The 144,179-nt window shown below is 37.8% G+C and overlaps 1 protein-coding gene across 1 annotated transcript; it reads right to left on the bottom strand.

Annotated features, from left to right (window-relative positions):
* Positions 1 to 4,434: 4,434 nt before the first annotated feature.
* Positions 4,435 to 104,198, bottom strand: LOC136158654 (solute carrier organic anion transporter family member 6A1-like). The gene is given in 20 exon segments (XM_065920467.1): positions 4,435 to 4,816; positions 4,818 to 4,862; positions 4,864 to 5,041; positions 5,044 to 5,130; positions 5,133 to 5,402; positions 5,405 to 5,553; positions 5,555 to 5,657; positions 5,660 to 5,806; positions 7,542 to 7,679; positions 9,992 to 10,056; positions 24,844 to 25,031; positions 32,940 to 33,093; positions 50,380 to 50,575; positions 57,484 to 57,628; positions 66,168 to 66,358; positions 70,948 to 71,069; positions 82,356 to 82,461; positions 84,060 to 84,245; positions 90,309 to 90,569; positions 103,832 to 104,198. Coding segments are annotated over 20 exon segments (3,480 nt in total).
* Between the last annotated feature and the right edge of the window lie 39,981 nt (positions 104,199 to 144,179).

A 144,179-nucleotide genomic window follows, 5' to 3' on the forward strand; every position in this document is an offset into this window, starting at 1 on the left:
ATATTTTCTCTATCAATCCTCTGTGAACTAGTTTGCAGCATAGAAACACATGTTCTATTGTGGCACAAAATTATACGCAAATTGAAGTCTTAACACTACTCTCCAAATTGTTATAATCTTTGCTATACTTTTACTATACTTATGCAAAAAATACATATATAGATATTTACACATAAACACAGAAACATACAAGTTCCTTCAAAATGGATCAGAATATTACTGTTTTATCTTATTTCCTTGTTGCATGAATTTTCAAATAATATTTTTAGACAATAGAATATTAAGAAATAATATAAATACCCTACAATTATTAACCTGTAATTCTAGGAAAACCTATACTGTGTTTAAAATCCTACATACATCAAGAACATAAGAGAAACGCTTTATAAGAATGTACTTTATTATGAAAATACAATCACCACAGATTATACTTCTACAAGTTTTGCAAACATCACATGTGATTTTCCTTTTCTGAATGTAGCACAGCAACAGATCTTGGAGAATCTTTAAAGGAAAAACTCCTGTTTCCACATTCTGATCCTCAGCTCTTCCTCCATCCTGCTGGTTCAAACAGAGAACAGTCAAGTTTCACATAAAGGCAAGTTTATAGATTTTCATAAATGCATGTTAAAGCTAGGCAGAAAAACGTATAGTAAGATATGAACACTCCCTGCTTCACATTTCCTTCTGCCAGCCAAGACCACGAATAGGGCCATGTCTGCCCTTACACACAGGGTCACTGACTAATATGAATAACAAAGGAGAAATTTTGTCAGTTGTTCATTCTCCCAAGAGAACAAAAGAAACATTGTAGAGTTTTTGTTTCATAACAGTTTTATTTTTTAATAGTTGGAAAATTGCTATATAATTTGGATAGGTATTAAATCATGTATGAAATAATTATATCAACATTTTTCTATTGAAACACATTTAAGAAAAACTCCACAAATTGTTGGCATGTTTTCTACATTCAAATTTGAACATTTCTTTAAGTGAAATGATTATGATTAATCATAAAATTAAATATAAAAACACAAAAATGGATATCAACTGAGGTATCAGTAGTCTTTACCAATAAAATTCAAGTCAAGATATTAAATAAAACAGAGAAGTATATGGTCATATTGAATTTCATGTCTACTAATGCTAAAGAAGCATGAAAATATTTATTGCAAACTGGCCAATTGACTGTTTGGATAAATTTTCTGAGAAAATCTTTCCATTACCAAATAAAGGGAAAATGCTAATTTTTAAATAGTTTGAAATGTCTCCTTTTGGAGAGCAAATATGACTTTCATGTAAATGTTTATTATATGAACTGCATTGGCACATCTAGTCTTATTTTGAAAATTATTTATAAATATGCACAGCCCAAATGAAAAGTAGCAAGAATAAACTACATGAAACCTAAATAATTCTACATAAAAAAGTGAAAGTGTTAGTCGCTCAGTCGTGTCTGACTCTTTGCGACCCCGTGGAGTGTAGCTCTCCAGGCTCCTCTGTCCATGGAATTCTCTATGCAAGATTACTGGAGGGGCTTGCCATTTCCTTCTCAAGGGGATGTTCCCAACCCAGGGACTGAACTGGGGTCTCATTTCTGGGAAAGATGGAGGGCAGGAGGAGAAGGGGATAACAGAGGATGAGATGGTTGGATGGCATCACCGACTCAATGGACATGAATTTGAGTAAGCTCTGGGAGTTGGTGATGGACAGGGAGGCCTGGTGTGCTGCAGCCCACGGGGTCACAAAGAGTCAGACATGATTTAGAGACGGAACAACTCCCTCATTGCAGGCAGAATCCATACCATTTGAGCCACCCGGGAAGCCCAGTCCTACATAACCAAAGACCAATAATGAATATAGAAGACATCACTGCAGTCACAATTAACTTATGTGTATTTTCTACTTCCACTTTATCTTTTTCTTTCAAAGTATGATCTTTCTATTGAAACTATTAAATATGTGTGGTATCTTTTAAAAGTGCAAAACACAGACTCTATTATTAGTTTATACTCAAAATAATAAAGCTTCTAAGATCACATGAACTTGTTAAACATGTAGTTATATTAAATTATTTTAAATTTTATTAATATCCAATAATATCCCATTGTTAGATTGACAAATATGTAATTCTTACATAATGTTGATTCTGTTCTTTCATTTTTTTTAACCCTTTGACTCTTCTCAACTGTAGGCAAGACATCACTGTTTTCCTGTGGTAGATTTTTATATAGGCCTAATGCAACAGCATTAAAGAAAATAGTAGCTACTTTGCAAGTAAAACCTGAATTTGAAAAAAAAAAATACAGGCATCAGATGCATCAATTTATTTAGAGCAAAATGTTTATGGAAAGAAAGATATTTGAACATATTTCATCTGTAAAGTTATCAATTTTCCAATTGTAGAATGTAATTAATGTCATAAACTTCTATCAAGTTACTTAAAGGAAAAATTTTTTTTAATGTTTGTAAAACCTTTTAGATTTCTTAAATGGATAGCCCAAGAAAAATGCAAAGCATATTACTATTTCACAGCATGTATTAACTCTAAAACATAAAAATACATTTCTACTTTCAAAACTAATTAGCAGTGGAAACTGGAACCTTTTAAAGTCACTTCATGCAGCTTTACTCTTTTTGAAATATATATAATTTTCTAAATACCAACAGAAACATTTTAGAAAAACTAATTGACTATGTTTAAGTTTTTAAATTCCTTTTCACTTTTCAAGTTTCAGAAAATTACAGGCATTATATAAAAGTACTTGAAATTTGGATGCAAATAATCCTGTTAAAAAAATATTTTATAGCAACAATATCAATTATAGTGGTTTCAAAGATAAAATAGGAAACATTAATGAGTCTATATCATTTGTAATGATACATTTCAAAAATTTATTTATGACAGCCAAACATGGCAAACAGCCCAAATATCCATTAATAAGAGCATGAATAAATTATAGCATATTAAAAAATGAAATGGTATCCAGAAATTTTTAAAAAGCACAAAATACTGCATAGAGTAACATGGATGAATCTCCCAAAAGTGTAACATTAAGCAAGACAGATGAAATCTGCTCCGCCTCCAGCATATATTCTATTCTATTTGCATAATTTCTAGAACAGGCTAAACCGACATATTGTAATAGAAATATGAAAAGGGTTTATCTGTGCAGAAGGAAAACTGACTAGAAAAGGGCAGAGTATAAATTTCTATGGTTTGTTTTGGATGCAGCTTGCACAGGTGCACCCAATGATCAAAAGCCATCACGTGGAACACCCAAGACATTCCCATATGAACACCTATGGTAATTGTAAGCTAACTGCATCTTATTTTTTAAAAAGAATACTACCTGATACATTTTTCACAAACTAAATAGTGTGACCAGCATCGGGATGAAGAAAATTAAGCATTGCCGGCACACCAGAAATCTTTCTCCTATTTCCTCAAAGTCACTGATGACAAAAGTTAAATTTTATTTGCTTTTGAAGAATATTTATAGCAGTTTAAAATTCTGTAAGTGAAGGCATACAATGCATATTCATTTGTGTCTCATTTCTTTCTTGCAACATTATGTTTATGTGATTCATGTTTTATGAAGTTTTGTGCTTTTAAATTTCACTGTTTCATAATATTTCATTGTTGATGTTATCACAATTTATCCATTCCATTGTTTTATGACTATATATATATATATATATATATATATATATATATTAGCTTCCAGCATCTGTTTAAGCCTCACATTTTAGATTAACTACTTAATAATATTATAAATGTGAATCCACAGCCTGATAACTGGGAAACTAAATGACATAGATTTACTCATTATTTATGTAACCATATAAAATTTTATATCCAACAGGAGCTTTTATACTACAGAATCTGACCTTACAAACTAGCTTACATATAAAACAGTTACTCTTTACTCATCTGTCCTAACCTAGAAAGTGTTGCACCAATGCTTTTTAAGATGTTCTTAAAACAGATGAGTTCTCAAGACAAGCTTAACAAACCTGAAGCACCACCCTAGAAATACAAACCCATGCACAGAAAAACTGTTTCACCAGAAACAGGTTATGGGCAGCACTTACCAAAGTAGTACTACAGGGAGTGAGGGTGTGACCCAAACAAGACACAGGTTTCTCACTAAGCTTTTTTTAATTGGGTCTCAAATTCTGTGACAGATTTTTGGTCAAGTTGTTTTCATTAAAAAGCACTGATTTTAAGAACTCATAACTTAAACTGCCACACACAAGACATATGGTCCACAAAACATTCTCCTTTCCTTCTGAAGGTTTTACAATGCACTATTATCATTAACCAGTCTTTTGCTATTAAACTTTAATGGCCCATTGAGACAAACAGTTCTGAGGCCGTTCTTCCGCCACTGATTAAGGCTTGGGGTGGCAGGTATTGGGGATAATATCCACTCAGCCTTCCTTCTGAGCTTTCTGGGCAGACTTGGTGCCCTCGCCAGCTCCAGCTGCCTTCTTGCCCACTGCTTTGATGGCACACACAGCGACCGTCCCTCTCATGACACGCGCAGCAAAACGGCCCAAGGGAGGGCAGTCAGAGACGCTCTGGACACACGTGGGCTCACCAGGAGCCATGTCAACAGTGGCGGCATCGCCAGATTTCAAGGATGTAGGGCCATCTTCCAGCTCTTTCCCAGAAGGACGATCAATCTTCTTCAGCTCAGCAAACTTGCAAGCGAGGTGAGCTGTGTGACAATCCAGCACAGGTGCATATCCAGTGCTGATCTGGCCTGGATGGTTCAAAACCATCCACTAAGCCGTGAAGCCAGCGCCTTCCATCATTTTTGCTGTCACCCGCCACGTTGCCATGACGAACACCTTTGAGACACGTTCTCGCCATGGAAGCCCGCGTTGTCCCCAGGAAGGGCTTCACTCAGGGCTTCACGGTGCATTTCTGCAGACTTCACTCCAGCTGTTACGTTGACTGCAGCGAAGGTGGCCACCACGCCAGGTTTGAGAACACCAGCCTCCACGCGACCCCCAGGGACAGTACCGGTACCCCAACTTTACAGACACCCTGCAGGGGCAAGCACACGTGTCTGTCTCTTGGACGAGTTGGTGGCAGGATGTAATCCAGAGCTTCAGGCAGGTGGTCCCATGGGCACTGCCATCCTTACGGGGGACTTTCCACCCCTTGAACCATGATGGCCTGTTAGCACTCGGCTCCAGGATGTTGTCACCGTTCCAGCCAGAAATTGGCACAAATGCTACCGTGTCGGGGTTGCAGCCAATTTCCCCAATGCAGGCGCTGACTTCCTTAACAGCTTCCTCGTATCTCTTCTGGCTGCAGGGTGGCTCCGTGGAATCCACTTTAACTCCAGCAATGAGCTGTTTCACACCCAGAGTGCAAGCCAGAAGGCACGCTCACGGGTCTGCCCGCTCTCGGAGATGCCGGCTTCGAATTCCCCGGCACCAGCAGCGACAGGCGGGACCGCACAGTCAGCCTGGGAGGCGCCTGGAATCACGTGTTTGATGAAGTCTCTGTGTCCGGGCGCGTCAATGACGGTAACAGCACTTGCTGGCCTCAGATTTCCGCAGGGAGGTAGCGAGGGTGATACCACGCTCACGAGCAGCTTTCAGTTTGTGCAAGACCCAGGCATGCCTGGGAGCCCTTCCCTCTCGGCAGCCTCCGTCTCCAACTTTTCCGTTGTTGTCTTGTCTGTCCCGCCGCACCTGTAGACCAGACGGCCAGTCGTAGTAGACCTCCCTGAATCTATGTGCCTGATGACGACAAACCTGACGTGGGTCTTTTCCTTTCCCGTTTTTGCTTACGTTTAGCGGTGGTTTTCAAGACACCTGTGTCCCGGCAGCAGACCCGTGGCAAAAAAGTGTTTTATGATTCTTTGGTTATTAACTTTTCTGAAGAGTTCTTTCCAGTGTTTTGTTCACTTTTCTATTAAGTTATATATCCTTTATTTATTGTTGTTCTGTGGGAGTTTTTTTTTTAAATATATCTTGGATATTAGTTCTTTTTCACCTTTTTACTTTTTTCACTGTCTTCTAACATTGGGGTTGTCTCTTCTGTCTCTCAGTTGTTTCTTTGGGTGATCAAATTTTATTAATTTTATAGCTTTTTGTATCCTTCTTTATGCAGTCTTTTCCTACTTCAAGGTTGTGAATATATTCTAATGTTAATCTCTCATACTTAGATCTTCAGTGCATCTAGAAATGGTTTTTGTGTATGACGTAAGGTAGGGATCAAGATACATTTTTTCAGATATGGAGATATAAAGTAATCTATTACCCTTTATTTAAAAGACCCCCTCCTCCCCTCCCCCCGTAGAGTGTCCTTTGTCCTTATCAGATGAGTGTGCAAGTGTGGGTTTATTCCTGGATTCTCTACTCTGTTCTATTGTTAATGGGCTGACACTCTCACTAATACCCTTTTGTACTGATTATTACAAGTTGATAGTAGGCTTTGATATTGGGTGGCATAGACCTTTCAATTTTATTTCTTCTTTAAGATTCTTTGGATAAATCTTAGCACTTTGGCTTCCCATATGAATTTCAATTCCCTGTCAATTAAAAAAATTCCTTCTGGGATTCTGTGATCACACCAAGGCTATAAATTAATTTAGGAGAGATGGCATTTTTAAATCTTCCTATCTGTAATTGTGATGCATTTTTTTTTCCATTTATTTAGGTTTTGATTTCCCGCAAATAAATTTTATACTTGTCCATGTAGACGCTTTATACAACTTTCAACAAACTTTTTCTGGGTACTTGATTCTTTAATATTACTGTATTTATCAGCTTGTTTCTGTATTTGGTTGTGCACATGATTTCTGTGTATTGATTGAATATTAAGCAACTTTACTAAATTCATGTATTAATTCTAATATACTGTGTTTCTTAATTTGAGTGCTAATGATGCATATGCTCACTTTATAAATATGTGTTCAGCTATACATTTATAATATGTGCTCTTTCTTTATATTTTCTATAAAAATTTTACCAAAAGACTCAAACTTGACGAAGTTGCTTGATGAATTTCCTTGCTACCAAAGAGAACCGACAGACTGATAAAATACATTTTTCCTAACTCTTTTGAATGACAAAACTTTTGAGGATCTGATGAATGCCACAGTCTTCCTCTGTAGCAGATTTCCCACTGTACAAACAGAATCTTAGGATTTCAAAAATACACAAAGTTTAATGTGGGCTCCCGGGGTTCCCGGATTCCTTTTGAACAAGTTTTGCCCTAGAATAGTGGTGTGCATAGAACCTTCTGTGACAATGGCAGTGGTCTACATCTGCACTGTCCTGTAGAGGGACTGGATGTTTAATTGCATTAGATTAACAGAAAGCAACTTTAAATGTGATGCAGCCTTTCAGATACATAAATTCCATAGTAATTTAGTTTCTAAAATATTTTGTATGTAATAACATAAGGTTTCTTTAATAATTGGTCTTAGTTTATTATGACTACACCTTACTCCAAACAGCCATAAGTTTTAAAAAACAATTTAACTTCTTGACATTCTTCAATAGATATCACTTACATACTCCTACCAATAGGTATGCCATTTTTGTCTTGTAATAGATCCAACAATTTCCAGTGCTTCCACAGCGCTCAGTATCCCGAAAGATGCAAGAAGTTTCTCTTATTATTTTAAAAATTATTGGTCCAGGTATAGTCCCTATCAAAAATGCAATGATGATAAATTCTCCATGAAAACACTGTAGGCTGAAATCAGAATGATTTTTATCCCAAACTTAAACTTACATACTTAGTCATCACTCTAAACATACCATTTTAAATTATCTAAGAATTTATTTTTTAATAGGATTGTTAAAAACTGGAAACACAGTTGTGTGTTTTTGAAAATCCTTATTCTTATAGATATTTAAAAAAAGAAACTAACAGATTTTATTCTTCTTAGAATGGTGTGCATGCTCTTATTTAGTTCAGTGGTCCTCAACCTTTTTGTCATCAGGGACCAGTTTCCTGGAAGACAGTCCTCCCACAGATGGCGGCAGGGGATGGGGGTATGACTCAAGCACATTACATTTATTATGCCACCACTGATCTCACAGGAGGCAGAGGTCAGGTGGTCATGTGAGCAATGGGGTATGACTGCAAATACAAAAGAAACTTCCCTTGCTCAGCCCAGTTCCTAACAGGCAACCAAACAGTACTGGTCCATGGCCTAAGGGTTGAGGACCCCTGATCTAGTTGACATCTCAACATTTTTGTTAATTTCTGAATTAAAAGTTTAGAAGAAAGTATTCAAAACAGAGATTCTAAATACTGATTTTGTGAATCCAATGTATCTCCCAAAGATTTAAAATTCTGAAATTTTCAATGACTGAAAAATTAATTTTGAAATGCAATGTGTTATCTGTTATGTATCAAGATAGTGAGAGAAATAACTGAAAAAGTAAATGCTTCGGTATGTTTGTAGCAGCCCTAGCTTCAGAAGACCCCAAATCTAGAAGCATACTTGTGTGCTGCCTGAGAGAAATCTCTGTATACTCACAGAGAAAACATCTTCCCAGCAACAGTATCACTTTCAGATAAAAGTGAATGAAGTCTTTTTAAAAATGAATATGTAAGTAAATAAATACCACTCCAAAGACATTAGAGCTAGGTTCTCAGAACTAACATATCTAGGTTCTCAGAACTAACATATCTAATGACTGACCTTCTCGCTTAAGAAATTGTGAGTTCTCATGCATCGTGACTGTTTTGATGCCTGTCAAAGAAAGCTACCCATCACCAGATTTCCCAATCCCAGGGAGTGCTGGCACTCTGTCTACAATTGCTCAAAGTGAAATGAAGCCTATTAACTCATTTTTTAAAAATTTCCCACCATGTTTTTTCCAATCCATGATAAATCTTTATAACACTAACTCCAAGTATATCTTGGATAAGTTGATTTCTCTTTTTCATTACAACCCCCAGAATCCAATTTAATATAACTCAGACTAAGACTTCAGCAAACACATTTTATCTTTTATAAATACTTCTCTCCAGCAGCAAAGTTATCTTTTCAATGTAAATCAGGTAACATCTATCATCTGCTTAAATTTTCTGATAGCTAGAGACAGTCATATCTAAAAGATCATTACATTGTTCCACCCTTTCTCATTCAAAAATGCACCAGGCTCACTGGCTTCATTTCTAAGGTAGAAAACTATGCACTTGCTCTTTCTTATGCTTCATCTACGATTCAGAATCTATCTTTATCCACTGGATTTTTCTCAATTAAAATAGCTATTTTGAACCCTGAATACTGATCTAAGAATTTCTCTGATTCCCCATTAGAGCCACACTTAAATTTTTCTACATTCTTGATTCTAATTACTGTCTGTCTCTGTCCTCAACCCAGTCTAATCATGTTTCCTTACCCCACCAATATTTTAAATCAACTTCTTGAATCAGAGCTCCTAATATAGTCTTAATGTGGACTTGAGAGCTAGTTTTTGCACTTTAAGAAAGCCTGAAGTACAGAGTGCATCACCATCAGAAAAATCAATTTGTTCTTTGTATGTAAATCTTTTAAAACATCAGATACAGTATCTTTGGTAATGAAAAAAATCTAAAGCACTAATCTAGGTTAATGACTTTTCAAACACCCAAGAATGTAAAATATAGTTTCTGTGCTTATATGTGTTTTGTTTCAGCTTACCAAACCATTTGTATAAGCTTGAAAAACATATTTCTGATCAAAAAGATTTTCTTCTAGTTGAGTAAAAAATGAATACACATTTTATATGACAAGATGGATTTACATTAAGTATTATCTTTTTATACTGTCTCCTAAATTCTGTAAAGAATTCTTCTGTAAAGAATTCTGTAAATTCTCCTATTCACTTGTCTTGTGTCAGTTTATCACTGTTATCATTATTATTTGTTTGAAATTCTACATATACATGTTGACACGTATAAATCAAAAGAGAAACAATTCAATTCAATTCAATTCAATAATAGATTGCCAAAAATCCATACCACATATTCTCAAAATCACAAAGGTCATACCCATGGCCAGAGGACGCTGTTTGTCAGACACAATCCTGCAAGCAGATAGCAATGATATCATCAAAACAGCATCATTATTAGCTGTAGAGAATGCTTGCTAGGTTCAGGGCTAATTTTTTCTTCCCTCTGTGCATCCATTAGATCAAGAATCTTTAGCCAGTTGACAGAATTCAATCTGGTTGAATTAATTACAGCTCTTCCCATTTCCCATATTCAGCCCTTTGCCAACCAACTTTAAAACTTCTGGCACTTCTCAAGGAGGAAGCATTTATGGCCCAAACTCTCTGCTCCAGTCTTTGCTGGAAAAAAATGTAGCACTACCTTTCCTACCTTCTCATTTTTCACTCTGTGGGGCAGTTGTCTCAGATGTCTTCGTTTTGTCCCCATGAGATTCGTTCTCTACCTTTCTCTCCCTTGCTCTCTGCCTTGGGAAGCTGACTCGAACGGACTACACCAGGAGGTTCTCTCGCCCTTGGCTACCGACTGGGTTCTGCCATGCCGTGCTCCAGAGTGAGAAAGGGAAGGGGCGTGAAGGGCTGCAGACCCAGGTTTCCTCCCTGAAGAGTTTCCCACGTTGACTGGGCCCCTCGGCAAACAGTCCCCTCTACAGGGCTCTCCTCTTCCTGCCCTTGTTCCCCTTGGGTGTGGGGCGGTAAGAGACCCGAAGCTCTATACTGTGGGATGCCTTATACCCTGCCCACATTTTAAATAGCCACTTTATTCAGCCTTACTTGTTCTAGTTGGAGAGTGCCATCTCTTTTCTGTTGGAAATCTAAATTTTACCCTCACTATTCAAAAGTTGAAATAAATGAAAAAATTACTTTCTAAAACAATATATAAAGAATGAAGATCTCTGTATTTTGTATGGGTCAAACCAAGTATTTTGTTTTAAAAAGAAATCGTAATGCATAATGTCATATAGTAGTAGTTTGGAAAATAAACTAAACTAAAATAAATATAGTTAACCTCTGAACATTTTCAAAAGTAAAAAAATCAAAGCTACATTTAAATGGATATTTAAACAAATCCTATGCTTATTCTTTATTTCCTTGTTCTGGAACTTGAATAATAAACAAATATGACCAATATTGTCACCTAGAAATGACTCAGTGTATTAAAATGCAGCATTTGTACAGTATTTTATGACTCTTTTGTAAAAAGTCAGATAACTCCACCTGTATCAACCTGGTAAAAATACATACTCTTCTCTCAAATGTTTACTACTATGAAAATGAAAACAAATTTACCAATTCTTAAAGGATAATGATGTTTTTAAATAAAAAATAATTCAACTGTTATTATGAGCAGATTCATCAAAGACATATAAAGGAAGTAAAGAGAATTTTTTTGGTATTTTGTCTAAGGCGTAAGGCTGTGATAAGATGGTTTAAGAATTTTATGGAATAAACAAAACATTTATTAGTAATCTTCCAAAATGGAACAGGCAGTTTCCAATATCTCAGATGACTTCTAAATTTATATTTTCAGCCCATATCTTTCTTAAGTTCTAGACTTCAGTTCCTATCTTGCACAAAAGTTGCATCCCCCTGGTGCCCCCATCCCAAGAAGTAGAATCATCATCCATGCAGCTTTCAAGCCCAAAATCTAGAATGAGGCATGCTTGAAAGAGTATCCTTTCCCTCATTCATCAAATCAATAATAAAATACTGTTATTTTTAAATAATAACTTTTTTTGATAACTTTATCTGACTTTCTTAATCTCTAATTCCACTGACCTATTCCAAGCATATATTTTTTGCCTGAAGAAAATGAAACAATTTCCTTACTTATCTCCCCAAATCATTTTTAATCCCTTCAGCCCACTCTCTACATAGAGCCACAGTGATTTTTTTTAAGGTAAAATTTTGATTATTTCATTGCCCCACTAGGATCCTTCAATGGCTCATCAGTCTCATTGCATGCCACCTCACAACTTTTGCCTTTGTCATCCTCTTTAAACATTCTCTCACACAACACTCTTATAAAGCTGTTTCTTGCATCAGCTCAGAGTCTTTGCATATACTGTTCCCACTGTGTGAAATTCTCATCTCCCACCTTGTAGGACTTAGTTAAAATGTGATTTCTTTAAGGATACCCTCTCTGAATCCCCAGACTAATTAAGATTGTCCTGTAATTTTCTCTTGGCATTCTTCTACATTTTCTTTGCAGTATATTTTAATGGTATAATTAAACACGTATAAGTGAAACGACTTTTTTCCCCCCCGGCCTTACAACCCTCCAAAGTCCATCAGAGAAGCAGGGACCTGGTCACTTCTATTCCTCTTTCAGTTCACCTTTTTCCCTGAAAGTGCTCATCCACCTTCTAGCTTAAATCCATGTTACCTATCACATGAGAAGAATACATGTTAAAATGTTAAAATAATGTTTTAACATGTTTAGACATGTTAAAATAATGAGGAATGGAAGGGAAAGACATGATGAACTAACTTTTCTTCATGAGCACCTTGATGGAGAGAGAACGGACAAATCATAATTCTCTGTTTAGACTGAAGCCTCACAGCTTCAGACGGGTCAAATTTGTCCAGAGGAAAAGGAACGTTGTCCTTCTTTGTTGCTGTTCTGCCGCCAAGTTGTGTCCAACCCTTTTACAACCCTTTGGACTGTAGCCCACCAGGTTCCTCTTTCCACAGGATTCTCCAGGCAAGAATACTGGAGTGGGGTGCCATTTCCTTCTCCAAGGGATCTTCCTGACCTAGAGATCGAACCTGTGTCTCCTGCATTGGCAGGCAGATTCTTTACCGCTGAGCCACCAGAGAAATGCTACCCCTCATCAAGAACTGGCAAGAACATCCGGGTCAGTTCTAGATCCCTATTACATCTCTAAAAGCCCTGCTCTCCCTGGAATTTTAATCCCTCTAGTCCTCTGCCACCTTATGCCCTTAATATATTTAATTCAGCTTTTCTAGTGATCTTCTGAAAGAGCACTGGCCTGCTGTAAAGTATTTCATCCTACATCACTTCCATGACATGAATTATCACTTGATCGTGACTTCACAATTTAGGTATTTGACTCTATTATTGTATTTTTTAAAAAAAATTTTGTGGAATTTGTATTATAACTATATGCTTTGGAAAGCTATAAAAAGAGCACATACTGGAGAGACATGCTTGTTTATACCCCTGCTCTCATCTACTCCCTTGATGCACTTAATTAGAATTTTACTTTTGTTGTATTAAATTCCTACAGGGGTTGAGATCTATTTCTAAACCTAATGTCATTCTATTCATGAATCAACACTACACTGCTTCAGTGTTGAGGCTTTATGTTGCATTTAGTTTATGAGGATAAGCCTGTTATTCATGCCTCTTTGTTTCAGATTCCCAAACCACTCTTGTTTATTATTTTTCCAAAAAAACTTTAAAATCAGGTTTTACACTTCAATAATTCTATTGGTATTTTCAGTATCACACTAAAATTACTCATTAACTTAAAGAGAATTGTTATATTGGTGGTGGTAGGTCTTCCTACTCAATAATTGGAGATATACCCTTCCAAATTGTTCAAGTCAGTTTTTGTGACACTCAAGTGTGTTTTGTTTTATTTTGAAATTATTATTTATTTTTGAATAACTTGAAACTCACAGGTGATTGTAAAAATATTAATAGTACAAAGCATCCTGTGTACCCTCACCTAGCATCAGTAAATGGTGGAATCTTATATAACTGTAATTATAATATTAAAGCTAGGAAAATGACATTGACTCATTGCTGTTAACCAGACTACAGACCTTAATTTATTTTCATTTTTCAGTTAATAAAGGTTAAATTTTTTAACTGAATTCATGTGTGTGTGTGTGTGTGTGTGTGTGTAGCTCAATGTATCTGTTATTTTTTATTCTGTTACCTTACTAAATACTTAGTTAAATGTAATGGCTATTATTTCTAATACGGTGTAAAAAAGCAGTGGTAATATTGCTCTTAGAAGCTGTATTGTGGCTGGGTAGATAAGTACTAGAGTTCAAATCTCACCAAAAGTGAAGGATCCTATATTTAACATACCTTTCTTTCAACTAAATCCTCCTTAAAGACTATACCCTAGTATCAGTCTTAAAATTGATAAGGTCTTTAAAAAACTTACGTGGAGAAGGAAATGGCAACACACCCCAGCATTCTTTCCTGGAGAGTCCCGTGGACAGAGGAGACTGGTGGGCTACAGGCCATGGGGTCGCAAAGAGTCAGACATGACTGAGCAACAGAGACTACTATTAAAAAACTTAACCCTATCGTCAGCTCAGCTAAGTTTTTGCTTGGCTTACAGAAAACTGTTCCTATCTAACCTTTCTTTAAAAAGCTATTGTAAAATATTTTTGGAGTTATTAACATTCAGAGTCCCTATTAATTTTGGTGTACAAAATCTCACATATGATTAAAAATAAGTACAGGAGTTTTAAGAGACAGGGTCAAGAGAAAAACTGAAATGTAATAATTCTACAGAATATTCAGATACTAGATATCTGACAGATATTTTAAATTTAGGGGACTAATAAGTCCAAGGAAACAGATGACAAGGTAGAGAATATTGTCAGAGAACTAGTCTATTAAAAAGAAATAAAATTCTATAACATAAAAGTACACTAATTATAATGAACTCATGGATGAATTTAAAAGCTAATTAGATACAGAGACAGCTAGAATTAGTAACCTAGGGTACGTAACTGAAAAAGCAGGTGGAAATATGGTTAATACATTGGAGATCAGTGAAAAAACTTAGGCTGAAGCACAGAGCATAAAAACAAATGAAACGGAAAGTGAAAGTGAGAAGATACATGGATATGGTGAAAGGTTTACAATTTGTGTAACTGATATCCAAAAGGTAAGCAGACTGAAAATGGAGCAGAAGCAGTATGTGAAGAGATAATAGTTAGGTATTTTCCAAAACCAATGAAAGATGCTGTGGTAGATAATTACTTGAGATGGCTATCATTGATTCATTTTTCCCCTAAGACATGCACGTTGCTCCTGACCTCAAGAAATGGAATCTATTCACCCTCCTTTTGAAACATGACTTTTTGGACAAACAATGCAGAAGAGCGCATTCTTGGACTTTCAACCTGGATCAAATGAAGCCTTGCAGTTTATGCTTGTAGCTTATGCCTGTGTCTCTTAGAATGCTAAAACTTGGGATGTTCCCTTTTGGAATGCTTGCACTTTGTTAGCAGACGTTTAAGTTACAGAGCAAAGCCACTTGGCAACAGCCCCACCTATGCTCCTAGCAAAATTCAGCCTAAATTATAAGCTATCTGGGAAATCTAGCCAAGTCATGCTATCAGTCAACTCAAATGTTAGGGGTCATCCGACCACAAACTCAAGAGAAACCTCAAGCAAGAACCATTCTGTTGAGACCAGTCAACTCACAGAACCATGAAATATGAGGAAAAAATGTTGTTAAATGATTAAATTTGGGATGGTTTGTTACTGCTCTGGACTGACTTCCCTTCAAAATTTATATGCTGAAATTCTACCCTAGTACTTTAAAATGTAGTCAAATTAGAGATAGGATTTTACAGAGACAATTAAGTTAAAATGAGGTCAGTTGGGTAGGCCCTAATCCGAAAGAACTGGCATTCTTATAAGAAGAGAGAATCTGGACACAGACATTCACAGAGTGAAGATAATATGAAGACTCAGGGAAAGACAGCATTGAAAGGCATGCTTGAAAGTATGAGAAAAAAAATATATATATCAAGACTTCTGGGATGCATCTAAATTTATACTTGGGTAGAAAAGGCATACATACCAATACACAGAAGACACAGGGTGAATAAAATAAAAATACTAAAAACGCAGAAGCAAAATGATAGAAATTATAAAGATAAAAGAAGAACGATTTATTAGCCACATACACACACATTCAAATTTTAATTTAAGATGTTCTCACAAATAAATTCTAGGCCCAGGTACATCACAAATAATTTCTTCCAAAGATTTAATTAAAACATAATATATACCATACATGCATAAAAATAGTCCAGATATTTAGAGGAAATACTTCTCAAATTATTTTATGAAACCAGATTAATAATGATGCCCAAACCTAACAATCACATTGATAAGAAGGAAAATTCTAAGACAAATTAAAAAAAAAAAAAAGCAACCTTACTCTTGAAAATGGGGCTTCGCAGATGGTACAGTGGTAAAGAATCCACCTGACTGAAGGAGACATAAAAGACATGGGTTCTATCCCTAGGTCAGGAAAATCCCCTGGAGGAGGAAATGGCAACCCACTCCAGTATTCTTGGGGCTTCCCTTGTGGCTCAGCTGGTAAAGTATCCGCTTGCAGTGCAGGAGGTCTGGGTTGATCCCTGGGTTGGGAAGATCCCTAGAGAAGGGAAAGGCTGCCCACTCCAGTGTTCTGGTCTGGAGAACTCCATGGACTGTACAGTTCATGAGGTCACAAAAAGTCAGACAGGACTGAACGACTTTCACTTTCCAAGGACTCTACAAAAACACCTGCAACCTGTCACAGTAATGAACTTTTTTTTTTTCATTTATTTTTATTAGTTGGAGGCTAATTACTTCACAACATTGCAGTGGGTTTTCTCATACATTGACATGAATCAGCCATGGAGTTACATGTATTCCCCATCCCGATCCCCCCTTCCACCTCCCTCTCCACCCGATTCCTCTGGATCTAGTGATAGTGTTTAGCAATCAATCATGTAAAGATAAAAATACATTCAGCTTGCCAGCAGGGAGCATAATTCTTTTGAAGCAACTTTGCAGTCTTGTGGGTTTTGCCTTTACAAACACCTGCATTTTATCTCCTTCTTGGAACACATTTCAACTCTTGCTCAAAGCAATGTCTTCAGAACTGGAATTCTCAGACCCCAAATAAAGCCTTTATTTCTTCGCAGTTCTACTGTGGTGAATTTTCTTCTACATTGTATACAAAACCTGAAGTAATCTACCAACTAACTATTAGAAATTAACATGAATGCAGTCACAGGATACAAGATAAAAGCACAAGAATAAATTGCATTTCCTTCAAACCAGTAATAAACAAGTATATTATACTATACTATGCTATACTAAATATGAAAAACAGTTACCTAGGAATGAATCTATTGAAGGAGGTTTAAGACCTACACTTTGGAAAAGAAAATTATGCAGCATTATTGGATAAATACATGAAAATTTAAACAAATGAAGGAATCATACTTCACTGATTTATCAAGCGATTCAGTGTGGCAAGTAGAGAAATGCTCCCAAATTGAATCAAAGACATGCCAAACCAAATCTCAGCGCTTTTTTTAATGGACATTGAATAGGTAATTTTAATCACCTAGAAATACAAAGTAATGTGCAAAATTCTCAAAGCCAGGCTTCAACAGTATGTAAACTGTGAACTTCCAGATGTTCAAGCTGAATTTGGAAAAAGCACAGGAACTGGAGATCAAATTGCCAGCATCTGCTGGATCATAGAAAAAGCAAAGCATTCCAGAAAAATATATACTTCTGCTTTATTGACTATGCCAAAGTTTTTGACTGTGTGGATCACTACAAACTGTGGAAAATCCTGAAAGAGATGGGAACACCAGACCACTTGACCTGCCTCTTGAGAAACCTGTATGCAGATCAAGAATCAACAGTTAGAACTGGACATGGAACAACAGACTGGTTCCAAATAGGGAAAGGAGTACGTCAAGGCTGTATATTGTCACCCTGCTTATTTAACTTATATGCAGAGTACATCATGAGAAATGCTGGACTGGAGGAAGCACAAGCTGGAATCAAGATTTCCAGGAGAAATATCAATAACCTCAAATATGCAGATGACACCACCCTTATGGCAGAAAGCGAAGAAGAACTAAAGAGCCTCTTGATGAACGTGAAAGAGGAGAGAGAAAAAGTTGGCTTAAAGCTTAACATTCAGAAAACTAAGATCATAGCATCCAATCCCATCACTTCATGGCAAAATAGATGGGGAAACTGTGGAAACAGTGTCAGACTTTATTTTTGAGGTTCCAAAATCAGCAGATGGTGACTGCAGTCATGAAATAAAAGACGATTGTTCCTTGGAAGAAAAGTTATGACCAACCTAGACAGCATAGTAAAAAGCAGAGACATTACTTTGCCAACAAAGTTCTGTCTAGTCAAGGCTATGGTTTTTCCAGTGGTCATGTATGGATGTGAGAGTTGGACTGTGAAGAAAGCTGAGTGCTGAAAAATTGATGCTTTTGAACTGTGGTGTTGGAGAAGACTCTTGAGAGTCCCTTGGACAGCAAGGAGATCCAACCAGTCCATCCTAAAGGAGCTCAGTCCTGGGTGTTCATTGGAAGGACTGATGCTGAAGCTGAAACTCCAATACTTTGGCCACTTCATGCGAAGAGCTGACTCATTGGGAAAGACCCTGATGCTGGGAGGGATTGGGGCAGGAGGAGAAGAGAATGAGATGGTTGGATGGCATCACCGATTCGATAGAAATGAGTTTGAGTAAGCTCCAGGAGTTGGTGATGGACAGGGAGGCCTGGAGTGCTGCAGTCCATGGGGTTGCAAAGAGTCAGACTCGACTGAGTGACTGAACTGAACTGAACTGAATGGCTAATGAATAAAAGAAAATGTGTTCAATAATATTAGTCCTATGAATAAGGAAATTAAGATTACAATGAAATATCAACAGTTACACAACAGTAGACTGCTAGAAGAACTTAAGCACTTATGTCAATACTTTAAAAATTTATTAGAATGCTTAACATACTATGATTCATCATTTCTCTTTATACATGTACTCTACAGAAATGTATTCATTTTTTCCAAAAGACAAGTAAAAGTGTGTTCATAGAAATAGTAATCATATTAGCCTAAAGTGGAAACAACATTTTCTATAGATAGAATAAATTTTAGTATATTCTCACAATGGACTACTATAAAACCATACTGTACAATATGGTAATTATTACCCACATGTGCCTACTTAAATTTAAGTCAGTTAAAAGTAAGTAAAATTAGAGCTCAGTGCTTCATTCACACTGACCACATTTCAAATGCACAATAGCACATGTGGCCAGAGGCTATAGTGGACATCAGAGATACAGAACATTTTCATCATTTTAGAAAATCTGATTGGATAGTACTGCAATAGAGCAATAAAAGTGAGTTTCTGCTATATACAACTGTATGAATGACTCGTAAGCACGTCATTGAGTAACGAAATGCAGACACAAATAACTATGTGCTGTATCTTCCTGTTTCTGCATAATGTTCAAAAACAGGACAAATTAACCTATTCATTGCAGAAGTCAAGAGAGTGGTAATCTTAGGGATTAAGGATTTAGATAAGAAAGGAGGCAGAGGCAAAGTTTTTGAAATAGTTGCATTATATGTTTCTTGAGCTGGACTCTGGTTACATAGATGTCTTCACTTTGTAAAAATCTATCAATCTGTACTGGCAATTTAGCACAGTCTTCTAAAAATGTATTATGCATCAATAAAATGTCTGTAAAAATAATAGCAATATTTCCTGCATGTATCCATATACAAATTGTTTATAACTGTAGGACAGCTTTTTGATGATGAAATAATGAGCTAGTGTTTTCTTTCCTTGAGGATCTTTTGTTTGCCTAGTTTTCAGGAGATGAATGCTACCAACGAGAAATTTGATTCAAAACATTTTTGAGTTCTCTCTCTTTTTTAGATGACAAAAGGACTTTTTCTTCATTTTTAAATCCAATAATTTTACCACAGTATATCTCAATGTTGAGATATTAGATACTCCTTAAGAACTGACAGTAAGGCAAATTATAACCAACCAAGATATAGCTGGATAAATTTTGATAAAAGATCTGGTTACTACCATCAAGTACCTTAAACTTCTTATGTTAAACTACTTAGATTTAAAGTAATTAGCCTCCAACTAATAAAAATAAATGGGAAAAAAAAAGAAAAAAAAGAAACTACTTAGATTTAACCACTTACATTAGCTGGTATACTTAATTAATTAACTAATTTATACTAGAACTAAGACTAATACTAAGCTGAGCATAAGGGTGGAAAAACAAAATGAAATAATAATATCGCTGTCTCCCCATCTATTAGCTATTGGGCAGCCATCAAGTTTTCCTTCTTTCCTTCCTGTTTACTTCTCCAATTTTTGTTAGTTGTATGTGTACACTGGATCTCCTTTTCCTATCTTCTAAATCTGTCTCTTTTCACTAATACATTTCTTACTCTTATTTTATATTCTCCATCCTTCCCCTTTTATGCCACATTTTTGTTGTTGTTCAGTAGCTAAGTCGTGTCCAACTCTCTATGGACTGCAGCACGCCAGGCCTCCCTATCCTTCACTATCTCCTGGAGCTTGCACAAACTCATGTCCATTGAGATGGTGATACCATCCAATCATCTCATCTTCTGTCGTCCCCTTCTCCTCCCGCCTTCAATGTTTCCCAGCATCAGGGTCTTTTCCAATGAGTTAGTTCTTCCCATCAGGTGGTCAAAGTATTAGAGCTTCAGCATCAGTCCTTCCAGTGAATAGTCAGGATTGATTTCTTTTGACTGGTTTGATCTCCTTGCTGTCCAAGGGACTCAAGAATCTTCTTCAACCACAGTTCAAAAGCACCAATTCTTTGGCGCTCAGCTTTCTTTATAGTCCAACTCTCACATCCATACATGACTACTGGAAAAACCATAGCTCTGACTAAACAGACCTTTGTCAGCAAAGTGATGTCTCTGCTTTTTAATACACTGTCTAGGTTGGTCGTAGTTTTTCTTCCAAGGGGTAAACATCTTTTAATTTCATAGCTGTGGTCACTGTCCACAGTGATTTTGGAGCCCAAGAAAATAAAATCTATCACTGCCTCCATGTTTCCCCCTTCTATTTGCCATGAAGTGATGGACTGGGTAATGTGATTTTAGTTTTTTGAATGTTGAGTTTTAAGCCAGCTTTTGCACTCTCCTCTTCTACCCTTATCAAGAGGCTTTTAAGTTCCTCTTCACTTTCTGTCATTAGAGTGGTATCATGTGCATATCTGAGACTGTTGATATTTTTCCTGGTAATCTTGATTCCAGCTTGTGAGTCATACATTCAAGCATGTCACACAATGTACTCTGCAAGGAAGTTAAATTAGCAGGGTAACAGTATACAGCCTTGACATACTCCTTTCCCAATTTTGAACTGATTCATTGTTCTACATCCCATTCTAACTGTTGCTTCTTGTCCTGCATACAGGTTTCTCAGGAGACACGTAATGTGGTATGGCATTCCCATCTTTCTAAGAATTTTCCACAGTTTGTGGTGATCCACACAGTCAAAGGCTTTAGCACAGTAAATAAAGCAGATTTTTTTTTTAATTCCCCTGCTTTTTCTATGATCCAAAGGATATTGATAATTAGATTTCTGGTTCCTCAGTTCAGTTCAGTCACTCAGTCATGTATGACTCTTTGCAACCCCAAGGACTGCAGCACACTAGGCCTCCCTGTTCATCACCAACTCCCAGAGCTAACTCAAACTCATGTCCATTGAGTCGGTGACGCCATCCAACCATCTCATCCTCTGTCGTCCCCTTCTCCTCCTGCCTTCAATCTTTCCCAGTATCAGGGTCTTTTCCAGTGAGTCAGCTCTTGGCATCCTCTGCCTTTTCTAAATTCAGTTTGTATATCTGGAAGTTCTTGGTTCATGTACTATTGAAATCTAGTTTGAAGGATTTTGAGAATTACCTTGCTTCATGAGCACAACTGTATCATAGTTGGACTGTTCTTTGGCATTGCCTTTCTTTTGGGATTGGAATGAAAACTGACCTTTTCCAGTCCTGTGACCACTGCTCAGTTTTCCAAATTTGTTGATATATTGAGTGCAGAACTTCTACAGCATCATCTTTTACGATTTGAAATAGCTGGAATTCTATCACCTGCACTAGCTTTGTTTGCAGTAATGCTTCCTAAGGCCCACTTGACTTCACATTCCAAGATGTCTGGCCCTGGGTGAGTGACCACACCATCGTGGTTATTTGGGTCATTAAGACCTTTTTTTTTTTCTTTTTTTTACTGTTCTGTGTATTCTTGCCACCTCTTCTTAATATCTTTTGCTTCTAATAGGTCCATATTGTTTCTGTCCTTTATTGTGCCCATCTTTGCATGAAATATTCCCTTGGTATTTCCAATTTTCTTGAAGAGATCTCTAGTCTTTCCCATTCAATTATTTTCTTCTATTTTTCTGCACTGATCATGTAAGAAGGCTTTTTTATCTCTCCCTGCTGTTCTCTGGAACTCTGCATTCAGTTAACATATAGTTACGCTTATATTTTTATTGGATTCGTGGTAACACTGTTCTCAAGCATTTTCACTGTCTATATTAAAGTAATGCTTAATAACTTTCATTTATTTCACTATAATTATTTGGTATGTAGGAAGGAATCTTTCTTTTTTCCATTTTTACCTAACTATATTTGAATGAAATGCATTTTCTTAAACTAGAGGCAGATAGTTATGGGAATGGAACATGCAATAGGTTTCCAAGCTTCAAAACTGAAGAGATCTTCTCTGATCTCTTTAATATAGTCCCTATATTTTAATATAGGGTTTTAAAATAGGTTTTAATATAGTTCCTATGTGTGTTTACACCTTCTCCACCCCTGCAAATCTGGCCTGCTTGAAAAGAAATTCTACTGCCAGCTCTGAGTTTCTGAGATCTCTTCATGTTTCTTGCTTTCCAAGGTTATGTATTCATTTATAGAAGGTACATTTTGCTGGCACTTTTTGAGATCTGCTGTCTGGACCTCCTAGGCATTTTGCAAACCTTTTCTCCCATTCTTTCTGAAAATAAACTGCCCTAACTTATCTACCTAGGTCTTACTCCCAGAACTTTCATCTTAAGGTGGAACTCTCACCTTCTAAGACAACAGTAATATATACTGGAGATATTTGAGATCTGTCAATTCTGAGACCCTCTCAACATTTACTATATCTTATGATATCTTTGTGATAACATTTGTGATTTCTTTGTGAATCTACAATCTGGTTCCTTGTTCTACTTCAATTTTGGTAATATTTATATGCAATTATAGCTCTTTTTTTGGTCTCATAACTGTACTAAAACAACATCATAAGTGTGCTCATGTGTGTTTGTGTGTGCATATTTATGTGTTTTATTCTTCTTATTGCTTTGTATAGTTACCAGGAGAAGTGAGAAGATTCAGAACCAGACTTCGAGAAAATTACAATCATCTTTCTCATCTCACTGCTGAGAATATTTGCTCAGAAGTTTCACATGAACTTTAAATAAGGCATGATCAATACTTTAACCATTATCTTCAACCTGAGCTTTCTCTTCTTGAATTTCTTATCTCAGTTAATGGATTATCATTCACTTAGTTCCCAGACTAGATATCTGGACATAGTACTACATTTTTCCACATTTTATACCAGGAACATCAAATTAATAACCTTGCCCTTTTATCCAAACTAAGTATTTCTCAATTATGATCTATTCTTTCTCTCTTTAAATAGAGGTAAATTCTGAAATGGTTTCCTAAGTTCTTTCCTTTGTTTCCAGTTTTGCCCCATCAGCTCCAGCACCCAGACTATCTTCAAAGTAATCTATCTAAAACGCATATTTGATAACTTTTACTTCTGAAGTCTGCTCTCTTCAATGGCTTTCCGGTGTACACAGAATAACATCATTCATGTTAACATGGCAAAGAAAGCCTTCCATGACCAGGCCCTTATCAAGCTCAAATCTCCCTGTCCAATTCACAATCATGGTACTCTTGTAACAAACTCCTTGCCAATTTGGTTAACACACTTTTACCACTACATTCCCTACTCATTTTTCCTGCTAAGAATTGTCCCCTGTTTGCTTGCATTGTGAGAAATCACTTATCTTTATGACTCAGTGCAAGTGCCACATTGTCTACAAGCATTTCCAAATCATCCTAGATAAAAATGGCCATTTTTTCCTCCTTTGTTCCCAGGTCAACCCGTACAAGCTTTAATCAAGGCCTTCTAAGTACTCACTGCACTCCTTTTTATGTGTTTTTCTCCCCCTATTAAACTCTAAGCAATTTGAAGACAGGTCCATACAAGGTCTTTGTAGTTGCAGTACCAGATACAGGTGAATAAACGAAAGCCCACCTCATTGTATAGATATGTTCAAGTTTTGTCACCCATCTAAACTGCAAGTTCATCGAAGACAGAGACCATATATGCCCAATTTAGATTTTTCATTGGTATATATTTATTCATGTTTTCTAGTCTATTTTTCTAGCAGACAACAAATTGCTTCTCATGACCTAAGGATTTATGCTAGCCTTTTGAAAAAAATAATTTGAAAATAATGACCAATTATTCTGTTACTATGATAAAAAATATCAAATATACTTCATATATTCAGGAAGAACAAATGAATAACAAATGTTAGTTTAATTTAGATTAATAATCAGCATATGTATTAAAATTCCAAAATTCTAGAAGCTATTATTATGTTCCTTTATTGATGACACTGATGATTTCTCATAGTCAAACTGGCTAATATAGAAGTAAATAGCCAATAAATATCTATAACCAATGAATGAACATTGAAATAATGTGTTAAAATTAAGATTTTTCTTATATCTATGAATTTTCCAGGTGTGTTAAACTAACGTTTAGTTTTAAATTAAACTAAATCTGTTTTCTACATACCTTCTGCAAACAAATTAGAGGATTAAGCACATAACAAGAACTTTGAAAATATAACAATTTTCCCCTCGAGCAGTTGCTACCTTGAAACAAAAGCTTAAATTATTTACTGCAATATTCTAAAAGCTTCCTAAAATTGTCTTTCACATGTATTAAATGAATAATGATTATGAATAGCATATACACACCGAAGGATGGTCAGGATGCTTGGTACATCAGCAAAGGCAGAAAATACAATTGTAGAAAAGATAAAAGCAACGAACAAAGGTAATTTATAACACTTTGAATCACATGTCCCACTTGTAGCATCAATAAAATCACCTTGATCATCTGCGGTTGTTAATCCTTCTTTAATGCAAGAACAATTGTAGTATGTCTATGAAAATGAAGACAGGAAACAATCTTTAGGAATATAATCATAAGGCAAAAGTTCTTATAGTCATAAAATGAAAATTAAATCATTAACTGTAGGGAGGCTAGGCAGTTTTATTAGTAAACATTTTTTGCTATGTTGCTGATATTTGTTGTTTTAGTCACTAACATGTCCAATTCTTTTGTGACCCCATGGTCTGTAGCCTACCAGGCTGTCCATGGGATTTCCCAGGCAAGAATACTGGAGTGGGTTGCCATTTCCTCCTCTAGGGGATCTTCCTGACCCAGGGATTGAACCCACATCTCCTGCATTGCAGACAGATTCTTTAACTGCTGAGCCACCGGGAAAGCCCAATTAGTAAATATACTGACATTAAATCTTCTGTTGTTAATTTATAAATGAAGCACTAATGATAAATAATATCAAAGCATTTTACCTAACAAAGAATTGTGCACATGTGTATATATAATTATAGTTACTTAGGAAATATTCTATTAACTTAAGAAATTTCACTAAAAATATTTATATTTAATTGTACAATAACTGAGAGAGAGATGGGTTGAGAATGAATAAGGAAAATATAATGAAAAAAATGGAATTTTAGGTGGGATTTGAAATATGGAGTTACTCAACTACAGACAGTTTTAGAACTGTGCTGAAAAGACAAGACTTTACTCTGTATGTGATGATGACAGTGCTGTTATCTATTAGGCAGAGGAGGCCCAGTGTGCCTAGGGCCCACAATACTTTCAAGACCAAAATAGAGGTTTTAATTTTAGTGTCTTTTAAAATCAGAGAAAAAATAAACATCTTAATAAAGGAATATATTATAATGTTTCAAGCCTAGATCATATTTGTCTTTACACCATTGCAGTTGAACATTAAATCAAACTCTCTCTTTCTCTTTCTTTTGTTTTAAGTGAAGGAAGAAGTTTACAAACTCTAAAGTGCCTAAAGTCAACGTAAGTCATAATGTAGTCCCTAATAAGAACCAATACAAACTTTGGGTTGTTATTTTAGTACTGGTAATTCAAGGAAGATGAATAGGTGACATTTTCTAAGAAGAGCTAAACAGAGCCGGAGATACAAAAACTAGTAAGCAGTTTGCTAATATATTGAAAAGATTCTAAATTAAATAATCTTGTTCTGTCGCTAAGTCACATCCAATTTTTGTGACTCTATGTACTGCAGCACACCAGGCTTCCCTGTCTTTCACTGTCTCCCTGAGTTTGCTCATACTAATAGTAATAATTTTTAAAAATTCAGTAGAAATATTAAGCTAAGTTACTAGTGAAAGACTAAGTGGAAATAAAGATGACTTGAACCTCAGTGATTCAGAAAATGATGGTACAAAAGTCATATCAGTTGTTTAGGGAAGCTGCTTACTGGTTGCTGAATATGTTAAACAAAAATAGAAATATCCAAATAGCAAATCATTCTTTCCACTGAATTTTTTTATAATGCCCTTGTACCAAACATCATTCTAGGTGTTATGAAAACAGAGTAAACATACAACAGAAATCCCTGCCCTCATGTAGAAAATTTACTTGCATAGGTGATTTTTTTTTAATAAAAAGAAACTTTAATGGAGTACATGGTGATGAATATTATGGATAAAAAAAATAAAGTAAGGAAAAATCAGAGAGATGATAGGGGTGAATTTTGTATGGTCACGTAATGCCACAATGATATAGTGATATTTAAGCAGAGATTTGAAGAAGGTAAGGAAGTGAGTCATTGTAGCTATCTGAAAGAAGTATATTCCAGGGAGGAAAAACAAAATAGAAATTAAAAAGGCTTGAGACTTGAGCTTGCTTGACAAGCTCAAAGAAAAGCAAGGCGAAAAATTTGGTTGAATCAGAGTGGACATAAAGAAAATTAAGAGAAAACAAGATCAGAGTAATGAGGTAAGGATTTATACAGAAACTGGTAGGTAATTGCAAGAGCAATTAAGAACTTTGGTTTATATTCCCATTAGAGGGGTATATGTATAAGTGATACATTTTAAAAGACCACTTTAGCAGCTATATTGATACTACTGAACTGTGAAAGCAGAGAAAAGTTAAAAGGCTATTTAAATATGCAAGTCAGTGGTGATTGCGGCCAGGGTATCAAAGAAAATGATGAAGATAATCAGATCCAGCATGTATTTTAAAAGTAGATTTGAAGGGTCCTAGGGTAGGAATGGTTACTGGAAGGAGAAAGTCATATGGAGAAGGTATCCCTGAAAGAAACTAAGATTTGCAGGCAAGGCAGGTCAGTTCAAGGCACAGAGAGGGAATCGAGAAAATAAACACAATGACTTTACTTTCTCCTACCCCATCTTTCTGATTTTCTATGAGGACTTCTTTCTAGCATATAATCCAGTCAGAAGCTAGAAGGAAAAGGAACGCTCATCCTATAGTCCAGTCTTCTGGAACAATGAGTAGGGTAGAGAAGGCAGAAAGTAGATATCTAGCACAACAAATAATTGCAGGCCATAGAACCTAAGCTGACTAATAGGAAAAGTGAAAATATGAAGAAAGTTTAGTGAACAGATGATAGAATTACAAGATATTAGGCTCTGTGGGGTTATAGCCAAAGAGATATAACCAAAATGGCAAAAGTTAAATTAAAAATGAAACATTAAAAAATATTCAATCCAAATAATAAAAGAGGAAGACAGATCTAACTCTATAATATCAATGGTTACAATAAATGTCAGTTGTCTAAAAAGGCCAATTGAAAGACAGACATTAACAGAAATGAGGGAAAAAGCAAAAGCATATTATCCACGGGCTACAGGAGACACTTTAAACAGAAAGACACAACCGTTGGAAAATAAAATGATGGAAATAAGATGCACCATGAAAGCAGCAAGAAAATCTACAGCGATTGTTTAATATACAAAATATACTTCAAGAAAAAGTATTATCAGAGTTGGAAAGGAATATTTTGTAAAGATAAAAGAAATAGTTCATCAAGAAGCTGTGACAATTATTAATGTTATGCACACAATGAGAGAGTTTGAAAATGCATGAAGTCAAAATAAAGAGAGAAATAGATGACTGTATAATTAAGTTGATATATTTTTATATATAATGTTTAAGATTTCATATATCATTACAAAGTATGCAAAATGACAAGAATAATTGGCTTAAAACTAGAAGAACAAACATAAGTAGACTACTACAAATAGTAGACTTGAAAACAAGACCTTTAAAATAGTAATTATCAATATTTTCCAGAAAATAGAAGGTAAATGGATAAAATATCTCAAAGAATGTACAATTTCTCCAGGGGTTTGGATTCTACAAAAACACAGTGTTAGAACTGAAAAATACAATGAGTAAACTTACCACCTCTGTTAATGGGTTTAACAGCAAAGTAGGCATAGCAGAAAACAGAAATAGCACATGGAAGACAGGTCAATAGGAAATATCTAAACAATAAAAGGAGATGGAAAATAGAGAAAACAGGCAAAACAAAGGATGGGACACAGTAGAAAAGTCTATTTGCAGTCTATTAGGCAGAATTCTAAAATGGCACCTAAGAATCCCACCCCTCTAATTTATAAACCTGCATAACCCCTAGGTTGATGGAAACTGGTGGATTTTAATCCTCTTACTAAGTTTATGTTACACAGCATTGCTAAGAGGGGGTACACCTCACCCAAGCAGGCAGTATATATAAGAAACTGGGCCTTTCCTGAAGTCAGAGATTCAGAGCATGTGTCATAGGGACATTCCCTTGCTGGCTTTGAAGACGGAAGGAGTCATGTAGCAAAGAAGGGGGGTGGCCTCTGAGACCTAAAATCGGCCCTTAGCAGACAGCTAACAAGCAAAAGGAGGCTTCATTTTTTACAGTCCAAAGGAACTAAATTTGGCCCATAATCTGAATGAGCTTGGAAGTAGATTTTTTTCCCCAGAGCCTCCAGAAAGGAATATATTTCAGCCAATACCCTAATTTCAATCTGTGAGACTCTGAGCAGAGGACTGAGCGATGCCATATCTGGACTTCTGACCTGTCAGCTAACAAATGAGTATTATTTAAACACACTAAGGCTGTAATAATGGGTTATGCAGCAATATTAAGCTAACATATAGTGCTTCCCCTCCAATAGAAGAGGAGAAAGTAAGGGAGAAACAATTACCAAGAATTTTCCAACTGATAGACATAAATCCAAAAACTAAAGATGCTCTGTGAAACTCTAGCACAATAAACATAATGAAAACCACACCCAGGCACATCAAAGTAAAATTCTTGAAAATCAAAAACAGAGAGAAAATTCTAAAAGCAACTAAGCAGCCAGAGACATAAGACAATATAATGGCATCTTTCAAATGCAGGGGTGGGGCAGGGAGCGGGGACAGATCATTGCCAATATAGAATTCCATGCCAAATGAAAACAGTTTTTCTTTTCAGAAATGGAAGGTAAAATATGGTTCTTCAGGAAGAAAGAAAATAATCTCATGTGAAAACATGAAAATGCAAGGAAATGGGTAAATATAAATGCATATTGACTGTACAAAACAGCAACAAAAAGGGTGTGGTGTGTGCTGCGTCTGACTCTTTGTGACCCCATGGACTGTAGCACGCCAGGCTCCTCTGTCCATGGGGATTCTCCAGGCAAGAATACTGGAGGTGGTTGCCATTTCCTCCTCCAAGGGATCTTCCCAATCCAGGGATCAAACCCGGGTCTCCTGCATTGCAGGTGGATTCTTAACCATCTGAGTCACCAGGAAAGCCCATAATTTCCATAGTTTATCAAAACTACATACATCTGCAAGAATACTGGAATATGTCACCCAAGAATACTGGAGTGGGTAGCCTATCCCTTCTCCAGGGGATTTTCCTGACCTTTCAAACTGGGGTTTCCTGCATTGCAGGTGAATTCTTCACCAGCTGAGCCACCAGGGAAGCCCAAAAAAAGGATATGTGTCCTTAAAAATATATGGGGAAATAAAATATATATGACAAAAATAACACAAAGGAGGCAAATCAGTAAATGAAATTACAATATTCTAGGGTTGTTTCAACTGGAAGAGACCCTAAGCCTGGCTTCTTGTAATCTTTAACACTTTGAACAATACTGACTTCCCTTCTCTATAGATAATTAGAACAAGGCTCCTTTTGAACAAGAGCAGTCTCTAGAAGAAGCCCCCTGAAACTCCTATTTTATGATGAAAGCCATATCAGCTGCTGAAAAGAACTAATCCCAGTGAAAAGATCATGAAGAAAAGCTAGAGATTTCTTTCATATCTATGTAAGGATATTTGAAGATTGGTTTTTCCAGTGGTCATGTATGAATGTGAGAGTTGGACTGTGAAGAAAGCTGAGTGCCAAAGAATTGATGCTTTTGAACAGTAGTGGTGAAGACTCTTGAGAGTCCCTTGGACTGCAAGGAGATCCAACCAGTCCATCCTAAAGGAGATCAGTCCTGGGTGTTCATTGGAAGGACTGATGCTGAAGCTGAAACTCCAATATTTCGGCCACCTCATGCGAAGAATTGACTCATTTGAAAAGACCCTGATGCTGGGAAAGATTGAAGGCAGGAGGAGAAGGGGATGACAGAGGATGAGATGGCTGGATGGCATCACTGACTCGATGGACATGAGTTTGGGTAAACTCCAGGAGTTGGTGATGGACAGGAAGGCCTGGCGTGCTGCGATTCATGGGGTCGCAAAGAGTCAGACACAACTGAGCGACTGAACTGAACTGATAGCATGGATAATAGCAATACATGTGGGTCTCAAAGAGGCAAAACACTTGGAATATTATCAACATGAATAGCAGATATCTGTTTTCAGTTTTGGTAAAGCTGTGATTTTTTATAAAAAATTCTAAATCTTCAGAGGTATAGTATCTCCTACCACTCCTCTTGTAAATTTTTGCATAAGTCTAACTGAAGACCACTTAATTCTAACACATTTGACCCTGATCATACTTTGAATATGAACATTAAATCAGAATTATTTCAAAGTTGACATATTTTCATTGAAAAAAAAATTTCCAGAAGGAACTCCATTAGCACAATTTAGATACATTAATTTTTTATATATGGTATTTCTCTCATTTAATTTTAATTTTGTTAAAATTATGTTTATTGGTATAAATTCTTTGCCACTTGAAGTTAATGTATATTTTATCCATTAATTGGCTTCATCTGTATCAAATTGTACTAATCATAACTTCTGCTACGGTCAGTTTCCCTTCAGAGACTTTATTGCTTTTCAAAACTAATTGTCTTGGGTAATTTGTAACATCTAATTTTTGGTCAAAAATATTTCATTCTTTTAATTTTTATTCAGCATCAAATGTTATCACAGAGCACCAGGCTGGGCTCCCTGTGTTGTGTGGCAGCTTCCCACCAGCTATCTATCTTACAGATGATAGTGTATATATGTCAATACCAATGATATAAAAAAAATGTTATCACACAGTTTGAGTCACGATTTTGGGAATTACTTCATTATTCCTCAAGAATTAATTATTCCTTATACAAGTTAAATTATAAAGACTTTTATGAAATAGAAACAAATCCCTAAAAGGGATTCCCCAGGAAAATAAAGAGGGGTTAGAGCATTTCAGTGAGTGAACTTTTTGGCTCTTGAATATCCCATGGGATCAAAACACCAAAGTCAAACAGTTAAGCTTTATACTGTGGTTACAATGTGAACACTTAAAAAATCATTTATTTAAAATAAGATTTTCCATAAGTTAATAAAGTGTTGAAAATGGGTAACATATAGGAGTTCATTATGCTTTTCTACTACATTTAAAGTTTTCCATAGTAACCTATTTTGAATGATTTAAAATATTTTAAATATATTTTAAAATATATAAATCATTTAAAATATGTAAGTTTTTAGAAAATATAATACATATAAATAACCATCTTAAATTTTAAAAATTTAAAGAATCATTTTAAACATTTAAGAAAAAAAATTTTTAAGGGTACATAATCTTTTCAATATAAATATTCAATAAAAACTGAAGATATATTGTTAAATCATAGGCCAGAGAATATACAACAATGAGGAACTATGTTGGTCAGGTACGTTATTATCTTGTATTATTTGTTTGTAACAGCAAAAAAGAATATTGTGGTGTAGATACTAATAAATTAATAAAGTACTTTATTGCCTACTTGGGAAGATGGTATAATGTCCATTTGCTGCTGTCACTGCGAAGTCACTCCAGTCGTGTCCGACTCTGTGCGACCCCATAGACTGCAGCCCACCAGGCTCCCCCATCCCTGGGATTCTCCAGGCAAGAACCCTGGAGTGGGTTGCCATTTCCTTCTCCAATGCATGAAAGTGAAAAGTGAAAGTGAAGTTGCTCAGTCGTGTCTGACTCTTCATGACCCCATGAACTGCAGCCCACCAGGCTCCTCAGTCCATTGGATTTTCCAGGCAAGAATCCTGGAGTGGGGTGCCATTGCCTTCTCCGATAATGTCCATATATGAGGACAAATGCTCTTTTTCTCTTCCCCTCACAAAGACTAGACAAAAAAAGAGGAGAGAAACACTGAAAAAAATAAGGATCACAAAGTCATTCCCAGGCTTCCCTGGTGGCTCAGATGAAAAAGAATCTGTCTACAATGAAGGAGACCCAGGTCCCATCCCTGGGTTGGGAAGATCCCCTGGAGAAGGGACTCTTGAGTATTCTTGTCTGGAGAATCCCATGGACAGAGGAGCCTGGCAGGCTACAGTCCATGGTGTCACAGAGTTGGACTCCATTGAGTGACCAACACTTTCACTTCACTTACAGTTCTCCATAAGTCCTATGAATTGTGACCAATAAATCCACAATTTAAGAAAAGGAAAAATAAGGAGAAAAAAGGATTCTATAGAGAGCAAGAGTAAAATGTAAACATCTATAAGATGCACTGCTTAATGGAGAGAAAGAAGCATAATAGAAGATAATAACCTTGCCATCCTTGAATGATTTAGACTGTGTACAACCTGCAAAGCAAGGAGAAAAATATGCAATATCATTTCTTCCACATGTAGCAGAATAAAATGCAGATGAGCATTTACAATGAGAATTGCAAGGAGCTGTCAGGTTTTCCAACTGCCCTGCTCTGTAAAAAAAAGAAAAGAGAGATTGAATGTAATTATAATACTACTGTATTATACATATTAACACATCAAGATACATGAAGATATCAAAGAGATCAATAAAATATGATCATTAATTTTAACAGATTTAGGTATAACTGATATACAATAAACTGTACATATACAAGGTGTACAATTTACATACACTTGTGAAATCATCACTGCAATCATGTTAACGAACATGATCATCACCCGCCACGGTTCCCCATGCTCCTTTGTATTAATGATTCCTGCACCCCATGGCATCTGCTGATCTACTTTCTGACACTATTCATTAGTTTCAATTTCAAAGCATTTTATGAAATGGAATCATACAGTATGTGCCCTTTCGCTGTCTGACTTCTTTCATGAAGTTGGTCTTTACATTGTCTTTGTATGGTCATATGCTTCCATGTCTTTTGAGTAACATCAAGGAGTAGAATTTTTGGAACATATGGTAGGTGTTCATTTAACTTTTTAAGAAACCGTCAGTTTTCCAAAGTGATTGTGTTCTTTCATATTCTCAGAAACAGTGTATAAGATTTCAACTGTTTCCTATATTTCTTGTCAACACTTGGAGTAGTCTTTTTAATTTTAGACATTCTAACAAAGATGTAGTTTGAGAGTCCCTTGGACTGCAAGGAGATCCAACCAGTCCATCCTAAAGGAAATCAGTACTGAATATTCATTGGAAGGACTAATGGTGAGGCTGAAATGCCATACTTTGGCCACCTGATATGAAGAACTGACTCATTTGAAAAGACCCTGATGCTGGGAAAGATTGAGGGCAGGAGGAGAAAGGAACGACAGAGGATGAGGTGGTTGGATGGCATCACCGACTCAATGGACATGAGTTTGGGTGAACTCCGGGAGTTGGTGATGGACAGGGAGGCCTGGAGTGCTGCGATTCATGGGGTCGCCAAGAGTCGGACACGACTGAGCGACTGAACTGAACTGAATATGAGTTTCCCTAATGACTGATGCTAGACATCTTTCCATGCACTTATTTTCCATCTATATTTATTATTTGGTTAAATATCTGTTCAAATCTTCTCCCCATTTTTGTGGTTTTCTTATTATTAAGCATTGGGTGTTGTTAATATTATCAAGAAATCAAGTCCTTTGTTAAACATGATTTTCAAATATCTTCTCATAGTCTATGGTCTGTCTCTGCATTACTTTAATAGACTCTTTCAAAGAGCATTTTTTTATTTTAATTAAGTCCAATTTATCAATATATTTCTTTATGGATCACATATTTGGTGTCATACATAAGAAATTTTTGCTGAACACAGTTCAGTTCAGTTCAGTGGCTCAGTCGTATCCGACTCTTTGCAACCCCATGAATCGCAGCACGCCAGGCCTTCCTGTCCATCACCAACTCCCGGAGTCCACCTAAATCCATGTCCATTGAGTCGGTGATGCCATCCAGCCATCTCATCCTATGTCATCCCCTTCTCCTCCTGCCCTCAATCCCTCTCAGCATCGGGGTCTTTTCCAATGAGTCAACTCTTCACATGAGGTGGCCAAAGTACTGGAGTTTCAGCTTCAACATCAGTCCTTCCAATGAACACCCAGGACTGATCTCCTTTAGGATGGGCTGGTTGGACCTCCTTACAGTCCAAGGGACTCTCAAGAGTCTTTTCCAACACCACAGTTCAAAAGCATCATTTCTTTGGCTCTCAGGTTTCTTCACAGTCCAACTCTCACATGCATACATGACTACTGGAAAAACCATAGCCTTGACTAGACGGACCTTTGTTAGCAAAGTAATGTCACTGCTTTTAAATATGCTATCTAGGTTGGTCATAACTTTCCTTCCAAGGAGTATCTTTTTTTTTTTTTCCATTTATTTTTATTGTGTTGGAGGCTAATTAATTTCATGGCTGCAATCACCATCTGCAGTGATTTTGGAGCCCCCAAAAATAAAGTCTGACACTGTTTCCCCATCTATTTGCCATGAAGTGATGGGACCAGATGCCATGATCTTAGTTTTCTGAATGTTGAGCTTTAAGCCAACTTTTTCACTCTCCTCTTTCACTTTCATCAAGAGACTTTTTAGTTCCTCTTCACTTTCTGCCATAAGGGTGGTATCATCTGCATATCTGAGGTTGTTGATATTTCTCCCAGCAATCTTGCTAAACACGAGTTCACATAAATTTTTTCTCATATCCCTGGAATTTTACATATTACATCTACCACCCATGTTAAATTAATTATTAGCACTGTATAATATGTGGGCTTCCCTGGCGGCTCAGACAGTAAAGCGCACCCCTGCAGTGCGGGAGACCCAGGTTCGATCCCTGGGTCGGGAAGATCCCCTGGAGAAGGAAATGGCAACCCACTCCAGTACTCTTGCCTGGATAATCCCATGGACGGAGGAGCCTAGTGGGCTACAGTCCATGGGGTTGCAAAGAGTTGGACACGACTGAGCAACTTCACTTTCTTTCTTTATTGTATAATATATGGATCAAAGTTCAGTTGTTTAAATATAGATATCTAAGTGTTCCATAAACTGCACATTCACTCTGTCATAAATCAATTATCCATATATGTATTTGTGTACTTTTGGACTTTATTCTCCACCGGCTTATCTGTCTATATTACACCAATACCACTTTCATGATTATTGTGGCTTTATAATAAGTCTTGAAATCAAATAGTGTTAGCCCTCCATCTTTGTTCTTTAGATTGTTTGTGGTTTTTCTAGGTCCTTTGCATAACTATACGAATTTAAATGTCATTTTTCCAATATGTAAAGAAGGAAGCTCACTAGGATTTTGGTTGTGATTACATCAAATACACACATTAATTTTGTACTAACATCTGAAGATTAACATCTTAAAGATATTGAGTCTTTTAATCCACCAACATTGGATGGATATCTCTTCATTTTAAAATTTAGGTCTTTAATTTCTCTCAGCAAGTTTTACTGTAATTATTATATAGAATTTTTACATCTTCTATTGTATTTATCTTTAAAATTTTCTTTTTCTTGATACTATTGCTAATGGTATTGTTGTTTAATATCAATTTTAAGTTGTTTGTAGGTAGTATATAAAATGTCAAAGATTTTTGAATATTGATCTTTTCTTCTACAGAATTTTTTCTTGCTTAATAGTATTAACATTATTTTTTAAGCTTTTCTAGTTTTATTGAAAGATAATTTACACTTTATAAGTGTAAGATGTACAGCATAATTATTAGACTTACATATGTCATGAAATGATTACCACAATAAGTTTAGTGAGCATACATCATCAATATAAAATTAAAAAGAAAAAAAATTTCCTTGTAATGAGAACTCTTAGAATTTACTCTTAACAACTTTCATCTATAATATGTAGCAGTATTAATTACATTTGTCTAGTATTCAGTACATCCCTAGTACTTATATATAACTGGTAGTTTGTACATTTCCACTGCCTTCATTCAGTTTCTGCTCCCTTAAACCCCTGCCTTAGTAACCCACAAATCTGATCTATTTTTCTAAGAGTGAGTTAGTTGATTGGTTGGTTGGTTTTTGAAGTATAATTGGTCTACAACACTGTTAGTTCCTGTTACACAGCATGGTGATGTGGTTTTCTATACATTTCAAACTTACCATCACCACACTAAGTCTAGTTTTAATACATCACCACACAAAGATATTACACAGTTATTGACTATAATGCCCATACTGCACGATCCACAGCTCACTTATTTTGCAACTAAAAGTTTGTACCTCCTAAACTCCCTCACCTCTTTAATTCCTCCCCTCAACTCCCTTCCTTCTGGCAAGCACTTGTTTGTTCTCTGCATCTATACAACTTTGTTTCTGGTATGTGATGTTTGTTCATTCGTTTTTTAAATAGATTCCACACATAAGTAAAATCACACAGTATTTGTCTTTGACATATTTAACTTATATTTAAAGACCCTCTATTTCCATCTTTGTTGTTACAAATGGCACGATTTCATTATTATTTATGACTAATACTCCACTGCATGTGTATTACATCTTTTTTATACATGCCTCTATTCATGGGCACTCGGGTTGTTTCTATGCCTTTGGCTATTGTGAATAATGCTATAATAATTACAGAGGTGCATATATCTTTTCTAGTTAGTGCTTTTCTTCTCTGCAGCCAAATACTGAGGAGCAGAAAATAAACTTGTATGTATGCTTTGTACATTTTGGATATAAATCCCTTGTTAGATACATCCTTTGCAAATATCTTCTCCCATTCAGTAGGCAGCCTTTATGCTTTGACGCTTTCTTTCACTGAACAAAAGATTTTTAGTTTGATGTAGTCCCATTTGTTTATGTTTCATTTGTTTTCTTTGCCTGAGGAGACATCCAGACCTATCACTAAGACTGAAGTCAAAGAGTGTACCGCCCGTTTTCTTCCAGTACTTTCGTGATCTCAGGTCTAACATTTAAGTCTTTAATCCATCTTGAATTTATTTTTGTTTATGGTCTGAGAGATTAGACCGGTTTGGTTCTTTTGCATGTAGCTGTCCAGTTTTCCCAATGCCATTTGTTGAAGAAGCTGTCTTTTCCCCATTGTATATATCTTCACTGTTGTAGCTTAACTGTCCATATAAGATTGGTTTTATTTCCACCGATCTATGTGTCTGTGTTTTGCCTCTGCTATACGTTTTGATGACTGCAGCTCTGTAGTATAGTTTGAAATCAGGGGAGCATCATTTCTTCTTTCATGAGATTATTTTGGCTGCTTAGGGTCTTTTGTTTCCTTACACATTTTAGCATTAGTTTTTCTAGTTCTCTGAAAAATGCCATTGATATTTTTAGGACTTGCACTGAATCTGAAGTTTTCCTTGGGTAGTATGGTCATTTTAACAATATCAATTATTCCACCCATCAACATGGTCTATCTTTCCATTTGTGAGTGTCATCTTCTATTTCATGCATCGTTGTCCATTATAGTCTTCTGAGTACAAGTCCTTTACCTTCTTAGATTTACTTCTAGGTATTCTCCTCTTGTAATGCATTTTAAATGGTATTTTTTTTTTTCTTTTCTTTTTAATTTTTAAAAATGTAATTCTTTTTGGCTGTGCTGGGTCTTCATTGCTGTGTGCAGGCTTTCTCTAGTTGCAGTGAGTGTGGGTTACTCTTCACGGCAATGTGCCGGCTTCTCATTTCAGTGGCTTCTCTGGTTGCAGAGCACGGCCTCTGAGGCACACAGGCTTCAGCAGTTGTGGCATGTGGACCCTCAGCACACAGGCTCAGTAGTTGTGGTCACAGCTTAATTGCCTCACAGCATGTGGGATTTTCCCAGACCAGGGATCACACCACTGTGCCCTGTATTGCAAGGTGGATTCTTAACTACTGGACCACCTGGGAAGCTGGAGACTGTTTTCTAAACTTCTCATGGTATGACGTTAGTGTACAGAAATGCAACCGATTTCTGTGTATTAAATTTATATCCTGCAACATTATCGAATTCACTGATGAGCTCTAATAGTTTTTATATCCTGTTTTGAATCCTTCCCCGTCACTCTATATATTTTCATTGGAGTATTTAGAACTTTTGCGTTTAGAGAAATTATTAATAGGTATATACTTACTGTCATTTTGTTCACTTTGGGGGGTTTGTTTCTGTGGGTCTTTTTTGTTCCTTTCTCTTCTTTTGCTCTGGTCCCTTGTGATTTGATGACTATTTCTAGTGTTATGTTTGGATTCCTTTCTTGTGTGTGTGTCTGTGTAACTAACAGATTTTTGATTTGCAGTTACCCTAAGGTAGGTACACATACACAGAGACACACGCATCATTATTTTGTTATTTATCTCAAGTTCAAACACATTTTAATAACCCTGCCTTTTTGCTCCACCCATGTTTCCTGTTTTTTACCTAGTTTACATCTTTTTGTGTATCCCTTAACTATTTATTGCAGATATAATTTTATTAGTTTTGCCTTTTAGGCTTTCTACCAACTTTACATGTAGTTGATTTACTATCTTCCCTTCATATTGCTGTCGCCAATGAGTTTTTTTTGTAATTTTCATGTTTCTAGTAATGGCCTTTTCTTTTTCAGTTACAGAAGTCCTTTTAATATTTCTTATAAAGCTAGATTGGTGGTGCTGAACTCTTTTAACTTTTGCTTATCTAACTTTTTATCTCTCCGCCACATCTGAATAAAAGCCCTGTTTGGTATAGTATTAGGTTTTTTCCCTTTCATCACTTTAACTACATCAAGCCACTCCCTTATGGCCTACAGAGTTTCTGTTGGAAAGTCAATTGATAGCCTATGGGAGTTAATAACACTATTTTTAATACTGATTTCTACAGTTGTAGGTAGCATACATAAATGACATAGACTCTTGTAGGTTGATTTGTATCTTACAAACTTGCTAAGCTCATTTTATTATAGTGTTTTTTTGCATTTTCTACATAGGCAATGGTATCGACAACAGAGTTTTGCTTCTGATGCTTTTTGTTTATTTTTTTTCTTACATTATTGCAGTGGTTAGAACCTTTATTTGGATTTTTAAATTGTCTTCTACTTGAATTTTTATCATATGGATTACTGGTATAACTGTGTTAATATTCTCTGATAATCTTAACATATACATCAGTTATGGGTCTGTAATTTTGGTCATCATTATGGATTGTATTTTTCTGCTGATTTGAATTTCTTTTAATTTTTCAAGGATTATTAGATCTTGTAAATGTCACCATCTTGGAAACTAGATATTTCTGTACTTGTATAAATAAGCTTTGTGCTGGAATGCAGCTAATTTATAGGTAAGTGCTTTGCCTTTTTGAGATCTTGCTTCCAAGATTTGTTAGAGCCAAAGTAGTGCTCAGTTTAGAGCTAATTATTACCCGTTACTGAGGCAAGATCCTTCTGTATACTGTATGCTCTGTGATCCTGGAGGTTTCCCAGTCTAACCGGTCAGGACAGGTACTAAGCCCAGCAGTGTGTGTGTGATGGGCTCTGCTTGCTTTAATTGTTTTTTCCTTTGTAGTCTTGAACCCAGCTACCTTACTCACATGGTATGCTAGTCAGCACTCTGCTTCATGCTTCATCCTCTGTAGATACGCTGTGTCTTCTGGTATATGGTCCTCTGAACTCTAGCTGCACTGGTTTTTTTCTGGGCTCCCAGCTTAATTGCTTCAACTCAGGGAGTTTGACGGAATCTGTATGGTTCCCCCTTCCTGTACCATGACCTCAACTCTCTCTTAAGGCAGTAAGCTGGAGGAATTATAAGGCTCACCTTAAATGTTTCCTGCCTCTCATGTGTCACTGTCTTTCACTGACCGATTCCTCTGTCATGTAAACCACTGTCTCAATTTTTGTCAAATTTTTGGTTGGCTTTTGTAGTAGGGGAAATGTGTTATTCCATCTTGGCTGAAAGTGGAAATCCAGAACAATTTCTAAATATAAATTTATAAGGAAATCAAAGGATCTTAATTTACATTAATATTAATTTGAAAAAGTAGCTATATTTAAAAATCATTTTTAAGACTATCATTTTTTATTTATAAACTATGTATTTGAACCAATATAGGCAGCATGAACTAATTCTGGGTAAAGTGCACGAATTTATTGAGAGACTGTCAAAGAGCTCATAGAAATAAATAAGAAGCCTCCAAAAGTAGATTCTAAAAAACATCAAGAACCCAAAAAAGGCTAGCAAAAGTACATTATAGGACTAATCTTCTTAGCGAGATGTCCGAGATGTCCCCCGGGCCTCCACCCCCGGGATCTGATGCACTGCAGTATTCAGTTTTACACTGGCTGCTGCAGGTAATCTCTGACTGACCATGGGCTTTTTTCTTACTTTCTCAAAAATCAAAATCTTGAGGGAGCAGTCCAATCAGATGAGTCTAACTCATACACCTGCTGATGAGAAGACTAGTATGTATCTCCTTTTGTTTGATTTAGGGGGCTTCCGTGATAGCTCAGTTGGTAAAGAATCTGCCTGCAATGCAGGAGACCCCGGTTTGATTCCTGGGTTGGGAAGACCCACTGGACAAGGGATACATGAGGCAAGGCCCTGACTGACATGTACACTGAATGAGCCCCAAACAGGAGAGATGATGAATATTAGGCAACAAGAAGGTATAGTTTTTGTATAAATTTGTAATATATATTGTTGCATAAGTTTTTGTTGATGCTATTTCATCTAAGTTTATGAGAAATATTGTTCTGTGTGATACATTTTTTTTTTTACTGTCTTTGGCTATGCTATCAGAACAATACCAGCCTCATCAATCAAGTTAGGAAGTATTCCTTCCATTTATACTTTCTAGAAGATACTGTGTAGAATCACTGTTAATTCTTTAAATATCTGGTAGAATTCTTCAGTGAAATCATCTGGGTCAGAATATGTTTTAGGGGTACTTTGTAAACGGTGGATTCAGTTTGTTTAATAGCTTCTTCTATAACTATTCACATTATCTATTTCACTTTGGGTGAGTTCTTTTTCTGTTTTCAAGAATTAGTCCATATTACCTGTCAAATTTATACGTGTGGAGTTACTTTTGGTGGGCCCTTATTATTCTTTAAATATCTATGCAGATAGTTATTGCCTATTTTATTCCTCATAATGGTAAATTGTATGTTTTCTGCTCTTTTCTTTGTTAATCTTTCTAGTGATGTTTCAATTTTATTGATCTTTAAAAGAATAAGGTTTTTTGTGTGTTTGATTGATTTCTACGTGTATTATTATTTGCTTCCTTCTGCTTCTTTTGAGTGTATTTTGCTCTTAAGTCCTTGGGTGGGAGCTTAGATTATTGAGATATTTCCTATTTTCTGTTATATGCATTTAGTACTATAAATTTCCCTCTCAATACTGTTTTAGTTTGGTCCCACAATTGCAATATGTGATATTTTCATTTTCATTCAGGTAAATGTATTTTCTATTAATTTCTCTTCAGACTTCTTTGATCTGTGGGTTCTTTAGAAGTGTGTTATGTAGTTTCCAAGTGTTTAGAGATTGTCTCATTATTGTTGTTTGATGATAGTTTGATTCTGCTGTGGTACAGTGCTCTGTATAGTTTCAGTTCTTTTATATTTTAAAGGTCTGTTTTATAACCCAAAATATGGCCTATTTTGGTATATAGTCCATTTGTATTCAAAAAGAATAGGTATTCTGCTGCTGTTGACTGGAGTGTTCCATAAATATAAATTAGTTTAAGCTGACTGACTGTGCTATTAGTACTTTTTTATCTCCCTTGAGAGAGTTGTAATAAACTTTTCAAGTATATTTTTGGATTTATCTTTTTTCTTTCAGTTTTACTAGCTTTTTCCTCTTAGATCTTGAGTATCTGTTGTTAGCTGCACACTTAAGTAGAATTGTTTGCTCTTTGTAAATTGACCATTTTATAATTTTGTGATGTTTCTTTATCCCCCTGATTTTCTTGATTCTGAAGCCTGATATTAATATATTTATTTTAGATTTCTTTTGTTTAGTGTTTGTATGTTATGATTTTTTTCATCTTTTGACTTTCAATATATATGTCAGTATTTATTGTAGATTTCATGTAGACTGAGTTTAGCTTAGGTTTACTTTTTTAAACAATCTGACAATCGCTGCCTTTGAATAGGCAGGTTTAGATTAGGGATCAATGAAAACATCCTATAAGGAGCCAGACAGCAAACATTTAGGCTTCACAAGACTCGTGCTGTCTGTTGTACATTCTCAGGTATCTGGGAGCCGACTGTGACCTTCCTAGAGACTGGGCAAGACATCAGACACCACCTTGACTTCTAGCCCACTACAAATGGCCAGGCTCCCTGGAAGGAGCAAGTACACATATCTGCCATCCCAGCTTTTCTGACTGCTGCCCAGGGAAGGAACAGGTCCCAGGATCACTTGGCTGTGATAGCCAATGGGCCTTGTATTCACAATCCCACAGGACTGTAAACAAAAAAGCAGTTATTAATAGGCATAAATAAGAACACCCCTCCTGCAGCGATAAACTCAGCTTAGCATAGGGGGAGCAGGCAGAAAAAGCCTATCTCCCAGTTTCTCTCTAAAGAGACCTAACTACATATTTTCTCCTCCACTGCCTTAGGATCCAGTTTCCCATCTGCCTGCATCGGTGCCAGCTGCCACCCTCTCCCTTGGGCCACTAACACATCTCGGCCATCCTCAACTACTGGGGTGACTACAGATGGAGAAGGATACCTGGGCAATCACAGAGATTTGATGAATGACCAAGAACTAAGGACTGGTTAAGCCATAAGGCTATTTAGTCAGTAGTATTATAGATAAGGTTACTGTTATAGAGCCGTGGGCTTCCCTCACAGCTCAGTCGTTAAAGAATCTGCCTGCAATGCAGGAGACCTGGGTTTGGTTCCTGGGTTGGGAAGATCCCCCGGAGAAGAAAATGGCAATCCACTCCAGTATTCTTGCCTGGAAAATCCCATGGACAGAGGAGCCTGGCAGGCTACAGTCCATGGGGTATCGCAAGAGTCAGATAGTCACTTAGTGACTAAACCACCACTGTTATAGATAAGGTTCATCTAGTTATTATAGTCATTAAAATATAACTACAATTATTTGTTTATAGATATATAAGGTAAAAGGTACAAATTTTGACATCAAAAGCATACATAAAATGCAGGGGGAAAGTAAAAATGTAGAGTTTTATTATGCATTCAAGGTTAAGTTGTTATCAGCTTAAAAAGACTGTTATAAATATGCTTTCTATAAGCTTCATGGTAACCACAAAACAAAAACCTATATAAAATGCACAAAATAAAGAGAGAAAAGTTTAAGCACTAAATAAAATCACCAAATTACAAAGGAAGAGCAAGAAATAAGAAGAAACACAGGAACTACAAAACATCCAGAAAACAATTAACAAAATTGTAGTAAGTACATACCTATCAACAAACACTTTAAATGTAAATAGACTAATTCCCCAATTAAAAGACATGGAGTATCTGAGTGGATTAAAAAAACAAGCCCCATCCATATATATGCTACATACAAGAGACTCACCAGATATAAGGACACACACAGACTGAAAGTGAAGTGATGGAAAATTATATTACATACAAATGGAAACCAAAACAAAACTGGGATAGCTATACTTATATCAGACAAAAAAGACTTTAAGACAAAGACTGCAAGAAGAGACAAAAAGGTCATTTTACAATAAAAAGGGATCAATCCAACAAGGAAATATAACACTTGCAAATATTTATGCAGCCAACACAGGAACACCTAAACACATAAAGCAAATATTAATAGACCTAAAGGAAGGAATAGATGGCAATACAAGAATACTAGACGACTTTGAGGTTCCACTTTCAGCAATGGATAAAACAATTCAGACAGAAAATCAATAAGGAAACACTGAAATTAAACCACAGGTTTGAGACAACACTCACCAGACATTTATAGGACATTCCATACAACAGTAGCAGAATACATATTTTTCTCAAATGCACATAAAAATTCTCCATATGTTATGCCACAAGTCTTCATAAATTTAAGAAGATTGAGATTATATCAAGCATCTTTTCCAACCACAATAGTATGAAACTAGAAATCATTTACAAGAAGAGGACTGGAAAATTCACAAATATGTGAAGATTAAGCAACATACCACTAAACAACCAATTGGTCATAGAATAAATCAAAAGAGAAATTTTAAAATACCCTGAAATAAAATTGAAAGCATACCAAAACCAATGGGACACAGCAAAAGTATGAAGGTTCTTTAAAAAACTAAAAGCAAAACTACCATTAAGATCCAGCAATTACATTCTAGGTATACATCCAAAGAAAATGAAAACACTAATTCAAAAAGATACTAATACATACACCCCAATAAATGTTGATAGCATTATTTACAGTTGCCAAGTATGGAACCAACCTAAGTGTCCATCAACAGATGAATGGATAAAGAAGATGTGGTATTTATATACAATGAATATTACTACTCAGTTATAAAAAGAATGAAGTTCTGCCATTTGCAACAACATGGATGGACCTAGAAGGTATTATGCTTCATGAAATAAGTCAAACAGAGAATAGGTAAATCTATGTTATCACTTATATGTGAACTCTAAAAAATAAAGAAAGCTGAGTGCAGAAGAAATGATGCTTTTGAACTGTGGTGTTGGAGAAGACTCGAGAGTCCCTTGGACTGCAAGGAGATCCAACCAGTCCATCCTAAAGGAGATCAGTCCTGGGTGTTCATTGGAAGGACTAATATTGAAGCTGAAACTCCAGTACTTTGGCCACCTGATGCGGAAAGCTGACTCACTTGAAAAGACCCTGATTCTGGGAAAGATTGAGGACAGGATAAGAAGGGGATGACAGAGGATGAGATGGTTGGATGGTATCACTGACTCGATGGACATGAGTTTGGGTGAACTCCAGGAGTTGATGATGGACAGGGAGGCCTGGCGTGCTGCGGTTCATGGGGTCTCAAAGAGTCGGACATGACTGAGCGACTGAACTGAAGTGAAAAACTAAAATGAATAAATGTACATAACAAAACAGAGAGACTCAAAGATACAGAGAACAAAACTACTGGTTATCAGCAAGGATAAGGAAGGAGGGAGGGGCCAGATAGGGTATAACATTGAGAGATACAAACTACCATGCATAAAAAAGCAATAAGGATATATTGTACAGCATGGGGAAATAAGCTATTATTTTATAATAACCTTAAAAGGATTATAATCTATAAAAATACTGAATCACTATTTTGTACACATGAAACTAACATAATATTGCAAATCAACTAGTTTTCAGTAAAAAAAAAAGCAATTCTAAGAAATTCATATCAATAAAACCTTAGAAGAAAAAAAAAGATCTCAAATGAACAATCTAACTTTATAGTTCAAGAAACTAGAAAAAGAATGAATTAATAAGTCCAAAACTAGTACAATAAAGAAAATAAATACCAGAACAGAAATAAATGAAAAAGACCAAAAGATTAATAAAACTTAGTTTTTTTAAAAAGATATGTAAAATAGAATAACTTTTAGCTAGACTTGCAAGAGAAAAAAAGGAGTTAAATAGATGTAATTATAAATGAAAGTAGAGACATTACAGCTGATGCATGACAAATGTAAAGGTCATAAGAGACTATTGTGAAGAATTATACAACAAAAATTTGTTCTTGTTGGCTTTCTTGTTTTTTTGCTTTCTCTGGTTTTGGGTCTGAGATTTCATTTTCTCTCATCTGTTAGCATAGCATTTATACTTGTTTTTTTTTTTTAATGTTTTAATGGTTTTTCCTAGAATTCCCAATATACATTTACAAGTTATTTAAGTTTACTTTCAAATAACATTATAACACATCATTGGTATTACAAGTACTTTATAAAAATGTATTCCCAATTACTCCCTCCTCTTTTATAAGACTACTGCCATTTATTTCACTATACATAAATTATAATCACTGAATACCCTAATGCCATGATTATTTTGAAGAATTACCTATCATAACAATTAAAATAATAAAAATAAAAACATAGTCTACCATCATTTATTCCCCTCTAGTGCTCTTCATTTTATATGGATCTATTAATGGCAACCCACTCCAGTATTCTTGCCTGGAGAATCCCAGGGATGGGAGCCTGGTGGGCTGCCGTCTACAGGGTCGCACAGAGTCGGACACGACTGATGTGACTTAGCAGCAGCAGCAGCAGCATTAATACATCTAATAAATCATATCATTTTTTCTGAAGAAATTCTTTAAACATTTCTTACAAAGCAGGTTTACTGGTGACAATTCCCTTATATTTTGTTTAAGAGTATCTGAGAATATTTCTCCTTCACTTTTAAAAGATAGTTTCATTGCATATACCATTCAAGGTTCACTTTTTTTCAATCCTTTACATATTTCACTCCATTCTTGCTTACACGGTTATAAGTAAAGTTTTATTTCCTCTGGCTTTTTTTCAAGATTGTTTTTGATTCTGCAGGTTGAATATGATATGCCTACCTGTAGATTTTTTGGAATATTAATCAATTTTGGTGTCCCTGAGCTTCCCAAATGTATGGTTTGGCGTCTGTCATTAACTATGGAAAATTCTCAGCCATTATTACTTCACCTATTTCTTTGGTTCTTTTGTCTCCTCTTTCTGGCATTTCCATTATACTTGCATTACATCTTTGTAATTGCTTCATTGTTCTTGGATATTCCATTTCAATTTTTTTCATTCTTTTGTCTCTTTGCTTTTCAGTTTGAAAAGTTTCCATTGATGTGTCTTCAAAGTCGTTAATACTTTCTTCAGTTCTGTCCAGTTTACTGATGAATCAATGAAAGGAATTCTTTATTTTATTTTAGAGCTGTTTTGGCTTTCTAGAAAATACTTTTGATATTTTTCTTAGAGTTTCCATCTCTCTGCTTGGATTATCTAGATTTTCTTTCATGTTGTCCACTTTTTCCATTAGAACCCTTAGAATATTAATCATAGTTACTTTATGTTCTCAGTCTGATAATTCCAAAATCTCATTTCTTTTAAAGCCAATAACAAATGTTATTAATTATCCTTAACATGAGACTATCTTTCATCTTCTTTCTTGAAGAATATTTTCACTGGATAATAAATTATGTGTTTAAAGTTCTTTACTGTCAGGACTCTTAAGACATTGTTCTACTATCTTTTGAACCTGTGGCTTCTGATGAGAAACTCACAGTCATTGTCTCACTGTACCTATAATTTCTATTTTAACATTCTCACTTGATAATGTCAATATCTGGATCCCCTATGGGTCTATTCTACAATCTGTTTTGTCTCATGGCTTTGTGCCTGTCTGGTATTTTCTTTAATGCAAGACCCTTGTCTACAACACTTTACAGATCAACACTTTGTATGATACTATCTTTCCTTCAGAATGTCAGGTCTTTCTGCTGCTACAGTGCTGGCTGACCGAATTAATCCAATTAGAGAAGAATTAACTCCTGGCTGGTTACAGTCCTATAGGGAGGCCCTCACTCTTAGATCTTAACCTTACAGAGGTATCAGTTAAGAACAGGGTGGTTACCATTGCTCCTTCCCAACAGCACATCCTAAAATTGAACTCTTATCTATAGAGTATCACAAGACCAGTGAAAATTTTCTTTGCTTTTTATATTATTTTTACTTTATTTTAGCCTCTTAGCTTCACTGTCTGGTAAATGTGCTGAGTGAAACTACAAAAGAGTGTTATCTTATTTGTTTCCATCTCTTCTTCCTAATGTCATGTTCCGCTCCATGGCATAATTTTTATCTCTTTAGGCTCCAAGTTCTGTCAAAAATTTGTGTCAGATTTTGGTCATCTTACTACTAGGTTGGTGCAAAAATAATTGTGGTTTAGCATTGTTGAACTTCGCCCTTTGATACTGGAATACATTCTTAACTGCATGTGGTTATATTATACGTCATTTTAATATGCATCTCTTGTTTTACATTTTTGCTAATGAACTACTACTTGCTATTTATTTTATATGTACTTTAGACTGTGGAAATAATGTTAGACAAAAAATAAATTCAAGGAATTTTGTTATTCAAGTTCAAAATGGGTCATAAAGCAGCAGAGACAACTCACCACATCAACAATGCATGTGACCGAGGAGCTGATAATGAATGTACAGTGCAGTGGTGGTAAAGGAAGTTTTGCAAATGAGGCAAGAGCCTTAAAGATGAGGAGTGCAGTGGCCGGCCATTGGAAGCTGACAATGACCAACTACATAAGAAGTTGCCTAAGAACCCAACGTCGATTAGTCTATGGTCGTTTGGCATTTGAAGCAAACTGGAAAGGTAGATAAGCTCAATAAATGGGTGCTCACGAGCAGACAGCATATCAAAAATATTGTCATTCTGAAGTGTCATCTTCTCTTACTTCATGTAACAACAAACCATTTCTCAATCGGATTTGATGTGCAATGGAAAGTGCATTTTATATGACAACCAGCGATGACCAGCTCAGTGGCTGGACTGAGATAAAGCTCCAAAACACTTCCCAAAGCCAAACTTGCACCAAAAAAAAAGATCATGGTCACTGTCTGGTAGTCTGCTGCTGGTCTGATCCACTACAGCTTTCTGAATCTCAGCGAAACTGTTACACCTGAGAAGTATGTTCAGCAAATCGATGAGATGCACTGAAAACTGCACCGCCTGCAGATGGTACTGGTCAGCAGAAAGGACCCAGTTCTTCTCCATGACAATGCCTGGCAGTACTTTGCACAACCAGTGCTTCAAATCTGAATGAACTGGGCTATGAAGTTTTGCCTCATCTGCCATATTTACTTGTCCTCTTGCCAACCGACTACTATTTCTTTAAGCATCTCGACAACTTTTTGCATGCTTCCACAACCAGCAGGACTCAGGAAATGCTTTCCAATAGTTTGTCAAGTCCCAAAGCATGGATTTTTATGTTACAGGGATAAACAGGCTTATTCCTTGTTGGCAAAAATGTGTTGACTAATGGTTCCTGTTTTGATTAATAAAGACATACTTGAGTCTAGTTATGATGATCTGAAATTTAGGGTCCAAACTGTAATTACTGTTACACCAACCTAATAGATGCTTTTCACCAAGACCCTTTGCCAGAATTCCCAGTTTCTTGCCAATGTCCAGAAATAGTAAATGTACTCAGGGAAAACAGTAATTGCAGAGGGTTGCTTCTCCTTACAAGGTGTGGCTTTCCCAAGGATTTTGGTGCTTTAGCTGCTACTTGCCTAAGCGACAGTCTGATATCTTTAAACAAATCGTTTACATTAATTCAGCTTCTCTAGGTATCCTCAGTGGAAGCACTGGTCTGCCATGTAGTTGAATCTAAGTCTAATTTTCTTTACTTATTTCACTTGCTTAGTCTTGCAGTCTCTAATTCCAGTTCTGTTTCTCTTCCTTAACATTAGGTAACATTAAAATAATCTGTGCCCAGTTCTTTGAATTTTTGCAGGTTTAACTAAAAGGAACCCTTACTCATGCATACTTTCAGATGGCTTCAGTTCCATTCCTTGACAAGAAGCCTGACATAACAATTCAGACAAAGGTAAGCCTGGCTTCATATAGTTAGTATGGTCTCCTAGTTGCTACTCACTTTAACACAGGTTTCTACTTCTGGGTTCTGATTCATTTCAACATCTTTTTTCTTTATATCAATGCACAAGCAGTTACACCACAAGCCATCATTATGATATTTCTGCCTGTACAATGAAAGGTGAAACTATGCTTTATGTTTCTTTTACACGTTCAATAATGCCAAGAATGTTATGAACCAATTAGGGTTACTGGGTAAATAACTATTGACTAAGAAATATGTGATTGGTTTGTATATAAAAATACAAAATTATACTTACCCACCATAATCTTCAGTGATCCCAGCAAATGGTATTGGATCACAGTATACAAAAACTACAAATGCAAGCAGTACAAGGGATATAGCAGATGTAATTATTACAAATTTCATAAGGCCTTTAGATGATATGTGTAACTTGGAAATAATGATACCTCCCAGAATCTGGCCAAGTGCACCTCCTGGAAGTAAAACAAGTCCTAAAAGAAAGGAGGAAGAGAAAGCACAGTTAAAAACAGTAGATGTATGGCAGACACCAACACAATATTCTACAGCAATTGTCCTCCAACAACAACAACAAAATAGTCAGCTAAAGACAGTACAGAAAATTCACACATCGATGCAATCTTCTCTGCTATAAGCAAGTAGCAAATACAAATTTAACTAAGAAGCCAAGAGAAAACTTAAAGACACAACAAATAACAAACCTTAACCTTAAGAGAAATACAAATTTGTGCATGGGGCTGATGCTACAGGCCTAAAGGACCCAGAATAAGAGGTCCCACAAAATGTTTTACAGCAGTTGTGAGCAATGCAATAAAATCAATGCCAGAGAAACAACATCTGAAAGTCTGTAGCCAACTATGGTAAATTTAAATAATTGAAGTGATATTAGTCCTGGGAATAAACGTGTACTGTAATTATGGAGAAAACATAAAAATAAAAAATATTAAATCATATAAAGTAATAAGGTAAGAAAACTTTATAACATCAGGACTAAAATGAAAACTGCAAAAGCTGCCAGAGAGTCTGGTACTTGCCAAAGAATTATAATTATAGTTTATTTTTTAAAAAGATAAAATTTAAAAAAATAAAAAGATAAAATTAATAACCTAGACCAAACACACATACATGCATACGATCCTGAGGAGCGGAGTTAGTGAACTGCAAGTGAGCAGCTAAACTTTCCTAAAACAACTGGTGGGGATAAAATGACTAAAACACAAATCCATTGAGAGAAGACAGAATAGCGGGGGGAGGGGTAAGAAGCAAAAGAGAAGTGCAAAAACACAAAATATACAATTAAAAAATGAAAAATTAAATGTCAGAATTCACAATAATGATGCATGAATAAAACAACTATTAGAAAGACAGATGATGAAATTTGATATTTTTTAGAATGGAAAGTTTGAAAATAAATAGTAAAAGATATGTACCGTGAAATGTAGATCATGAACATGTTTATACCTAATGACATCTCATTAAATAAATTATATAAACACTGCCTAGATTTCAAGAAAATTAAAAACCTATAAACAAAGTGTTTTAAATCAGCTCTCTCAGAGAAGAAGATTTACTTTACAACACTATTAAAGATATGTAAAATATTAACTGATTTGCACAGGAGTTATTTAAAAAGAGAAATAAAAGCCTATGTCTACAAATAAAAAAACTCTCTTTTCAGCAAAGCATGGCTTAAGTAAAAATATGCTGATGAGAATTTAGAATGCTTAGAACCAAACAATAACACAAATTACATCTAAATGTATTGAGGTGCTATCAAATAAAATCTATAAAAATGATACCTCCATCATAACTTGTTAGGAGAACTAAATGAGTTAACACTTAAGTGCTCAGGACAGAGTACAGCCATGCAGCAAACATTATATGAGTATTTGTTTAAAGGTAGAGTTTACAGACAAATTCATTTATTAGAAAAGCAAAAAGTACAAATAGTGTAGAGGCAATACTTATTAAGAAATTTGTGGGAACTTGAAGTGAATCAGAGAGTGAGCAATAAAGCTATAGGTAAAGAAGTCAAGAAGAAGTAAACCACATTGTAACTCATAATCTCAGAAATTAAGGGTAGGTATTAATATGACTGAAAGCAAGAGTGAGGTAGACTTAAGAAAACAAGAGGTTTGGATGGCAGTCTACGTGAAATGTTTGATCCCCAATTCCTATCCCTAACCACAATGCTAGAGGACCCGAGGTTTATTCATTTTGAACCCAACCATAGAGTTGAGAAAACCAAGTACATCTGTGAGCATAAAACTGAAAACACAACCCAACTGAGAAAGTATTGGCTGCCAGGCTCATTGCCCTAGGCAGTAAGAAAATACTGAACACTGGAAGTTCAACAATTAAAGAACTGGGTCCTTTAGGACTACCCTAAAAAGACACAAAATGGTTGAAAATTGAATTGCAAAGCACAGAACTTCCAAGAAACTTTTTATGTAAATATTATATTGATGTACAGAAAAATACACAAATTGAAATTTTACATTTGATGACTTTCCAAAGTGGACTTAACTCTGTAAGCACACCCAGGTCAAAAAAATTAATCAAACATTTACTAGAAGACCACAGGCATTTTTTGTGCACTTAAAAGATTTTATAAAATGTGAATCGTAAAGGATGCATACATTATAGTTTCTTTTATAGGACATGATATTTGAAAAATTCACCCATGCTTTTGTATATAATAATAGTTCATGCCTTATCACTGCTGAATAGTATTCTAGTATGTGCATACAGCACAACTTACTTATTCACTGTGTTGTTAACAAATTGTGTCGCTACTTTAAAAATTCATGTATATGTTCTTTTAGTAAACATTTGCATTTCTGTTTAATATATTCTTAAGAAAGGAACTTGTGTATATAACTAGGAGTTGAATTCTTGGGTCAGAGGATATGTATAGGTTCAGATTTTTATGACACTGCCAAACAGATTTATAAAATGATAAACCAATTTACACTCTCACCAGGAGGGGATAAAATGGCAATTGCTCCACATCCATGCCAACATATCTTTCTCTTACATTTCAGCAATTCTGGTGAACGGCTACTAGTATTGCCTTGTGATTTTAATATGTATTTCCCTAATAAACTACTGAAGGTGAGCACATTTTCACATGAATATTGGCCAATTGGTACCATCTTTTATATAATGCCTGTTAAAATCTTTTGTCCATTCTTATTGGATTATCTACCTTTTTATTATTGTCAGATTTAATATATTCTGAACCCAAATACTTTGTAGAATATTTCTATTGAAAAGATTGTTTTATATGCATTTTCTCTCATCAAGCTGACATTTGGTGAAAATAAGTTCTTAATTTTAATGTAATACCACACTTTTTCCCTCATTTATGTAAATTTTTGTCTTGTTTAATAAATCTTTGTCTTCTCTAAGGCATGAAGATATTTTCCTATGTCTTTCTAAAAAGCTTTATTGTTTTACCATAAACACCGAGACCTGCAATCTACCTAGATTGTTATCTATCTATGTAGTTACATAAAGGTCAAGATTTGTCTTTATTTAAATTTGTCTTTATTTAAATAAGATTTAAACAATAACTGTATTCAAATAATTTTAAATTTAAAAAATACTTAAATTTAAATTTTTGTATTTAAAAAATTGCTACTTTATTTACTGGGCAACAGTTCTCTACTACTCTCTGATGCTGTATATCCTACAAGTAGATGTGCTGACTGCTTTTTGTTCTACATTTTCACAGATATTTCTATAGTGAACATGCTTGGATAAGTGAGAAAAGAGCACTTTTAGAGCACTTTTGTTGTGGCTTCATTATATTAATGCTGTGATTCCAATTTCAAAGTATAGAATCGGTAACTGTATTTTGCACACTTGTTTCTGCATATGCTTCTAAATTCTAAGAGTGACAGTGGAACACATAAATTGCTATCCTTTCCCTCATGTATGGTCCAACAGTAACAACACAGAATCCCAGGAGGAGAAAGGAAAGTCCCAACTTCGATTAGGGACTTAAATGAAGCAGTGTCTCAATGCAACAGACCTCTTGTCCCACAGGAAAAATTTACCAGGGGCTTGAGGTTTACAGTAGATTAGCCACCAGCTGAATTCCATTGTCCCTACAGCCCTGACTGTCCCATACATGGTGATGTCACTGACTGAGGGCAGTGGATACACTGACTTGGACATTGCCAAAGTCTTCTTTGCATCCCACTAGCACCGAAAGAAGACTGATTTTCATTCATGCTACAAGGCTGCAAACATACATTTGCAGTACTCCCTCTGCTGCTGCCGCTGCTAAGCCACATCAGTCGTCTCCGACTCTGTGCGACCCCATAGACAGCAGCCCACCAGGCTCCCCCATCCCTGGGATTCTCCAGGCAAGAACACTGGAGTGGGTTGCCATTTCCTTCTCCAATGCATGGAAGGGAAAAGTGAAAGTGAAGTCGCTCAGTCGTGTCTGATTCTTGGCGACCCCATGGACTGCAGCCTACCAGGTTCCTCCATCCATGGGATTTTCCAGGCAAGAGTACTGGAGTGGGGTGTCATTGCCTTCTCCACAGTACTCCCTCAGGAGTATCTAAATTCCTCTTCCATTTACTACAAGGGGGAGATGTATTTTGATGACCACTACCTACGATACCCAAAACTTTCAATGATAGAAGATATTCAGTTGGTTGTAGGGTCAGAGGCCTGACTCAATGGCTCTGACTTTGGTGTTATTATACCATCATCAGCAAGGAAGACTGATCAAACCTAACAAAATCTAGAGACCGCTCATCAAGTTTTGGGGCACTCTGCAGACAGAATCACAGTGCTCTATCACTCTGGAAGTTAAGGAAAACTGTCTCCCTTTCCCCCAACCAAAGGCCAGCCTAGCATTGGATTTTGGATTTTTGAGTATTGAACACAGAAGACAACTCACTTAGAGTTTCTCTTTGGTCTTTTGTATTAGCTGATCCACAGACCTGCCCTGAATGCTAACCAGCAAGCTGTGGTATGCTCCGTACTTTGAGCTGAAAGTGAAAGTGAAGCCGCTCAGCCGTGTCCGACTCTTTGCGACCCTGTGGACTGTAGCCCACCAGGCTCCTCTCTCCATGGGATTCTCCAGGCAAGAGCACTGGAGTGGGTTGCCAGTTCCTTCTCCAGAGGATCTTCCTGACCCAGGGATCGAACCGGGGTCTCCTGCACTGCAGGCAGACGCTTTAACCTCTGAGCCACCTTACCACAAACCTAATACACCGATTTCAGCTGCGAGGCTCTGTGACTGATGGTTTTGTGTGCTGGAGCCTCTAGAAAAAGAGAGGAAGCCCCCATTCAGAAGCATTGTTGCTTGTATAGGAGTCACGGACTCCCTGAAACAGCTACATGTAAAAGCAGCTCTTAGCTTATTCTGGGGAAGAAAATGGAAACCCACTGCAGTATTCTTGCCTAGAGAATTCGGTGGAGAGAGGAGCCTGGTGGGCTGCAGTCCACGGCGTCGCAGGGAGTCAAACACGACCGAGTGACTAACACCAACACTTAGCTTATTACTGGTCTCTTGGCATAACCAAAGTCCTGACTCACAGAAAACTTGGGTTTGTGGACTGATACTCTCGTTTGGAGATGAACCAAAACAGACTCACCACTAACCATTTGACAAGCCTTGCTTGTCAGCTGGAACTGGTCTGTTCAAGCCATGGAGGTGATCATAAAAGAGCCATAGATGTTTAAAGAAACACCACCACTAGACCACATAGCCCTCAGAATACTGTGGAAATTTCTTTCAAATGAAGTTACTTTCTTTACTCTGGGAAGATTTTCAGAGGGACTACTGATACACTATCTGTATATACCCTGAAGGCAGGTGTCTCCACTACTCTACAAGTAATCCGACTAGAAAATGTGGTACAAGAAAACCTGTCCCTAATTTTAGTTGAAATAATCAATGCCACCTCACCCCTGGAAAGCACTCTGGTCAGCCTCAGTCACTGGGCAGCACTGTCATGGACGACTGAATTGCCCGAAACCTCATCCTTGCAGGCCTGGGGAGAATGTATGCAATTACTAACCCATTCTGCTATGCCTGGATGAATACCTCGGGCTAAGTGAAAAAGTCAATACAGAAACTTAAGGAGAAAGTTATCTTGATAAGGTAGATCCTGAGGACCAAGAAATTTGGTCAGCTGGCTGCGTCCAAACTTTGCTAGCATGATTGAGGCCAATACTGCAGGTGGCCTTATCCTGTTCTTTGGAGTCTCCTTTAATTAAATACTGTATGAAAAAAAAAACCACTGAATGATTTAATCCCTATCTCTGCTAATTATATTAATCATTGTCAAACAAAATGGTATACCTGTGGGAAAATCTGTCACATGGCCCCTGAAACTGTGTCATGTCTGGCTTTTGGACTATGTGCAATCCAACAGTGGTGTGCCCCTTACCACAAAATCTACTCACCAATGCACTGAAAGTCAGAGCTTTTGCACATATTAACATTTGCTTTTATTTGGCCCACATGTTTTATGTTCCTTCTTTTTCCCCTTTCTTATTTTTTTAAATTGTTAATAAAATATTTCAAGATAATGTACCCTTTACTATTCTCTTAACTGGTTACCTGCAAGTTACAGTATATATTCCTGATTTTTTACAGCATAAAATAAATGATCACATTCACCATCTTCCCATTAATGCCAGAACCTTAAAACATTTAATTCCACTTGCAACCTCTTTTGGAGAACCAATTCTCAATATCTAATAAAACTGACGTACTTAATAGCAACGCCTCTTTGATGTCTAAACATAGATCAACTTTTACAAACGTGCACAAGGAACATGTATACGAGTCTATTTGTCACTTCATTGTTTGGAAAAGTGAAATAGTTGGAGGCAACTTCATGTTGATGTATATGATACAGAAAAAGAAACAGTATGCACAAAATAGAATCCCATAGCAATGTTAAAATTCCCTAAATAGAGATCAATATGAATCTGATAAACATAATTCCAGATAAAAGTAACAGAAGAGTACATACAAAATGATATATAGATTTTAGAAATAGACTGTATGTAGACAGGTACGTAAGAGGTAACAATGTATAAATGTGTGAGAAGGAAAAACTCCAACTTTAAAAGAGGTGTAAGTTACCTCTGGAGAGGGAGGAAAAGAAATGTGATAAAAGAGAAATGCAGAAGTCCTACAAAATTTCTATGTATTAAAAACTAGTGATGCAATGATGGAAAAATGCTCATATTTTAAAATTTTGAACAAGCAGTATTCATATATTTAAAATTTAAGCAAATGCTACTGTTCGTTCTACTTCCCACTTAGCTGACATATTTCATAAATACATACAAGAAAAATTTACATAAAAATTTCACGATGAGTACAATGAGTGGAAATGTCTACCTGCAAGTGTAGTTGCCTCACTGGGTGTTAATATAAACTGATTTTCTATATATATAGGCAAAAATTCAGATGCTCCTATCATAACTAAAGATTCTGAAGCTCTGGACAGAGATAGGCACACAAATGTTGGATTCTTGATCAGAATCTGAAATAGAAATAAGTTACATATGAATTATTTTATTTTATTAGGTAAAGAAAAATAGATATACCCACCTGTATATTAGTGACCGATCCACAAAAAGTTTACCTTTGTCAATAATTGACAATACTATATGTATATAAAAATTGAAACAGAAATTTAAAATTCACCAATATACCATAAAAGACATGCAGTGTTTGAACTATTTTTATTTGCTATTTGCTCTCTATACCACCTATATTTTTATTTGTGACTCTGGCAGTGTGCTAGAACTGCTAGAACTAGAATATTAATTTTCAAACTGATTTCTATATTTCTTAGATATGTATATGTCTTTGAGAATGTTCAATGATGTTTTATACTTGTGTATTTTTAAATAAAATTAAAGTTTCTTTCTCTATCCCTAACCACTATTTCTGAAAACTATCATTTTCTGCGTATTTATCAAATTCATCTTCTGAGTTATATTTAACACATTACATAGTGTCATACCACTCCCATAGGGTTAAATGCTTAAGCCGACTTGAGCTCCCTATTGGCACAAACAAGGTGACGTTAAACATCCCTGTGCAACCCTTAAGGAAATAGGATAGAGTGTCTTTGGAAGTATATATCCTAGAAAGGGATTGCTAGGGCTCCAGGATTTGGTATACCTCATGCCATTATTTCTCCAAATTTTTCTCCAAAATTGTCAATTTATACTCCCACTGTAATATAAGAGAATTTCATTTTCTTCATGTAGCAACTGATACTTTTTAAAATTCACCAGAGCAATATTTCTGATTTCATATCCCTTTCCAGAACTTCGCCATTCTCCAAGAAAGAGGCGTTAAACTTCAAAAGGCCTGACTGCCTCACAGAGCAAGTAATGCTGCAAACTTCTGAGGCCGGGTCATCAAATGACAGTATGACTCCTGCTGGGAGCTCTCTCTCTCAGGAGTCTGGCTGTGGAACTTGATTACCATCTTCTGAGAAAGCCCAGGCCAGAGGGGAGGTCATGTGTGGGCATTCCAGCAAACAGCCAGAATCAAAAGCTAATATCTGGAACAAGCCTTCAGATGACTTCATCACCCAGACTTACTTCATTACAATTGATCAAAACAGATGCTCTATTATTTTAAGCCACTAAGTTTGGGGGTGGTTTGTCACATAGCAACAGATAACTGGCACACCCCACATAATCACAAACACTTTAATATTAGTTGGCTTTCAAAATCTTGCCATGCTGATGAATGTATATTATTACAGTGCTACATTTTATAATTCTCTAACTTCAAATATAACTGAGCATTTCTTCATACAATTTCTTATCTATTTAGTATTCACTTGGGAGTACGACCTGGCTATTTGTATGCTTCCTGAAATTCTTCTGCAGATTTTACAAGAACTCACATTTATTCTAAATACTAATCTTGTGTTGGATTTAGATATCTGTCACCCACCTTTTAACACTGTCTACAGCTTCCTTTATTGAACAGAAATCTTAATGTAATGTATTTAAGAAATCTTAATTATTAATGTCTTAATGTAATCTAATCCATAAATAAGTTCATATTTGACACTATTACAAATCTTGTCTATTCTTTTCATATCCTTATATTGCAAGGTGTTTCTTTCATTTTAAACCTTGACTTTGTCACTTTTATAGTCACATTCTATTAACCTAGAAATCATCTTTTTGCATAATATGAAGTAGACAGCCAACTTCACTTTACCACACAAAGAACCGAGTTAGTCTTCATACCTACTGAACAATTATCTTTGGAGTGCCTCCTCTATCATATGACAAGTTCTTATATACACTAATCTGTAGCTGGGTTTTCTGTTCCACTGGTCTGTTTATTTGTACTGAGGAAATACTACCTTTTCTTTTTTTAACCACTATGGCTTTATATCGGGTCTTATTGTGTACTAGAATAAACATTCTTTGTTTCACTTATTCATGCCCTTGCATGCTCAGTCACTCAGTGACTTCCCTGCCAGGCCCCTCTCTCCATGGAATTTTCCAGGCAAGGATACTGGAGTGGGTTACCACTTCCTTCTGCAGAGGACCCAGGGAGGAGCATGATCTTGCACACCAGAGTAACACCCACTTTTCCCCACAGCCAGTCCCTCCCATCAGAAGCTTGCACAAGCCTCTTACCCTCATCCATCAGAGGGCAGATAGAATCAAAACTACAATCACAGAAAACTAACCAAAATGATCACATAGATCACAGCTTTGTGTAACTTAATAAACCTATGAGTCATGTCCTGTAGGGTCACCCAAGACGGATGGGTCATGGTAGAGAGTCATGACAAATTGTGGTCCACTGGAGAAAGAAATGGCAGACCATTTCACCATTCTTGCCTTGAGAATCCCATGAACAGTATGAAAAGGCAAAAAGATATGACATTACCGGAGAAGAGCAGAGAAATAGTTCCAGAAGGAATAAAGAGGCTGAGCCAAAGCAAAAACAATGTCCAGTTGTGGGTATGTCTGGTGGTGAATGTAAAGTCTGATGCTGTAAAGAGCAATACTGCACAGGAACCTGTTAGATTCTTGAATCAAGGTAACTTGGAAGTGGTCAAACAGGAGATGGCAAGGGTGAACACTGACATTTTAGGAATCAGCAAACTAAAGTGGGTTATTCGGAATGGGTGACTTTAATTCAGATGACCATTACAGCTACTACTGTGGGCAAGAATCCCTTACAAGAAATGGAGTGGCTGTCATAGCCAACAAAAGAGTCCAAAATGCAGTACGTGGGTGCAATCTCAGAAATGACAGAATGGTCTCAGTTCATTTCAAAGGCAAACCATTCAATATCACAGTAACCCAAGTCTATGCCCCAACCACTAATACCAAAGAGCTGAAACTGAATGGCTCTATGAAGATCTACAAGACCTCTAGAACTAACGCCAAAAAAAAAGATGTCCTTTTCATCATAGGGGACTGGAACGCAAAAGTAGGAAATCAAGATATACCTGGAGTAACAGGCAAGTTTGGCCCTGGGATACAAAATGAAACAGAGCAAAGGCTAACAGTTTTGCCAAGAGAACACCCTGGTCATAGCAAACACCCTCTTCCAACAACACAATAGATGACTCAACACATGGACATCACCAGATGGTCACTACTGAAATCAGATTGATTATATTCTTTGCAGTCAAAGATGGATACTCTATACAGTCGGCAAAAGCAAGACTGGTAGCTGATTGTGGCTCAGATCTTGAACTCCTTATTGCAAAATTCCAACTTAAATGGAAGTTAAGTGAGTGAAAGTCGCTCAGTCATGCCCGACTCTTTGACCCCATGGACTATACAGTCCATGCAATTCTCCAGGCCAGAATACTGGAGTGTGAAGCCTTTCCCTTCTCCAGGGGATCTTCCCAACTCAGGGTCAGAACACAGGTCTACTGCATTTAGGCAGATTCCTTACCAACTGAGCTATGAAGAAAGTAGAGTAAACCACTAGGCTACTCAAGTATGACTTAAATCAAATACTTTATGATAATACAGTGGAAGTGAGAAATAGATTCAAGGGATTAGATCTGATAGACAGAGTGCCTATCTATGGACGGAGGTTTGTGACATTGTACAGGAGGCAGTGAGCAAAATCATCCCCAAGAAAAAGAAAGGCAAACAAGGCAAAATGGTTGTCTGAGGAGCCCTGACAAATAAATGAGAAAAGAAGAGAAGTGAACGGCAAAGGAGAAAAGGAAAGATACATCCATCTAAATGCAGAATTCACAGAATAGCAAGGAGAGATAAGAAAGCCTCCCTCCATGATCAGTGCAAAGAAAAAGAGGAAAATAACAGAATGGGAAAGACTAGAGATCTCTTCAAGAAAATCAGAGATACCAAGGGAACATTCATGCAAAGATGGGCTCAATAAAGGACAGAAATGGTATGGACCTAACAGAAGCAGAAGATATTCAGAAGAGATGGCAAGAGTACACAGAAGAACTACAGAAAAAATATATTAATGACGCAGATAACCATGATGTTGTGATCACTCACCTAGAGTCAGGTATCCTGGAGTGTGAAGTCAAGTGGGCCTTATGAAGCATTACTATGAACAAAGCTAGTGGAGATGATAGAATATCCATTGAGTTATTTCAAATCCTAAAAAATGATGCTGTGAAAGTGGTGCACTCAATATGCCAGCAAATTTGGAAAACTCAGCTAAGGCCAAAAATTTGAAAAAGTCAGTTTTCATTCCAATCACCAAGAAGGGCAAGGCCAAAAAAATATTCAAACTACCACACAATTGAACTCATTTCACATGCTAGTAAGGTAATGCTCAAACAGTATTGAACTGAGGACTTCCAGATGTACAATCTGGATTTAGAAAAGGAAGAGGAACCAGAGATCAAACTGCCAACATACACTGGATCACAGAAAAAGCAAGAGAATTCCAGAATAATATCTACTTCTGCTTCACTGGCTATGGTAAAGCCTTTGACTGTGTGGCTCACAACAAACTGTGGAAAATTCTTTAAAAGATGGGAATAACAGACTACCTTACCTGCCCTTTGAAATATATGTATGCATGTCAAGAAGCAACAGAACTGGACATGGAACAACAAACTGGTTCAAAATTGGGAAAGGAGCACGTCAAAGCTGTATATTGTCACCCTGCTTATTTAACTTATATGCAAATTACATCCTGTGAAAAGCCAGGCTGGATGAAGTTCAAGCTGGAATCAAGATTGCCGGGAGAAATGTCAATAAATTCAGATATGCAGATGACACCATCCTTATGGCTGAAAGCAAAGAGGAACAGCCTCTTGATGAAAGTGAAAGAGTAGAGAGTGGAAAAGCTGGCTTAAAACTAACATTCAGAAAAGTCAGATCATGGCATCCGGTCCCATCTTTCATGGCAAATAGATGGTGAAACAATGGAAACAGTGACAGACTTTATTTTGGGGGGCTCCAAAATCACTGGGGATGGTGACTACAGCCATGGAAATAAAAGATGCTTGCTCCTTGGAAGAAAAACTATGACAAATTTACACAGCTTATTAAAAAGCTGAGACATCACTTCGTCGACAAAGATCGGTATAGTTAAAGCTATGGTTTTTCCAGTAGTCATGTATGGGTATGAGAGTTGGATTTTAAAGAAGGCTGAGAGCAGAAGAATTAATGCTTTCTAACTGTGGTGTTGGAGAAGACTCTTGAGAGTCATTTGGATTGCAAGGAGATCAAACCAGTGAGTCCTAAAGGAAGTCAATCCTGAATATTCATTGTCAGGACTGATGCTGAAGCTGAAGCTCCCATGATTTGCCCACCTGAGTTCACCGGAAAATACCCTGATGCTGGGAAAGACTGAGGACAGGAGGAGAATGGGGCAACAGAGGTTGAGATGGTTGGATGGCATCATCGACTCAATGGACATAAGTTTGAGCAAGCTCTGAGAGATAGTGAAGGACAGGGAAGCCTGGCGTGTTGCAGTCCATGGGGCTGCAAATAGTCAACACAACTGAGTGACTAAACAACAACAACAACAAATATTGTGTATCTTTAAACTTATCCTAGTCTCTAATACCATCACATAGAGTTTTAGAGCCCCGAGCACTTGTCTCATGCATCCAACCTGGGCTGGTTATCTGTTTCACCCTTGATAGTATACTTGTTTCAATGCTGTTCTCTCAGAACATCCCACCCTCGCCTTCTCCCACAGAGTCCCAAAGTCTGTTTTGTACATCTATGTCTCTTTTTCTGTTTTGCATATAAGGTTATCACTATCATCTTTTTAAATTCCATATATATGCATTAGTATACTGTATCGGTCTTTATCTTTCTGGCTTACTTCACTCTGTATAATGGGATCCAGTTTCATCCATCTCATTAGAAGTGATTCAAATGAATTCTTTTTAATGGCTGAGTAATATTCCATTGTATATATGTACCATAGCTTCCTTATCCATTTGACTGCCCAATGTTCATCGCAGCACTGTTTATAATAGCCAGGATGTGGAAGCAACCTAGATGCCCATCAGCAGACAAATGGATAAGGAAGTTATGTTTTATTTTTTAATTTTATATTTCTCATGTTGCATATTCAGACACTGCCCAATTACTGGGTTACATCATTTTTATAGCTCCTTCTAGTTCACAATGCAATTTATTCATAATAAGTATTGAGAACTGAACACTAAGAATAGTCCTTATTCTAATGAAAGTTAAAGCAATACTTCATGATTGTAGATAAAATGGAAGACTGTATTAGATATAATGAGCAGAACAAGAAGCAGAGAAATGTAGTTTTTGTCTTGGGTCTGCAACTGCTTTTTGAAGCAACAGTGAGCAAATCACAATCTCTATAAATCTCATTTCTAGCAAGTATTATGTAATAGTAGACAGAGCAATGGCCTCAGAGTCAAATACATGAGGTATTCTTATGGTTTTAACCTCAATTCAGTCACCTGTATATGTGTGTGTGTGTGTAAGTGTGTGTCTAAAATTATACAGGTCTTAGAAAAGTTACTCATCCTTTCTCTTTTATTTTGTTCATCCTCTTTAAATTACTGGTAAAGTAGAAATTATAATATCTAATTTATGGTGATTATGAGAATTGAGTATGTGTAATAATTTAAATAATATCTGATACACATTAATAGTAGGTGCCCAGTAAAGAATACATATCAATTTCATAATTTATAAAGTAAGAATAATCACATCAGATTACTAGATTTGTTAGTTATAAACTTTAGTGTGCCTTAAACCACTTGGAGGATGGTTATAAAACATTATATTGCTAGGTTCTACTTCCAAAGTTTCTGGTTCAGTAGATGTGGTATGGGGCCTAAGAATTTATGTTTCTAGCAAATTTCCAAATGATGATGATGATGTTAATCTGGGAACAAGGACATGAGACAATTTTTGTGCTTAGGCTGACATGAACCAACTCATTGGCTAACTCATAATGCAACTTATCACAATGTTACTCAGGAAAATGAAGTCCAAGCAGACTGTCGGTAGCTCAACAATTCAGTGCTTATAAAGAAATAGAAGATCATTCAGAATAAGATGGAGGCCCATCATGACTGCAACAGTGGGAGTTGCATTGCTTTGTCCCGATTGCTTCAAAGGTTGGAATACTCAGCTTCTTTCTGTCAGTTTATTGTGTCTATGTCTACTTCTGTTTTGGCTACTGACTATTCTCTCTCCATTTGCTTCTTCACCTCAGTGGCTTTTGATAACTCATCTTCTCTATGTCCATTTACCAGAGCTGTGTTAAGCAAGTTTCCCTCTTTCTCCTATGTACACACCCTGAGAGAGACATTGACTAGATATGTTACTTTATAGCAAGGTGCCCCTACCAGTTATTGTTCTCAAGATATGACACTCAGTAAGTTTTGGGGAAATCCAAAGATTATTGACTTGGGCTCAAATGCTGACCCAGATCTACTTTTGGCTAGAACAATTAGAATATATCATACAGAGCACAGCAACTAATGCACAAGGAAACACTTCTGGGCACTTCATTCAGAAAGGGACTATGAGCAGAGCAAAATCAGTATAGCAAGGATTCTCTTACAGGTTTTCCCATCTAAAAAAAAAAAAAAAAACCAGCCTATTTCTTGTCTTAGATGTAACATATGAGAGGCAAAAAAGAAGGCCAGATATATAAATTGGTATCTAAATGGTTTCATGTAGCAAAATGAGGCTTAATTCCGGTACTTGTTGACACACAAAGGGAGAATCTGAATTAGTTCCACAAAACAGAAGACAGTTCTGGGCAATGAGCCATGCCTTGCAGTACTGAGGGTCTTAGTCCTAGGCCTTCACAGAGTTTGTCAGCAACCCAGGGTCTTTACTGTACTAGAGGAAGGCCATGCTGGTCTGGAATTTCAAACTAGGTTCGGTAGTCCTATATGTGCTTACTTAGCTGGAGTTGAAACAAGAGCAGGACTAGCAAAATGTAAAGCATAAGTACAGAGGCCTGAGAAAAGTAGACTGAGATTCAGGACAGGGCTCAAGCAGCAGTGGGATACAAATGTTAATGAAGAAAGCAAACGCAGAGGAATGCTGCAGGGAGGAAATGGTTCCTAAAGATGGGTCGTATAATGCCCCAATTAATTCTGGAATTTTCCCTATCATGTGGTGGAAGCATTAATCTACTGCCTACCCCAATCCAGGTTGCATGATGGGAGACACTGGTCCTGCCAGGAAAAAGGTCGTGGTGTCTATGGACAAATAGAAGGAAAACCAGTCGAGGAGGACACCAATAAATGTTTCACTTCTCAAGGGTTTTACTTGTAATTTAACTTCTCATGGAAGTCATGGATGGGGAGATGTCTGGAACAGACTAATGTGCAGTGACCACCTTAGCAAGGCTCACACTGGGCAGCTGCTCTGGCCCCTCTTGCTTCAGGACTGCTACCCTCTCAGGGGAAGGTGCCACTGCAGGGAAGGGGGTGGGGGGACACACACCTGTAGCGAGCGGAACCAGCTCAGACCCGATTCTCAGGGCTTCTCCTCCAGCACCTCGGGACCCAACCTTACCCAGATAGGGCAAGGCTGGCCACGGAGCCTAGGACAAGCCCTCGCTCATACCTGACTGGCTCTATCCACGCTGTCTCCAGCCCCACCTCCCACCAAGGTGATAGCTGGCCGGTGTACCCTGGGGGAATTCATGACCCTTGCACATTTCAGATCCAGCTCTCCCACCAGAGGCACTGGGAGCACACACACTGTGCTCTCACACAGGGACACCCTTTCGAGTCTGGGACAGTTAACTGCTTTACCTGATTTCATAGAGATATTCACGAGAAAGTTAAACACCATGAGAAGACAGAGGAATTTGTTTCAAATGAAATAACAAGAAAAAAAACTCTAAACAAAGAATTAATGAAATTACAAATAAAAATTTATCAGATAATGAGTTCAAAGCAATAGGAATAAGAATGCCAACTGAACTTGAGAAAAGAATAGATGAACACAGTGAGAAATGTAACAAGGAAATTGAAAATATAAAAAGAACCAGTCATAGCTAAAGAATACAAGAATTGAAATGAAAAACACACTAAAAGGAATTAACATCAGACTAAAGGACATGAAAGAAGGCTTAACTGATCTAGAAGGTAGAATGATGGAAATCACCCAATCAGAACAGCAAAAAGAAAAACAAGTTTAAAAAATGAGGGAAATTTAAGGGACATGTGAAATTTCATCAAGTGTAATATCATGTGCATTATAAGAGAAGAAAAAAAGAACAGGGTTAAAAATATATTTGATGAAATTATGGCTGAAAAATCCTGAACTTCAAGAAGGAAACAGATAACTATGTACAAGAAACACACAGTCTCGAACGAGATGAATCCAAAGATATCTACACCAAGACTTATCATAATTAAAATGGCAAAAATTAGAGATAAAGAGAGTTCTAAAGAGAAGGAAGAGAAAAATAAAGAGTAACTTGTAAGGGAACCCCCCACGTAGCTATTAGTGATCTTTCTGCAGAAGCTTTGCAGGTCATGAGGGAGTAGCATAATATATTTTACTGCTAAAAGGGAAAAAATCTACAACCTAGGATATTCTACCCAGCAGAGTTATTGCTCAGATTTGAGGGAGAGAGAATGAACTTTTCAGACACAAAAAAACAAAAGAAATCATGAATACTAAACTGACCTTAAATAAAGTGTTAAAGGGTCTTCTCTAAGTTGAAATGATAATAACAATAAGTAAGAATTTATGAGAAAAGAAAAATTCCACTAGGAAAGGCAAATATATAGTAAAGGCTATGGATCAACCACTTTAAGCTAGTATGAAGATTAAAAGACAACGATTGTAAAATCATCTATAACTACAATATTTAAGGGATAAATATGGAAATATAAATATGACATCAACAACACAAAAAAATGGATGAGGGAAGTAAACAACATAGATCTTTTAGGATGTGTTTGAGTTTAAACAGAGAACAGTTTCAAACAAGTAGAGTTACAGGTCAACATATATGAAGCCACATATATGTAATCACAAATCAAAGACCTATAATAGATACACAAAATTAGGAAGAAAAATACAAGTAAACCACTAAAGAAAATCATAAAAACACATGGGAAAAAAACAAAAAAAGAGAAACAGAGAAGAACTATAAAAACAATCAGAAAAAGTAATGAAGTGAAAATGAGTACATACCTATCAATAACCACTTTACATGTCATTGGGAAAATGCTCCAATCAAAAGACCAATGTTGGCTGATTAGGTAGAAAAAACAAGATCTATCCACATACTGCTTAGAAGAAACACTTCGGAGCTAAAGACACACACACAAGCTGAAAGTGAGGGGAAAGTAAAAAGACAGTTCATGGAAATGAAAAGAAAGCTGGGGTTACAATACTCATATCATACAAAACAGACACTAAAACAAAGTCTATAAGAACAAACAAAAGCATTATATAATGACAAAGAGATCAATGTAAGAAGATGGCATAACATTCATTAACATGTGCACCTAATATATAAGCACCTAAATATACAAAGCAAACACTAACAGACATAAAAGGAGAAATTAACAAGAACACAAAAATAGTAGGGGACATTAATACCCCATTTATATCAATTGACACACCATCCAGACATAAAATCATACGGAAATGGTGGTCTAACATGACACATAAGATTACTTAGCTTAACTAACATCCATAGAACACTCCATCCCCAAACAGCAGACATACATTCTTTCAAGTGCACATAGAGTGTTCTCCAGGTCAGATCATATGTAGGCCATAAACTAAGTCTCAAAAAATTTAAGAGGACAGAAACTATATTGAGCACTTTTTCTAACCACAGTGGTATGTAACTGGAAATCAGTTATAGCAAAAAAAAAAAAAATGGATAAAGCACAAAGGTGGAGACAGAATAACATGCTACTAGAAAATCAATGGACCAGTGAAGAAATCAAAGAGGAAAACAGAAAATATACAGAGAAAAATGAAAATTAAAAAGACAAATTCCAAAATCTATGGGATGCAACAAAAGCAGTTCAAAGAGGGAAGTTCATAGCAATACAGACTTACTTGAAGAAACAAATCTCAAAAACAAACAACTTAACTTACCATCTAAATAGAAAATATCAACAAAATCAAGAGCTGTTTTTTTTAAAGATAAGCCTTAAGCTAGGTTCATTAAGAAAAAAAGAGGATACAAATAAACAAAATAAGAAATTAAAGAGGAAAAATTACAACTGATATCACAGAGATACAAAATTATAAGAGAATACAGCAAATAGTTAAAGGCCAATAAATGGACAATCTAGAAAAAATGGATAAATTTCTAGAAACATACAATCTTTCATAACTGAATCTAAAGAAGAAATAAACAATCTGAACAGATCCATTACTAGTAGTGAAATTGAATTTGTACGAAAGTCCAGGACTGGGCAACTTCATAGGGGAATTCTACCAAGCATATAGATAAGGGCTAATACTTATCCTTCTCAAGTCATCTCAAAAAATTTTAATAGGAGGGAACACTCTCTAATTCATTCAATAAGTTCACCATTACCCTCATACCAAAATCAGATAAAGATAAGCACGTAAAAATAAAACTACAGGTCAAAATTTCTGATGAATATAGATGCATAAATCCTCAAAAAAAATTAGCAAATTGAATACATGTTTGCTAGTTTTGTTGCTTTGACTTGTAGGTTCATAAGAGCAAAATTCAGTCATGACCCATGAGAAGGGCTGACAGGAACTTTGCCTGGGTAAGGTCCTATAGGCCATTCTGAAATAAACATTTCTAAATGAAAAAAAAAAAAAAGTTGTTTGTGAGAGTATTTGTGAACTTCTAAAGTTCTTTTCTAAGTTATTTAAATATAATAAAAAGATAATGCTAATACCTCTGTCATCTTATTAAATGGCTTATTTATTTATATAGAGAAAAAATAAATTCATTATAATATGAAAGTTAAAAGCAATAAAAGAAGGAAAATACTTGGCATCAGTCTTTGACACTAACCAAGTTCGTAGTGATGCCACATAGGTGAAATGGGTCCTATTTTCCATTACCTATAAAATAAGTGGGCTAATTAAGACTTCAAAAGTTCCATTCAGATTCAAGTTGAACACTTTATGGTTTTCTTAAATTCACAACAAAAATATTGTACATGTCAATTTAATTTGCTTGTTCATGTAAAATACTTTACCCCAAAAGTAGCAAATAAGTCCTTGATACTAGGTCCAAATTCCTGATCTTTTGTTTGATCTCTGTCCAAAATAGGTGACTGTTTATGTTTCCCAGCTTTTATCCTTGCTGTTCCTATACATTAACAAGGAGAAGAATCTTATAACATGTTCAAATAACTAACACACATATAATAAGCATTCATACACACCCCAACATATACCCAATTTGTCCTGAAATGGTAAGTGAATTATTTTTGAACAAGCTAAAGTCAAGCTGATGGCCCCTGGTGGCTCAGACGGTAAAGCGTCTGCCTGCAATGTGGGAGACCCAGGTTCAATCCCTGGTTTGGGAAGATACCCTGGAGAAGGAAATGGCAACCCACTCCAGTACTCTTGCCTGGAAAATTCCATGGACTGAGGAGCCTGGTGGGCTACAGTCCATAGGGTCCTAAAGAGTAGGACACAACTGAGCGACTTCACTTTCACTTTCAAAGTCAATCCAATAAACTAAAAGACATGCTCTTCTAAAACAGTGCTGTCCTAAAGAACTTTGTGATAAGGAAAATTTCCCATATCTGTACTCTCCAATATCTCTAATATCATAGCCATTAGCTATGATGTGCTATTAAATATTTTAAAATGTAGCTCCTATGATTGAGTAAATGGATTTTTAATTTAAATTAAAATTTAAATAGCTACATATAGTGACTACAGTATTTGACAGCATAGCCCCAAATATAAAAGCACAAATTTGATATTACTAAAAATATTTTGTACCAATTAAATGCACTACCATTAGGAAACTATTTGATTTCTCTAATGTTACATGTATATTCCAGTGTTTCCCAAAGACTTTTAATAATTATTACTTTACCTTATAACATAAATCATGATAGGTAAATAGGATTAAATATGCTTCTTTTGTTGAGAAAATTTTAGATAGTATGAAGCATTTTCAGACAGGAATGATTAAAAAACAAAAATATGTACTAATGACAGTCTGGTACATAAATAAAATAATTACTTCGGTGGCATGCTTTATTCGTTCAAATAATACTAGCACATGTCACTGTTTGTTCATCACAGAAAGAAATGTACACAGAAAGAAATGAAATTCAGTCATATTCTGAGAATTGGGGATCAGGGTTGGGGTGAGCAATATACTCTCTTTTAATTTAATGAATTATATTTTTATAGTCACCTCGTAAACTCTGTGGAAAGCATGAAAATGGTATTAATGTAGACCATGCAATAACTGCAATAATAACAAAATAACTCCACCAAGTCTGCCGCCAACGTTCTTTATCACCACTGTCTCCAACACTTTAATAGAGAAAATGAAAATTTTCAACTTTGCATAGTTTATTACAAAGTCATAATTAAACAGAGAGAGAAAGAGCATTTTCTGTTAATTTATCTTTGTTATTGCTTTGTTCTGCTGAGATTGAGTGGTTGTGAGTTCTCCAATCATGCGGTTCTCTTCTGTCATGTAGGATGCTAAATTTTTTTCCTTTCCCCACTTTTCCCCTGTCTGCTCAGGTGGTGAACAGTAATTCTTTGCCCCTTTTAAACTTCTTTCTCCGACAGAAGTTACACATTTAGAAGACTATCACTCTAAATACCATCTATTTTTTAAAATAATTCTTACCCCCCTTTAAATCATGTGCCAAATTCTTTAGAACAAGCTTGGCCCTTTAAATTGCACAACCAACAGTTTATCTGGGTATCTGACTCATTACTATTCCTTGGTAATCTTTTTCTTATTGTCCCTTCTCTGAACTCTCAGATTGAGCATGTTTTAGCCTTCTAGTAATCCTAACTCATCACGCTTTGATAGCCTTTGTCTTCTATCTCCCCTGTGGTTTTTCTTGGTCTATCTTTGCAAATCACAAAGCTTTGCAGTGGGCCAAGTAACATGGAAATGTGAAGGGTCCTCTGCTGGGATTTTGTTGATTTTTTTCCCCTTTTCAGTCACAGTTGCTTTGTAGTGTCAACATTCTTTGTTTCCAATAATGCTCAGGCCGTGATTTTTTGGGGGGATTTTCATGTTGTGACATTATTTTATATCATTTAGGGAGGAGACTTGGGGAAGGTGATTACCACATCGCTGCCATTATCTTCAGTTCCACACACATTTAAGATGCTGTCCAACCAACTGTTGTGGGAAAAAGTCCACATCCATGGGAACCAGTTTTGGTGGTACTCTAATGCCAGCAGGAACTGCTGTCAACAGAACCTAGTGAGTAGCCTGCATATAGGCCTCGACTTTCACAAAGTATGGAGAATATTCCCAATTTATTCATTGATGGGACAACTTCCTATCCATTGTTACATTATTCAGGAATAAAAATGCCAACTTGCAATGACACAGGGTTACAAATTTGATATCCATAATTCAGTAGGGATATATACATGTGGATATGTTATGCCCAGGGAGTTTCAACTCCAGATTATCACTGGACTCTGTTTCCTTGTTGATTATAAGATTCATAAAATTTCTATTTTTCTCTCTTTTAAAGTATTTATAAAATCATAGCTTTTTATCTTTTGGAAATCTTTCTTTTTACATTTGAACCCACCTATGTATTCTAACTATATTTATGCATTGGTTCCAATTATTACCGTGCAACTACTCTCATTTGACACACAAATCCAACTGTTACAAGTCAAAATATTTTATTATAACCTATAATTATCAAATGTATCTGGAAGAGCAATTTTGTAAAAACAGTCCCTTATTTGATGAATGAGGACTTATTTAACAATATAGAAAATAATACAATAAAGCTTTAGTTATTGAAACCCTTTAGTATTGGCATGAAATAAAAAAATATATCAGGGAACATACTAGAGATACAGAGACAGGAAGAAAAATCTATACATACAGGAAAATTTTACTTATCATAAAGATGGTATTTAATATCATTAAAAATTAAATTAATTTTTAAAAAGTCATGGAATGACTAAAAAATGTTATCAGTATAAATAAACATTCCTTTCAGGAAAAAATATAAATGTGTCCCATTTCTCATATTATATGCAAAAATAAACTGAAATTGATGTTAAATTTAAATGTACAACCAAACCCAGACAAGGACACCACAAGTAAAGAAAATTACAGGTCAATATCCGTGATGAACGTCAGTGCAAAAACACTCAACCAAATACTAGAAAACTGAACTAAACAGTACATTAAAAGGATCACAACCATGATCAAGTGGGATTTGTTCCAAGGATGCAAGGATGATTCAACATCTGCAAATCAATCAATGTGATTCACCACATTAACAAAATGAAGGATAAAAATCATATGATGATGCCAACTAAAGCAGAAAAAGCATTTGAGAAAATCCAACATCCAGTTATGATGACAGATACTCAGTGGATTGGGTATACAGGGGACATTTTGCTGTTTAGTCTCTACACTGTGTCTGACTCTACTGCAACCCCACGGACTGTAGCCTGCAGACTGCTCTGTCCATGGGATTTCCCAGGCAAGAACACTGGAGTGGTTTACCATTTCCTCCTCCAGGGGATCGTCCCGACCCACAGATCAAACTGCATTGGCATGTGAGTTCTTTACCAATGAGCCACCAAGGAAGTCCATAGAGGACACATACCTCAACATTAAAAAGGCCATACATGACAAACACACAGCTAACATCACACTGAACAGTGAAAAGCTAAAAACATTTCTTCTGAGATCAGATAAAGGCAAGGATGCTTAACTTTCTCCCTTTTATTCAACATAGCATGGGAAGTACTAGCCACAGCAATTAGGCAAGAGAAAGAAATAAAAGGCAACCAGATCAGAAAGAAATAAGTAAAATTGTTTCTGTGTGAAAATGGCATGATATTACATATAGAAAACTCCAAAAACTCCACCTAAAAACCTGGTGAGGGCCCCAAGCTATGACACCATTCTATTAAGAAAGATATTTCTGGATAATGGTGTGCAGATTAAGACCAGGAAATTCTGCAATTACCGTACTGTCATATTGCCTTTGTCTTATCGTGCATTCCTAGCCAAAGATTAGAGAGATAATCACAGGAATGAGATACCACAGGGATGAATAGGGCATCTATATGAACGGTAGTGATAGCGTAAGCACTGCTGGGAAAATGAATATTGTTATGAATGAATATTTGTGTCCCCTGCAAATTCACATGTTAAGATTCCTTTTAATGGTTTTAAGAAGTGGAGCTCTGGGGAGGTGACTAGGTTGCGATGGTAGAGTCTGCATGAATGTGATTAAAAACCCCAGACAGATTTCTTTCCCCTTCACCAGTGAAAGGACACAGGGAGAAAATAGCTGTGTCTATGAACCAGGAAGCAGGATCTCACCAGACACTGAATTTGCCAGCACCTTGACCATGGACTTGTCAGCATACAGAACTATAAGAAGTAAATTTCTGTTTTTGTAAGCTCAGAGTATGAGATTTCTATTCAGTTCAGTTAGGTTCAGTTGCTCAGTCGTGTCCGACTCTTTGCAACCCCATGAACCGCAGCACGCCAGGCCTCCCTGTCCATCATCAACTCTCAGAGTTCACCCAAACCCATGTCCATTGAGTCGGTGATGCCATTAAACCATCTTACCCTCTGTCGTCCCCTTCTCCTCCTGCCTTCAATCTTTCCCAGCATCAGGGTCTTTTCAAATGAGTCAGGTCCTCGCATCAGCTGGCCAAAGGATTGGAGCTTCAGCTGTCCAAATGGACAAAGACAGTAGAGAAGAAAATTCTTGCCTAGGATATGTGCTGCTTTGTCTCCCACTCTTTGTGACCCATGGACTGTAGCACAACAGACTCTTCTGCCCTCCACTATCTCCTGGAGCTTGCTCAAATTCATGTTCATGGAGTAGGTGATGCTAAGCATCTCATCCTCTGATGCTCCATTCTCCTTCTGCCTTCAGTCTTTCCCAGCATCAGGGTCTTTCCCAATGAGTCAGTTCCTCACATCAGGTGACCAAAATATTGGAGCTTAAGCTTTGTCATCAGTCTACCAGTGAATATTCAGGGTTGATTTCCTTTAGGGTGATTGGTTTGATCTCCTTGCTGTCCAAGGGATTCTCAAGAGTTTTCTCCACCATCATACAATTCAAGTTTGGTACTCAGCCTGCTCTACAATCCAACTGTCACATATGAATATAACTACTGGAAAAACCATAGCCTGGACTATATGGACATTTGTCAGCAAAGTGATGCTTCCGTTTTAAATACAATATCTAGATTAATCATACCTTTCCTTTCAAGAGTTCAGTTCAGTTCAGTCACTCAGTGGTGTCCAACTTTTTGCGACCCCATGGACTGCAGCACGCCAGGCCTCCCAGTCCATCACCAACTCCGGGAGGTTACTCAAACCCATGCCCATTGTGTTGGTGATACCATCCAACAATCTCCTCCTCTGCCATCCCCTTCTCCTCCTGCCCTCAATCTTTCCCAGCATCAGGGTCTTTTCAAATGAGTCAGTTCTTCCCATCAGGTGGTCAAAGTATTGGAGTTTCAGTTTCAGCATCAGTCCTTCCAATGAATATTCAGGACTGATTTCCTTTAGGATAGGATGGACTGGTTGGATCTCCTTGCTGTCCAAGGGACTCTCAAGAGTCTTCTCCAACACCACAGTTCAAAAGCATCAATTCTTTGGCACTCAGCTTTCTTTATAGTCCAGCTCTCACATCCATACATGATTACTGGAAAAACCATAGATTTGACTAGATGGACCATTGTTGGCTAAGTAATGTCTCTGTTTTTTAATAAGTTGTCTAGGTTGGTCATAACTTTTCTTCTAAGTAGCAAGCGTCTTTTAATTTCACAGCTGCATTCACCACTTGCAGTGATTTTGGAGCCCCCCCAAATAAAGTCAGCCACAGTTTCCACTGTTTCCCCATCTATTTGCCATGCAGTTATGGGACCAGATGCCATCATCTTAGTTTTCTGAATGTTGAGCTTTAAGCCAACATTTTCAGTCTCCTCTCTCACTTTCATTGAGAGACTCTTTAGTTTTTTTTCACTTTCTGCCATAAGAGTGGTGTCATCTGCATATCTGAGATTAAATTGTTTTAAAATGTTTTAATTTCATGGCTATAGTCAACATCCACAGTGATTTTGGGGGCCAATGAAATAAATAAATAAAATCTGTACTGCTCCAGTGTTTCCTCTTCTATTTGCCATTAAGTGATGGAACTGGGTTATTTCTGCTTTATTGACTATGCCAAAGCCTTTAACTGTGTGGATCACCACAAACTGTGGAAAATTCTGAAAGAGATGGGAATACCAGACCACCTGACCTGCCTCTTCAGGTCAGGAAGCAACAGCAAGAACTGGACATGGAACAACAGACTGGTTCCAAATAGGAAAAGGAGTACGTCAAGGCTGTATATTGTCACCCTGCTTATTTAACTTATATGCAGAGTACATCATGCAGAGTACATCATGAGAATCACTGGGCTGGAGGAAGCACAATCTGGAATCAAGATTGCTGGGAGAAATATCAATAACCTCAGATACACAGATGATACAACCCTTATGGCAGAAAGTGAAGAACCAAAGAGCCTCTTGATGAAAGTGAAAGAGGAGAGTGAAAAAGTTGGCTTAAAGCTCAACATTCAGAAAACTAAGATCATGGTATCCGTCTCCATCCTTTCATGGCACATAGATGGGGAAACAGTGGAAACAGTGGCTAACTATTTTTCTGGGCTCCAAAATCACTGCAGATGGTGACTGTAGTAATGAAATTAAAAGATGCCTGCTCTTTGGAAGGAAAATTATGACCAACCTAGATAGCATATTCAAAAGCAGAGACATTACTTTGCCAGCAAAGATCCATCTAGTCAAGGCTGTGCTTTTTCCAGTGGTCATGTATGAATGTGAGAGTTGGACTATAAAGAAAGCTGAGTGCCAAAGAATTGATGCTTTTGAACTGTGGTGTTGGAGAAGACTCTTGAGAGTCCCTTGGACTGCAAGGAGATCCAACCAGTCCATCCTAAAGGAGATCAGTCCTGGGTGTTCATTGCAAGGACTGATGCTGAAGCTGAAGCTCCAATACTTTGGTCACCTGATGTGAAGAGCTGACTCTTTTGAAAAGACCTCAGTGCTGGGAAAGATTGAGGGCAGGAGGAGAAGGGGATGACAGGATGAGATGGCTAGATGGCATCACTGACTCAGTGGACATGAGTTGGGTAAACTCCGGGAGTTGGTGATGGACAGGGAGGCCCGGCGCGCTGCAGTTCATGAGGTTGCCAAGAGTCAGACACGACGGAGCAACTGAACTCAACTGAACTGAACTGATGGAACTGGATGCCATGATCTTAGCTTTTTTCACTTTGAGTTTCAAGCCAACTTTTTCACTCTTCTCTTCCACCTTCATCAAGACACTTTTTAGTTACTCTTCACTTTCTGCCATTAGAATGGTATCATTTGTATGCCTGAAGTTGTTGATATTTTTCCCCTGCAATCTTGATTCCAGCTTGTGATTCATCCAGCCTGGCATTTCACATGATGTACTCTGCATAGAAGTTAAATAAGCATGGTGACAATAATTCAGTAGTTCCATGGTCAGTTCTAACTGCTGCTTCTTGGCCCGTAAACAGGTTTCTCAGGAAGCAGGTAAGGTGGTCTGGTACTTTCATCTCTTTAAGAATTTTCCACAGTTCGTTGTGATATGCACAGTCAAAGGTTTCAGTGTAGTCAAGGAAGCAGAAGTAGATGTTTCTCTGGAAGTTTCTTGCCTTCTCCATCATCCAACAAACGTTGACAATTTAATCTCTGGTTCCTCTGCCTCTTTGAAACCCAGCTTTTACATCTGGAAGTTCTCAGTTCATACACTGCTGAAGGCTAGCTTGAAGGATTTTGAGCATAACTTTGCCAGTACATGAAATGACTGCAATTGAACTGGAGTTTGAGCATTCTTTGACATTGCCCTTCTTTGGGATTGGAATGAAAACTGACTTCTTCCAGTCCCGTGACCACTGGTGAGTTTTCCAAATCTGCTGATGTACTGAGTGCAGCACTTTAACAGCATCATCTTTTAGGATTTTAAATAGTTCAGCTGAAATTCCATCACTTCCACTAGCTTTACTTGACTTTACACCGCAGGATGTCTGGCTCTAGGTGAGTGACCACACCAAGGTGGATATCCAGGACATTAAGGCCTTTTTTGTACAGTTCTTTTATGTGCTCTTGCCACCTCTTCTTAATCTCTTCCGCTGCTGTTAGGGCCTTACCATTTCTGTCCTTTACCACACCCATCCTTGCGTGGAATGTTCCCTTGATATCTCCAATTTTCTTGAAGAGATCTCTAGTTCTTTGATTCTGTTGTTTTCCTCTATTTCTTTGTTCACTTAAGAACGCCTTCTTATCTCTCCTTGCTATTCTCCGTAACTGCATTCAGTTGGGTGTATCTTTCTCTTTTGCCTTTGCCTTTCACTTCTCTTCTTTCCTCACCTATTTGTAAAGCATCCTCAGACAACAACTTTGCCTTCTTGCATTTCTTTTTCTTTGGGATGATTTTGGTCACTACCTCCTATACAATGTATGAACCTCCATCCATAGTTCTCAGGCACTCTCTCTACCAGATCTAATCTTTAGAATCTATTCATCATCTCCAGTGTATAATCATAAAGGATTTGATTTAGCTCATACCTGAATAGCCTAGATATTTTCCCCACTTTCCTCAATGTAAGCCTGAATTTTGCAAAAAGAGTTCGTGATCTGAGCCACAGTCATTCCAGGTCTTGGTTTTACAGTCTGTAGAGTTTCTACATCTTTGGCAGCCAAGAACATAACCAGGATATGTATCTTTCCCTATAAAGACAGATCTCTAGGTTAATGGAGGGCCAACCTGATGACAAAGTAATCAGCCTGATAAAAGCTTGTCTCCTGATGAAAGCATCATATTGGGAACTCATGGTTTACTGCTACTATTGATGAACTGCACAATCAGTAGTATTAATAGTTATATCCTGGTAAATATTCTTGTTGACAGATTGTCCTTAGTGTGAAGAAGTCCAAGTAGTGCATTTATGCAAAGTCATCATTGCTCTTACCAGGTCTTTTTACATGAGCTTACTGAGGAAGAATTTCGAGTGGTTAGAAAAAAATGAGAGAGGCTAAATAACATTGACAGGATGGGTCACCTTGTCCAATTGCTAAAGAGCCTCTTACAAAATGCATGCCATTTTCATGTGCTAGTTGCAAGACATTCATCTGCATATTCTCCTGGTTACATAATTCTTATATTGCTCTAAGTCTCAACCATACATTAGCATAGATTTATACCTCAGCATAAGTTTAGTATCAGAGGATGAGATGGTTGGATGGCATCACAGACTCAATGGACATGAGTTTGGGTAAACTCCTGGGGTCGGTGATTGTCAGGGAGGCCTGGTGTGCTCCAGTCATGGGGTCGCAAAGAGTTGGACACAACTGAGCGACTGAACTGAACTGAATACCTATAAAAATTAGTATAAATTTATACCTCCCGGGTGGCTCAGCTGGTAAAGCATCCTCTCGGAGTGCAGGAGACCCCATTTGATCCCTGGGTCAGGAAGTTCCCCTGAAGAAGGCTACCCACTCCAGTGTTCTTGGTCTTCCCTGGTGGCTCAAAATGTAAAGTATCCTCCTAAAATACAGGAGACCTGGGTTCAATCCCTGGGTTGGGAAGATCCCCTGGAGGAGGGTATGGCAACCCACTCCAATATTCTTGCCTGGAGAATCCCATGGACAGAGGAGCCTGGTGGGCTACAGTCCATGGGGTTGCAAAATGTTAGACATGACTGAGCAACTAAGCATAGTATACCTCAGGGCATCCCTTCTATGCTAAGTGATCAACAGCCCGACGTTTACTGGAGTGATTTCCTGTATTTCAAGGCCACTGTTGAGTGGAGCTGTAATATAGTGGCTATCCTTTTTCTCATTTCAATAAGAGAACTTTATAGTCACACATTTAAATGTTTCCTTTTCCCTGGGAATATTTTCTAGTATTATTAAAAGAAGCTATACATATTACAGAATGCAAGAAAAACTCAACATATAATTATCAGTTAATGTGATATACCACATTAACAGAATAAAGGACAAAAACACATTATCATCTTAAAGGATTCAGAAAAAGCATTCAACAAAGTTTAACACCATTTCATTATAAAAAACACTCAACAGACTAGGAACAGAAGGAAATTATCCCAACATAATAGAAGCTATATAAGAAAAGCCCACTTCTAATATTGTATTCAATGTGAAAAACTGAAAGTTCTCCCTCTGATATCTGCAGCAAGGTAAAGATACCCACCTATTTTACCACTTCTATGCAACATAATACTCAAATTCTAGCCAAAACAAATAGGCAAGAAAAAGAAATAAAAGGCATCCATATTGGAAGGAAGAGGTAAAATTATCTCTGTCTGCAGATGATATGAACTTCTGAGAAAATGCTAAACACTCCAAAGGAAAAAAAAAAAAATGTTAGAACTAATAAACGAATTCAGCAAAGTTGCAGGATACAAAGTTAATACAACTCAAGTGTGGTTCTATACACTAAGAATTAGCAACATGCAAGGCAAAGACTTGTACACTGGAAACTCCAAAACATTGCTGAAAGAATTAAAGAAGATACAAATAAATGGAAGAAAGACATGCTCATAGATCTGAAACTCAGTATTGCTAAAATGCCCTTAATACCCAAAGTGACCTACAGATTCAATGCAATCCCTATCAAAATCCCAAGTAGCATTTTTCACAGAATTAGAAAAAAATGCTAAAATTTCATATGGAATCTCAAAAGACCCCAAATAGTCAAAACAAACCTGAGAAAGAAAAGACAAAGTCAGAGGCTTCATATGTCCTGGTTTCAAAATATATTACAAAGCTATAGTAATCAAAACAATATGGTACTGGTATAAAGCCAGAACCTAGAACAATGGAAGAGAATAAAGATCCAAGTAATATATTCTCATAAATATGAGACAAATCATATTTTACATGAAGAATAAGAACACACAACAGGGAAAGGATAACCTCTTGAATAAATGGTGCTGGAAAAACTGAATATCCATGTGCCAAAGAATGAAGTGGGATCCTTTCCTTACAATATATATGAAAATAACTCAAAATGGATTAAATATCTAAACATAAAACTTGCAACAATAAAGCTCCCAGAAGATAATATGAGAAAAACTTCATGGTGTTGGTTTGCGGAATTAATTTTTGATATGACACCAAAAGCACAGGCAACAAAAATAAGATTAGAGCAGTGGGACTACATTGAACTTAAACTGGACAGCAAAGGAAACAACACAGTGAACAGAGAAATGACAGAATGGGGGAAAATATAGGCAAACCACTTATCTGGAGTAAGGCTAATATCCAGAATATAGAAAGAATTGTGTCAACTCAATAAGAACAAAAATCTGATTTTAAAAATGTGCAAAGGACTTGAATAGCTATTCCTCCAAAGAAGACATACAAATGACCAGCAAGTATGTGAACATCACTCATCATTAGGAAAGTGAAAATGAAAACCACAACAAAATATCACCCTGTACACACCTATTAGGACGGCCATTTAAAAAAGGAGGAGAAAGTAAGTGTTGGCAAAGATACTGAGAAACTGGAAGCATTATGCACTATTAGTGGGGATGTAAAATGATACAGCCACTGTGGAAAACAATATGGAAGTTTCTCAAAAAATTAAAAATAGAAATACCATACATATCTCATAATCTGGGTATATATATCCCCCGAATATTGAAGATAGAATCTCAAAGAGATATTCATACATCCATGTTGAAGTAACCTAAAGGTCAACTGACAAATAGATAAAGAAAATGTGGTTCATACATACAATGAAATATTATTTATCCTTAAAACAGAAGGAAATATTGTTATATGCCACAACGTGGATGAGTCTCGAGGACATTATCCTAAGTGAAATAAGCCAGTCATAAAAAGACAATTGCTTCATGATTCCATTTATGCAAGGTATCTAAAGTAGTCAAACTCTTAGAAAGAGAAAGTAAACAGGGGCTGAGGGGAAGAGGGAAATGGCAAGATGTTGTATAATGAACATCATTTCTTACTCACGTTTTTTTAGATTTTTTTTTTTGGCTGTGCTGCACAGCATGTGGAATCTTAATACTCTGACCAGGGATTGAACCTGCACTCCCTGAAGTGAAAGCTCAGAGTCTTAACCACTGGATTGTCAGGGAAGTCCCAACTGTATAATGGATATAGAGTTTCAGCTTTACAAGACAAAAAAATTTTAGAGATATGCTGCACAATATTATGCATATAGCTAACATTATTGTATTATACACTTAAAAATGGTTAGAATGGTAAATTTTATACTATGTGTTTTTTGCCACAATTAGAAAAATCTATATGCAGAATTAGTAGTAAGGCTGTCATCATAAGTCACTTTTTAAATTATATTTCAAACAGCAAAGTGTATTTTAGATGTATTTATATGTACATATATGTGCATACTAGTCACATTTATATACTTTAAAAAATATAATTATTATAAATTAAATATACATTTATAAGTTACAGTATCTATTCAATAAATATTTTATACAATGTAAACCAGAAAGAAAGGAAAAAAAAAAAACAGCTTACCTTTTCTCAGAAGTACTATTCACAGATACCACAAAGACCTTAATTAGGGGTGCTCCTATAGTATAACCCAAAGAATATCCGAGGATTCCTACAGCTTCCACAATGCCTATAAAATGAATACTGAACATCAAATAACTACATAACCCAGCTTCATTGCAAAATGATAAAAATTATCTAATTGAAATGGGTTACTTCTGAAAGCTTCATTGCATACTTTGTTAGTCTCCAAAGAAACAGAACAAATAGAATATTGAGAGAGAAAACAGACAGGGATTTCAAGGAAGTGGCTCATGAAATCATAGGGCTGGCAAGTCCAAATTTGTAGCGCAGGCTCTCAGGCTGGAAATTCAGGTAAGAGTTAATGTCACAGTCTTGAGCTCATAAGGTTAAATCCACAGGGCAGGCCAGCAGGATGGGAGAACTCAGACAGAGTTTGTACATTGCAGTCTGGAGACAGAATTGCTTCTTCCTTCGGAAACCTGTCTGTTCTGCAAGGCTTCAACTGATTGGATAAGGCTCACCCTACTATTGAGGGTAATCTTGACTCAAAGCCTACTGACTGTAAATGCTAGTCACATCTAAAACATATCACAGAAATATCTAGACTGGTGTTTGACAAAAGAACTAGTTGTCATAACCTAGCCAAGCTGACACATAAAATTAATCATGCATATTACTCAATGCACATAGAGAAATTCAGATAATTTTATAATTCACTGTAACATTTAATCTATATGTTAATATAATGTAAATAAATATACATATATTCAATATAATTCAAAAGTATTTCACTTTAATTTGTGGTACTAAAGCAAGATGATATTTCAATATAAACATCATTTTTGCATCCTTCACTTTAGCTGCCATGGAGGCAGAAAGTAATAATACAGTAATCTATTCTCTGTAATATATACATGTATACTTTTAATTGCTATTCTATAAAACTAAAAGCAAAACAAATAGATTTGTTGCTACCATCAGCCAACACTAATAAATTGGTGCAATTTTGTTCTAAAAGCAAGTATAAATATGAACGTCATCTATTTTAGTTTATTGACATGACTTTCCTTATCTCTGGTGGAAAAATTATTATTTTGGTGTAAAATGTTATTTTCTGTTCAGTCACTTTCACAATAGGTATGTAAAAACAACTTAATTTTTTTTTCAAAAAGGAAAGTTAGATAACCCTGTACAAATATATGATCTACCGGGACGAGAAACTATTACAATATAAAGGAGTACAGATTATTGTGAGATATACTCAGGGTTACTTTTTGTATGACACACTAGCATGAAATATTATAAAAGTGGATTCTACACTGTAGCTAATTAAATAGCATGTCACTCTTCTCCTTGATAGGATGAACAAGATTATAACAAGAACTGTTACAAATTCATTAACTTCAAAATGTCAAAGCCCTCCAAAAAGACTGAGTTGGTATATGTAGAGAGCTTAGTACAGTAATAATTATTTCAGCACTGCACTGAGTCTAGTTCTGAGGAAGCATAAAACGATGTTTTCATTCCCTTAAGGACATGATGGCAGCAAATCCCACTATATCTTCAAAGTTTAAGCATACAAATATTCAAGCAATTTAATCTAGTAATTTGAGTTTTTTATTTCCCAGAGAAATGAACTACAGCCTAAATAGTTTGATAGGATGAAAATATATAAAAATCATATTACAAGGGAAAAAAACTTGCCTAGATAAATACCAGCTGAGTGTGTGGCGACGCTGTTATAAATAAAGGTTACTCCAAGGATATAAAGAGGTATGGCTGCTATTCCCTGCACACACTGCCCAAGGATGAAGAAAGTCATGTAGTTTGATCGGAATGATAATGGAGCTTTCGAGCAAGGCTTGACAGTCTTCACTGCTTGGCAAATATCTTTTGAAAAGATAATTACATTTTTGTTAAATGGGTCAAAAGTTAAACATACAACAAATATTCAGTGTCTTCTATGAAACATTTTACCTTTTATAAGCTATTTCTACCATAATGTTTTAATTCTAGTTAATATCTCATTTATATTGAATGTAGTAGTTCTACAGTAAATCGTCATGTTCTCAGAAAAAAGCAATAATAAAAGAAAATTTGTGGGAATACTGGAAAAGACGCACATATTACAAACCAAATATAAATCTTTATTGCGTGATTATATATGCATACATTTATGTGCATAAGTATATATACACAACCACAAACACACAACGCCTCTTAAATCTGGCATCTGGTACCCCTGAGTTTCGACCACAGAACAAAAGTATTTCTGATATCCTAAATTATCTGAATTACTAAAGATTACTTTCTGAGATTAATTATAGATCAACTTCTTCAGCAATCTTCGTGTTAACTTCATGTCACTAAATAGTTTTCCATTTTAAACCCACTCACTAACTTCTAGAACACAGGTGCATAAGGACAAGGCATTATATGATAAAATTTCTCTTAGAGTTACTCATTACATAGCAATGTATTATATTTTAAATTCTTTGAAGTGACATTCCATTTCTTATGCTTTCTCAAATTCACATGACTGTAGATCAATAGTCAACAAATATTTGTTTGAATTACATTTATTGTTAGATTAGCAGATCCAGGCAATGCTATTAGATCATTCTGATTGTGTCTATTTTTGATTCAAATGTGTCTATTTAACAAAATGTTCTTAAAATATTAGTTCAGTTCAGTTCTGTTCAGTCGTTCAGTCATGTCTGACTCTTTGTGACCCCATGAATCGCAGCACGCCAGGCCTCCCTGTCCATCACAAACTCCCGGAGTTTACCCAAACCCATGTCCATTGAGTCAGTGATGCCATCAGCCATCTCATCCTCTGTCATCCCCTTCTCCTCCTGCCTTCAATCTTTCCCAGTATCAGGGTCTTTTCAGATGAGGCAGCACTTCGCATCAGGTGGCCAAAGTATTGGAGTTTCAGCTTCAACATCAGTCCTTCCAATGAACACCCTGGACTGATCTCCTTTAGGATGGACTGGTTGGGTCTCCTTGCAGTCCAAGGGACTCTCAAGAGTCTTCTCCAACACCACAGTTCAAAAGCATCAATTCTTCAGTCTCAGCTTTCTTTATAGTCCAACTCTCACATCTATACATGACCACTGGAAAAACCATAGCCATGACCAGACGGACCTTTGTTGGCAAAGTAATGTCTCTGCATTTTCATGTGCTGTCTAGGTTGGTCATAACTTTCCTTCCAAGGAATAAGCATCTTTTAGTTTCATGACTGCAATCACCATCTGCTGTGATTTTGGAGCCCAGAAAAAAAAAGTCAGCTACTGTTTCCACTGTTTCCCCATCTATTTACCATGAAGTGATGGGACCGGATGCCATGATCTTAGTTTTCTGAATGTTGAGCTTTAAGTCAACTTTTTCACTCTCCTCTTTCACTTTCATCAAGAGGCTTTTCAGTTCCTCTTCACTTTCTGCCATAAGGGTGGTGTCATCTGCATATCTGAAGTTATTGATATTTCTCCCAGCAATCTTGATTCCAGATTGTGCTTCTTCTAGCCCAGCATTTTTCATGATGTACTCTGCATATAAGTTAAATAAGCAGGGTGACAATATACAGCCTTGACGTACTCCTTTTCCTATTTGGAACCAGCCTGTTGTTCCATGTCCAGTTCTAACTGTTGCTTCCTGACCTGCATACAGATTTCTGAAAAGACAGGTCAGGTGGTCTGGTATTCCCATCTCTTTCAGAATTTTCCACAGTTTATTGTTATCCACACAAAGGCTTTGGCACAGTCAATAAGGCAGAAATAGATGTTTTTCTGGAACTCTATTGCTTTTTTGAAACTGGTAAAAGCATAGATTGCAAAGATGTACACATGTGGAATGTTTCAGCTGGTCCAGGATCCACATGTCAAAATGGAGGAGGTCTCTAGAACTGTGATCCAAACTACTAATGATTCAGTTTTACATAAATGTATTAACTAGTGGTGATGTTACAATCAATCTGACATTTTCAACACCCTAGCCTCTTAGTTTCTTGAATTTCACTCTGTCCATGTACTTGTACTCCATTTACCTTAGCTATTCATTTTAAACTTTCGGAAACAATAACTACAAACCTTCTTAATTGCAATTCCAAGCATCCTACACTCAAACTATTTCCACCTTTTCAGATCACTGCTTCTAGCAACCAAGTTGCTACACTCCTTAAAACCCACGGGGACCTATAATCAACCCACTGAGCTCACTCCATTTTACTATCCCAATGTCACCTCCACTGCCTTTCTTTTTTCATAGTCATCTTAGCACTTTTAAAACCTTTGTTCTCTTTTATATCATGCAATCCCTTAGTAAAATTTCAGCCTTTCAGTCAAATTAAACTCTGGTCCATACTCTATACCTACACATTTAAAGTTGAATGTGGCTGGAGGGAAACACACAACAAGGCAAATCTTACTTTGAATGCATGATTGTTAAACTCAACTAGGCCCTTCACCCTCCTGATAATCAAATGTGTCCCTAATTGACCACTCTTGGCTTTTCCTAGGAAATTCAACTTGTTTTCCTTCTCCTAAGGATTGTGGGCCTGAGATTCAAATGTCCAACATTTGAAAGAAAATGTTTTTCCACCAGTAGGATACATCTAATCTTTTGGTACCCTTCTTCATCCTAAAAAATATCCTTTGATAGGACTATAATTTCAAGAAGAAGGGTGGCAGGCAAGAAATGTAATAAATAGAACTTTTAATTATATTAAATAACAAATTATGATTATAGTTTGGCGAGAATATATCTGTTGCAGTGTTTATGGTAAGGGCCATGTTAAAGTGGGTTGAGTGAAGAATATGAGATAAAGCCAGAAAGCATTCTGAAATTCTCTCCAAAAATTTCAATGAAAATGAGAAAGTTGTGCTAAAGGATACTGTTGGTTATGTTTATTTTTGTTTAAGTTGTTTAAGAATAAGAAAAAAAAACCTGAGCACGTTTAAATGCCAATACATGAGAAGCAAAAGAGAAGGAGAAGTTGCAGAAAGAGGGGCAAGGACACCACCCATGGAATAAAGTCCCCGTGGAGTTAAAAGAGCACAAGATGTTTAATGGGAGGATGGCTCTTCCATTTTAACAGGGTGGAATAAGAGTGCCAATATGAAGTTATAGGTGAAGTTATAGTTTCTATGGGAAAAGTTTAAGGGAAATTTCTATTATGGCAGTGTTTTCCATCCAACACAAAAGGTAAGAGTTAAGTGAGATGTTATAGGCTGAATGTTTAGAGTTTCATATGTTGAAACCCTAATCCCCAATGTGATGACATTTGGATATGGGGGCTTTTGAATAGTAAATAGCTCATGAAGGTAGGACCCTTATGAGTGGGATTGGTACCCTTATAAGAAGAGAGGACACAGGAGGGCTTGCTCTGTCTCTGTTATATGAGAATATACCCTAGAAATGAATCAGCTGGCACCTGGATCTTGAACTCTCAGCCTTCAGAGCTGTGAGGAAATGTTTTTGCTATAGCAGTCTATGATGTTTTTGCTATGGCAGCCCAAACTAAGACATGAGGAAAACCAAAAATCTTTGTTGTGAATTACAGAAGGGAGTTTAAAAAAAGTCAGTGGAATAGATCCATTTGAGAATATAACTGAGGTTTCAAGTAGCAAATTCATTGTGGGACTAAGCAGTCCTCTTGTGTGATTTTTTTCTCTAAAATACTCACAGCAGGTCAGGTATAGATATAAAAGAGAGATATATGATTGGATCAAAAGTTTTCCAGACCAGGAACAAGAAAGGACAATGAGACAGAGAGCTTAGTATAATCATTAGAGTGTGTCTGAAATACACATGTCATATTAAGGGACACAAAACAAGCTACAAATGAAGGAAGTAACAACAAGGAGAACCTGATAAAGGGAGAAAGTAGGTGTCAATATACTAAAAGTTTCAATGAAGGGAGAGAACTGAAGTCTCGGTTACATGAGTGAGCTAGGAGAACTAGTGGACATAATCAGGGAGCAAGACAAGAGACATTTAGGCAGTTCTTAGTAAACTGACAATGCACTGAAACCATTGATATGGTAGGTATTCAACTATATGTAGAGATTTAGAAACTAAAGGCCAGAGTGTGATATAACTGTTTTCATGAACTAGAGGGGAAAATTAGTTTTACCTTCTCAAGGATTTGATGGAGTATGATTTCTACATGTTAGTTAGGACATAGGGGATGAAGACCAACTTATTATAAGTACTGAAACCTAAGACAGGGCAGAGAAAGGGAGTGTGAGGTGGTGGTAAATGGACTGCTTCAGACCAGTCATACAGGAAGATGAGTATGGCAGGTAACTGGGGAATACAGACCAAATAGAATAGGAGAGATATTCAGAAAAGAGGAAGCGATGGACTGTCCCCAAAAAAGGATGAAAGAACATAATTAAAAATATATACATATGTAAACTGAATTGTGGGCATAGTACAGAAAATTAGTTATGTAAAAACTAAACTTCTAGACAAAATGAGCAAAACAGCCACATAGATAGATGGGTGAAATGAGCACTTCTACTTGCAAAGATCATTCATTTAATTTATTTCTGTTTTTCTAATACCAAGCAAAGGGTTACCCAGTCAACACATTGAATGAGTGTTGTTAGATAAGTTTCATGTTCCTACTCGCAAGCAGAAAATAAAATACGTAGAATCTAGATAATACAAAGAAGACAAAGGAAGAACAGCTATACTATTTCTACTCTTATTACTCCTGAGGATTCATCAAGCAGTACTTTTAATACCTCAAGCAGTGCTTCCTAACAGTTCGTCCTTTCTGACCAGAACAGGGTTAAAGGAAAACTAGGAGCAAAACGTTCTCCATTCCCTTCTTTCCATAAGTCATATTCTAATTCAACCAGCTGTCTATCCTATAAATATAATAAAGATATTAGCCTATAAATATATATAGCCTAAATATAGTCTATAAATTCATAAATGTATTTATTCTATATACATTCTGTAAACATAAAGATTATAAATATATGTGAACATTATATACTTCATAAATTAGTGATATATGATACATATTATTATTTATAATATGAATTATAGTATAATATCTTAATACATAAATTATTGCATTTAATATGAACTACTCTTATTTATGTTATAAACACAGCATAAACACACATCATAAACATACTTTTAAACATCATAAACATGTATGTACACATATATACACATACACATGCATAAAGATATCCTCATGCCTTTTCCATCATTTCTTGCTTAAGCCCAGTCTAAAGTTTACAAATGGGTAAAGGCATTTCAACACTTTTACACGCCTATACACAACAAGAAATTACCTGACATAAAAGTGTCAAAAATAGTGCTTTAAAATTTCAAATAGTTTTTATTTTTATCTACTGGGGGTCAATAAAAAAAATGTGGAATAAATCAGAAAAAATTAAGAAAGCAAAGATGCCACCTATCTTTTCAAAGTCCTATGCCAAAGGACAGCACCCATTCTTGAAATGGTAGAAATAGCTAGAAAAGTTCTGACTTTTTGAGTTTGTCTGTGTAAGTGTTTTTATCTTTGCCTTTGTATTTATATACACATGTTGAGGTCAAAATAAAAGGGTCAATTAAAATATATTGTAGAAGACATAAGAAATTACTGAAGTTCTCAAAAGATTTATAATATATATGAAAATTGACAGGAGAAAAACAACTTCATGAAATAATTATCCCAAATATTGTCCTAAATATTCTTTCATGTTCCTAGGCCCTTCTCTTAGATTAAAGGATATATGTTCATGAGAAGATGGAAGAATGGCATATATGTGATTAGGGAGCCACCGTTAATTAGCTTAGTAAACTTGATCACATAAATAGATACAGATGAATGAACGTACAGACAAGTATCACTGTTTATATTAAGTTCCTAGAGCCAACGGTTTAAATGAATAATACTTTGATGGGTGACAGTATCTTTTAAAATCTTACCTTCAATTTCTACGTTCCTTTGAGAATCTTCAACACGAAAGTATGGAAAAGCAAATAAGAGTGATCCAGACCCTACTAAAAAGGAGGAGACTGTAATCCACCTCGGTATGTTTCCTTTCCCTCCGTAGTATGCGATAAACATTACCACCAGGCAGGATGAAATGTCGTAAGTCAATGACAAGAATACATTCTCAACGATGTTCAAGTTATTTTCCTTCTTAAAGCTCTCGGTGCTCAGATCTACAAGACCAAACACAACACCTAAAATGTAAAAAGAAAAGAAGCAATAATATGCATTAAATGATCTTTATAAAGACAAAATAGATTATAATCATTAAAAAAACAATTTACAATGATTTAAGTTTAAATTACTCTGAATGCTTAAAATCTATAAAAGCCTAATAACTTCTTTTCCAAAATACTAATAAGACTTCAGTTCAGTTCAGTTCATGTCTGACTCTTTTGTTACCCCATGGACTGCAGCACGCCAGGGCTCCCTGTCCATCACCAACTCCTGGAGCTTGCTTAAACTCACGTCCACCAAGTCAGTGATGCCATCCAACCATCTCATCCTCTGTTGTCCCCTTCTCCTGCCTCCAATCTTTCCCAGCATCAGGGTCTTTTCCAATGAGTTAGTTCTTCACATCAGGTGGCCAAAGTACCGTAACTCCAGCTTCAGCATCAGTCCTTCCATTGAATATCCAGGACTGATTTCCTTTAGGATGGACTGGTTGGATCTCCTTGCAGTCCAAGAGACACTCAAGAGTCTTCTCCTAATCTCTATGATTTGCTACTGAATTTTTTTGATAACTATTTTTAAACAGTATTTATGAGTAGTTTAGTAAAGAATGTGTTCTTTTTAATCATTTCACTTAGTACTGATCTTTATTTCAATGTATTATGCTTCAATTATTTAAAAAACAATAAATAACAATCTAATGAATATATTTTTATCTCCCATCCAGAATAGGAAATGAAACTTTACCAAAATAGTTGAAACTCCACATGTACTCCCTAAACACATTCTTCACTCTCATGCCACAACCCATATCCTATATTTTAAGTTTACCATTTCTAAGCCATTTTAACACTTTTTTTTTGACAATGCATATATACATCCTTAGACAATATAGAGTATCATTTGTCATGTCTTTGAACATTAAGTAGATGGTATCATATAGGGGCATTTCTATAACTCAGCATCCAATTGGGAAAAATAAACATACTAAATATTTGAAACAGAAAGAAATTGACCTAGGGGTTGGTTACAAAAGTAGTACATTTGTTGGAATGAAAAGAAGAGAGTTACTAATCAAAACTCATGAAATATATGCCACTAACTGGAGTAGTGACTGGAGTGGCAACAGCTACTGCTGCTGCTGCTGCTGTTGGAACTGCAATCACTGCCTCTTGCAGGAAGCCATGACCCACACACCTAATAATACTATGAAAGCTGGCTGCCTCATAGTCCCATGCTGTTTCCATGGATCTTGCAGTTGCTTGAGACAGCGCCCATAAGTTCTGTACCACTACAGCCTCCACTATTGTTGGTGTTGAAACTCTATTCACTGCTGACTATAAATCCAGGAGTCTCACTTACCCAGTACTGCTGCTGTTGCCAAAACTATCACCAGAATACAGAGAGAAAAAAGAGAAAGGCTTCCCCTGCCCCTTTTTCAAATGTTCTGCCACAGCCTCTTACTGACAGCACCTAAGTGGAGGCCAACAGTCAAGGAAGTCTGGTAAATGTAGTTTTACAGGCTGCCAGTCCCCTTGGAAACAGGAGAGAGTCCAGAAGACCAACAATGGAGTTTATGGGCAACAGACAAACAAGGTGAAGAGCTCACCCTCTGGACTACTCAGGACACATTTTCACCCTTCTTTCCATGTTTAAACTTCCATACCAAATTAACAGCAACAATCATGCTTCTGCCAAATATGCCACAATAATAATTCTTACAAACAAAAATGTTCTCGCTCTTTCCCCAGAAAGGTCATTCTCACCCTTCTTCAATCCAATCACAAAACTGAATGCATTTCTTCAATATAAAAATGAGTTGCAAGGTATAAATGGTATAAGTAAATAAATAAGTAAGCAAAGATGTAGGCCTAACTAAAACTGTGAGGGAACTATACTGCGAAAGAAATCATAATCAGACTTAGAACCATGGTTTAACAGACCTAAATTAGCAAGAAATAAGATATAAACATTTTTCTGTACCTAAAAGAATTTTTTTTCAACTCTCATTTTAGATGTGGCCAAGGAGGATAATGGCCAAGGAAAAGAATGTCCTGTTAGTACTTGTGTCTGTCTCTGGGGTTGGGGCATTGGTTCCTCCTCTAATTCATGAATATTTTGCAACCTAGAGACAAATTTGTAAAGTTCTCTTCTACAATACTATTCTGTTAAATAGTAAGGAAAAGAGGAAGAGAAAAACTTAAAAACTGAAATACATACAAATGTATATATGTTTGTGTGTGTGTGTACACATAAAACAAGAGAAAAATGCACAGTTGCTACATATTTTATTTAAATCTGAATATACCATAGTTGATATTCATAACTTCCTTTTTCCATTATTCACCCTTTCTTCTTCCTCTAGGTCTCAGAAAACACATATGTAGGTTACTATCATAAAGTATATGCCTCCCTCTTTAGGATAGTACCAAAACTTCTGATTGCTGTCTCCTAGCTGAAGCCTCATCTGAGTCTTTAATAGGACAATATAACAATCTATAAGGCTAAGGGTTTCTAGTTCATGAGCTGTGTAGTAAGACCAGTGAATTCCATGAACATGAACATCTTGATGTACTTTTTTGGCTGTAAGATGAGTTCCTTCATTAAAAGCAATGTGATAATACATAAGATGATTATGATGGTGCATGAGGCACTCATCAAGGCCAATTATAGTTGTTCTGGCAGAACCGTGGTGCTAAAAGAACCCAGATCTAAACATCTATTTCAGTAGGGAGAAATTAAACAACAGCATAATCAACCTGCCTCTAGGTAGCTGGTTGGTTTCTCTAGGTAATGAAGTTATTTCCTGGATTGTATTGAATTTTCCTGGTGGCAATTCAGGCACTCAAAAATGCAATAGTCAGATCAGCTCTGGTGAAGATAAATCCTTGCATTCAGCTCTCATATAAACTTTATCTCTAATGCAATTATCATTATAAATATGAGCCCATTGAGAACACATACAATGGCAGGGAAGAGGCTGATTAATATTTACAGGATAGTTTATCTACCTACTTCATTATTGATAGCTTCCTCTGCAATGGATTTCTTTTGGTGAACCATTCAAATAGGATAACTTTGCCCATTCAGAGACACATACTACTTACCCAACCTTTCCTAGTCACCAAATGGTCTAAACTATTAAGGAGGGCAGCATGGTATCTAAGCAATACAGACAATCAGACATACTCTCCAATGTTTTGCCCACTGGAAGGATTTCCTTTTTCTTCTGCTTTTCAGGGCTATGCTGTTGCATATAACATTATACTGTAGCATACTCTGGCCTTCAAAAAACCACAGGTTCACCAAAGATTATGTTCTTTCTTAGTACTAGATGGTAGAAATGAAGAGACTTTTCCTTCCTTTAGAAGAGGTAGCCCTGCAGCATATCAGTCATATGCTGATATACCAGTATATTCCTAGAGGCATCACTGAAGTGGCAGGCAAATTTTGGGTATATAAGATGTTATCTCCCATGACAGGTTTTATGTTAGTCATTCTAAGAGGGCTGGAATCTGATTCTAACTATGAGTCTAGTAGCAATCAGAGGTAGGATGGGTCAAGAGAGCAATCAGTGTTCCCTTAACATGGGTGAAGTAAATTCAGTGTCTGCAAGCAAGCAATTGCTTTTTTGAGACATAGAAGAATGGTTGCCCATACTGGGAAAGGAGGCTCAGGATTCTGGGTTTATAGTTGTTGGATTCATGGAAATCCATACTAATGCTTTTGGCCCAGTTCTCAGGGTTCCACTCTCCTCCAATCAATGTCCCAACTCTCACACATGAGATCACATGAATTTATGAATTCAACTTATGCTGCAATTCTGCAAGTGTGGGTAAGGGTTACTATTGTTCCAAATACACAGTATGAGGCTAAAAGGGAAAATTCTCACAGAACCATCAGAGAACCTCACACATTTTCTAATCATGCCCTAAAATTCTCATTTTCCTTCTGTAACTTTTTCAGTGAAGTGAGAAGCAGTCAATCCCAAAAACTTTGTAGTCATTAATACCACCATGGGAGTTAACTGCAGAAGCTATTGGTCTCCCAAAATCTTGACTCTAATAATAACTTTACCTCTGCAACATTTTAAATAACTCTTAAGTCACTTCATGTTGTTGACTTCCAGTGTACCATTTTCCACAGACACAAATACTGTTTTTTTTTTCCATTACTTTCCAGCCCAGTCAGGTCAGATAACCAATTTTGGATTCCTATCTTTGAAGGTTGATTTGTTTCTATTTTTCCTGGCTCAATGCCTGGTATGGAGTACTACATTAAAAAAATCATATAATTTTTGCAATTTATAGACAAACTAGTTTTATTACATTAATGAAGCCAAAAATTTAGAAAACCATTTTCAAATATCTTTATATTATATATCATGATATTTACAAGATAAAGGAATATTATTCCTATTACACATCAGATACCTTAACCGATTTCTTAGCCACTTCAATTCATAACTTTTTCAAAGAATATGTTTTTAATATGATCTTATTTCTAACTGAATGAAAATGGACAGGAATGGGTGAATTTAACTCAGATGACCATCATATCTGCTACTGTGGGCAGGAATCACTTACAGGAAATGGAGTAGCCATCATAGTCAACAAAAGAGTCAGAAATGCAGTACTTAGATGCAATCTCAAAAATGACAGAATGATCTCTGTTCATTTCCAAGGCAAACCATTCAATATTATGGTAATCCAAGTCTATGCCCAACCAGTAACACTGAAGAAGCTGAACGGTTCTATGAAGACCTACAAGACCTTTTAGAACTAACACCAAAAACAGATGTGCTTTTCATTATAGGGGACTGGAATGCAAAAGTAGGAAGTCAAGAAACACCTGGAGTAATGGGCAAATTTGACCTTGGAATGCAGAATGAAGCAGGGCAAAGGCTAAGAGAGTTTTGCCAAGAGAACACACTGGTCATAGCAAATACCCTCTTCCAACAACAAAAGAGAAGACTTTACACATGGACATCACCAGATGGTCAACACCGAAATCAGATTGATTATATTATTTACAGTCAAAGATGGAGACACTCTATAAAGTCAGCAAAAAAGAGACCAGGAGTTGACTGTGGCTCAGATCATGAACTCCTTGTTGCCAAATTCAGACTTAAATTGAAGAAAATGGGGAGAACCACTAGACCATTCAGGTATGACATAAATCAAACCCTTATGATTATACAGTGGAAGTGAGAAATAGATTTAAGGGACTAGATCTGATAAGAGTGCCTGATAAACTATGGATGAAGGTTCATGACACTGTACAGGAGACAGGGATCAAGACCATCCCCAAGAAAAAGAAATGCAAAAAAGCAAAATGGCTGTCTGAGGAGGCCTTACAAATAACTGTGAAAAGAAGAGAAGTGAAAGGCAAAGGAGAAAAGGAAAGATATTCCCATTTGAATGCAGAGTTCCAAACAATAGCAAGGAGAGATAAGAAAGCCTTCCTCAGTGATCAGTGCAAAAAATAGAGGAAAACAATAGAATGGGAAAGACTAGAGATGTCTTCAAGAAAATTAGAGATACCAAGGAAACATTTCAAGCAAATATGGGCTCAATAAAGGACAGAAATGGTATGGACCTAACAGAGGCAGAAGATATTAAGAAGAGGTGGCAAGAATACACAGAAGAACTGTACAAAAAAGATCTTCACGACCCAGAAAATCACAATGGTGTGATCACTCACCTAGAGCCAGACATCCTAGACTGTGAAGTCAAGTGAGTGTTAGGAAGCATCACTATGAACAAAGCTAGTGGAGGTGATGGAATTCCAGTCGAACTCCTTCAAATCGTGAAAGTGCTGCACTCAATATGCCAGCAAATTTGGAAAACTCAGCAGATGCCACAGGACTGGAAAAGGTCAGTTTTCATTCCAATCCCAAAGAAAGGCAATGCCAAAGAATGCTCAAACTACTGCACAATTGCACTCATCTCACATGCTAGTAAAGTAATGCTCAAAATTCTCCAAGACAGGCTTCACAATACGTGAACTGTGAACCCCAGATGTGCAAGCTGGTTTTAGAAAAGGCAGAGGAACCAGAGATCAAATTGGCAACATCCGCTGGATCATCAAAAAAGCAAGGGAGTTCCAGAAAAACATCTATTTCTGCATTATTGACTATGTCAAAGCCTTTGACTGTGTGGATCACAGTAAACTGTGGAAAATTCTTAAAGAGATGGGAATACCAGACCACCTGATCTTCCTCTTGAGAAACCTGTATGCAGCAGTTCAGGAAGCAACAGTTAGAATTGGACATGGAACAACAGACTGGTTCCAAATAGGAAAAGGAGTACGTCAAAGCTGTATACTGTCATCCTGCTTATTTAACTTATATGCAGAATACATCATGAGAAATGCTAGGCTGGAGGAAGCACAAGCTGGAATCAAGATTGCTGGGAGAAATATCAATAATCTCAGATATGCAGATGACACCACCCTTATGGCAGAAAGTGAAGAAGAACTAAATAGCTTCTTGATGAAAGTGAAAGAGGAGAGTGAAAAAGTTGGCTTAAAGCTCAACACTCAAAAAACTAAGATCATAGCATCTGGCCCCATCACTTCATGGCAAATAGATGGGGAAACAGTGGAAAGAGTGGCTGACTTTATTTTTCTGGGCTCCAAAATCACTGCAGATGGTGATTGCAGCCATGAAATTAAAAGATGCTTACTCCTTGGAAGGAAAGTTAAGACCAACTTGGATAGCATATTAAAAAGCAGAGACTTTACTTTGCCAACAAAGGTCCATCTGGTCAAGGCTATGGTTTTTCCAGTGGTCATGTACAGATGTGAGAGTTGGACTATAAAGAAAGCTGAGCGCCAAAGAATTGATGCTTTTGAACTGTGGTGTTGGAGAAGACTCTTGAGAGTCCCTTGGACTGTAAGGAGATCCAACCAGTCAATCCTAAAGGAGATCAATCCTGAGTGTTCATTGGAAGGACTGATGTTGAAGCTGAAGCTCCAATACTTTGGTCACCTGATGTGAAGAGCTGACTCTTTTGAAAAGACCCTGATGCTGGGAAAGATTGAAGGCAGGAGTAGAAGGGGACAACAGAGGATGAGATGGTTGGATGGCATCACCCACTCAATGGACATGAGTTTGGGTAAACTCTGGGAGTTGGTGATGGACAGGGAGGCCTGGTGTGCTGCAGTTCATGGGGTCGCAAATAGTCAGACATGACTGAGCAACTAAACTGAACTATTTCTAATTGTTCTTATAAGATTAACTAATTCAACAAAGCTGCTTTTATAGCTTTGCAGTAAGAGTTAACTCAGAAGGCCTAGGTTACTCAAAAAAGGTCTTGCTTCAGAACTGGTCTTTGGCAGGCTCCTGGGAGAGGATTCTGAGCCCTTGGAATATTCTACCATATAATAGTACTTTTTATATGCTGGAGGCTTTGGGCCACAAAGTACCATTTTGGTCAGATAGTTTATGTTAGCAACATGATTTGCAGTGAATGCCTTTTCTGTTGTGTGCGATGGGTGGGATAATAGAGCCTGAGTAGCTGAGGTCAGTCACACAGATGTTGCATGTTTACATGACTGAGCCACCCCCTCAAAAAAAAAAAAAAAAAACAAAACCCTGAATACCCAGGCTCACATGGTTGAGCTTCCTTGGTTGGCAACTCTTTGCAAGTGTTGTCATACATTGTTGCTGAAAGTATTAAGCAGTCCCTGTGACTCCACTGGAAATGGACAATGGAAGTTTGGCCTGGTTTCTTCTGGACATAGTCTCATGTGCCTTTTCCCTTTGTTAATTTCAATCTGTATACTTTCACTATAATAAGTGATATTCATGAGTATAACATCTTTCCCTGAGTCCTTCTAGTGAATCACTTAGCCTGAGTGAGGTTTTAGAGATGTCTAAAGTAATAGTTAATAAATTTTGAAGTGGTTAAGGCCTCCAAATGACTCTTTATTGCAAAGCATAATATTTTCATTGAGAAAACACTCTTTATAAGTATGTAAGTATCTAACAAGCTAAAGAAAACACTACTAAATAAAGAATATCTTCAGCCTAACACTCAGTTCAGAAAATCTTTCTTTGACAAATACTTTACAAGACAAATTTCTTCAAATGAGTTGCCTCTGTTTGTGACTACTTGGAATATTTCACCAAGTTTAGGTGTCCAAAGTTAAAGGTCTCCTTAATTTCAATTCAATATATGAAAATGAATCATTGTAACTTACTAAATTTTAAAAACAAAAGCCACATGAATAAATACATAAAAAGCATTTGACAAATCTAAAACCTCTTCATAATAAAAACACTTGACGAAACGTGATTCAAAAACACATGAAACACTCCTTTGAGAGAAGGAGAAGGAGAACTTCATAAATTGATGAACTACATATATGCAAAACCTACAGTATACTGAAAAATTTAACTACAGAGGTAGCATATGATCCAGCAATTTCACTCCTAGGTATAAATTCCAGAGAAATGAAAATATGTGTCCACGGAAATACTTACACACAGTTCCAGTTCCACATTTAAGGAGCTTAGAGGTCACCACTATGTCCTAAGTAACAAATCAAATAGACTGAAAAAATAACACTCTTCTTGGATACGTAAAAGATGGGAAAACACAGGGCAAACTTGACAAAATTTTGAATTCAGCTGTCATCACAATTCATTAATCCATACATTTAATTTTGTGTTTGATTTCCAGAAACAAAAAAAGTGATAGCTTATTTCAGGGCTTTCATGGGAGCCCTTGAATTTTAAGATGAAAACTTGAGCTGAGAGTTAACAAACCCAAGTCTATCATTTTTCCTTCACAAGTGTTTCAGTTCAGTTCATTTCAGATGCTCAGTCGTGTCCGACTCTTTGCAACCCCATGGCCATGGACTGCAGCACCCCAGGCCTCCCTGTCCATCACCAACTCCCGGAGTTTACCTACTCATGTCCATTGAGTCAGTGATGCCATCCAACCATCTCATCCTCTGTCGTCCCCTTCTACTCCTGCCTTCAATCTTTCCCAGCATCAGGGTATTTTGTCAAAAGAAACAGCTCTTCACATCAGGTGGCCAAAGTATTGGAGCTTCAACTTCAACCTCAGTCCCTCCAATGAACACCCAGGACTGATCTCCTTTAGGATGAACTGGTTAGATCTCCTTGCAGTCCAAGGGACTCTCAAGAGTCTTCTCCAACACCACAGTTCAAAAGCATCAATTCTTTGGCGCTCAGCTTTCATTATAGTCCAACTCTCACATCCATACATGACTACTGGAAAAGCCATAGCCTTGACTAGGTGGATGTTTGTTGACAAAGTAATGTCTCTGCTTTTTAATATGCTATCTAGGTTGGTCATAACTTTCCTTCCAAGGAGTAAGCATCTTTTAATTTCATGGCTGCAATCACCATCTGCAGTGATTTTGAAGCCCCCCAAAATAAAGTCAGCTACTGTTTCCACTGTTTCCCCATCTATTTACCATGAAGTGATGGGACCGGATGCCATGATCTTGGTTTTCTGAATGCTGAGCCAACTTTTTCACTCTCCTATTTCACTTCCATCAAGAGGCTCTTTAGTTTTTCTTCACTTCCTGCCATAAGGGTGGTGTCATTTGCATATCTGGGATTATTGATATTTCTCCCAGCAATCTTGATTCCAGCTTGTGCTTCCTCCAGCCTAGCATTTCTCATGATGTACTTTGCATATAAATTAAATAAGCAGGATGACAATATACAGCCTTGACGTACTTCTTTTCCTATTTGGAACCAGTCTGTTGTTCCATGTCCAGTTCTCACCAGGGTCCTTATAGTCATCATTACTATCATAAGGTAAACTATAGCATCCACTCAGCTTTCAAGGTACATGCTTCACCTGGCATTTCATCCCAATCAAGCACAGGTGACACCTTGATTAATTATGATACCACCACATGCCAAGAACTACCACCCATTTTCCACTGGCAAAGAGCTCAGAATTTCATTCAAGATTAAAGGCCCAACAAAACCAACCCTAAAATTCCAGCTTTATGAGTATATATCTTCTGGCACTACTCCTGATACCAATTCCATACTGTTCTGAATCCATTCAGAAGAAAGAAACCACACAGTAATTTGAACAAGAAAAGTTTAACATAAAGAATCATTAGCTATAATGGGGGATTTGCAAAACAAGACATTAGGTAGTTACAAGTAAAGAGAATGCTAAAGAGTATAGAAACAACCAGTATGAGGAACAGTCACTTCCCTTAGGACTGAGAGAGAGAGCATTCAAGGGCTAAAAGTGAGACCTTGTGAATAGGGCACAGCCGTGGCTTACTGAATGACCAAGAAGTCACTGTAATGCCATGCTAACAAAACTAGCAGGAAATCTATACTCTAAAACTTTGTGGTAGGTCTCCTTCTATGTATGGGGAGATCTCTTCATGAGAGATGACAGAGGGAGCTTCCAGTCACTAGGGCTCTGGCCACCATGTACTGCAGGAGAGGGATACCAGAGAAGATGCAAACACACAGGAGCCTGATGATAGAGAAAGCTGTACACACTGCAGAGGCTAGCCAAGCAAACACCCTGGAACCAAGAAGCAATATTTCCTATGCAGTGGCTCTCCAGTATCTCCTACTGCCAAACTTGAACACTGTTACAGCTGGGAAAAAAAAAAAATTTAGAGGGCCCAGGTCCATTTCCACAGAGTAGGCAAAATGGATGTTTGGAACTGAGAGGCAATAAATTGACAAATTGACTCTTAAAGAGTTCATGTAGGCACCCAATCTTACATAAACTCTTTCAGAAAAAAGAAGAGAAAGGAATGCATCCAAATTTAATGAAGCCAGTATAACCTGATACTAAAGACAGGCAAAAACATTCCAAGAAAACTACAAACCAATATCCTCATTAAAAAAAATTCTTAGCAAAATTTTCACAAACTGAATCCAGCAATCTATAAAAACAAGAAAATAATATAGCAATAAGGGTTTATCCCAGGAATACAAGGTTGATTAAACATCCAAAAATCAAAAAACAGAATATATAATGTTAGTAGAATAAATAAATAAATATGATCGTCTCAACTGATACAGGAAAAAAAAATTGATAAATTCAACACCATTGATGATAAAAAATTCCCAACTAAAAATAAAAGGGAACATCTGTGAAGTGTTAAAAAGTATCCACAAAAATTCTGCAGTAAATATATTTAATTGTGAAAGGCTAAATGATTTCTACCTAAAATCAGGAAAAATAAATTAATATCTCTTTCAAAACTTCTATTCAACACTGCACTGGAGGTCTTAGTCACTGAAAGCAAGAAGCAACAAATAAATAAAGAAAGCAAGAAAAACAAATAAAAAGCATACAGACTGGGAAGAAAGAAGTAAAATTGTCCTGATTCACAGATGACATGATCATGTAGTTAAAAATTCTAAGGAATCTGCCAAAAGGCTCCTAAAAGTAATAAATTACTATAGCAAACCTGCAGAAGCAAAGACCTAAGTAAATAGATATACAACAGTCAGATATCAAAACGCTTGATATTGTTAAGATCTCAATTTTGTCACTCACCATTCTGAAGCAAGGCTTTCCTGTATCTGTTTGTTTACCAAAACACTCATTCATTCATTTCCTTTTTCAAAAAGTATTCTACATCCCCAGCTATTACCGTACCTATTTGTCAAGGCATAATTCAAATCCTTCTTTCCCAAAGAAACTTCTTTGATGATTTCTCAAGACAAACAAATTGATGACTATTTATCAATATTTGTTCCTCTCATATGGTTCTTATCACATACAGCCTTTTTACTGAAGTTATTTAGATACAGCATTTTAGAGCGAAAAGAGACCATGTTTGGGAGCCTCCACTATCATCAGTGTGAAAAGGCTTGCGAAGAATATACATGTAATGGGAGTGGTGAGGGTTGCGGCCAAGTAGAAAATATATGCCCCTCTAGTGTTTAGTCGCTAAGTCGTGCTCAACCCTTTGCAACCCCAAAGGCTGTAGCCTGCCAGGTGCCTCTGTACACGGGATTTCTTCCCAGGCAAGGATACTAGAGTGGGTTGCCATTTCCTTCTCCAACATGCCCCCTCTAAAGGCATTCAGATTCACATTTTTCGTCCAACTGTGCGGACAAACATAAACACCTTAGAGTTTGGGTTCTCTGATATCGTCTGAGGTCCCACACCACCTCTTTAGTTCACACATGACGAAACAAGATCCCGGAGGGAAGTGGCTCAGTCAGGGTGTCTCAAAATTGTGGGTAGAAGCAGAAACCACCTGGTGGTCACATTCTTTCCGACCTTTTAATCCTCCAAGTGACTCGGCCTTGAGTGAAGGAGCTTCTCTGGGTTGGTGACCAAGCACAACTCGCGAAATGACTCAACGACACCCTCATCCCGTCAAGCTACCTGGAGGCCAGGCCCCACTGTGAGGGAGAATTACGTCAAACGGGGGCCTGAGGAGCTGAAGGAAACCAGGGCTGGGCCCTGGGAACCTGCGCTGAATCCAGACGCGCCTGGAGAACGCTGGCGGGCACACCCACAGGGAGCCGGGCCTCCCCACCTCCCCAGAGTAGGGGGCCCTCTGCCCTCTGGCGCCCCCGTCAGCCCTCCTCTGGTGCCCCGCTCAGCCCTCCCCGGGCGCCTCGCCCCTCGTCCGCCTCCTCAGTGTAGGGAGCCCTCTGGCACACCCCTCAGCCCTCCTCTGGTGCCCCGCTCAGCCCTCCCCTGGCGCCTCGCCCCTCATCCTCCTACTCAGTGTAGGGAGCCCTCTGGCGCCCCGCTCAGCCCTCCCCTGGCGCCCCGCTCAGCCCTCCCCGGGCGCCTCGCCCCTCATCCTCCTCCTCAGTGTAGGGAGCCCTCTGGCGCCCGGCTCAGCCCTCCCCGGGCGCCTCGCCCCTCATCCTCCTACTCAGTGTAGGGAGCCCTCTGGCGCCCCGCTCAGCCCTCCTCTGGCGCCCCCCTCAGCCCTCCTCTGGTGCCCCCCTCAGCCCTCCTCTGGCGCCTCGCCCCTCGTCCGCCTCCCCAGTGTAGGGGGCCCTCTGCCCTCTGGCGCCCCACTCAGCCCTCCTCTGGCGCCTCCCCAGTGTAGGGGGCCCTCTGCCCTCTGGCGCCCCCCTCAGCCCTCCCCGGCGCCTCGCCCCTCGTCCGCCTCCTCAGTGTAGGGAGCCCTCTGGCGCCCCGCTCAGCCCTCCTCTGGTGCCCCCCTTAGCCCTCCCCGGCGCCTCGCCCCTCGTCCGCCTCCTCAGTATTGGGAGCCCTCTGGCGCCCCCTTCAGCCCGCACCAGAACGCGCTCTCCTCGACGCAGCCCCCTCTGCGGGCTTACATTGAGCCGTGACCAGAATGCAGAAGAAAATCAGGAAGCAACGGACGTTGTTAAAACGCTGACACCAGGGGAAAACCAGACAGCCCCAGCCGCAGGGCCCCTCCACACTCCCTCTCCGGTGTCCGCCTTCCGTCTTGGAGCCGTGCTGCGTGGCCCCGGCCTGGCCGCCTCCCTGTTGGCTGAAAGCGCCGAGCTTTAGGAGGCTAAGCGGGAAGATCCTGAGGTGCGGGCGCCTGGGCCCGGCCTTCTCGGCCTCGACCACCAGGGGCCCGGTGCCCTCGCAGGGCGCGGCTTGCTCGGCCTGTGGCTGCACCTGCCCCGGGGCCTGCACCACCTCCGGGTGCACCTGCACCAGGCCCCGCTGCATCGCGCTGAGCCGGGGCGGGGGCTGGCCTCAGCCAGAAAGAAGCCTGCCGGGCCTGGAGGTCGGGGACCTGTTGGCCACCAGGGCCGCCCGCAACCCCAGCCTCCAGGGGGAACGTTTCTCCTTGGGCAGGAGGCAAACGTCCCGCGGGGAGGTTGGCAGTTGCTCCAGGAGAACGTCCGGGGCTGCTTCCTGCTTTGCTTCCACGTGGGGCAGGGGGTGGGGTGGAGGGAACGCTCGTCCTACTGTGTGTGTGTGTGTGTGTGTGTAACCGTCATGGACTGTACCCAACTGTCGTGTCCGACTCTGCGACCACATGGACTGTACCCAACCAGGCTCCTCTGTCCATGGGATTCTCCAGGCAAGAATACTAGAGTGGGTAGCCATTTCCTTCTCTAGGGGATCTTCTCAACCCAGGGATCGAACCCACAGTTTCCTGCTTTGCAGGCGGATTCTTTCCTGTCTGAGCCATCAGGGAAGTCCCCTCAGTTTTGCTAGATTCTTATAACTGTTCACATTGACAGGGGCCCCCAGAGGAACTCAGATGGAAGAGATCCATTAACGCCTTCAATCCACCAGGATCGAAGGATGCTACTCCTTATTTAATACTTCCCCGTTAGGAGGCAAGGGAAGGGAAGTTCTGTTTAGTGATGAGACAGTGAAACCATCATCTCCTGGTTTCCTCACACTTATTTTATTCTGGTGTTTTGTTTTGTTTTTTCTCCCAGCTTTATTGAGATGTAATTGACAACACTGTGTGAGTTTAAAGTGCATAATGTAGTGATTTTTTTTTTTTTAGTTGGAGTATTCTGGTGTTTTGTGAACTGGGTGATCTCACTAGAAACAACCTGCTGCTGCTGCTGCTAAGTCGCTTCAGTCGTGTCCAACTCTGTGCGACCCCAGAGACGACAGCCCACCAGGCTCCGCCCCTCCCTGGGATTCTCCAGGCAAGAACACTGGGGAGGGTTGCCATTTCCTTCTCCAATGCGTGAAAGTGCAAAGTCAAAGTGAAGTCGCTCAGTCATGTCCGACTCCTAGCGACCCCATGGACTGCAGCCTACCAGGCTCCTCCGTCCATGGGATTTTCCAGGCAAGAGTACTGGAGTGGGGTGCCATTGTCTTCTCTGAGAAACAAACTGAATGTTGTTAAATAACCGGGAAAATCAGAAGACATGGGGGGGAAAAATTTCTTTTCCATTACAGCGGGTTGTTTTTGTACCTGGGAAATAAATCACATGCTAGGTCCCATCCCCCTATGTAGGGAAGAAAATAATAACCCGTTCTGTTCTTAACGAGGGATACAGATTCTGAGACAATAATTTCTATGTGAAAAACACCTAGCAAATGGATGAAAACCAGCAAAGATGAAAAGACAATGTACTTTCCCAGGTATAAAATTTTTTTCTGAAAAGAAAGAAGGTAAGAGAATACCAGGATTTGAAATGTATTTTTATGAGAAAATGCAATTTCTTACTCTTTGTTTCCCACAGGCAAAAATACAAGTTATTTGGGACATAGGTGTGGGGAGAATGACTTTCCAGGAGAAAATTAAACTTTCTTTCCTCCCATGGGTTAAATGTTGTATTATCAAAAACAACCCAGCTGGACAAAAAGTTTTTGTGCTGCTAGCATGGTACTGGGGCTGCTATAATGGTACTAGGGCTCTGAGAAGAGCTGGGAAGGAAGGCAGCCCAGACACCACCGCTGACCTGAGGCCCGGCTTTCCTCAACCGATCTATATGCACATGGGTGAGCAGAAATGTTATTTTGCCTATACTAAGAAACTTAACTTGTCAAATATGTGTACCTCCACACAGAGGAGCAATGTCCTAGTTTTCCCATCTTCATCTCAAAGATGAATATTCATTGGAAGGACTAATACTGAAGCTGAAGTTCCAATACTTTGGCCACCTGATGTGAAGTGCTGACTCATTGGAAAAGACCCTGATGCTGGGAAAGATTGAGGGCAGGAGGAGAAGGGGATGACAGAGGATGAGATGATTGGATGACATCACCAACTCAATGAACATGAGTTTGAGCAAACTCTGGGAGACAGTGAAGGACAGGGAAGCCTGGTGTGCTGCAGTCCATGGGGTCGCAAAGAGTCAGACACGACTTAGAAACTGAACAACAGCAATCATACTCAAATAGAATTCTCCCTTCATGTTGCTTCATGACATTAACAAGTGTAAAGGAAACAGGAGGTAGAAAAGGGGTACTCTTTTTCTTGTGCTTTGGTACCAGACTGGATACTGCCTCAAAGAAGGAAAAAGTCAACACTCATCAAAATAAATTATTCTAGTACTTTTGCTTCTACTCAAAATACAAAGAGCCAAACTAAATGTTACCCCCACTCTACCAATGACAATAACCAAAAGAAAAAAGCAAAAAGAAAACTAGAAATAATATTTTAAAAATTATCACTTTTTTGAGCTTATCAGAGAACTATATTTGCAAAGCAATCAGGTGAAATGACTCCAAGGATAACATACCTGGGAAGAAGGATGAGACTCACAAACTGTTTCACCTTTGGCAGAGTTTGAGAACCACTGATGCGAGAATGTGGCCACCTCTATAGATCCCTTTGAAATGTGGTATCAGTCCACTTCAGTCGGTCACTTGTGTCCAACTCTTTGCAACCCCATAGACTACAGCACCCCAGGCCTCCCTGTCCATCACGAACTCCCGGAGTTTACTCAAACTTGTGTCCATTGAGTCGGTGATGCCATCCAACCATCTCCCCCTCTGTCTGTTAAGAAAAAGAGGGTGAAGAGCCTCAAGGATAATGTTTACTTATGATACGTGCCATCCTGTAAACTTTCTTCCCTCTCCTGTGATATTGATTCCTGTGCTTTGAATGGTAATTGTGAACCACCGTAAACCCTGAAATATCAAAGTCCTGAAAGAACCCCATAAGAACTACACAATAGAAACTTTCTCCATACTTCTTACTGATTGGATGTTTTGGTCACAGGTTAGTTGAGAGAGTGAAAATGAAGTGGAAAGGGATGGATAAAGTAATGAAATGTAGGTAAAGACAGTTCCTGAAGGGCAATATCAGCTTTCAGAATTATGTGAAGTATCAGCTTTCAGAATGTTACTTGTCCTTACATTTAATACTAAAAATGAAGTTGATGCTTACACTATCTCATAAAAACATGCCATCAACACTCTGAGTGTTGAAAACAGTGAGTATATCCTTTAGAACTCAACTGATCAACTGCCTTCACCCAGTTGCTTTATTTATTTTTCCCTCCTTCTTTCCCTTTCTCCCTCTCTACTTGTTCTGGATCATTTTTCACTTGACATCAGTCATCTTTAGAGACAGTTTTAGACATCTAGCTCCAGAAACTTCAAGAGACTCACAAACTGTTTCACCTTTGGTATGGTAATCTCCACACAGATTACCATAAGAGATGTTGAAATTTACCTTTATTTTATTAAAATTCCCAGGTAGTATTGGTTAAGGAGCTTTCTACTTTCCCTCTCTAATAAAAGGAGTAGAATAGATCCCAAGCTAGTCACAAGGGGAATTCTAAAATTCTTCAGTGAAACTAAAATTAAAGCATAATAATCTTTTCCTTGTGTCAATGAGCTTTGAGGTTAACTATTAGACCTTTCTCTTCAGTCTTTATTTTGAGAATAAATACCATTTTATTTTCCATCCTTCATAGCTTTTCCAAAGTTGTACAATTTTGACTTAAGGTATTTTTTTGAACTTCTACTTTTTTTCACATAATATCTTGGTGTTCTGTCTTCTAATATTTCTCATTTGATTCCAAAAACCATTTCTATGACTTTCAAGTGTGTAGTAATGGTAAATTATAAAAATAATAGCACAAGTTAGAGCTATTCAAATAGAACATTAAAAGTTGTTACTGTGCAAGTGACAGGTGAGTTTCTTCTTAGATAAGAACATTTTTAACTAGTGATTTGAAATCTCTTTTCCAACAGTGAAGAACATGTTTTCATTGTAGACTTTTGGTTTGCAAACAGGTTTCAAAAAAAGAAAACCTGTCCATGAGTTTGTACAGAGAATTGTACATTTGGACACAGTCCATTTCACATTTCTGTGTGATTTTTTTATAAGTTTTATTACATGGCAAATTAAGTACAACCTGTATAAATTTAAAAATAATCAAAAATATTTTTTAAAAAAACAAACAAACCATTCTGCTCTTCATAACCCTCAAATTTTGAACTAGGTTACATGATTAGTAAATATAAAAATCTTTAAATTAAGATAACAACGTGATGGAACTAAATATGCAGCACTGTATTCAAATAAAATATATTTAAGCTAATATATTTTAACAGAAAATAGTTATTATAATAAATGGAAAACATACATCTAAAATCAGAGACCTAGGTCAATATCTATCTTCCTTACTTATAAACATTGTCTTTGACAAGTCATTTAAATTCTCTTAACCCAAGAATCTTTATTTATAAAATGAGATTCTTTCTATACTACTTGTTTCATATGGTTGTTGTGAAAGTCAGAGGTGACAATACAAATTAAAATGACATAGCTATAAAATATATAAACTGTAAATTTAAAAATAAATATTAAAATACAATGTTTAAGTAATTTAAATTTAAAAATATAAAAAGAAAATATTAACAAAATTTCCACAATTGTTTCTTCAATGTCTGCTACCAGGATTTACTTCTACTTTAAAATAAAGCCTCATTATTTACCACACTAAGATCTTAAAGGGTAAACTGCTTTGTTAGGATATGTTTCCATTTCTAGAGTCTAGGATAACTTGTTGGATTTTTGAAACTGAAATTACAGCCAAAAAAGCTGTAATTTGTTGCCTGCCTACTCTCTGTCAATCACTGTGCTAGGTATTTAGCATTTCACTCAGTTTTTCACTCAGTTTTCCTGGCTCAGGAAAGTTAAGCCTTTTGCTTAAAGTATCACATGAACCAGGAGGAAGTATTTCTGTATTTGATCTAATTTCAAGGTTTCTTGACAAGGGACTCTTTTGCCCCTGGGGTTCACTTCACAATGTCTAGAGACATTTTTGTCTGTCCCAACTTAAGGTGAGGAGCAGGATTCTGCTGAATATCCCACCAACCCCAGGAATAGCTTCCACAACAAAGAAGTATCAAGTTCTAAATGTCAATAGTGCTGAGATTAAAATGTCTTGGTCAGATTTCAAAGCTCATGCTCACTCTACCATGTGATGTTGAAAATAAAAGCTATTTCCATGTTTATTCCACAATAGTGAGCTGTAACACATGTACCAGGTTCAATCTCAGCTGTATTCTTTCTATGTTTTGAGTCTGTTTGGGAAGCTCCATTTTAAGATCCCACTAAATTATCTTTTTATCCAAGCAGCAAAGAAGGTTTCTGGAAATTGTTCCTGCTAATCAGTCCAAGGAAAATGACTCGAGGTCAGAGAGCAAGGATGATTTTGAGAAAGGCTGGAGGCCTGTTACTCAAATCACATCCTGGCTTCTTCTCCCTCTCCCCTACCAAACAGCATTGTGTCCTAGTGAGAGAGGAACGCAAGCAAACACTAAAAGAGCTTCTCATGAACCTTTAGGGTACTGGGAAGCTCTGTAGAAGTATAATACCAAAGAGAGGAAAGAATACTACTCCTATTTGGAGTTGCTTCTTGGAAAATGAGGCAGGAACATGAAGAAAAGCAGTACTATGCCTGAACCTGAGTTTGGGTCAGAAGAACTTCATATTTGGAAGCAGATCACACTGGAGCTTAATGGTGTTTAAGAATTTGTAGCTTCAAAATACTTTTATAGAGGTTTGGCAGCCAACAGTAGTTCTAGAGCTAGAAAAGAGAAGTCTATAAGGCCAATATTTGTGTATTCCTTGACTCTGTGAATGGCACCAACATCCACTCAGTCTTGGTGAAAAAAAAAAAAAAAACAAAAGTGTTAGTTGCTCAGCTGTGTCCCACTTTTGCAACCCCATGGACTATAGCCATGAGTCTCCAGGCAAGAATGGAATTCTCCAGGCAAGAATACTGGAGTGAGTTGCCATTTCCTTCTCCAGGGGATCTTCCCAACCCAGAGATCAAACCGCAGTCTCCTTCACTGCAGCCAAATTCTTCACCATCTGAGCCACCTGGGGACCAGTCTTGTAGTCATCTGTAATTTCTTCTTCCTAACGCCTCAAAACTCTTCAAACACAGTGACAGAAGAGGATTTCTAGTATTGCATTCTATTTACTTGTTCTACTTGCAGAAACTCTATGTAATATTTAATTTGAATAAAGGAGTCCATAGTTTAAAAGTTATTTGAAACCTGTGATTTTCCAGGTTGAGATCTACAAGGCTCATCTTGCTCTGACTGCTGCCTTCTGACTGACTTTATATGACTTTGATCATCAGGTTCCAGCTCTACTCCGTTCATTGTGACTTCCCAAAGAGTTCATGCTACCATTTCAGTTTGACCACATAAATCTCCATTAAAACAAGCATCTCGGGGACTTCCCTGTAGGTCCAGTGGTTAAGATTTTGCCTTCCATGCGCAGGGTACGGGTTTGATTCCTGTTTGGAGAGCTAAGATCCCATGTGCCTCATAGCCAAAACACTGAAACATAAAACAGAAGCAATATTATAACAAATTCAATGAAGTCTTTAAAAATGGACCACATCAAAAAAATTACTTAGCACAGAGATCCTGGTACATAAGAAGCATGCAGAAAATATTAGTTAACATTATAAAAAAAAAAATCAAAAGCAAACATCTCATTGCTTTTGTATATATGTTTCTCCAGTAAACCAAAAGGATCTTGAGGGCACAGTACTTAGCACTTTGGAGAATTAAATTAATGTTTGATTAGCAATTAATTAATTAACTAATTAAAAGTGAATGCTACATGAAGCAAATGACTAAACCAGTGGAAACTATTAATAATAGTTAAGAAAATCTTTAAAGGAGCATGGAGCATATCACTGGGGTGAAGATAAAACCAGAGAAATATTGTCCTTGGATTGATTTACCCTGGGAAAGCTGTGAAGAAAACAAAAGAACATTGATTTCATGAACAGAAAATTTTATGAGAACCATTTTTAGCTAGAAATATTAGACCGGCTATGGTTCTACAAATAACATGTTAGCCTTTAATATCTGCATATATCTAGATTTTCAATTGCATTACTGACTTGGATAGCACTGCCTTAATCAAGGAAACTGACAGAGATGATCTCCTTTCTGCTGATACTGTTTTATTGATCTTTGACTTGTCTTCAAGGTCATTTGAGTCATCCTTTATGCAAAGATACAACTGTATGATCATGCAGTCATATTTTAAATAGCCAATGATGTTTAAAGTATCTATGGAGGAAAAAAAATGATTTGCCCCCTTAAGAATGTAAATCTGGACATCACTACTGAAAGCAGTAGGTGACAGACTTAAAGGATATGTCCTTTTCACTGTACAAGACCTGGTAGAAGATCATTGCAACTGCACCAGTGTTATTCATTAGCACAACTGCACCCTGAAGGAAAGAAGAGGGCCAAGAGGGAAGTTCTGCCCATGGCTTAACTTTTGTGGTGGGTGTTCTGATTACAAAATTTTTTAAGTATAAAGGAATGTCAAAAATAAATAATAAATGATTCCTTACAAATTCTTTTTAACTCTAGCCAGAAATGAGACCTTTTAAGTTTCTAAGTCTCTAAGAAACAAAAGTTATAAAGCAGTGCTGTCCAATAGAAACAAAATCTCAGCACATGTGTAATTAAAAATTTTCTAGTCAAGAGGGAGGGGACATATGTGTACCTATGGCTGGTTCATGCTGATGCTTAGCAGAAATGAAGAAAATTCTGTAAAATTTTTAAAAAGATTTGTAAAAGAAAAGTACAAAAAAGAATTTTCTAGTACCACCATAAAAAATAAAAAAGAGTGAAATTCATTTGAATTATATATTTCCTTTAGCCAAATATAGACTTCCCTGGTGGCTCAGAGGTTAAAACGTCTGCCCGCAATGTGGGAGACTAGGGTTCAATCCCTGGGTCGGGAAGATCCCGTGGAGAAGGAAATGGCAATCCACTCCAGTATTCTTGCCTGGAGAATCCCATGGACTTCACTTTCACTTTAATCAAATATGCTCAAACTACTGTCATTTCCACATGTAATCAACCTTTTTAAAACATTAACTATAATAAGATAGCTTCCATTCTTTTATTCCTACTAAGTCTTCAGTATTTAGCGTGTATTTTGCACTTGGAGCACATCTCAGCTGGTACTGGCCGCATTTCAAACTCTCAGTAGCCACGTGTGGCTAGTGGCTACTCTAGCGGGGAGTGCAATTACAGAGGTTCGTTCTTAGTTTGAAAAAGTTAACTCTGTAAGTTATTTTAGGGCTAGAATTTAAATCACAGAATTAACAATAGGTTTTTTTTTAGTTATTCATTATTTAACTGCTGCTCTTGTGTTCTTTTATAATTTAACATAAAATGAGGCTTTTTCCATTTTTATAAACAAATTTGCTTTTTTAAAGTCAAGCTAAATTACTTAGTTGTGTCTTTTTTAAATCTCAGCCTGTATTTTTTTAATATAGTTTATGTTTTTTTTTAATCTCAGACTGACTATAGCTGTCAGTCTCCAGGCAAGAATGCTGGAGTGGGTTCAAATTGATAAGTGCCTAATCACAAGGTTTATTACATAATAGAGGGCGCTGCCATCCAATTGCAAGAACTGTAGCCAAGTGTTTAAGAAGACATAGTGGCTCCTTCCAGCCTTACACATTTAACCTCAGTAAATATCATACTCAGAAATCCATGCTGATTCTGATTTTATTGTGGCACAATAGCTACAAAGAATTTCATTGTATGAATATAATATAATTTATTTAGCCACTCTTATATTAATGAAACTGGCTTGTTTCCAATTTTTGCTCTGACAGTACTGAAAGAATATCTTCATACATAGAATATTTTCTCAAAAGACAGATTGCTGACTTAGTAGCTTTTCATGGAAAATGTAAATAAGAATTATAAAAACATATCCCAATTGTAGTAATACTAAATATGAATAAACTATCTTTGAATCCATAAAAGTATGGATGTTAAAATTATTTTGCATGTTTTCTAGAAGTTAACAAGTTACTATTGCATAAAATTTCAATATAGGTATTAAAATATAGCTGCCAAATAAAGCAGCTCCTGATAAATTTAGCAAACCAAGAGCTTGAGATATTTCAAGAGATCAGCTTGAATAAAACAATGAATGTTTATAATGTGCTGGTAAATATCCCCCATATAAGATTTATTTTGGCTAAAATCTCTAAACTTGTATATATGAAGAACTACTCACTAAAGTAATCTGTTAAGAGTAATTCATATAACTTTTTGCCAAATGAATCATAAATCAGATACATGATGGTACAGATTACTGCAACGTAGTCTAATACAGGAATGACCTCAACTATTAAGGGATATGGAACTGTGTTCAATTCATTCACTCAGTCACTCTTTTCGACTCCCATGAACTGCAGCACACCAGGCCTCCCTGTCCATCACCAACTCCCGGAGTTTACTCAAAATCATGTGCATCACGTGAGTGATGCCATCCAACCATCTCACCCTCTGTTGTCCCCTTCTCCTCCTGACTTCAATCTTTCCCAGCATCAGGGTCTTTTCCAATGAGTCAGTCCTTCACATCAGGTGGCCAAAGTATTGGAGTTTGAGCTTCAGCACCAGTCCTTCCAATGAACACCCAGGACTGATCTCCTTCAGGATGAACTGGTTGGATCTCCTTGCAGTCCAAGGGACTCTCAAGTCTTCTCCAACACCACAGTTCAAAAGTATCAATTCTTCGGTGCTCATTTTTCTGTACAGTCTAACTCTCACATCCATATATGACCACAGGAAAAACCATAGCTTTGACTAGATGGAGCTTTGTTGGCAAAGTAATGTCTCTGCTTTTTAATATGCTGTCTAAGTTGGTCATAGCTTTTCTTCCAAGGAGCAAGTGTCTTTTAATTTCATGGCTGCAATCACCATCTGCAGTGATTTTGGAGCCCAAAAATGATTCTTGCTTCCTCTCTGGTTAAGAGTAGTGAATTTTCACTACTTTTTGTTTCCAATATATTGCCTTTCATAGTTTATATAATCAAATTTATTACATATTCTGCACAAAATATACATCCTCAGGTTCTACACTGAAAAATGCAATATACTGTTAAAAAAATTTTTTTAATGTGGGTTCTATTTAAGTACTACTTTTCTCAACCATTGAAGCTATATTGTCAAAGATATAAGGTTAATAAGCAAGGAAGATAGATTTTTGACCTAGTTTTCTGATTCTAAATATAGTATGCTTTTCATTTACAACTACCTTCTACTGACTGCACTGTGCTAAGTTGCTTCAACGATGTCCAACTCTTGGTGACCCTGTGGACTGTAGCCCACCAGGCTCTTCTGTCCATGGGATCCTCAGGCAAGAATACTAGAGTGGGTTGCCATGCCCCTCTCCAGGGAATCTTCCTGGCCCAGGGATTTAACCCATGTCTCTTGTATCTCCTGCATTGGCAGGTGGGTTCTTTACCTCTAGAGCCACCTGGGAAGCCCCATCTTCTACTAGATGAAATATATTATTTGAATACAGTGCTGCATATTTAGTCGCAGCACATATTATCTTTATTTAAAGATTTTTGTATTTACTTATCATGATGTAATCCAGCTCAAAATTTGAGGGTAATGAAGAGCAGACCGATTTGTTTTTTAAAAGTTTCTTTTTGGTTGTTTCTATATTTATACAGGTTGTATTTAATTTGCTATGTAATAAATATATTTCAGTATATAGGAACTTTGAAAATAATTTCTTAGTAAGTTTGATAATCTGATGTCTCATTGATACATTGAAGCTCATCAACCAGTACCAATAGGAACACCTCCATAAGTCTAACTGAAGAGAGAATGAATGAAGAGAGTCTAAATGAAGAGAGAATGCATACCTAAAGGGGGGAAGTTGGGAAGGATCCCAAAAGGGTTTGGAGTGCTAGAGTTAGTCACAGCAAACCTTGGCAAGGATTACTCAGAATCTGCAAAGAGGGCTAGCCTCTGTCACAGTAAATCACTGTATTTTCGGAACTCAGAAGACTGTGGCGGGTTGGATCACTTTGTCTGTGGTACTTTCTTATAACATGTGTGTTCAAAGGAATTGGTATTAACAAGAGTTTAACCTTAGCAGACCAATATAGATAGCCTGTAATCACAGTTTGACAGTGTTAGTCAATCAGTCATGCCTGACTTTTTCCAACCCCATGGACTGTAGTCCACCAGACTCCTCTGTCCGTGGGATTCTCCAGGCAAGAATCCTGGAGTGGGTTGCCATTTCCTTCTCCAACAATTTGATAGAGTTAATCTGATTTACCAGCACGTTTTGCGAGTCAAAGCTTCTGTCTGAATGCCTACTTCTGCCCTGACAACCTCACTGCCAGCAGGGAGTTGCCCTCTACCTCAGGCTTCCATGCTGAGTCACTCAGTCGTGTCCAACTCTTTGGGACCCTCTGGATTGGAGTCACCACGCTCTTCTGTCCATGGGATTTTTCAAGCAAGAATACTCGAGTGGGCTACCATATCCTCCTCCAAGGTATCTTCCCAACCCAGGGATCGAATCTGTGGCTCCTATGTCTCCTGAATTGCAGACAGATTCTTTACCTGCTGAGCCGTAGGGAAGCCTAACTTCATCAGAGGTACTGCACTCCAGGGTTCTTGCCTGGAGAATCCCATGGACAGAGGAGCCTGGCAGGCTATGGTCCATGGGGTCGCAAAGAGTGGGACCCAACTGAAACGAATTCGCACTTCTGCACATTTTAAAAGATTTGGTTTGCTGCCATCTAGTGGGCATACACTTTCATTTTTATATTAAATGTAAAAGAAAGGGTTTAGACGTTTAAAACAGACCACATGCTGTCACATTTTTAACTTACCTTTCTTTGGAGAAAATATCTTCAATTACTTTTACAAAATGATTTAATGTTCCTAATCATGCCCCCAGGATTCCATGAGAGCTGAACTGGAGTTACTGAATATATTCAGGGTAAAACAGTGTATTTTTGTTTACACCATGCCAACTTTTTAAACAGCACACAGTGTATTTAAAACTTGAGTTTTAAAGCAAAGCATTTTTAAAGAAAAAGTTTTAATTCTTTGAATCAGGATTTTAAAATTCTTTTAATGGCTGAGTAATATTCCATGATCACTACAATATTGTAAAGTAATTACCCTCCAACTAATAAAAATAAATGGAAAAAGGGGAAAAAATAAAAAAAATTTTAAAAATAAATTAAATTAAATAAAATTCTTTTAATGAGGAATACCTGATTTGCACAACTTTAAGGCAGAGATTGATTACATACATACTGATAAGCAATGGGGCTAAACTGGCCCATAATTAGGTTTTAGTTCATTGATTGACATTTTATGAAACTGATAATTTGACAGGGGGGTGGGGAAAAGCTATCACTATCACCCTTCTCTCATTTCTACAAAAAGAGAGGTCGCCTATATTCCTCAGGATAAAACCCCGAGATTACTTCTGCTCACTGTCACCCCATTACTTGATTATCCCCCAAGAAGGACTGACTTATCACACTGGTGAAACTAGGGAAGGATGCCGAGCCTACAGAGCCCAGACCCACTGTGTCCCTTCTGTCTCACTGTGGCAACAGCTCAGCGGGAAGAACAGGCACTGTATTTCACTTTCCGGTTCCAGTCCTGCTCTTCAAATGGATTTTCCAATAGTACAGCTAATATTTCGTTCCTTACTGTGTTTCCGTATCTTCTTTAATGTATTCAGAACTCAAAGGCAGAAGGGGGTGGAATTAGTACTACCACGAAACCGAGTATTTGCATTTATATGTGTGAAAACTGAAAGTTAGTCTCACAGTCATGTCCAACTCTTTGCAGTCCCATGGACTGTAAGTAACCTGCCCAGCTCCTCTGTCCATAGGATTCTCCAGGCAACAATACAGGAGTGGGTTGCCTTTCCCTTCTCCAGGGGGTCTTCCCTACCCAGGGATCGAACCCAGATCTCCTGCACTGCAGGCAGATTCTTTACCAACTGAGCCACCAAGGAAGCCCCTTATATGTATGAAATAGGACAGCAATTGAATTAGAGGAAGAGAAATCTATGGTAAAAGGTCTCTTTCTGTAGGATTTAGGGATGAGTCATAAATAGAGAAAGATCTTTGGGAGGCCAAGCAAGAAAGAATTACTGTAAAAGTACTGAAGTCCATGTAGGATCTGAGAGAGTGACTATTTATTTAGCTTGGCAGAGCTGACCATCCTCAAATACAGATATTTTCAAGAAATTCAGAGCAAAAGAGAGCTTTGTATTCCTAGAAAGTTTTTTACCTGACCCACTATCCCAGAATATATTATAAAAGCACAAAATTGGAAGGAATGAAAATGTAGCATTGTTGGCCTAATATGTGTTCTGGGGAAACAGACTCTCGGAGGGCACAAACAGAACCTTGTGCACATCAGGACCCAGGAGAAAGGAGCAATGGCCCCACAGGAGACTGACCCAGACTCGCCCGTGAGTGTCCAGGAGTCTTGGTGGATGCGTGGGTTGGCGGTGACCCACTGCAAGGGTTGCCGCCTCTGAGTGCAGCAGTGTGTGCATGGGACCTTTTGAAGGAGGTCACCATAATCTTCATTACCTCCACAATAGTTTGGCCCCAGGTAAATAACAGGGAGTGAACACAGTCTCATCCATCAACAGAAAATTAGATGACCCATTTTCTCCTTCAGTCAGTCTCTCCCATCAGGAAGTTTCCATAAGCCTCTTATCCTTCTCCATCAGAAGGCAGACAGAATAAAAACCACAATCACGGAAAACTAACCAATCTGATCACATGAATGGCAGCCTTCTCTAATTCAAGGAAACTATGAGCCATGCTGTGTAGGACCACCCAAGATGGATAGGTCATGGTGGAGAGTTCTGACAGAATGTGGTCCACTGGAGAAGGGAATGGCAAACCTATTCTTGCCTTGAGAATCCCATAAACAGCATGAAAAGGCAAAAACATATGACACTGAAAGATGAACTTCCCAGGTCAGTAGGTGCCCAATATGCTACTGGAGATCAGTTGAGAAATAACTCCAGAAAGAATGAAGAGATAGAGCCAAAGCAAAAACAACACCCAGTTGTGGATGTGACTGGTGATGGAGGTAAAGTCCAATGCTGTAAAGAGCAATATTGCATAGGAAGCTGGAATGTTAGGTCCATGAGTCAAGGCAAATTGGAAGTGATCAAACAAGAGACAGCAAGAGTGAACATCAACATTTTAGGAATCAGTGAACTAAAATGGACTGGAATGGGTGAATTTAACTCAAAGGACCATTATATCTACTATGGTGGCCCAGAATCCCTTAGAAGAAATGGAATAGCCATCATGGTCAACAAAAGAGTCCGAAATGCAGTACTTGGATGCAATCTCAGAAACGACAGAATGATCTCTGTTTGTTTCCAAGGCAAACTGTTCAACAACATAGTAATTCAAGTCTATGCCCCAACGAGTAATGCTGAAGGAGCTGAAGTTGAATGGTTATATGAAGACCTACAAGACCTTCTAGAAATAACACCCCCAAAAGATGTCCTTTCCATTATAGGGGACTGGAATGCAAAAGTAGGTAGTCAAGAGATACCTGGAGTAACAGGCAAATTTGGCCTTGGAGTACAGAATGAAGCAGGGCAAAGGCTAATAGAGTTCTGCCAAGAGAATGCACTGGTCAGAGCAAACACCCTCTTCCAACAACACAAGAGAAGACTCTACACACGGACACCACCAGATGGCCAACACTGAAATCAGATTCATTATATTCTTTGCAGTCAAAGATGGAGAAGCTCTATACAGTCAGCAAAAACAAGACTGGGAGTTGATTATGGCTCAGATCATGAACTCCTTTTGCCAAATTCAGACTTAAAGTGAAGTAGGAAAAACCACTAGACCATTCAGGTATGACCTAAATCAAATCCCTTATGATTATGCAGTGGAAGTGACAAATAGATTCAAGGGATTAGATCTGATAGAGTGCCTGAAGAACTATGGATGGAGGTTCAGACATTGTACAGGAGTCAGGGATCAAGACCATACCCAAGAAAAAGAAATGAAAAAAGGCAAAATGGTTATCTGAGGAGGCCTTACAAATAGCTGTGAAAAGAAGAGAAGTGAAAGGCAAAGGAGAAAAGGAAAGATATACCCATTTGAATGCAGAGTTCCAAAGAATAGCAAGGAGAGATAAGAAAGCCTTCCTCAGTGATCAGTGCAAAGAAATAGAGGAAAACAGTAGAATGGGAAAGACTAGAGATGTCTTCAAGAAAATTAGAGATATCAAGGGAATATTTCATGCAAACATTGGCTCCATAAAGGACAGAAATGGTATGGACCTAACAGAAGCAGAAGATGTTAAGAAAAGGTGGCAAGAATACACAGAAGAACTACACAGAAAAGATCTTAATAGCCAGATAACCATGATGGTGTGATCACTCACCTAGAGCCAGATAGCCTGGAATGTGAAGTCAAGTGTTCCTTAGGAAGCATCACTACAAACAAAGCTAGTGGAGGTGATGGAATTCCAGTTGAGCTCTTTCAAATCCTAAAAAATGATGCTGTGAAAGTGCTGCACTCAATATGCCAGCAAATTTGGAAAACTCAGCAGTGGCCACAGGACTGGAAAAGGTCAGTTTTCATTCCAATCCCAAAGAATGCTCAAACTACCACACAATTGCACTCATCTCACACACTAGCAAAGTAATGCTCAAAATTCTCCAAGCCAGACTTCAACAATACATGAACTGGGAGCTTCCATATGACCATTGGATTCAGAAAAGACAGAGGAGCTAGAGATCAAATTGCCAACATCTGTTGGATCATTGAAAAAGCAAGAAAGTTCCAGAAAAACATCTATTTCTGCTTTATTGACTATGCCAAAACCTTTGACTGTGTGGATTACAAAAAACTGTGGAAAATTCTTAAAGAGATTGGAATATCAGACCACCTGACCTGCCTCCTGAGAAATCTGTATGCAGGTAAGGAAGCAATAGTTAGAACCGGACATGGATCAATGGACTGGTTCCAAATTATGAAAGGAGTACTTCAAGGCTGTACATTGTCACCCTGCTTATTTAACTTATAAGTAAAGTACATCATGTGAAATGGGGGACTGGATAAAGCAGAAGCTGGAATCAGGATTGCTGGGAGAAATATTAATAACCTCAGATATGCAGATTATACCACCCTTATGGCAAAAGCAAAGAACTAAAGAGCCTCTTGATGAAAGTGAAAGAGGAGAGTGTAAAAGCTGGCTTAAAACTCAACATTCAGAAAACTAAGATCATGGCATCTGGTCCCATCACTTCATGGGAAATACATGGGGAAACAGTGGAAATGAGAGACTTTATTTTGGGGGCTCCAAAACCACTGCAGATGGTGGTTGCAGCCATGAAATTAAAAGACGCTTACTCCTTGGAAGGAAAATTATGACCAACTTAGCATATTCAAAAGCAGAGACATTACTTTGCCAGAAAATGTCCATCTAGTCAAGGTATGGTTTTTCCATTAGTCATGTATGGACGTGAGAGTTGGACTATAAAGAAAGTTGAGCACCGAATAATTGACGCTTTTGAACTGTGGTGTTGAAGAAGACTCTTGAGAGTTCCTTGGACTGCGAGGAGATCCAACCAGTCCATCCTAGAAGAAATCGGTCCTGAATATTCATTGGAAGTACTGATGTTGAAGCTGAAACTCCAGTACTTTGGCCACCTGATGTGAAGGACTGAGTCATTTAAAAAGACTCTGATGCTGGGAAAGATTGAAGGCAGGAGGAAAAGGGGACGACAGAGGATGAGATGGTGTGATGGCATCAGTGACTCAATGGACATGAATTTGAGCAAGTTCGGGAAGTTGGTGATGAGTTTGGGTAAACGTGAGTTTGGGTAAACTCCAGGAGTTGTGATGGACAGGGAGGCCCGGCGTGCTGCAGTCCATGGGGTCACAAAGTGTCGGACACGACCGGTCGACTGGACTGAACTGAGCTGATTCGCCCATTTCCTGTCACTCTCTCTTCTCCTCCCAAGGGTGCTGGCCCTGCAGGCTGCAGTTCCCAGGCTTTATAATCCACTGCTCTCTGTTCAGTTTGGCCAGTGGGAAGGTGGGAGGAAAGAAGAAACCACAACATTTCTCTCCTTCTCTCTGCCTTGGCAGTTTCTCTGCCAACAGCTGCCTCTTCACCATGGATCCAGTGTCTGCCATTTAAGCCCAGCCCCTGGGTTTCAGGAATGCTGCCTGCTTGTCTCCCTCCAGGGCTGAAGCAGCCTCCTGCTGGTGCTAATCTCTTAACTGCCTTATGTCTGCTATTTGGTTTCTCAGTCTTTCCATCACCTATTTAACCAACTCCTGGTATTAACTTCTTTTAAAAGGGAAACTGTAGAGTGGTCTCTGGCTTCTTTTTTTTCCCCCCTTAGGACTCTTAAAACATATAAAATATGTACATATGCATATTTGTTGTATATGTAGTCTGATTTTGATTCTATATCCAACTTCCTCCTGGGAATGCATCTTTGGTGAGACTGAGGAAACTAATAGAAACTCTTGGGGATCATTCAGCTCAGTTCAGTTGCTCAGTTGTGCCCAACTCTTTGGACTGCAGCACACCAGGCCTTCCTGTCCATCACCAACTCTTGGAGTTTACCCAAACTCATGTTTGATGAGTCGGTGATGCCATCCAGCCATCTCATCCTCTGTCATCCCCTTCTCCTCCTGCCTTCAATCTTTCCCAGCATCAGGGTCTTTTCAAATGAGGCAGCTCTTTGCATCAGGTGGCCAAAGTATTGGAGTTTCAGTTTCAACATCAGTCTTTGCAATGAACACCCAGGACTGATTTCCTTCAGGATGGACTGGTTGGATCTCCTTACAGTCCAAGGGACTCTCAAGAGTATTCTCCAACACCACAATTCAAAAGCATCAGTTCTTTGGCACTCATCTTTCTTTATAGTCCAACTCTCACATCCATACATCACTACTGGAAAAACCATAGCCTTGACTAGAGGGACCTTTGTTGGCAAAGTAATGTCTCTGCTTTTGAATATGCTGTCTAGGTTGGTCATAAATTTCCTTCCAAGGAGTAAGCATCTTCTAATTTCATGGCTGCAGTCACCATCTGCTGTGTTTCCACTGTTTCCCCATCTATTTGCCATGAAGTGATGGGACTGGATGCCATGATCTTAGTTTTCTGAATGTTGAGCTTTAAACCAGCTTTTTCACCCTCCTATTTCACTTTCATCAAGAGGCTCTTTAGTTCTTCATTTTATGCCATAAGGATGGTGTCATCTGCATATCTGAGGTTATTGATATTTCTCCCAGCAATCTTGATTCCAGCTTGTGCTTCTTCCAGCCTAGCGTTTCTCATGATGTGCTCTGCATATATGTTAAATATGCAGGGTGACAAGGTGACAAGATACAGCCTTGACGTACTCCTTTTCCTATTTGGAACCAGTCTGTTGTTCCAAGTCCAGTTCTAACTGTTTCTTCCTGACCTGCATACAGGTTTCTCAAAAGGCAGGTCAGGTGGTCCAGTATTCCCATCTCTTTCAGAATTTTCCACAGTTTTGGGGATCATAATGTGGTATAATTCAGCTAAGACGAAGTCCATCTCGTTGAGAGAAGAGACATGACATGTAGATATTTTGGTTAGAATATTCTGAAGAAACTACCAGCCCGCATGTGGATTTATAGAATCCACGGGCTGAAAGGGGGAGCCCTGCACACAGGAGAGAAGGAAGAAGGCCCAGGGGGACTGAGAGTGAAGATGGATGGACAGAGAGGCTCCATAACTGTTGGCACACCCAGCCTCTTCTTCATTTTCATTGTTTGCTTAACCCTGGGAGAGAGAGAGGGTGTAGGAAAACCAGACTTTCACCAGATTCAATCCCTCCATGAATTTCTAAGACATTTTTAAGTAATGTTAGCACTTTCTACAAATCTTCAATGTCTACAAATCTTCAATAATTTTCAAAAAACTAAAAGCATTCACTTAGCCTAACAAAGTCCCATATTTATTTTACCTCATTAATGAGGAAACCAGAAAGATGGTGAAGCTAGTGCAAAAGAAATTGGGGAAAAAATCCTGGTATTAATACTGGTTCATAGAGAAGACAGTACAAATAATGGGGCTTATTTAAATACAAAACTAGTTAATATCCTACATGGCGACAAACCTGTAACTTCTGAGGTTCATCTTTTTTACAAGGTAAAAGTCATTTCATCTCTTGAACAAAATTCATTTATATTGCTGTCAAAAAAGAAAATCATGTGTGTCAGTTTCTACAAGTCAGCAACAATTTCTACATATAAATATAAAATGTCCTAATCACTATTAAAACAGCAATGAAAATAGTTATTCATTCCTAGAGAGTTAGATAATACCTCCATGGACCAGCTAGACAATTCCTAACATGACTCCAAAGAAATAGTAATCCCTTTTATGTGCTTCTAAGATTTGGATACTTTTTCTTAACATTTTCCTAGTTAACCTAAGTTGCTGCCCCATTTATGCAAAGAAGACATGGCATACCTTTTCTGAAAGTTACCACTAACTGACTTTTAAGCAGCTTTCTCCAAGCTGCTTCACTCTCAACAAGTAATTTCAAGTATTGACTCCAGTTAGAGGGACCACAAACCATTCCTGTTTGCCTGAATCTGAGGAGATTCCTGGGACCTGGGACTTTGGTATTAAACCTGGGTGAATCAGACAAGTTGTTTATCCTAACACAAACTCATCCCCTTAATTCCACAAGGGAAAAAGATATATATATCATGTAACATAAACCAAAATGACACTGAAGTCTGGATATCAGAAGACAGAATTATCGAAGAAGAACTCAAAACCATACATTACTTATTATTACTGCCTAGAGTCCCCTGGTCAAACCATCCCAGGGCAACTGCATGCCGATACCTCTCCTTCAATCCCTAATCTCCTATAACATTCGATTCAGCTCCTGACAGCTCCTTCAGCATCGACACTCCTGCCTGAAAGTCAGAACCAGGACCCCCCCGCCACCCGGCCCCAACCCAAGTCTCCAAAAAGGGAGAAAATAGGGATTTTTTTCTTTTTGAGAAGGAAACAAACTTCAGAGATATGGTTCCAATTCTAAGTAGAAAAAAGCTTTTATTGATAATGCAGAGTAATTTCACTGCTTACTTTATTAATAATACATCCCTTCACTTCAAACTGGGATATTGGCTTACCATAGGAAAAGCCCTATTACACTGCTTAGATTTCTTCCCTAAAACAAAGATTGCTGACCTCTAAGGTAAATTCAAGCTTCTCCATTTATAGGGGAAAAAACTGCCTGTAATTTTAAAGTTGTAGAATTTTTTCCTTCCTAATATGAGATAGTTTATATTTTTCAGTGATAACTGCAAAAATACATGCTATCCAGCAAGCTCCATCACAATGTGATACTGACAGTTCTCCAGCAAGAGTTGGGATCTGTGTATCTTCCCCTTGGATGGGCTGTGACTACCACAGTGACACCTTCTGCCTTCTGAGGTTAGGTCGTGAAGCCTTTTGATACCTACCATCCCCAATGCAATAGATTATATTCAGGTGTGTGTACACATGCGCATGCAAATAATATATATTCGTTTATTAAAAATTTGTTAAAGTTGTGACCCAGGACACATACCAAGCTAAAAAATTTGTTCAGAGGTAGAGAGGAAGAGAAGACTCCTCTGTTCTTGTCATCCTTAATTATTTCTAATGATCTGTCAGCTAAAAACTCTATTAGTTCTTCCTTCAATTTTATTGAAAGCAAAGAACTGGAACTCACCGGACTTTCAAAAAAAACATAGTTTTGCCCGTTAGCGTCACTCACTATCTGAATAGTAACAACACTATTTCATGCAGTCACTTTATTCGGCGCTGGAGGATTTCGACATTCATTGAAAACAGCCCCATAGCATTCTGGACGGCTAAGAAGTGTACCTACTTTGGAACGTGATAAAGAAGGGTTGTGGGGAAAGACAGGAAAATGGGCATGACACTCTAACATGATCACTTCCAGTCACAAGTTCTCAGGCACAGCACTGCTGCGCTCAGGATCAGGAAAGTGATGCCTTTGAGACCGTCCACACTCTTTGATGGGTGCATGCACCTGTTTCAGGCCGCCATGTTAACTTATTTTATCCTTAGAACAACACCATGAAGTAAGTGCTATTAGAAATCCATTTTACTCATTAGAACATTTGGAGAAGAAGATGTAATATTACTTGTCCAAGGTCATAAAACTTAGCAGCTAGCACAGCTGGGATTTGCATTCAAGTTGTCTCTAAAGCCCACATTCTTAGGCACTCTCTTGAATATCTCTTATACACACTGTAAATACATGTATACAACATCTTGCTTTAAAGACACATATCAGAAAAAAAATAGGAAGGAAAAATTAATGTTAGCTGAGAGTAAAGGAAATTTGTAGTGAACTCAAAGACTATTTCTTCTAAATGCCCAATATTGTGTACTTAATTTTATATTACTATTTATTTAATTCATAGAAATTTATAACCAGAAATATTGCATCATTTGGTTGAATTTTCTCTCTGTATCTCGGACTACCCTTTGGTAATAATTCTTGGAACCTACAGTTTTTCTGCTTGCTAGCATCTTTATTTTACTCTTCCTTCCTGCTGGCACCAGAAAAAGCTGCCAAGAAGAAAAACATGAATACAAATCAGTATCTCTCTTGCCCAGTTCTTGATTCACATTTGTCCCATTGTCTCAAGAGCAAAAATAAAGAAAATATGCAATTAGTGTCTTTGAGAGATATGAATTCCTGAAAGTATGTTATTGCAATTCTTGGAAGAATTTTTTTTGTTTCTCTTTTGCTCATAAGAAAAGGAATAGATCAGCTCCTTGTTATTTTTTTTTTCTCAAATAGGGAGTGAGTGGCCATTTTACTTTGTGTCATATCTGATTTATCCATTTTTCTTAGCAATGTCCCAACAAATTTTTTATGAACTACTTTTGAAAGGATCCATTTAAAGTAGACTTAATGCTTACAATTGAATATTTGAGCAGTAAATTAAACTAAATTCCCACTGAGTGTAATTTATTTTTTCCCACATGACAATAAAAGACAAGCTGACTTTTGGAATTGTTATCTTCAGATTCATGCTTCCATTAATTTCTAAATTTGTGTTTTGATTCATAAATTTATAAGAGGGTGTCTGTAGAAAGAATCCAAAACCTGGATTGGAATTGTGCCATAAATCTAGGGTATTCCATATTGAAGCATAATCACTGGGGAAATCATCTTACTTCGAGTAATGTTAACCTTATGAGCTTCAGGAAACTCCATTTCCCACAGTCACAAAGACAGTAGATTTAGCCACAGTCTGTTGCATTTCAATAGTAACTCAACAGGCTACTGCAAATTTTTTGGTAGAAATCAGCTCTCATTTTGAGTTCCAGTAAAGAGTCACTTGTCAGAGATAATGGAAACAAGAAAAAGGATAATAATGGTATGAGCCACATACTGGTAAGTACTGCCTGTATTGTACATTCTGTCTGCTCTTGAGGTGCTAGTTCAGGCCATGACCGTACCCATGCCTGGGAATGGAGAGAGGGAATAAACACAACAATTTGACCCTGAAGTGGAGGAAACTGTCATTGAGAGTTTAGCATGTTAAATACAGAGAGAAGCAGGCTCATTATTCTATTACTTTCAGATGTGAGGTACTATTGGTCACTAGTGCATCCAGCAGGGTAATAAATCTCTTTGACTATAAACGATGTAGTAGAGACTTCTAGGGCCCATTAAATTTCCTTTTTGAAGGGGAGGAGTTAGTCTTTTCATGTTTACAACTTTGTCCTAGATTGTCAGGTCATGAATCTTGTCAGTCAGAAGTCCCACTTTGGCACTGTAAATATTGGACATCTCTGAACCTCAGTTTCCTTAGCTGTAAAATGTGGAGAGCAATACCCGGCTGACTTCATGCTGGGTATGAATGAAAAGTAAGTGCATTAAAAATTACTATGTTGTAAATGAACTGTGTGTATTGAGTGAACCAGGACAATGGTGGACGTTACTAGAATCAACTAGAAATCTTTAGCCAAATACCTGGTGCAGAACATAACCGTTCTGTTATGTTATGTGGAACACAACTGTTCCACAAACAGTTGGAACTCAATGTACGCAAGGTGCTGTTATTATTCTAGAGGCATGAGACTTCTTGTTCAATGTTATTTAAGTTGAAAACACAAGGTATGTCACACATGAAATCCAAGTATTAGTAATCATTGATCTTTTTGTCAAGGAAAAGAAATATAACCTCATTCTTTCACCTTGTCAGTTTTCTACATGCACTTTCTTGTTCATGTGTAAATGGCTAGAACCAAAGCTACATATCTCACTCTGAAGATAATGATGATGGTATGTCTAAGGCAAGGTTTGGGAATGGTCCAGTAGGTCAAACACGAGAAAGTAAGGCAGTGGGCAGAACTATGACAGGCTGAGTTTTACAAGGGCTGAGAGCAAAGGAAGCTTGGTCAGGAGTCCTGGAGAGGCACATCAATAATATTAACAGTACAGGTCTGAAGGGTTGCTTCAGTACTGAAATCCTAACATTAAAGATGCCATTGGAGATTACTGACATCCTTTCTGGCCGCTAGGTCATAAGTATAGGCTCTGCTGAGTTTGAGGGATTCACCAAATGGTAACAGAGTTGGGGATGGGGCCAGTTGGAGAACCACTTTAAGATTTCCATCAACTGTCCATTCTAAGTAGTCTGTGTGGGCCTGTCTGTATTAGTTTTCTAGGGTTTCTTTAACAAAAGACCACAAACCAGGAGACGTAAGCAACAGAAACGTTCTGTCTCAGCGTTCTGCAGACTAGAAATCTGAGATCAAAGTGTCGGTAGAGTTGGTTTCTTCTGAGGCTGTGAGAGAATCTATCACATGTCTCTTTTTAGCTTGTAATTGTTTGCTCATAATCTTTGGCTTGTTCCTTGGCTTGTAAAAGCCTCACCTCCATCTTTGCCTTTATTTTCACAGGGTGTTCTCCCTTTGTGCACATATGTGTCCAAGTTTCCCATGTTTATAAGGGCTCCAGTCACACAGGATTAGAGGCTGACTCTGCTACAGTCTGACCCCATCTTATTTAATCACATCTGCAATGACTCTAGGGCTTCCCAGGTGGCTGAGTGATAAAGAATCCACCTGCCAATGCAGGAGATGTGGGTTCAATCCCTGGGTCAGGAAAATCTCCTGGAGAAGGGAATGGCAACCCACTCCAGTATTCTTGCCTGGAGAATCCCATGGACAGAGGAGCCTGACGGGCTTCAGTCCATGGGGTCACAAAGGGTCTACTTTCAAATAAGGTAGTATCCTGAGGTACCAGGGGCCAGAATTTCAACGTATGAATTTTGTGCTGGGGGGGTAAAATTCAGGATCCTTGGAATTATCACCCACTGCTATGTTTCCCTGGGCAAATCCATGATGTATGGGAAAAGAAGTGTGAATGTACTGAAATAGGAATATATGTGTGAGTATAGTGCAGACAGCCAGTACTAGTATATCTTCACAGTGGGACAGATTTGCCAAAGAATGAAGGAATCACTGGAGAACTTGGTGGGAAAACAACCCTGAATGTTGGGAGATGATTTTCCATGGGTCTTTCTCATGTCTGCTTATTTTATGTGAGGTGAACAGACTACGTAAACCTTAAATGTTGAGTTTTAACAAGCAAAGGATTTAGCGACATGATTCTAAACACTCGGTATTTGATGAAGATGATTTTTTTTTAAAAGCACCTAAGTAAAATTATTCTTCTTTGACCACTTACTTGCCATTTATCTTAAAATATATAACATGAAGAGTCAAAATTAGAATGACTTATTTAAAGAATAAAGAAAAGGCAATGAAGTTCTTGGTAGGAAATAATACATTTGAATCAACAGTGAGAGATTCATCAGGTAACTGGCAGAGTGAAGATATAAATAGGAATATCCAGCATTATCTGTGGAGAAGCCAGCAGATGAGAATGAATGATGATCTTTTAAATGAGGAGAGCAGATTTGGTGGTGGAGATGATTTATTTTTAAAACCACCTACACCTAAGTAAAATTATTCTTCTCTGACCACTTATTTGCAATTTATCTCAAAATATATAATATGAAGAGTCAAAAATAGAGAATGACTTATTTAAAGAATAAAGAAAAGGCAATGAAGTTCTTGGTAGGGAATAATATATTTGAGCTGACAGTGAAAGATTCTTCAGGTAACTGGCAGAGTTAAGATAAAAATAGAAATATTCAGCATCATCTGTAGAGAAGCCAGCAAATGAGAATGAATGATGATCTTTTAAATGAGGAAATTGGACTTGGAATTCCATAAAGATAATTGTTAAATGAACACAGGAAAAGTTCTCCTGGATGTGGGGTATGCTAGTGAAAGTTGTTCAGTCGCGTCTGACTCTTTGAGACACCATGGACTATACAATCTATGTAGTTCTCCAGGCTAGAATATTGGAGTGGGTAGCCTTTCCCTTCTCCAAGGGAATCTTCCCAACCCAGGGATCGGACCCAGGTCTCCCACATTGCAGGCAGATTCTTTACCAGCTGAGCCACAAGGGAAGCCAAAGAATACTGGAGTGGGTAGCCTATTCCTTCTCCAGGGGATCTTCCAGAGGCAGGAATTGAACCAGAGTCTCCTGCATTGTAGGCAGATTCTTTACCAACTGAGCTATCAGGGAAGCCCATGGTATTTGCTAAGAATGTTGCCATTTGGAGTCTAAAGCTTATAAACTTTCATACAAAAATTCTGCTCCTGCAGAGATTATCGGAGAAGGCAATTGCTCCCCACTCCAGTACTCTTGCCTGGAAAATCCCATGGACAGAGGAGCCTGAAGGGACCTGAAGGTTTTGTAGTATCAAGTAATCATGGCTTACCAGTGACACAGGTTGCTTTCCTTTTGTGGTAGCTGAAAATTGCCAGAACTTAATGGAATTTATTGTGATTTTTGGGCTTCCCTGGTGGCTCAGATGGTAAAGTGTCTGCCTACAATGAGGGAGACCCAGGTTCAATCCCTGGGTCAGGAAGATCTCCTGGAGAAGGGAATGGCAACCCACTCCAGTACTCTTGCCTGAAGAATCCCATGGACGGAGGAGCCTGGTAGGCTACAGTCCATGGGGTCGCAAGAGTCAGACACAACTGAGCAACTTCATTTTTACTTTATTGTGATTTTTAATCACAATAAAATGTGATTTATTGTGATATACTGTGATTCAAACAACATATCAATCCTAAGCAGCCCAGGTTGGCCAATGAAGCACCACATGCCTCTGGAATTAATGACTGTAGCAGACACTTCACCCAAGCAAAGCCAATGGGGATTTTTCTGACAATAAATATAAACTCTAGATGAAAGGAGTGTTCCTTCTGAGAGCACTAAAGGTTATGTACCTCTGGCATTTCCAGGGTCAATATTGACTCCACATATACAGAAACCTGACTGAAGTTATTATAGAAGAACTCAGAGCCAAGAGTTGGAAAGAGAAAAAGAAAAAGAAGTCCTGGATAGTCAGTCCTAAACCAGCACAACCCATTAGGTTTATTAGTTATATTTGCCAGTACATTGCATTTTCCTGGTAAGCCAATTTATTTGAACTTCTGCCTCTAGCAACCAAGATACAGCACAGATGACCTGGAGTATGAAAATTCTGGTCAAGACCACTGAATAGACAATATAAACTAAGCATTGGCATATCTGCACATTTTATCTGTAGCAGCCCATTTCACACATCTTGTTAAACATTTCAATAGGAAGTTCTACTATATACATTTGCTTAATAGGCTCTTGGGAAAACCCAACAAGCAAAAATTCCTATCCCTAATTAGCATTACCATACTCAGTAAAATCACTACAGATTCTAATTTTTTCTTTCAGGAATCATGTGAAGAAGTAGGCAAAGTGATTAAGGGATGCATTTCAGAGCTGTATCACAACGGCTTGAACAAGGTTTTGCAACTTACTGGCTGTGTGATGTTGAGCAGGCCACCTACCTCTTTGTGCCTCAGTTTCCTATTCCATAAAATGGATATAATAACTGCTCCTATCTCAAGGTTATGATGAAGATTAAATGTGTTAGTTCATGTAAGAAGCTAAGAGCAGTGCTAGGAGTATAATAAATGCTATACAAATATTTAAAAGAGAATATGCTGCTATTTTTAAACTATGGTATAGAACTTCAAAATCACCACAGACAGTGACTGCAGCCATGGAATTACAAGACACTTGTTCCTTGAAGGAAAGCTATGACAAACCTAGACAGCGTATTAAAAAGCAGAGGCATCACTTTACCGACAAAGGTCCCCTATGGTCAAATCTATGGTTTTTCCAGGAGTCATGTACAGATGTGAGAGTTGCTCCATAAAGGATTCGAACATCGAAGAACTGATGCTTTCAAATCATGGTACTGAAGAAAAGTCTTGAGAGTCCCTTGGATTGCAAAGAGATCAAACCAGTCCATCCTAAAGGAAATCGGTCCTGAATAGTCATTGGAAGGACTGATGTTGAAGCTGAATCTCCAATACTTTGGCCACCTGATGTAAAGAGCGTTAGAAAAGACCCTGATGCTGGGCAAGATTGAGGGCAGGAGGAGAAGGGGACGACAGAGGGTGAGATGGTTGGATGGCATCACCAACTCAATGGACATGAGTTTGAGCAAACTTCAGGAAGTGGGGAAGGACAGGGAGGCCTGGCGTGCTGCAGTCCATGGGGTCACAGAGTCGGACACGACTTAGCGACTGAACAACAACAACAGCGATAGAGCAGCAGTATGCTTTCCATTAAATAAATGAATGCAGGAACAATCCCATAAAATCATTGTGGTCCCTAACATTTCTACTAAATGGTGAACTGCAGATTATTGAACTTTATATAACTCAGTCTCTGACTTCAAATTATAAGCTATTTTGTATACTTTTTTCACTTATATAGGTATTTTAAAAATTAGCATCTAAAGGTGAATGCTTAATCTTTTGACAACTAAATTGCTTCCTAAGAACTTTAAGGAAGACTATAGGAATCAGTAATTTAATTAAGAGCTAGAAGTCAGGGGAGATCATTAAACTGGCCCTTTCATGGTGAACTCTGACACGGGAAAACGACTTGGCAAGGCCTTGTCGGATATTCAACAGTGAAATCAATGAGCGGGAATGAGCTACCCACCAAGTCCAGTAAGTAAACATATATTAGTCCACTGCAATTAAACCCTGACCCATAAATGGTATTTGGAAGTAAATTACAATTTGCAAATGGAAGACCAACTTAGTTGTTTCAATATTTGCTAAAAATTAATGAAAGAAATTAAACACTTAGAAGTAGAGGCAGAAAACTAGCCTTATCCCTTACCAAGTAAGAGATTTTAGTTAAATTATATAATCTCTCTGTGTCTGAGGTCTTTGCTCAAGGAAACAAATACAATGCTCGCTCTATTTAAGGTAAAGATTGCTATATGGTTCAACAGAAATAATTTTGATTGGTCTCTTTAAAGGTATGTGATGTGATTGCCAAACACCTCTTCTACATGCCGTAGTATTTTCCAGGCAATTTGGACCACTTTTCCTCCAGTAGTGCTAGTTACCAGATCCTTACTATGAAGCACACACTTTTTTTTTCACTTTGTGTTGAGTATACTGAAACATAGTAATGACAAATAACTGATTCAGAGCAAGTAATGAAGTCCAGATTCGATTCCAGTTTGGTCTGTCACAAAGAGGGGCTTCCCGGGTGACTCAGCAGCAAAGAATCTACCTGCAACGCAGAAGACACCGAAGACCTGGGTTATATCCCTAGGTCAAGAGGATCTCCTGGAGGAGGGCATAGCAACCTACTCTAGTATTCTTGCCAGAAAAACCCCATGGACAGAGGAGCCCAACAGGATATGGTCCATGGGGGTCACATAGAGTCAGACATGACTGAAGCGATTGAATATACACGCTGTCACAAAGATGTTTCCGTTTGCCTTAAACCAGATGCCCAACCTCTCTCTCCTTCTGCCTTACCTCTGAGTCCGGTCTTGGCACTAGTGATCAGCAGAGGGCTTGCTTTGACTCACTTGGTACAGACAGTGTCTATTCTCAAGTGCCAACCACAGGCCTTTTCCATTCTGTGACCTGAAAGTTCGGCAGGATCCCATTACACACACACACACACACACACACACACACACACACACACGGGCAACTAGGGTGCAATAATGCTGGGAAAGCCTCACTCAATGGGGGATGAGAGCGAAAGGCAAGTGCTTCCTGCTGCACCCTCAGGAGGACAGCTCTGAGCTCTTCGCCACCTCCTCAGAAGGATGGAGCCCTGGGACCTCCAGCCGTGACCATCTCAGCAACCCACCCTCATCTCAGCTTCTCCCACCTCCCTGAATGAACTCTGCCTTAAGTCTTCCCTCCAAATAACCACTGGTACACAAACCCCTTCTTTGGGGCTCTGCTTTCTAGCACGTCTCAGGTGGAGATACGGACTAACTGAAGAATGATATAAGATCACATTCCAACTGAGTTAAGAAATATCAAGCACCAGAACTACTAAGGGAAGAGTCTCATTATTCAGGTGTGGTGGATAAATCACAAAGACAGAAATGGCAGAACATATTCACGGTTGTAAGTCACCGGAGAATGACTTTCACCATCTGGATACTCCTCCTCAGGATAGATGGGATAGTGATGAATATTATATCTATGAGTCTCTGAAGCAAAATCCAGTCTACGCTGAGCTTCCATAGGAACGATTTATCTTGTTTTTACAGAGCATAATCTACTGGCATACAAGTAAGGACTCAAAGCATAATTAGATCAAGTAAAAAATACTCTCCATACCCACCCAGCCTTTAGACTCAAGCAGGGCTTCCCCTGTACAAAGTCTCCTGCTGCTGCTGCTAAGTCACTTCAGTCGTGTCCAACTCTGTGCGACCCCATAGACGGCAGCCCACCAGGCTCCGCCGTCCCTGGGATTCTCCAGGCAAGAACACTGGAGTGGGTTGCCATTTCCTTCTCCAGCGCATGAAGTGAAAAGTTAAAGTGAAGTCGTTCAGTGGTGTCTAACTCTTAGCGACCTCATGGACTGCAGCCTACCAGGCTCCTCCGTCCATGGGATTTTCCAGGCAAGAGTACTGGAGTGGGGTACCATTGCCTTCTCCGAAAGTGTCTCCTAGCTCCTATTAATTAGAATATCCCTGCTTTTGATATATATTCTCTTCGAAGGCAGAAGTAGAGAGAGAAGGAGTGGGGTACAAAGGGACTGTGGTTTCTCTTAGCTCATGTAAGATCCAGTTAAAAGAGTGAGCAGGTCTAGTTATTCTTAGACTGTTTGGATTGCTTTTCGTAGGAAAAAGGAATGCTAAGACTAGAAATCAGACTATTTCTCTGTCTAGGCCATTCTGGCCAGTGCAGAGTTACCTGGATCTATTGTGTAGGGGATGCCTTCTTCTGAATTCTGAACAGCTCCATATCTCTTTTTTTCTATTTTCCAAAGGAGGGAAAAAATACCTAATGGACCCATAAAGATAGCCCCACACTTGCTGAACTTTTCTCACCCTGGGCTCCAAGGTTAAATAATCACAAAGAGAACTTAAAAAAAAATCCACACTATACAATACACAATGACCATCTTCTACTACCTAAATTAATATGAGAGCAAGAGGTGTGGGGGACCCATTATTAAGGTGGTTGTTAAATCAATGTGCACACTGAAATAAAATTAGGATGCCTTGTTAAACTCCTTTGCCATCAAGGTTCCCATTAGTAAAGCAAGGATAATAAGATCTACTTCATACGAAGAGGATGAAATAACAAATCTATATAAGCCTTCTATCCCAAAGCTGGATATATTCTAGTTACTTAAAATAAGTAGTGAATATTCATTACCTTCTTTGATATAGAGAAATGAGACGCTTGCTTACTTCTGATTGTCCCTATGTGCATGATATTATTAAAATTAATAGCTATTACTTAGTGCTTATGATTTATCAGGCACTTTGCGAAGCACTTTACATTGCTTTGTCATTTAATCCTATAATCTATGGGTTAGGCACACATATTATCCTGATTTCACACACATAAGGAAAGGAGGTGTTGACCTAAAACAAGTACACTACCAGATATTTCTCCAGAAAAGATGGGTTTAGTATCAGCAGAGAATTGCTACTAAGGGTCTACAACCATGGCAAGCTGCATGCAAGTCTCTGCATGCACAAGATAAGGAGAAACCTTTTATAGAGGGAAAAAGGAAGTTGGGAGTCTGTAGTAAACAAAAAAGCCATCCCTCTTCAATAGCTGATGTCTTATCAGGAAAGAAGAGGAGTCTTTCTTCCTTCCGTTGGGCTCTGCTATCATCAGAGGGTGTGAGCATCCCCCTTCTGGTCTTCCAACTCTGCTTAGTTGAGATTTCTGTTTTTTTATTTTTATACACTGGCAAAAGAAGTACCTAAATTTACTAAAGACACACAACTAGATAGAATTCAAATGAGTCCAACATGAAAACCAAAGCTTAACTAAATGGATACTAGTTGAAGACAAAAAGGGTTCGTGAAAAATAATTCAATGGTAATGATTACTACTGCATACTAATATTACAAGCTATCTTGTCAAATTAATACAAAAAATTCTGTTCTTTGACAGATACTGATTATCCAATATGCATCACCCATGTAGATGTTTCATGTGTTAGAAATAGCACAAACTTTTAAGCTCAAAATTGCCCAAGTATTTCTGGCAGAAAACAAAAGTCAAAGTAGAACTGGCAAGGCTTTAAATGTAATATTCACTTCTAAGATGGTTCCAAATGTGTCAGTACAACTTTAGCACCACCATACAGAAATAATCTCTTTACCAAAAATGTCTAAGAGATGCTATTTACCTCTCTCTGTTGGTGGGGGGCGGGGGGGGGCATTGTTTGTTTTACACAATGTAGTATTTCTGGGATACTATACTGCTCTTCTAAGTGATGTACTACTTCAGGCAACTCGGTTTATTCCTGAAGCAGTGGTTCTCATTACGATCAGGCAGTGTAATCATCTAGAGAGCTTTAAAAAATGCTGATGCATGGGTTCCATCCTCAGAGATTCTGATTTTTTTTTTCATTTATTTTTATTAGTTGGAGGCTAATTACTTTACAATATTGTAGTGGTTTTTGCCATACATTGACATGAACCAGCCATGGATTTACATGTGTTCCCCATTCCGATCCCCCCTCCCGCCTCCCTCTCCATCCCATCCCTCTGGGTCTTCCCAGTGCACCAGCCCTGAGCACTTGTCTCATGCATCCAACCTGGGCTGGTGATCTGTTTCACCCTTGATAATATACATGTTTTGATGCCTTTCTCTCAGAGATTCTGATTTAATTGGTGTGGAGGTGTAATCTGGGCACCAGGAATTTTAAAATCTCCCCAAATATTTCTAATGTGCAGCCAGATTTGAGACCCACTCTTCCAAAGCCTGAGCTATACATTTTACATAGCTTTGGATTGCTTCTCTATATGAAATAAAATTCTGTGTGAATCAGCAAGAGGCACATGAAAAGAGGCTCAACATTGCTAAAAGATGCATTGCTAATTATTAGAGAAATAAAGCAATTATTCTTCAATTAAAAATAATAAATTTAATTTTTAAAAAACTATGAAGAGGTACCACCTCACACTGGTCAGAATGGCCGTCATTGAAACCTCTACAGAGAACAAAAACTGGAAAGGGTGTGGAGAAGAGGATCCCTTCCTACTCTGTCGGTGGGAGTGTAAATTGGTACAATCACTGTGGAAAAAAATATGGTGGTTCCTTAAAGAAATTAAGCTACCGTATGATTCACAATCCTGGGTACATATCCAGAGAAAACCATGGTTTGAAAGAATACGTGCACCCCAATGTTCACTGCGGTTCAACAGTCAAGGCACGGAAGCCACCTACACGTCTACTGACAGAAGAATGGATTAAGAAGATGTGGTATCCATGGAATATTATTTGTTAAAAGAATGAAATAATGCCATTTGCAGCAATATAGATGCAGCTAGAGATGATCATACTAAGTGAATTATGTCAAAGACAAATATTGTATGACATCTCTTATATGCAGAATCTTTAAAAAATGATACAAATGAACTGATGTACAAAACAGAAAGCAGACTTGGGAAACAAATTTATGGTTACCAAAGGGGAAAGGGGAGGCAGACCATGGGGGAAGAATAAATTGGGAGCTTGGTATCGACATATACACACTACTATATACTATATTTAAAGTAGATAACAAGAACCTAGTGTGTAACAAGGGGAACTCTACTCCATATTCTGCAATAACCCAAATGGGAAAAGAATTTGAAAAAGAATGGATACAAGCATAGGTATAACTGAATCGCTTTCCTGTATACCTGAATAACATAGCATCGTAAATCAACTATACTCCAATATAAGATAAAAATTTAAAAATGACCAGTTGCTATCTTACCTTTGCTTTTGTTATACTGAAACCTCTGCTACAACGTCTTCAACAGTAAGTTTTATCCACAGTTTTCTAACCAGACCTTCATGATGTAGGACAAATACTAGATTTTTAAAAATCTCATTCCTCCACTTGGATCTTTTCAAGTATAATATATAGCCCTTTATCTTGGTCTTCTCATCACTATGGAATCCTTAAACAAACTTTTACAAATCCTACATCACACTAAGGAAAAAGGGGGACAGGAAATTGTTGAGTATTGGCCATTGGTAGGGAAGGATTTAAACTCCCTAAGGTCCAACCCCCAGATGACACAGTGGTAAAGAATTCACCTGCCTATGCAGGAGAGAGAGGAGACAAAGGTTTGATTCCTGGGTTGGGAAGATCCCCTGGAGGAGGAAACGAAATGGCAACCCACTCCAGTATTCATGCTGAGAGAATCCCGTGGAGAAAGGAACCTGGTGGGTTACAGGCTGTGGGGTCATAGAGAGTCAGACATGGCTGAGCACACACGCATGAAAGCAGGATCCGAGAGAGGATCCAAAGAGGGTTTCTAGTTTGTTGCCCCCTTGGGCTCCCTGGGAGGAACAAATGTTTGCAACCAGAATGACACAGCGGAGCCTCCTGACCTGATTGTAGCTGGATGCCTCATGCACCGCCTTGGTAAGCGCTGTGGAGAGATGTGGTGAGAATTATCCCCCAGAAGAAAGGACAAAGGACTGAGCAAATCTCCTGATGACCTGCCCTGGGTCTGCCGGGATATATATCTCCTGGGCCAGGAAAATAACAGGCCAACAGGGGCTGCACAGTCTCTGTTTTCAAAACAAGCTCATTAGGAGTGTTTGCTGAGTGGCCACTCTATGATATTTAAGAGCCTGCTTATTATGCCCTAAACAAATGCTGTTGTGCCTTATAGCAAGTTTCCTCTTTAACCTGCCGTAAGGATACTGATGGAAGCAAAGTGAATTTATGGAATGATTACTCTTCCTCACTAAGGCCTAGAAGAGCATTATATAAGATTTTACCAAGTCATCTTGCATTTCATAATGTCTATTATGCTGCAAATTCTGCCTCCGGGGAGTAAATTTTTATATAGGCTATTTTTATTTATGTTTTGCTGTTTTGTTCTGTTTTTTGCAAAGCAAAAGTCCATAGCACAGGAGCTAAGAAGACACAGACTAAACTTTATGAATTTAATAACAGGTTCAATTTGGTCTGGTCTGACTTACTGGGATGAAAAGAAGAGATAAAGCTAAAATATGCATCATGGATCATGAATTAGGAATAAAAAGAGAAACCGCTGCTCAGAATATCACATAAGAAAGCAAAAATGAAGTCACAAGTATTTATTTTTAATTTCCCTTAATTGAAATGTACTTTGTGGAATTTCACCCAGATGTTTCTGAAATTATAACATAAATTTTATATCTTCTGTTGGGCACTGTCATTTTTTGTTTGTTTGTTTCAATCATTTTTTAACTGACCAGATTACAAATATAATCATGGTAGACACCTTGGTTCATCCTTCTAATAAGCCTGTTGATCTGGTCTTCCCTGTTGCCCCCATCTCCACCTTCTACAAAATGGATGGTCTTTTTCTTCATTCCATCTCATGAATAAGGCAATTTAAAGGTTCACAGGAAGTTGTTTGCTTCTTTGAAACATTTTCCAATGGTATAGATCTCATGAATCAGATCCTCCAAGCAGGTAATGCTGTTATTTCCCAAGAGATCAAGCAAACAAGGCGTTATCTGTCAGGGTGAAAGATTGTTGCCGAACGATGAGACGCGGGATTCTTGGCCTCCAGAGGAGACGAATTCAATCTGGGGCCAGAGACGAGGCTGGATCACTCAGAGCTTTTATGTAATAAAGTTTTATTAAAGTATAAAGGAGATAGAGAAAGCTTCTGACATGGGCATCAGAAGGGGGCAAAAGAGTACCCCCTTTGCTAGTGTTGGCAATGGAGTTATATACTATCCAATGAATCCAAAGAATGTCTGGAGGTTGTAAAGACCTCACCAGACCTACTCCCATAATTTACATTTTAAGATAACAGAGTTGGCCAGAAGGTCTGATCCAAAGACTGTCCTCAGGCAGGATACACCCTTGTAAAGACCAGACCTACTCCCATAATTTATGTTTTAAGATAACAGAATTAGCCAGAGGGTTTAATCCAAAGGCTGTCCCCAGGCAGGATACATTATTGTTATATAGTCACTCACAATCTGAGTAAGTAGGTTGGGCCATTTGGCAGAACCAACTTGAAGATAGAGTCATAGCTTAAGACAACATTTCCATAAGAAAAAGAAATGTATTGGTTAACTCAAGGTTTGAGAGTAGTTAGCTTCAGGTGAAACCAGGTGTCATGGCAACACACATTTTAAGAGAAACCTCCTTTTAAATTTGTATAGAGAAGAAAAAATATCGCTGGTTTGTTTCCTCCTGCCGCTTAATAGAGATAAAAATGTCTGGCACTTGCAACCTCTTTCCTCCATTTGGAGACACCTGGCCTTCCTGCCTGTTACCCTCTCAAGGGCAATTCACTTCTGGTTGATTTTGCCATAACCACACTTGTAGATCAGTTCATTTATGGACTTCAGATTTGGGTACCCCCATGCAATGTATAGCAAATAGATGGGTAAGCAATGGAAACAATGAGAGACTTTATTTTCTTGGGCTCCAAAATCACTGCAGATTTGGCGGTGACTGCAGACATGAAATTAAAAGACGCTTACTCCTTGGAAGAAAAGCTATGACCAACCTAGACAGCATATTAAAAAGCAAAAACATTACTTTGCCAACAAAGCTCCATCTAGTCAAAGCTTTGGTTTTTCCAGTAGGCATGTGTGGATGAGAGAATTGGACTATAAAGAAAGCTGAGCGCCGAAGAATTGATGCTTTTGAACTATGGTGTTGAAGACTCTTGAGAGTCCCTTGGACTGCAAGAAGATCCAACCAGTCCATACTAAAGGAGATCAGTCCTGAATATTCATTGGAGGGACTGATGGTGAAGCTGAAACTCCAATATTTTGGCCACTACATGTGAAGAGCTGACTCATTGGAAAAGACCCTGATGCTGGGAAAGATTGAAGGCAGGAGGATAAAGGGATGACACAGGATGAGATGATTGGATGGTATCACCGACTCAATGGACATGAATTTGAGTAAACTCTGGGAGTTGGTGATGGACAGGGAAGCTTGGCTGCTGCGGTCCATGGGGTCGCCAAGAGTCGGACATGACTGAGCAATGCGACTGAACTGAATTGATGCAATATTTGGCTCCACTATTCTCAGCATGTTAACTGATGCCTCGTTGAGCTTCACAGAGGTGCCACTGAAGATCTGACAGGCAAAGCAGCTGTAGCACCTTTTGAACCTTTGGGCTCACACGGTTGGAATCTCTGATCTTGATGACAATTGCCAATCTGGGTTCCACGGCTACACAGAAGTTGCCAGCTCTTCATGCCATCCTAGCCATTCGAATTTCAGTTCTACATATCTGCTTAGCTTTTTCATTGATAAGCTTCCTCCTTGCCTTTCGGAAGCATTTTTGGGCAAACTTCTTTCTCAGGTGCTTGATCTAAACTCGGTGAAACTCTTTCGCTTTTTCTTAAGGGTTTCTGGCACAGCAGGAACCTTCTTTTTCTTTTTTTCCTTTGCACCGTCCATGGTTCCAGCCGGGAAAGAGGGAGTTGGCACATGCGCCTGTCACTGTATTTTAAGTATGGGATTTTACCTCCTAGAACCTGAGTTCTCTGCACAGGTGCACGGTCTGTAAACTTAGACAGTAGTTGCTTAGCCATTCAGAACTAAAACCCCCAGTCCATGTAGGAATGAAAAGCAACAGCTCATCAAGAGAACATAAAGGAAAGGAGAAAGCTTTCAAGGTCCTTATGTACCTGATTCAATTGAGAATGAGTTCTGACAATTGAGGTTGTACTTACACATAAGGCCCAATTTAGTCACTTTCCTAAAAATAAGCTGTCAAGTCAGTCAGCCAAATAATTCCTTTTTTCAAAGAGAGAGATTTCCTAATCAGAAGGTTGAACTCATCAACTGTTTGCAGTGATTGACCTTGTAGTTAAAAATAATCACATCAAAAGCGCCTGTACCTGGAGAAATTTATTCAAATGGCTTAATAATCTTAGCACTTCACCCCTGCTCTTAGGTCAATAGCTTAAATGAGTTGGTGCCCCACACATGTTTGCTGTTTTGGCACAAAGAGTTCATGTTTCATCAAACAATACCTGGTCAAAACCAAGACCCATTTTGAATAAGAACTGGGGAAAAAAATCAAGTGTCTTAAGTTTTGGAGTATAAAAGGCAAAAATTAGTCCCAATATCACATTTTCAGTATTTGAATAGTTTTAAAGTAGTAACCATAGTAATCACTCAGTTGTCCATTATAATCAAATATTTAAATGAAAGAAAAATTAATAAAGAGCACTTTCAGTAACTAGGACAAGGGCCCCTGTAAAATGACTACCTATGTGTTAAATCTAAGAGGAACTGCTCATGAAATTATTTCTTTTATGACGAGATTACTGCAAACTGGTTCTTAGGAGAGTGCCTCATGCCTAATCTACCTGGTTTAGACTAAGTCAAATTTTCTAGTACTTTCATGTGCGATTTTTGGAAACATCAACAAAGGATCGATTTTTATAACCAAAAAACACTTAATATGACAAATCTCACAACACAATGCTTTAATAAACTTGAATTAAATTATAGCGGGATAATTTACAGTTTGGTATTAATTTTCAGTACTCTCCTTCCTTGAAAAAAAAAGCCTCAGTCATGAAGGGCCAGAAAGTTGACTTTATCCCTATCTTGGTATAGATTTAGATTTTTTTATCCTTCGATTCTGGGAACTTTCCCAGTGGCTCAGCTGTAAAAGAGTCCGCCTGCAACGCAGGAAACGTAGGAGACGCGGGTTTGATCCCTGGGTTGGGAAGATCCCCTGGAGTAAGAAATGGCAACCCACTCCAGTATTCCTACCGGGAAAATTACACGGATAGAGGAGCCTGGAGGGCTCCAGTCCATGGGGTCGCAGAGACTGAGCAGGAACGTAGGCCTCCTTTGATTCTATTCTTGGAAACTGGTGCCCTCTTCCGGAGAACCATAACTGGGTCGTTGCCACTGAATCATTTTCTTTCTATCAACACAGAACTTCCCGTCTCTCAAATTCAATCAGAATTTGAGTTACTCGTTTCAACAGCAAGGAGTTTACCACTTTCATGAGCTTCTTTATCTGTTCCTGTCACTACTGCACAAATCTTTGCAATTAAGAACTTTTCTTCAGATAAAAATTATCCTACCCAATCCATTTAGGATGTTGTCCTTCCTCCATCACTGGCAAGAAAAAGCAGATGATGATTTTGATGACCAAGCAGACACAAATAAAAGTCATATTTAGCAAGACAAATTTAAATATACAGCTTTAGGAAAATGCTGTTTATTTCCAAAACACTGCAGTATAAAACAGGTGCAGAAAACTCAATCTCTTCAACAGCATCATCTTTATTGCACAATGACTTGTAGAATTTAAGTAATCAGAAACTGTGGGGTTAAGAAATAAAAATGGAGATTGTTGTGGATCTATAATGTGTGAAGAACATGGTTTGAGTGAGTGAAAAAGAAATCCACCTGAGAGAGTCAGACCTGCACCCCTGCGAGATGACTGTTAAACCACTTAACTTCAACATACATCAGGTTTCCCCATTTGGAAATTGTGAAATTCTAGTTTTGCCTCTTTCATCACCAGAGTGTTGAAAGTATGTTGTAATGAAATGTACGTTAACTTCCTTTGAGGAAAGAAACTTGTAAAGCATAAATTCATTAAGTTACATTAGAAAAACTTTTCCACTAGAAAAGCTGGAGCAGAATACAGTCCTGTTTAAACTGTAGTTGCTGAGAGCAGAGATCACCAGTGTAGTCACGGGAAGTATAAGGCTGCCTATGAGAAACCATTTATTGTTTTTGCACAGAACAGTTACCACAGTAAGGACACAGATTATTAATATATGATAGGGTAAGGGCTTATGGTTAAAATCTCCTGCAATTCATAACTAACCATGCTTGATGTACATAGAGTTTCCTCTTTAATAAGGTATAGAAATCATTCCCCAAAAAGCCTGAAATTGCATCTTTTTATTCATCTATTTTAAGAGCTGAAACAAAATGGTACTGAGTGGTTTATTACATCAGTCGACATTCTATACAAAAGAAGTAGGCTGGAAATAAGCAAACAAGTCAAAATGTTAATGTGCTCTAGATATTTGGTATAGTTATGTCAAATTAAACCTGAGCAGTATAGTCAGTAGTTTTGCACAATATATTTTTAAACGAGATGAGGAACAACTTAGCCCTTGACAGCTCATGGCCACAGTGTGAATGACATCATGATCTTGGCCAGCACTGCCCTTCAGGGACCCAAGCTGCTGCTGCTGCTGCCGCCGCCGTGAAGTCACTTCAGCCGTGTCCGACTCTGTGCGACCCCA

Source organism: Muntiacus reevesi, chromosome 1 (assembly GCF_963930625.1).
Source record: "Muntiacus reevesi chromosome 1, mMunRee1.1, whole genome shotgun sequence".
NCBI lineage: Eukaryota > Metazoa > Chordata > Mammalia > Artiodactyla > Cervidae > Muntiacus > Muntiacus reevesi.